Genomic DNA, 140,133 nt, shown 5'->3' on the forward strand with positions numbered 1-140,133 from the left:
GTGTGTTGCTTTTTTCTTTGCGCTGATAGCTTTGAAGATATGTTCTGATGGTGGTGAGAGTGGAGCACGACTGTCTCCGTGGCACGATCGGCTAGCGCGATCGTCTGTTAACCGAAAGGTTGGAGCTTCGAGCCCACCCGGTGGTGGTGCGGCGCTTTTTTTTCTTTAGGCTGATAGCTTTGAAGATATGCTCTGATGGTGGTGAGAGTGGAGCACGACTGTCTCCTTGGCGCAATTGGCTAGCGCGATCGGCTGTTAACTGAAAGGTTGGAGGTTCGAGCCCTCCGGGGAGTGGTGTGTTGCTTTTTTTTGGGCTGATAGCTTTAAAGATATGTTCTGATGGTGGTGAGAGTAGAGCAGGACTGTCTCCGGGGCGCAATTGGCTTGCGCGATCGGCTGTTAACCGAAAGATTGGAGGTTCGAGCCCACCCAGTGGTGGTGCGGCGCTTTTTTTTCTTTGGGCTGATAGCTTTGAAGATATGTTCTGATGATGGTGAAAGTGGAGCACGACTGTCTCCGTGGCGCATTTGGCTAACGTGATCGGCTGTTGACCGAAAGGTTGGAGGTTCGAGTGCACCCGGTGGTGGTGCGGCGCTTTTTTTTCTTTGGGCTGATAGCTTTGAAGATATGTACTGATGGTGGTGAGAGTGGAGCACGACTGTCTCCGTGGCACAATTGGCTAGCGCGATCGGCTGTTGACCGAAAGGTTGGTGGTTCGAGCCCTCCGGGGAGTGGTGTGTTGCTTTTTTTTCTTTGGGCTGATAGCTTTGAAGGTATGTTCTGATCGTGGTGAGAGTGGAGCATCACTATCTCTGTGGCGCGATTGGGTAGCGCGTTCGGTCGTTAACCGAACGGTTGGAGGTTCGAGCCCACACGGTGGTGGTGCGGCGCTTTTTTCCTATGGGCTGATAGCTTTGAAGATACGTTCTGATGGTGGTGAGAGTGGAGCAGGACTGTCTCCGGGGCGCAATTGGCTAACGTGATCGGCTGTTAACCGAAAGGTTGGAGTTTCGAGTCTCCCCCCCCCCCGAAGTGGTGCGTTGCTTTTTTCTTTGCGCTGATAGCTTTGAAGATATGTACTGATGGTGGTGAGAGTGGAGCACGACTGTCTCCGTGGCGCGATCGGCTAGCGCGATCGTCTGTTAACCGAAAGGTTGGAGGTTCGAGCCCTCCCGGGAGAGGTGTGTTGCTTTTTTTTCTTTGGGCTGATAGCTTTGAAGATATGTTCTGATGGTGGTGAGAGTGGAGCAGGACTGTCTCCGGGGCGCAATTGGCAAGCGCGATCGGCTGTTAACCGAAAGGTTGGAAGTTCGAGCCCACCCAGTGGTGGTGCGGCGCTTTTTTTATTTGGGCTGATAGCTTTGAAGATATGTTCTGATGGTGGTGAGTGTGGAGCACGACTGTCTCCGTGGCGCAATTGGCTAGCGTCATCGGCTGTTGACCGAAAGGTTGGAGGTTCGAGCGCACCCGGTGGTGGTGCGGCGCTTTTTTTTCTTTGGGCTGATAGCTTTGAAGATATGTTCTGATGGTGGTGAGGCTGGAGCAGGACTGTCTCCGTGGTGCAATTGGCTAGCGCGATCGGCTGTTGACCGAAAGGTTGGAGGTTCGAGCCCACCCGGTGGTGGTGCGACGCTTTTTTTCTTTGGGCTGATAGCTTTGAAGATATGTTCTGATGGTGGTGAGAGTGGAGCAGGACTATATCCGTGGCGCAATTGGGTTGCGCGTTCGGTCGTTAACCGAAAGGTTGGAGGTTCGAGCCCACCCGGTGGTGGTGCGGCGCTTTTTCTTCTATGGGCTGATAGCTTTGAAGATATGTTCTAATGGTAGTGAGAGTGGAGCAGGACTGTCTCCGTGGTGCAATTGGCTAGCGCGATCGGCTGTTAATCGAAAGGTTGGAGTTTCGAGCCTTCCCGGGAGTGGTGTGTTGCTTTTTTCTTTGCGCTGATAGCTTTGAAGTTATGTTCTGATGGTGATGAGAGGGAAGCAGGACTGTCCCCATGGCGCAATTGGCTAGCGCGATGGGCTCATAACCAAACGGTTGGAGTTTCGAGCCCACCCGGTGGTGGTGCGGCGCTTTTTTTTTCTTTGGGCTGATAGCTTTGAAGATATGTTCTGATGGTGGTGAGAGTGGAGCAAGACTGTCTCCGTGGCGCAATCGGCTAGCGCGTTCGGCTGTTAACCGAAAGGTTGGAGTTTCGAGCCCACCCGGTGGTGGTGCGGCGCTTTTTTTCTTTAGGCTGATAGCTCTGAAGAAATGTTCTGATGGTGGGGAGAGTGGAGCACGACTTTCTCCATGGCGCAATTGGCTAGCGCGATCGGCTGTTAACCGAAAGGTTGGAGGTTCGAGCCCTCCCGGTAGTGGCCTGTTGCTTTTTTTTTCTTTGCGCTGATAGCTTTGAAGCTATGTTCTGATGGTGGTGAGAGCGGAGCAGGACTGTCTCCATTGCGCAATGGCTCGCGCGATCGGCTGTTAACCGAAAGGTTGGCGTTTCGAGCCCTTCCGGGAGTGGTGTGTTGCTTTTTTCTTTGCGCTGATAGCTTTGAAGATATGCTCTGATGGTGGTGAGAGAGGAGCACGACTGTCTCCATGGCGCGATCGGCTAGCGCGATCGTCTGTTAACCGAAAGGTTGGAGGTTCGAGCCCACGCGGTGGTGGTGCGGGGCTTTTTTTTAGGCAGATAGCTTTGAAGATATGCTCTGATGGTGGTGAGAGTGGAGCACGACTGTCTCCGTGGCGCAAATGGCTAGCGCGATCGGCTGGTAACTGAAAGTTTGGAGGTTCGAGCCCTCCCGGGAGTGGTGTGTTGCTTTTTTTCTTTGGGCTGATAGCTTTGAAGATATGTTCTGATGGTGGTGAGAGTGGAGCAGGACTGTCTCCGGGGCGCAATTGGCTAGCGCGATCGGCTGTTAACCGAAAGGTTGGAGGTTCGAGCCCACCCGGTTGTGGTGCGGCGCTTTTTTTTCTTTGGGCTGATAGCTTTGAAGATATGTTCTGTTGGTGGCGAGAGTGGAGCAGGACTGTCTCCGTGGCGCAATTGGCTAGCACGATCGGCTGTTAACCGAAAGGTTGGAGTTTCGAGCCCTCCCGGTAGTGGTGTGTTGCTTTTTTCTTTGCGCTGATAGCTTTGAAGATATGTTCTGATGGTGGTGAGAGTGGAGCACGACTGTCTCCGTGGCCCCATAGGCTAGCGCGATCGGCTGTTAACCGAACGTTTGGAAATTCGATTTCTCCCGGGAGTGGTGTGTTGCTTTTTTCTTTGCGCTGATAGCTTTGAAGATATGTTCTGATGGTGGTGAGAGTGGAGCACAACTGTCTCCGAGGCGCGATCGGCTAGCGCGATCGTCTGTTAACCGAAAGGTTGGAGGTTCGAGCCCTCCCGGGAGAGGTGCGGCGCATTTTTCTCTTTGGGCTGATAGCTTTGAAGATATGTTCTGATGGTGGTGAGAGTGGAGCACGACTGTCTCCGTGGCGCAATTGGCTAGCGCGATCGGCTGTTGACCGAAAGGTTGGAGGTTCGAGCGCACCCGGTGGTGGTGCGGCGCTTTTTTTCTTTGGGCTGATAGCTTTGAAGATATGTTCTGATGGTGGTGAGAATGGAGCAGGACTGTCTTCGTGGCGCAATTGGCTAGCGCGATCGGCTGTTAACCGAAAGGTTGGAGGTTCGAGCCCTCCCGGGAGTGGTGTGTTGCTTTTTTCTTTGCGCTGATAGCTTTGAAGGTATGTTCTGTTGGTGGTGAGAGTGGAGCACCACTGTCTCCGTGGCGCAATTGGCTAGCGTGATCGGCTGTTAACCGAAAGGTTGGAGGTTCGAGCCCACCCGGTGGTGGTGCGACGCTTTTTTTCCTTGGGCTGATAGCTCTGAAGAAATGTTCTGACGGTGGGGAGAGTGCAGCACGACTGTCTCCGTGGCGCAATTGGCTAGCGCGATCGGCTGTTAACCGAAAGGTTGGAGGTTCGAGCCCTCCCGGGAGTGGTCTGTTCCTTTTTTTTCTTTGGGCTGATAGCTCTGAAGATATGTTCTGATGGTGGTGAGAGTGGAGCAGGACTGTCTCCATTGCGCAATTGGCTAGCACGATCGGCTGTTAACCGAAAGGTTGGAGTTTCGAGCCTTCCCGGAAGTGGTGTGTTGCTTTTTCTTTGCGCTGATAGCTTTGAAGATATGTTCTGATGGTGGTGAGAGTGGAGCACGACTATCTCCGTGGCGCGATTGGCTAGCGCGATCGTCTCTTAACGGAAAGGTTGGAGGTTCGTGCCCACCCGGTGGTGGTGTGTTGCTTTTTTTCTATGGCCTGATAGCTTTGAAGATATGTTCGAATGGTGGTGAGAGTGGAACAGGACTGTCTCCGTGGTGCGATCGGCTAGCGCGATCGTCTGTTAAACGAAAGGTTGGAGGTTCGAGCCCACCCGGTGGTCGTGGTGCGGCGCTCTTTTCTCTTTAGGCAGATAGCTTTGAAGATATGCTCTGATGATGGTGAGAGTGGAGCACGACTGTCTACGTGGCGCAATTGGCTAGCGCGATCGGCTGTTAACTGAAAGGTTGGAGGTTCGAGCCCTCCCGGTAGTGGTGTGTTGCTTTTTTTTCTTTGGGCTGATAGCTTTGAAGATATGTTCTGATGGTGGTGAGAGTGGAGCAGGACTGTCTCCGTGGCGCAATTGGCTAGCGCGATCGGCTGTTAACCGAAAGGTTGGAGGTTCGAGCCAACCTGGTTGTGGTGCGACGCTTTTTTTCTTTAGGCTGATAGCTCTGAAGAAATGTTCTGACGGTGGGGAGACCGGAGCACGACCTTCTCCGTCGTGCAATTGGCTAGCGCGATCGGCTGTTAACCGAAAAGTTGGAGGTTCGAGCCCTCCCGGGAGTGGTGTGTTGCTTTTTTTTCTTTGAGCTGATAGCTTTGAAGATATGTTCTGATTGTGGTGAGAGTGGAGCAGGACTGTCTCTGTGGCGCAATTGGGTAGCGCGTTCGGTCGTTAACCGAAAGTTTGGAGGTTGGAGCCCACCCGGTGGTGGTGAGGCGCTTTTTTCTATGGCCTGATGGCATTGAAGATATGTTCTAATGGTGGTGAGAGTGGAACAGGACTGTCTCCATGGCGCAATTGGCTAGCGTGATTGGCTGTTAACCGAAATGTTGGAGGTTCGAGCCCACCCGGTGGTGGTGCGACGCTTTTTTTCTTTGGGCTGATAGCTCTGAAGATATGCTCTGATGGTGGTGAGAGTGGAGCACGACTGTCTCCTTGGCGCAATTGGCTAGCGCGATCGGCTGTTAACTGAAAGGTTGGAGGTTCGAGCCCTCCGGGGAGTGGTGTGTTGCTTTTTTTTGGGCTGATAGCTTTAAAGATATGTTCTGATGGTGGTGAGAGTAGAGCAGGACTGTCTCCGGGGCGCAATTGGCTTGCGCGATCGGCTGTTAACCGAAAGATTGGAGGTTCGAGCCCACCCAGTGGTGGTGCGGCGCTTTTTTTTCTTTGGGCTGATAGCTTTGAAGATATGTTCTGATGATGGTGAAAGTGGAGCACGACTGTCTCCATGGCGCATTTGGCTAACGTGATCGGGTGTTGACCGAAAGGTTGGAGGTTCGAGTGCACCCGGTGGTGGTGCGGCGCTTTTTTTCTTTGGGCTGATAGCTTTGAAGATATGTTCTGATGGTGGTGAGAGTGCAGCAGGGCTGTCTCCGTGGCGCAATTGGCTAGCGCGATCGGCTGTTAACCGAAAGGTTGGAGGTTCGAGCCCTCCCGGGAGTGGTGTGTTGCTTTTTTCTTTGCGCTGATAGCTTTGAAGATATGTTCTGTTGATGGTGAGAGTGGAGCACGACTGTCTCCATGGCGCAATTGGCTAGGGCAATCGGCTGTTAACCGAAAGGTTGGAGGTTCGAGCCCTTTCGGGAGTGGTGTGTTGCTTTTTTTCTTTGGGCTGATAGCTTTGAAGATATGTTCTGATGGTGGTGAGAGTGGATCAGGACTGTCTCCGTGGCGCAATTGGGTAGCGCGTTCGGTCGTTACCCGAAAGGTTGGAGGTTCGAGCCCACCCGGTGGTGGTGTGGCGCATTTTTTCTATGGCCTGATAGCTTTGAAGATATGTTCTGATGGTGGTGAGAGTGGAGCAGCGCTGTCTCTGTGGCGCGATTGGGTAGCGCGTTCGGTCGTTAACCGAAAGGTTGGAGGTTCGAGCCCACACGGTGTTGGTGCGGCGCTTTTTTTCTGATGGGCTGATAGCATTTGAAGATATGCTCTGATGGTGGTGAGAGTGGAGCACGACTGTCTCCGTGGCGCAATTGGCTAGCGCGATCGGCTGTTAACCGAAAGGTTGGAGGTTCGAGCCCTCCCGGGAGTGGTATGTTGCTTTTTTCTTTGGGCTGATAGCTTTGAAGATATGTTCTGATGTTGGTAAGAGTGGAGCAAGACTGTCTCCGTGGCGCAATTGGCTAGCGCGATCGGCTGTTAATCGAAAGGTTGGAGTTTCGAGCCCACCCGGTGGTGGTGCGGCGCTTTTTTTTGGGGGCTGATAGCTTTGAAGATATGTTCTGATGGTGGTGAGAGTGGAGCAGGACTGTGTCCGTTGCGGAATTGGCTAACGTGATCGGCTGTTAATCGAAAGGTTGGAGTTTCGAGCCCCCCCCCCCCCCCGGGAGTGGTGTGTTGCTTTTTTCTTTGCGCTGATAGCTTTGAAGATATGTTCTGATGGTGGTGAGAGTGGAGCACGACTGTCTCCGTGGCGCGATCGGCTAGCGCGATCGTCTGTTAACCGAAAGGTTGGAGGTTCGAGCCCTCCCGGGAGAGGTGCGGCGCTTTTTTCTCTTTGGGCTGATAGCTTTGAAGATATGTTCTGATGGTGGTGAGAGTGGAGCACGACTGTCTCCGTGGCGCAATTGGCTAGCGCCATCAGCTGTTGACCGAAAGGTTGGAGGTTCGAGCGCACCCGGTGGTGGTGCGGCGCTTTTTTTCTTTGGGCTGATAGCTTTGAAGATATGTTCTGATGGTGGTGAGACTGGAGCAGGACTGTCTCCGTGGCGCAATTGGTTAGAGCGATCGGCTGTTAACCGAAAGGTTGGAGGTTCGAGCCCTCCCGGGAGTGGTGTGTTGCTTTTTCTTTGCGCTGATAGCTTTGAAGATATGTTCTGATGGTGGTGAGAGTGGAGCACGACTGTCTCCGTGGCGCGATTGGCTAGCGCGATCGTCTCTTAACCGAAAGGTTGGAGGTTCGTGCCCACCTGGTGGTGGTGTGTTGCTTTTTTTCAATGGCCTGATAGCTTTGAAGATATGTTCGAATGGTGGTGAGAGTGGAACAGGACTGTCTCCTTGGTGCGATCGGCTAGAGCGATCGTCTGTTAAACGAAAGGTTGGAGGTTCGAGCCCACCCGGTGGTCGTGGTGCGGCGCTCTTTTTTCTTTAGGCAGATAGCTTTGAAGATATGCTCTGATGATGGTGAGAGTGGAGCACTACTGTCTACGTGGCGCAATTGGCTAGCGCGATCGGCTGTTAACTGAAAGGTTGGAGGTTCGAGCCCTCCCGGTAGTGGTGTGGCTTTTTTTTCTTTGGGCTGATAGCTTTGAAGATATGTTCTGATGGTGGTGAGAGTGGAGCAGGACTGTCTCCGTGGCGCAATTGGCTAGCGTGATCGGCTGTTAACCGAAAGGTTGGAGGTTCGAGCCAACCTGGTTGTGGTGCGACGCTTTTTTTCTTTAGGCTGATAGCTCTGAAGAAATGTTCTGACGGTGGGGAGACCGGAGCACGACCTTCTCCGTCGTGCAATTGGCTAGCGCGATCGGCTGTTAACCGAAAGGTTGGAGGTTCGAGCCCTCCCGGGAGTGGTGTGTTGCTTTTTTTTCTTTGGGCTGATAGCTTTGAAGATATGTTCTGATTGTGGTGAGAGTGGAGCAGGACTGTCTCTGTGGCGCAATTGGGTAACGCGTTCGGTCGTTAACCGAAAGTTTCGAGGTTCGAGCCCACCCGGTGGTGGTGCGGCGCTTTTTTCTATGGCCTGATAGCATTGAAGATATGTTCTAATGGTGGTGAGAGTGGAACAGGACTGTCTCCATGGCGCAATTGGTTAGCGTGATCGGCTGTTAACCGAAAGGTTGGAGGTTCGAGCCCACCCGGTGGTGGTGCTTTTTTTCTTTGGGCTGATAGCTCTGAAGAAATGTTCTGACGGTGGGGAGAGTGGAGCACGACTGTCTCCGTGGCGCAATTGGCTAGCGCGATCGGCTGTTAACCGAAAGGTTGGAGGTTCGAGCCCTCCCGGGAGTGGTCTGTTCCTTTTTTTTCTTTGGGCTGATAGCTCTGAAGATATGTTCTGATGGTGGTGAGAGTGGAGCAGGACTGTCTCCATTGCGCAATTGGCTAGCACAATCGGCTGTTAACCGAAAGGTTGGAGTTTCGAGCCCTCCCGGGAGTGGTGTGTTGCTTTTTTTCTTTGCGCTGATAGCTTTGAAGATATGTTCTAATGGTGGTGAGAGTGGAGCACGACTGTCTCCGTGGCCCCATAGGCTAGCGCGATCGGCTGTTAACCGAACATTCGGAGTTTCGCTTTCTCCCGGGAGTGGTGTGTTGCTTTTTTCTTTGCGCTGATAGCTTTGAAAATATGTTCTGATGGTGGTGAGAGTGGAGCACGACTGTCTCCGTGGCGCGATCGGCTAGCGCTATCGTCTGTTAACCGAAAGGTTGTAGGTTCGAGCCCACCCGGTGGTGGTGCGGCGCTTTTTTTTGGGCTGATAGCTTTGAAGATATTTTCTGATGGTGATAAGAGTGGAGCACGACTGTCTCCGTGGCGCAATTGGCTAGCGCGATCGGCGGGTAATCGAAAGGTTGGAGTTTCGAGCCCTCCCGGGATTGATGTGTTGCTTTTTTCTTTGCATTGATAGCTTTGAAGATATGTTCTGATGGTGGTGAGAGTGGAGCACGACTGTCTCCGTGGCACGATCGGCTAGCGCGATCGTCTGTTAACCGAAAGGTTGGAGGTTCGAGCCCACCCGGTGGTGGTGTGGCGCTTTTTTTTCTTTAGGCTGATAGCTTTGAAGATATGCTCTGATGGTGGTGAGAGTGGAGCATGACTGTCTCCGTGGCGCAATTGGCTAGCGCGATCGGCTGTTAACTGAAAGGTTGGAGGTGCGAGCCCTCCAGGGAGTGGTGTGTTGCTTTTTTTGGGGCTAATAGCTTTGAAGATATGTTCTGATGGTGGTGAGAGTTGAGCAGGACTGTCTCCGGGGCGCAATTGGCTTGCGCGATCGGCTGTTAACCGAAAGGTTGGAGGTTCGAGCCCACCCAGTGGTGGTGCGGCACTTTTTTTTCTTTGGGCTGATAGCTTTGAAGATATGTTCTGATGGTGGTGAGAGTGGAGCACGACTGTCTCCGTGGCGCAATTGGCTAACGTGATCGGCTGTTGACCGAAAGGTTGGAGGTTCGAGCGCACCCGGTGGTGGTGCGGCGCTTTTTTTCTTTGGGCTGATAGCTTTGAAGATATGTTCTGATGGTGGTGAGAGTGCAGCAGGGCTGTCTCCGTGGCACAATTGGCTGGCGCGATCGGCTGTTAACCGAAAGGTTGGAGGTTCGAGCCCTCCCGGGAGTGGTGTGTTGCTTTTTTCTTTGCGCTGATAGCTTTGAAGATATGTTCTGTTGGTGGTGAGAGTGGAGCACGACTGTCTCCATGGCGCAATTGGCTAGGGCAATCGGCTGTTAAGCGAAAGTTTGGAGGTTCGAGCCCTCCCGGGAGTGGTGTGTTGCTTTTTTTTCTTTGGGCTGATAGCTTTGAAGTTATGTTCTGATGGTGGTGAGAGTGGATCAGGACTGTCTCCGTGGCGCAATTGGCTAGCGCGATCGGCTGTTAATCGAAAGGTTGGAGTTTCGAGCCCACCCGGTGGTGGTGCGGCGCTTTTTTTTCGGGGGCTGATAGCTTTGAAGATATGTTCTGATGGTGGTGTGAGTGGAGCAGGACTGTCTCCGTTGGGCAATTGGCTAGCGCGATCGGCTGTTAACCGAAAGGTTGGAGTTTCGAGCCCTCCCGGGAGTGGTGTGTTGCTTTTTTTCTTTGCGCTGATAGCTTTGAAGATATGTTCTGATGGTGGTGAGAGTGGAGCACGACTGTCTCCGTGGCGCTATCGGCTAGCGCGATCGTCTGTTAACCGAAAGGTTGAAGGTTCGAGCCCACCCGGTGGTGGTTCGGCGCTTTTTTTTTTTCTTTAGGGTGATAGCTTTGAAGATATGCTCTGATGGTGGTGAGAGTGGAGCACGACTGTCTCCGTGGCGCAATTGCCTAGCGCGATCGGCTGTTAACTGAAAGGTTGGAGGTTCGAGCCCTCCCGGGAGTGGTCTGTTGCTTTTTTTTCTTTGCGCTGATAGCTTTGAAGATATGTTCTGATGGTGGTGAGAGTGGAGCAGGACTGTCTCCGTTGCGCAATGGCTAGCGCGATCGGCTGTTAACCGAAAGGTTGGCGTTTCGAGCCCTCCCAGGAGTGGTGTGTTGCTTTTTTCTTTGCGCTGATAGCTTTGAAGATATGCTCTGATGGTGGTGAGAGAGGAGCACGACTGTCTCCATGGCGCGATCGGCTAGCGCGATCGTCTGTTAACCGAGAGGTTGGAGGTTCGAGCCCACCCGGTGGTGGTGCGGGGCTTTTTTTTCTTTAGGCAGATAGCTTTGAAGATATGCTCTGATGGTGGTGAGAGTGGAGCACGACTGTCTCCGTGGCGCAATTGGCTAGCGCGATCGGCTGGTAACTGAAAGGTTGGAGGATCGAGCCCTCCCGGGAGTGGTGTGTTGCTTTTCTTTCTTTGGGCCGATAGCTTTGAAGATATGTTCTGATTGTGGTGAGAGTGGAGCAGGACTGTCTCTGTGGCGCAATTGGGTAGCGCGTTCGGTCGTTAACCGAAAGTTTGGAGGTTGGAGCCCACCCGGTGGTGGTGAGGCGCTTTTTTCTATGGCCTGATGGCATTGAAGATATGTTCTAATGGTGGTGAGAGTGGAACAGGACTGTCTCCATGGCGCAATTGGCTAGCGTGATTGGCTGTTAACCGAAATGTTGGAGGTTCGAGCCCACCCGGTGGTGGTGCGACGCTTTTTTTCTTTGGGCTGATAGCTCTGAAGATATGCTCTGATGGTGGTGAGAGTGGAGCACGACTGTCTCCTTGGCGCAATTGGCTAGCGCGATCGGCTGTTAACTGAAAGGTTGGAGGTTCGAGCCCTCCGGGGAGTGGTGTGTTGCTTTTTTTTGGGCTGATAGCTTTAAAGATATGTTCTGATGGTGGTGAGAGTAGAGCAGGACTGTCTCCGGGGCGCAATTGGCTTGCGCGATCGGCTGTTAACCGAAAGATTGGAGGTTCGAGCCCACCCAGTGGTGGTGCGGCGCTTTTTTTTCTTTGGGCTGATAGCTTTGAAGATATGTTCTGATGATGGTGAAAGTGGAGCACGACTGTCTCCATGGCGCATTTGGCTAACGTGATCGGGTGTTGACCGAAAGGTTGGAGGTTCGAGTGCACCCGGTGGTGGTGCGGCGCTTTTTTTCTTTGGGCTGATAGCTTTGAAGATATGTTCTGATGGTGGTGAGAGTGCAGCAGGGCTGTCTCCGTGGCGCAATTGGCTAGCGCGATCGGCTGTTAACCGAAAGGTTGGAGGTTCGAGCCCTCCCGGGAGTGGTGTGTTGCTTTTTTCTTTGCGCTGATAGCTTTGAAGATATGTTCTGTTGATGGTGAGAGTGGAGCACGACTGTCTCCATGGCGCAATTGGCTAGGGCAATCGGCTGTTAACCGAAAGGTTGGAGGTTCGAGCCCTTTCGGGAGTGGTGTGTTGCTTTTTTTCTTTGGGCTGATAGCTTTGAAGATATGTTCTGATGGTGGTGAGAGTGGATCAGGACTGTCTCCGTGGCGCAATTGGGTAGCGCGTTCGGTCGTTACCCGAAAGGTTGGAGGTTCGAGCCCACCCGGTGGTGGTGTGGCGCATTTTTTCTATGGCCTGATAGCTTTGAAGATATGTTCTGATGGTGGTGAGAGTGGAGCAGCGCTGTCTCTGTGGCGCGATTGGGTAGCGCGTTCGGTCGTTAACCGAAAGGTTGGAGGTTCGAGCCCACACGGTGTTGGTGCGGCGCTTTTTTTCTGATGGGCTGATAGCATTTGAAGATATGCTCTGATGGTGGTGAGAGTGGAGCACGACTGTCTCCGTGGCGCAATTGGCTAGCGCGATCGGCTGTTAACCGAAAGGTTGGAGGTTCGAGCCCTCCCGGGAGTGGTATGTTGCTTTTTTCTTTGGGCTGATAGCTTTGAAGATATGTTCTGATGTTGGTAAGAGTGGAGCAAGACTGTCTCCGTGGCGCAATTGGCTAGCGCGATCGGCTGTTAATCGAAAGGTTGGAGTTTCGAGCCCACCCGGTGGTGGTGCGGCGCTTTTTTTTGGGGGCTGATAGCTTTGAAGATATGTTCTGATGGTGGTGAGAGTGGAGCAGGACTGTGTCCGTTGCGGAATTGGCTAACGTGATCGGCTGTTAATCGAAAGGTTGGAGTTTCGAGCCCCCCCCCCCCGGGAGTGGTGTGTTGCTTTTTTCTTTGCGCTGATAGCTTTGAAGATATGTTCTGATGGTGGTGAGAGTGGAGCACGACTGTCTCCGTGGCGCGATCGGCTAGCGCGATCGTCTGTTAACCGAAAGGTTGGAGGTTCGAGCCCTCCCGGGAGAGGTGCGGCGCTTTTTTCTCTTTGGGCTGATAGCTTTGAAGATATGTTCTGATGGTGGTGAGAGTGGAGCACGACTGTCTCCGTGGCGCAATTGGCTAGCGCCATCAGCTGTTGACCGAAAGGTTGGAGGTTCGAGCGCACCCGGTGGTGGTGCGGCGCTTTTTTTCTTTGGGCTGATAGCTTTGAAGATATGTTCTGATGGTGGTGAGACTGGAGCAGGACTGTCTCCGTGGCGCAATTGGTTAGAGCGATCGGCTGTTAACCGAAAGGTTGGAGGTTCGAGCCCTCCCGGGAGTGGTGTGTTGCTTTTTCTTTGCGCTGATAGCTTTGAAGATATGTTCTGATGGTGGTGAGAGTGGAGCACGACTGTCTCCGTGGCGCGATTGGCTAGCGCGATCGTCTCTTAACCGAAAGGTTGGAGGTTCGTGCCCACCTGGTGGTGGTGTGTTGCTTTTTTTCAATGGCCTGATAGCTTTGAAGATATGTTCGAATGGTGGTGAGAGTGGAACAGGACTGTCTCCTTGGTGCGATCGGCTAGAGCGATCGTCTGTTAAACGAAAGGTTGGAGGTTCGAGCCAACCTGGTTGTGGTGCGACGCTTTTTTTCTTTAGGCTGATAGCTCTGAAGAAATGTTCTGACGGTGGGGAGACCGGAGCACGACCTTCTCCGTCGTGCAATTGGCTAGCGCGATCGGCTGTTAACCGAAAGGTTGGAGGTTCGAGCCCTCCCGGGAGTGGTGTGTTGCTTTTTTTTCTTTGGGCTGATAGCTTTGAAGATATGTTCTGATTGTGGTGAGAGTGGAGCAGGACTGTCTCTGTGGCGCAATTGGGTAACGCGTTCGGTCGTTAACCGAAAGTTTCGAGGTTCGAGCCCACCCGGTGGTGGTGCGGCGCTTTTTTCTATGGCCTGATAGCATTGAAGATATGTTCTAATGGTGGTGAGAGTGGAACAGGACTGTCTCCATGGCGCAATTGGTTAGCGTGATCGGCTGTTAACCGAAAGGTTGGAGGTTCGAGCCCACCCGGTGGTGGTGCTTTTTTTCTTTGGGCTGATAGCTCTGAAGAAATGTTCTGACGGTGGGGAGAGTGGAGCACGACTGTCTCCGTGGCGCAATTGGCTAGCGCGATCGGCTGTTAACCGAAAGGTTGGAGGTTCGAGCCCTCCCGGGAGTGGTCTGTTCCTTTTTTTTCTTTGGGCTGATAGCTCTGAAGATATGTTCTGATGGTGGTGAGAGTGGAGCAGGACTGTCTCCATTGCGCAATTGGCTAGCACAATCGGCTGTTAACCGAAAGGTTGGAGTTTCGAGCCCTCCCGGGAGTGGTGTGTTGCTTTTTTTCTTTGCGCTGATAGCTTTGAAGATATGTTCTAATGGTGGTGAGAGTGGAGCACGACTGTCTCCGTGGCCCCATAGGCTAGCGCGATCGGCTGTTAACCGAACATTCGGAGTTTCGCTTTCTCCCGGGAGTGGTGTGTTGCTTTTTTCTTTGCGCTGATAGCTTTGAAAATATGTTCTGATGGTGGTGAGAGTGGAGCACGACTGTCTCCGTGGCGCGATCGGCTAGCGCTATCGTCTGTTAACCGAAAGGTTGTAGGTTCGAGCCCACCCGGTGGTGGTGCGGCGCTTTTTTTTTTGGGCTGATAGCTTTGAAGATATGTTCTGATGGTGATAAGAGTGGAGCACGACTGTCTCCGTGGCGCAATTGGCTAGCGCGATCGGCGGGTAATCGAAAGGTTGGAGTTTCGAGCCCTCCCGGGATTGATGTGTTGCTTTTTTCTTTGCATTGATAGCTTTGAAGATATGTTCTGATGGTGGTGAGAGTGGAGCACGACTGTCTCCGTGGCACGATCGGCTAGCGCGATCGTCTGTTAACCGAAAGGTTGGAGGTTCGAGCCCACCCGGTGGTGGTGTGGCGCTTTTTTTTCTTTAGGCTGATAGCTTTGAAGATATGCTCTGATGGTGGTGAGAGTGGAGCATGACTGTCTCCGTGGCGCAATTGGCTAGCGCGATCGGCTGTTAACTGAAAGGTTGGAGGTGCGAGCCCTCCAGGGAGTGGTGTGTTGCTTTTTTTGGGGCTAATAGCTTTGAAGATATGTTCTGATGGTGGTGAGAGTAGAGCAGGACTGTCTCCGGGGCGCAATTGGCTTGCGCGATCGGCTGTTAACCGAAAGGTTGGAGGTTCGAGCCCACCCAGTGGTGGTGCGGCACTTTTTTTTCTTTGGGCTGATAGCTTTGAAGATATGTTCTGATGGTGGTGAGAGTGGAGCACGACTGTCTCCGTGGCGCAATTGGCTAACGTGATCGGCTGTTGACCGAAAGGTTGGAGGTTCGAGCGCACCCGGTGGTGGTGCGGCGCTTTTTTTCTTTGGGCTGATAGCTTTGAAGATATGTTCTGATGGTGGTGAGAGTGCAGCAGGGCTGTCTCCGTGGCACAATTGGCTGGCGCGATCGGCTGTTAACCGAAAGGTTGGAGGTTCGAGCCCTCCCGGGAGTGGTGTGTTGCTTTTTTCTTTGCGCTGATAGCTTTGAAGATATGTTCTGTTGGTGGTGAGAGTGGAGCACGACTGTCTCCATGGCGCAATTGGCTAGGGCAATCGGCTGTTAAGCGAAAGTTTGGAGGTTCGAGCCCTCCCGGGAGTGGTGTGTTGCTTTTTTTTCTTTGGGCTGATAGCTTTGAAGTTATGTTCTGATGGTGGTGAGAGTGGATCAGGACTGTCTCCGTGGCGCAATTGGCTAGCGCGATCGGCTGTTAATCGAAAGGTTGGAGTTTCGAGCCCACCCGGTGGTGGTGCGGCGCTTTTTTTTCGGGGGCTGATAGCTTTGAAGATATGTTCTGATGGTGGTGTGAGTGGAGCAGGACTGTCTCCGTTGGGCAATTGGCTAGCGCGATCGGCTGTTAACCGAAAGGTTGGAGTTTCGAGCCCTCCCGGGAGTGGTGTGTTGCTTTTTTTCTTTGCGCTGATAGCTTTGAAGATATGTTCTGATGGTGGTGAGAGTGGAGCACGACTGTCTCCGTGGCGCTATCGGCTAGCGCGATCGTCTGTTAACCGAAAGGTTGAAGGTTCGAGCCCACCCGGTGGTGGTTCGGCGCTTTTTTTTTCTTTAGGGTGATAGCTTTGAAGATATGCTCTGATGGTGGTGAGAGTGGAGCACGACTGTCTCCGTGGCGCAATTGCCTAGCGCGATCGGCTGTTAACTGAAAGGTTGGAGGTTCGAGCCCTCCCGGGAGTGGTCTGTTGCTTTTTTTTCTTTGCGCTGATAGCTTTGAAGATATGTTCTGATGGTGGTGAGAGTGGAGCAGGACTGTCTCCGTTGCGCAATGGCTAGCGCGATCGGCTGTTAACCGAAAGGTTGGCGTTTCGAGCCCTCCCAGGAGTGGTGTGTTGCTTTTTTCTTTGCGCTGATAGCTTTGAAGATATGCTCTGATGGTGGTGAGAGAGGAGCACGACTGTCTCCATGGCGCGATCGGCTAGCGCGATCGTCTGTTAACCGAGAGGTTGGAGGTTCGAGCCCACCCGGTGGTGGTGCGGGGCTTTTTTTTCTTTAGGCAGATAGCTTTGAAGATATGCTCTGATGGTGGTGAGAGTGGAGCACGACTGTCTCCGTGGCGCAATTGGCTAGCGCGATCGGCTGGTAACTGAAAGGTTGGAGGATCGAGCCCTCCCGGGAGTGGTGTGTTGCTTTTCTTTCTTTGGGCCGATAGCTTTGAAGATATGTTCTGATGGTGGTGAGAGTGGAGCAGGACTGTGTCCGGGGCGCAATTGGCTAGCGCGTTCGGTCGTTAACCGAAAGTTTGGAGGTTCGAGCCCACCCGGTGGTGGTGCGGCGCTTTTTTCTATGGCCTGATAGCATTAAAGATATGTTCTAATGGTGGGGAGAGTGGAACAGGACTGTCTCCATGGCGCAATTGGCTAGCGCGATCGGCTGTTAACTGAAAAGTTGGAGGTGCGAGCCCTCCGGGGAGTGGTGTGTTGCTTTTTTTGGGGCTAATAGCTTTGAAGATATGTTCTGATGGTGGTGAGAATAGAGCAGGACTGTCTCCGGGGCGCAATTGGCTTGCGCGATCGGCTGTTAACCGAAAGGTTGGAGGTTCGAGCCCACCCAGTGGTGGTGCGGCGCTTTTTCTTCTTTGGGCTGATAGCTTTGAAGATATGTTCTGATGGTGGTGAGAGTGGAGCACGACTGTCTCCGTGGCGCAATTGGCTAACGTGATCGGCTGTTGACCGAAAGGTTGGAGGTTCGAGCGCACCCGGTGGTGGTGCGGCGCTTTTTTTCTTTGGGCTGATAGCTTTGAAGATATGTTCTGATGGTGGTGAGAGTGCAGCAGGGCTGTCTCCGTGGCACAATTGGCTGGCGCGATCGGCTGTTAACCGAAAGGTTGGAGGTTCGAGCCCTCCCGGGAGTGGTGTGTTGCTTTTTTCTTTGCGCTGATAGCTTTGAAGATATGTTCTGTTGGTGGTGAGAGTGGAGCACGACTGTCTCCATGGCACAATTGGCTAGGGCAATCGGCTGTTAAGCGAAAGTTTGGAGGTTCGAGCCCTCCCGGGAGTGGTGTGTTGCTTTTTTTTCTTTGGGCTGATAGCTTTGAAGATATGTTCTGATGGTGGTGAGAGTGGATCAGGACTGTCTCCGTGGCGCAATTGGCTAGCGCGATCGGCTGTTAATCGAAAGGTTGGAGTTTCGAGCCCACCCGGTGGTGGTGCGGCGCTTTTTTTTCGGGGGCTGATAGCTTTGAAGATATGTTCTGATGGTGGTGTGAGTGGAGCAGGACTGTCTCCGTTGGGCAATTGGCTAGCGCGATCGGCTGTTAACCGAAAGGTTGGAGTTTCGAGCCCTCCCGGGAGTGGTGTGTTGCTTTTTTTCTTTGCGCTGATAGCTTTGAAGATATGTTCTGATGGTGGTGAGAGTGGAGCAGGACTGTCTCTGTGGCGCAATTGGGTAGCGCGTTCGGTCGTTAACCGAAAGTTTGGAGGTTCGAGCCCACCCGGTGGTGGTGCGGCGCTTTTGTCTATGGCCTGATAGCATAAAAGATATGTTCTAATGGTGGTGAGAGTGGAACAGGGCTGTCTCCATGGCGCAATTGGCTAGCGCGATCGGCGGTTAATCGAAAGGTTGGAGTTTCGAGCCCTCCCGGGATTGGTGTGTTGCTTTTTTCTTTGCATTGATAGCTTTGAAGATATGTTCTGATGGTGGTGAGAGTGGAGCACGACTGTCTCCGTGGCACGATCGGCTAGCGCGATCGTCTGTTAACCGAAAGGTTGGAGGTTCGAGCCCACCTGGTGGTGGTGCGGCGCTTTTTTTTCTTTAGGCTGATAGCTTTGAAGATATGCTCTGATGGTGGTGAGAGTGGAGCATGACTGTCTCCGTGGCGCAATTGACTAGCGCGATCGGCTGTTAACTGAAAGGTTGGAGGTGCGAGCCCTCCGGGGAGTGGTGTGTTGCTTTTTTTGGGGCTAATAGCTTTGAAAATATGTTCTGATGGTGGTGAGAGTAGAGCAGGACTGTCTCCGGGGCGCAATTGGCTTGCGCGATCGGCTGTTAACCGAAAGGTTGGAGGTTCGAGCTCACCCAGTGGTGGTGCGGCGCTTTTTTTTCTTTGGGCTGATAGCTTTGAAGATATGTTCTGATGGTGGTGAGAGTGGAGCACGACTGTCTCCGTGGCGCAATTGGCTAGCGCCATCGGCTGTTGACCGAAAGGTTGGAGGTTCGAGCGCACCCGGTGGTAGTGCGGCGCTTTTTTTCTTTGGGCTGATAGCTTTGAAGATATGTTCTGATGGTGGTGAGACTGGAGCAGGACTGTCTCCGTGGCGCAATTGGTTAGCGCGATCGGCTGTTAACCGAAAGGTTGGAGGTTCGAGCCCTCCCGGGAGTGGTGTGTTGCTTTTTCTTTGCGCTGATAGCTTTGAAGATATGTTCTGATGGTGGTGAGAGTGGAGCACGACTGTCTCCGTGGCGCGATTGGCTAGCGCGATCGTCTCTTAACCGAAAGGTTGGAGGTTCGTGCCCACCCGGTGGTGGTGTGTTGCTTTTTTTCTATGGCCTGATAGCTTTGAAGATATGTTCGAATGGTGGTGAGAGTGGAACAGGACTGTCTCCGTGGTGCGATCGGCTAGCGCGATCGTCTGTTAAACGAAAGGTTGGAGGTTCAAGCCCACCCGGTGGTCGTGGTGCGGCGCTCTTTTTTCTTTAGGCAGATAGCTTTGAAGATATGCTCTGATGATGGTGAGAGTGGAGCACGACTGTCTACGTGGCGCAAATGGCTAGCGCGATCGGCTGTTAACTGAAAGGTTGGAGGTTCGAGCCCTCCCGGTAGTGGTGTGGCTTTTTTTTCTTTGGGCTGATAGCTTTGAAGATATGTTCTGATGGTGGTGAGAGTGGAGCAGGACTGTCTCCGTGGCGCAATTGGCTAGCGTGATCGGCTGTTAACCGAAAGGTTGGAGGTTCGAGCCAACCTGGTTGTGGTGCGGCGCTTTTTTCTATGGCCTGATAGCATTAAAGATATGTTCTAATGGTGGTGAGAGTGGAACAGGACTGTCTCCATGGCGCAATTGGTTAGCGTGATCGGTCGTTAACCGAAAGTTTCGAGGTTCGAGCCCACCCGGTGGTGGTGCGGCGCTTTTTTCTATGGCCTGATAGCATTAAAGATATGTTCTAATGGTGGTGAGAGTGGAACAGGACTGTCTCCATGGCGCAATTGGTTAGCGTAATCGGCTGTTAACCGAAAGGTTGGAGGTTCGAGCCCACCCGGTGGTGGTGCTTTTTTTCTTTGGGCTGATAGCTCTGAAGAAATGTTCTGACGGTGGGGAGAGTGGAGCACGACTGTCTCCGTGGCGCAATTGGCTAGCGCGATCGGCTGTTAACCGAAAGGTTGGAGGTTCGAGCCCTCCCGGGAGTGGTCTGTTCCTTTTTTTTCTTTGGGCTGATAGCTCTGAAGATATGTTCTGATGGTGGTGAGAGTGGAGCAGGACTGTCTCCATTGCGCAATTGGCTAGCACAATCGGCTTTTAACCGAAAGGTTGGAGTTTCGAGCCCTCCCGGGAGTGGTGTGTTGCTTTTTTTCATTGCGCTGTTAGCTTTGAAGATATGTTCTAATGGTGGTGAGAGTGGAGCACGACTGTCTCCGTGGCCCCATAGGCTAGCGCGATCGGCTGTTAACCGAACGTTCGGAGTTTCGATTTCTCCCGGGAGTGGTGTGTTGCTTTTTTTTGGGCTGATAGCTTTGAAGGGTATGTTCTGATGGTGGTGGGAGAGGAGCAGGACTGTCTCTGTGGCGCAATTGGGTAGCGCGTTCGGTCGTTAACCGAAAGTTTGGAGGTTCGAGCCCACCCGGTGGTGGTGCGGCGCTTTTTTCTATGGCCTGATAGCATTAAAGATATGTTCTAATGGTGGTGAGTGTGGAACAGGACTGTCTCCATGGCGCAATTGGCTAGCGCGATCGGCGGGTAATCGAAAGGTTGGAGTTTCGAGCCCTCCCGGGATTGGTGTGTTGCTTTTTTCTTTGCATTGATAGCTTTGAAGATATGTTCTGATGGTGGTGAGAGTGGAGCACGACTGTCTCCGTGGCACGATCGGCTAGCGCGATCGTCTGTTAACCGAAAGGTTGGAGGTTCGAGCCCACCCGGTGGTGGTGTGGCGCTTTTTTTTCTTTAGGCTGATAGCTTTGAAGATATGCTCTGATGGTGGTGAGAGTGGAGCATGACTGTCTCCGTGGCGCAATTGGCTAGCGCGATCGGCTGTTAACTGAAAGGTTGGAGGTGCGAGCCCTCCAGGGAGTGGTGTGTTGCTTTTTTTGGGGCTAATAGCTTTGAAGATATGTTCTGATGGTGGTGAGAGTAGAGCAGGACTGTCTTCGGGGCGCAATTGGCTTGCGCGATCGGCTGTTAACCGAAAGGTTGGAGGTTCGAGCCCACCCAGTGGTGGTGCGGCGCTTTTTTTTCTTTGGGCTGATAGCTTTGAAGATATGTTCTGATGGTGGTGAGAGTGGAGCACGACTGTCTCCGTGGCGCAATTGGCTAACGTGATCGGCTGTTGACCGAAAGGTTGGAGGTTCGAGCGCACCCGGTGGTGGTGCGGCGCTTTTTTTCTTTGGGCTGATAGCTTTGAAGATATGTTCTGATGGTGGTGAGAATGCAGCAGGGCTGTCTCCGTGGCACAATTGGCTGGCGCGATCGGCTGTTAACCGAAAGGTTGGAGGTTCGAGCCCTCCCGGGAGTGGTGTGTTGCTTTTTTCTTTGCGCTGATAGCTTTGAAGATATGTTCTGTTGGTGGTGAGAGTGGAGCACGACTGTCTCCATGGCGCAATTGGCTAGGGCAATCGGCTGTTAAGCGAAAGTTTGGAGGTTCGAGCCCTCCCGGGAGTGGTGTGTTGCTTTTTTTTCTTTGGGCTGATAGCTTTGAAGATATGTTCTGATGGTAGTGAGAGTGGATCAGGACTGTCTCCGTGGCGCAATTGGCTAGCGCGATCGGCTGTTAATCGAAAGGTTGGAGTTTCGAGCCCACCCGGTGGTGGTGCGGCGCTTTTTTTTCGGGGGCTGATAGCTTTGAAGATATGTTCTGATGGTGGTGTGAGTGGAGCAGGACTGTCTCCGTTGGGCAATTGGCTAGCGCGATCGGCTGTTAACCGAAAGGTTGGAGTTTCGAGCCCTCCCGGGAGTGGTGTGTTGCTTTTTTTCTTTGCGCTGATAGCTTTAAGATATGTTCTGATGGTGGTGAGAGTGAAGCACGACTGTCTCCGTGGCGCTATCGGCTAGCGCGATCGTCTGTTAACCGAAAGGTTGAAGGTTCGAGCCCACCCGGTGGTGGTTCGGCGCTTTTTTTTTCTTTAGGGTGATAGCTTTGAAGATATGCTCTGATGGTGGTGAGAGTGGAGCACGACTGTCTCCGTGGCGCAATTGCCTAGCGCGATCGGCTGTTAACTGAAAGGTTGGAGGTTCGAGCCCTCCCGGGAGTGGTCTGTTGCTTTTTTTTCTTTGCGCTGATAGCTTTGAAGATATGTTCTGATGGTGGTGAGAGTGGAGCAGGACTGTCTCCGTTGCGCAATGGCTAGCGCGATCGGCTGTTAACCGAAAGGTTGGCGTTTCGAGCCCTCCCAGGAGTGGTGTGTTGCTTTTTTCTTTGCGCTGATAGCTTTGAAGATATGCTCTGATGGTGGTGAGAGAGGAGCACGACTGTCTCCATGGCGCGATCGGCTAGCGCGATCGTCTGTTAACCGAGAGGTTGGAGGTTCGAGCCCACCCGGTGGTGGTGCGGGGCTTTTTTTTCTTTAGGCAGATAGCTTTGAAGATATGCTCTGATGGTGGTGAGAGTGGAGCACGACTGTCTCCGTGGCGCAATTGGCTAGCGCGATCGGCTGGTAACTGAAAGGTTGGAGGATCGAGCCCTCCCGGGAGTGGTGTGTTGCTTTTCTTTCTTTGGGCCGATAGCTTTGAAGATATGTTCTGATGGTGGTGAGAGTGGAGCAGGACTGTGTCCGGGGCGCAATTGGCTAGCGCGTTCGGTCGTTAACCGAAAGTTTGGAGGTTCGAGCCCACCCGGTGGTGGTGCGGCGCTTTTTTCTATGGCCTGATAGCATTAAAGATATGTTCTAATGGTGGTGAGAGTGGAACAGGACTGTCTCCATGGCGCAATTGGCTAGCGCGATCGGCGGGTAATCGAAAGGTTGGAGTTTCGAGCCCTCCCGGGATTGGTGTGTTGCTTTTTTCTTTGCATTGATAGCTTTGAAGATATGTTCTGATGGTGGTGAGAGTGGAGCACGACTGTCTCCGTGGCACGATCGGTTAGCGCGATCGTCTGTTAACCGAAAGGTTGGAGGTTCGAGCCCACCCGGTGGTGGTGCGGCGCTTTTTTTTCTTTAGGCTGATAGCTTTGAAGATATGCTCTGATGGTGGTGAGAGTGGAGCATGACTGTCTCCGTGGCGCAATTGGCTAGCGCGATCGGCTGTTAACTGAAAGGTTGGAGGTGCGAGCCCTCCGGGGAGTGGTGTGTTGCTTTTTTTTGGGGCTAATAGCTTTGAAGATATGTTCTGATGGTGGTGAGAGTAGAGCAGGACTGTCTCCGGGGCGCAATTGGCTTGCGCGATCGGCTGTTAACCGAAAGGTTGGAGGTTCGAGCCCACCCAGTGGTGGTGCGGCGCTTTTTTTTCTTTGGGCTGATAGCTTTGAAGATATGTTCTGATGGTGGTGAGAGTGGAGCACGACTGTCTCCGTGGCGCAATTGGCTAACGTGATCGGCTGTTGACCGAAAGGTTGGAGGTTCGAGCGCACCCGGTGGTGGTGCGGCGCTTTTTTTCTTTGGGCTGATAGCTTTGAAGATATGTTCTGATGGTGGTAAGAGTGCAGCAGGGCTGTCTCCGTGGCACAATTGGCTGGCGCGATCGGCTGTTAACCGAAAGGTTGGAGGTTCGAGCCCTCCCGGGAGTGGTGTGTTGCTTTTTTCTTTGCGCTGATAGCTTTGAAGATATGTTCTGTTGGTGGTGAGAGTGGAGCACGACTGTCTCCATGGCGCAATTGGCTAGGGCAATCGGCTGTTAAGCGAAAGTTTGGAGGTTCGAGCCCTCCCGGGAGTGGTGTGTTGCTTTTTTTTCTTTGGGCTGATAGCTTTTAAGATATGTTCTGATGGTGGTGAGAGTGGATCAGGACTGTCTCCATGGCGCAATTGGCTAGCGCGATCGGCTGTTAATCGAAAGGTTGGAGTTTCGAGCCCACCCGGTGGTGGTGCGGCGCTTTTTTTTCGGGGGCTGATAGCTTTGAAGATATGTTCTGATGGTGGTGTGAGTGGAGCAGGACTGTCTCCGTTGGGCAATTGGCTAGCGCGATCGGCTGTTAACCGAAAGGTTGGAGTTTCGAGCCCTCCCGGGAGTGGTGTGTTGCTTTTTTTCTTTGCGCTGATAGCTTTGAAGATATGTTCTGATGGTGGTGAGAGTGGAGCACGACTGTCTCCGTGGCGCTATCGGCTAGCGCGATCGTCTGTTAACCGAAAGGTTGAAGGTTCGAGCCCACCCGGTGGTGGTTCGGCGCTTTTTTTTTCTTTAGGGTGATAGCTTTGAAGATATGCTCTGATGGTGGTGAGAGTGGAGCACGACTGTCTCCGTGGCGCAATTGCCTAGCGCGATCGGCTGTTAACTGAAAGGTTGGAGGTTCGAGCCCTCACGGGAGTGGTCTGTTGCTTTTTTTTCTTTGCGCTGATAGCTTTGAAGATATGTTCTGATGGTGGTGAGAGTGGAGCAGGACTGTCTCCGTTGCGCAATGGCTAGCGCGATCGGCTGTTAACCGAAAGGTTGGCGTTTCGAGCCCTCCCAGGAGTGGTGTGTTGCTTTTTTCTTTGCGCTGATAGCTTTGAAGATATGCTCTGATGGTGGTGAGAGAGGAGCACGACTGTCTCCATGGCGCGATCGGCTAGCGCGATCGTCTGTTAACCGAGAGGTTGGAGGTTCGAGCCCACCCGGTGGTGGTGCGGGGCTTTTTTTTCTTTAGGCAGATAGCTTTGAAGATATGCTCTGATGGTGGTGAGAGTGGAGCACGACTGTCTCCGTGGCGCAATTGGCTAGCGCGATCGGCTGGTAACTGAAAGGTTGGAGGATCGAGCCCTCCCGGGAGTGGTGTGTTGCTTTTCTTTCTTTGGGCCGATAGCTTTGAAGATATGTTCTGATGGTGGTGAGAGTGGAGCAGGACTGTGTCCGGGGCGCAATTGGCTAGCGCGATCGTCTGTTAAACGAAAGGTTGGAGGTTCGAGCCCACCCGGTGGTCGTGGTGCGGCGCTCTTTTTTCTTTAGGCAGATAGCTTTGAAGATATGCTCTGATGATGGTGAGAGTGGAGCACGACTGTCTACGTGGCGCAATTGGCTAGCGCGATCGGCTGTTAACTGAAAGGTTGGAGGTTCGAGCCCTCCCGGTAGTGGTGTGGCTTTTTTTTCTTTGGGCTGATAGCTTTGAAGATATGTTCTGGTGGTGGTGAGAGTGGAGCAGGACTGTCTCCGTGGCGCAATTGGCTAGCGTGATCGGCTGTTAACCGAAATGTTGGAGGTTCGAGCCAACCTGGTTGTGGTGCGACGCTTTTTTTCTTTAGGCTGATAGCTCTGAAGAAATGTTCTGACGGTGGGGAGACCGGAGCACGACCTTCTCCGTCGTGCAATTGGCTAGCGCGATCGGCTGTTAACCGAAAGGTTGGAGGTTCGAGCCCTCCCGGGAGTGGTGTGTTGCTTTTTTTTCTTTGGGCTGATAGCTTTGAAGATATGTTCTGATTGTGGTGAGAGTGGAGCAGGACTGTCTCTGTGGCGCAATTGGGTAACGCGTTCGGTCGTTAACCGAAAGTTTCGAGGTACGAGCCCACCCGGTGGTGGTGCGGCGCTTTTTTCTATGGCCTGATAGCATTGAAGATATGTTCTAATGGTGGTGAGAGTGGAACAGGACTGTCTCCATCGCGCAATTGGTTAGCGTGATCGGCTGTTAACCGAAAGGTTGGAGGTTCGAGCCCACCCGGTGGTGGTGCTTTTTTTCTTTGGACTGATAGCTCTGAAGAAATGTTCTGACGGTGGGGAGAGTGGAGCACGACTGTCTCCGTGGCGCAATTGGCTAGCGCGATCGGCTGTTAACCGAAAGGTTGGAGGTTCGAGACCACCCGGTGGTGGTGCGGCGCTTTTTTTTCTTTAGGCTGATAGCTTTGAAGATATGCTCTGATGGTGGTGAGAGTGGAGCATGACTGTCTCCGTGGCGCAATTGACTAGCGCGATCGGCTGTTAACTGAAAGGTTGGAGGTGCGAGCCCTCCGGGGAGTTGTGTGTTGCTTTTTTTGGGGCTAATAGCTTTGAAGATATGTTCTGATGGTGGTGAGAGTAGAGCAGGACTGTCTCCGGGGCGCAATTGGCTTGCGCGATCGGCTGTTAACCGAAAGGTTGGAGGTTCGAGCCCACCCAGTGGTGGTGCGGCGCTTTTTTTTCTTTGGGCTGATGGCTTTGAAGATATGTTCTGATGGTGGTGAGAGTGGAGCACGACTGTCTCCGTGGCGCAATTGGCTAGCGTGATCGGCTGTTAACCGAAATGTTGGAGGTTCGAGCCAACCTGGTTGTGGTGCGACGCTTTTTTTCTTTAGGCTGATAGCTCTGAAGAAATGTTCTGACGGTGGGGAGACCGGAGCACGACCTTCTCCGTCGTGCAATTGGCTAGCGCGATCGGCTGTTAACCGAAAGGTTGGAGGTTCGAGCCCTCCCGGGAGTGGTGTGTTGCTTTTTTTTCTTTGGGCTGATAGCTTTGAAGATATGTTCTGATTGTGGTGAGAGTGGAGCAGGACTGTCTCTGTGGCGCAATTGGGTAACGCGTTCGGTCGTTAACCGAAAGTTTCGAGGTACGAGCCCACCCGGTGGTGGTGCGGCGCTTTTTTCTATGGCCTGATAGCATTGAAGATATGTTCTAATGGTGGTGAGAGTGGAACAGGACTGTCTCCATCGCGCAATTGGTTAGCGTGATCGGCTGTTAACCGAAAGGTTGGAGGTTCGAGCCCACCCGGTGGTGGTGCTTTTTTTCTTTGGGCTGATAGCTCTGAAGAAATGTTCTGACGGTGGGGAGAGTGGAGCACGACTGTCTCCGTGGCGCAATTGGCTAGCGCGATCGGCTGTTAACCGAAAGGTTGGAGGTTCGAGCCCTCCCGGGAGTGGTCTGTTCCTTTTTTTCTTTGGGCTGATAGCTCTGAAGATATGTTCTGATGGTGTTGAGAGTGGAGCAGGACTGTCTCCATTGCGCAATTGGCTAGCACAATCGGCTGTTAACCGAAAGGTTGGAGTTTCGAGCCCTCCCGGGAGTGGTGTGTTGCTTTTTTTCTTTGCGCTGATAGCTTTGAAGATATGTTCTAATGGTGGTGAGAGTGGAGCACGACTGTCTCCGTGGCCCCATAGGCTAGCGCGATCGGCTGTTAACCGAACGTTCGGAGTTTCGATTTCTCCCGGGAGTGGTGTGTTGCTTTTTTCTTTGCGCTGATAGCTTTGAAAATATGTTCTGATGGTGGTGAGAGTGGAGCACGACTGTCTCCGTGGCGCGATCGGCTAGCGCGATCGTCTGTTAACCGAAAGGTTGGAGGTTCGAGCCCACCCGGTGGTGGTGCGGTGCTTTTTTTTCTTTGGGCTGATAGCTTTGAAGATATGTTCTGATGGTGGTGAGAGTGGAGCACGACTGTCTCCGTGGCGCAAATGGCTAGCGCGATCGGCTGTTGACCGATAGGTTGGAGGTTCGAGCCCTCTCGGAAGTGGTGTGTTGCTTTTTTTTTGGGCTGATAGCTTTGAAGGGTATGTTCTGATGGTGGTGGGAGAGGAGCAGGACTGTCTCCGTGGCGCAATTGGCTAGCGCGATCGGCTGTTAACCGAAAGGTTGGAGGTTCGAGCCAACCTGGTTGTGGTGCGACGCTTTTTTTCTTTAGGCTGATAGCTCTGAAGAAATGTTCTGACGGTGGGGAGACCGGAGCACGACCTTCTCCGTCGTGCAATTGGCTAGCGCGATCGGCTGTTAACCGAAAGGTTGGAGGTTCGAGCCCTCCCGGGAGTGGTGTGTTGCTTTTTTTTCTTTGGGCTGATAGCTTTGAAGATATGTTCTGATTGTGGTGAGAGTGGAGCAGGACTGTCTCTGTGGCGCAATTGGGTAGCGCGTTCGGTCGTTAACCGAAAGTTTGGAGGTTCGAGCCCACCCGGTGGTGGTGCGGCGCTTTTTTCTATGGCCTGATAGCATAAAAGATATGTTCTAAATGTGGTGAGAGTGGAACAGGACTGTCTCCATGGTGCAATTGGCTAGCGCGATCGGCGGTTAATCGAAAGGTTGGAGTTTCGAGCCCTCCCGGGATTGGTGTGTTGCTTTTTTCTTTGCATTGATAGCTTTGAAAATATGTTCTGATGGTGGTGAGAGTGGAGCACGACTGTCTCCGTGGCACGATCGGCTAGCGCGATCGTCTGTTAACCGAAAGGTTGGAGGTTCGAGACCACCCGGTGGTGGTGCGGCGCTTTTTTTTCTTTAGGCTGATAGCTTTGAAGATATGCTCTGATGGTGGTGAGAGTGGAGCATGACTGTCTCCGTGGCGCAATTGACTAGCGCGATCGGCTGTTAACTGAAAGGTTGGAGGTGCGAGCCCTCCGGGGAGTTGTGTGTTGCTTTTTTTGGGGCTAATAGCTTTGAAGATATGTTCTGATGGTGGTGAGAGTAGAGCAGGACTGTCTCCGGGGCGCAATTGGCTTGCGCGATCGGCTGTTAACCGAAAGGTTGGAGGTTCGAGCCCACCCAGTGGTGGTGCGGCGCTTTTTTTTCTTTGGGCTGATGGCTCTGAAGATATGTTCTGATGGTGGTGAGAGTGGAGCACGACTGTCTCCGTGGCGCAATTGGCTAGCGTGATCGGCTGTTAACCGAAAGGTTGGAGGTTCGAGCCAACCTGGTTGTGGTGCGACGCTTTTTTTCTTTAGGCTGATAGCTCTGAAGAAATGTTCTGACGGTGGGGAGACCGGAGCACGACCTTCTCCGTCGTGCAATTGGCTAGCGCGATCGGCTGTTAACCGAAAGGTTGGAGGTTCGAGCCCTCCCGGGAGTGGTGTGTTGCTTTTTTTTCTTTGGGCTGATAGCTTTGAAGATATGTTCTGATTGTGGTGAGAGTGGAGCCGGACTGTCTCCGTGGCGCAATTGGCTAACGTGATCAGCTGTTGACCGAAAGGTTGGAGGTTCGAGCGCACCCGGTGGTGGTGCGGCGCTTTTTTTCTTTGGGCTGATAGCTTTGAAGATATGTTCTGATGGTGGTGAGAGTGCAGCAGGGCTGTCTCCGTGGCGCAATTGGCTGGCGCGATCGGCTGTTAACCGAAAGGTTGGAGGTTCGAGCCCTCCCGGGAGTGGTGTGTTGCTTTTTTCTTTGCGCTGAGAGCTTTGAAGATATGTTCTGTTGGTGGTGAGAGTGGAGCACGACTGTCTCCATGGCGCAATTGGCTAGGGCAATCGGCTGTTAAGCGAAAGTTTGGAGGTTCGAGCCCTCCCGGGAGTGGTGTGTTGCTTTTTTTTCTTTGGGCTGATAGCTTTGAAGATATGTTCTGATGGTGGTGAGAGTGGATCAGGACTGTCTCCGTTGGGCAGTTGGCTAGCGCGATCGGCTGTTAACCGAAAGGTTGGAGTTTCGAGCCCTCCCGGGAGTGGTGTGTTGCTTTTTTTCTTTGCGCTGATAGCTTTGAAGATATGTTCTGATGGTGGTGAGAGTGCAGCAGGGCTGTCTCCGTGGCGCAATTGGCTGGCGCGATCGGCTGTTAACCGAAAGGTTGGAGGTTCGAGCCCACCCGGTGGTGGTTCGGCGCTTTTTTTTTTCTTTAGGGTGATAGCTTTGAAGATATGCTCTGATGGTGGTGAGAGTGGAGCACGACTGTCTCCGTGGCGCAATTGGGTAGCGCGTTCGGTCGTTAACCGAAAGGTTGGCGGTTCGAGCCCACACGGTGGTGATGCGGCGCTTTTTTTCCTATGGGCTGATAGCTTTGAAGATATGCTGTGATGGTGGTGAGAGTGGAGCACGACTGTCTCCGTCGCGCAGTTGGCCAGCGCGATCGGCTGTTAACCGAAAGGTTGAAGGTTCGAGCCATCCCGGGAGTGGTATGTTGCTTTTTTCTTTGCGCTGATAGCTTTGAAGATATGTTCTGTTGGTGGTGAGAGTGGAGCACGACTGTCTCCGTGGCGCATTCTTTCGCCGGCACTCGCACGCGTTGGACGCAGGAATCATGGGCTCCCGCGGAGCGGCAAAGGCGGTCCTTGGTGACCGCGGAAACAGGATTACACACGAAAGTGACAAGGATTATGAGATCATCTTGCCGAATCTGCCAACAGGACGTATTGTTGTGAACACAGTGTTTTTGCACGGTGATATTCGAGTGAGGCCTTTCAAGGTCGAAGATTTCCGAGACGCTCTGGACAAGGAACGACTGCTTCCCGACGTAATTGCATTGGGCGCCTACCAGATCAACCATGTGTGGGCCGTCACCTTTAACAGCCAGGAGGCGACGAAGAGGTTGACTGAACTGAAAGAACTCCAGGTCAAGGGACGTCGCTGCCTCGTTATCGACCCTCAGGAGCTGAAGGTGAGGCTGCGGCTTCACTGGCTGTTACACGGCGTTTCGGACGAAGATGTCCGCACGGCGTTGGCAGCGTTCGGGAAAGTTACAGAAGTGACCTGGGAACGCTGGCGTGTGGAAGGAGTCAATGAGAAGAATTCGACGACCCGCACTGTTTTCATTAAGCTGAAAAGCGGTATGAAAGTCGAGGAACTGCCTCATCAGATACGAGTCACCGGTGAATTAGCCTTAGTGGTAGCCCCAGGTCGGCCTATGCAATGCCTGCGTTGCAGCGGAACAGGACATGTGCGTCGCGAGTGTAAGGTGCCTCGGTGCTCGCGCTGCCGGCGTTTCGGGCATGGGGACGCGGAATGCGTCCGTTCGTACGCCGCAGTGACCGCGTCAGCGGAGGCCGAAGATGCGTCAGAACACATTATGGACGTGACAGAAGCAGAGGACGCGGCTGAAGGTTGCGGAGATCGAGTCGCAGAAAATTTGAACTGCACATCTGCAACATCAGTAGACGAATCTACACCGGCACCTGTTGATACTCAACCAGGTTCTGCAGCTGTATCGACCGATACAGATGACAATGCGGTGACAGACGCAGGCTGTGAAGTAGACGGAGCGTCTGCCCATGCGTCGGAGCAAGGCCAAGTTGTCGATGGTGCCTCCTGTAGCGTTGGTTTCGACACGAAGATAGAAGGAAACACGTGCAACGCCAGCCGCGTCTCTTGGCCCAGTGGTGCCGTTTCAGCCATTAAAAGACCATTGGAAGACCCTGTGAAGATGGCAGACAAGAACAGTGCAAGTAGCGTGGAAGAACCACCGGCAAAAACGCCGACTGGCAGACGCACCAGCATGAGAGCAAGAGCTGGTGGCACCACGGACAAAAAAGCTGTAAACAATTCTCTTCTACTGTGCAGTGAAACCGGGCGGTCGGACGGTCCTGGAGGCGTCTAGGGTAGCGCTAGACGTGCAAGGTAAGCGCCATGCTCCGGGCCTAACTTTTCCCCATGGTTGTAATGGCGCCTCAAGTATCATTTAGCTTCGCCACGCTGAATGTTAGAGGCTTGGCTTCAAAGAAGAAGCAAAGCCAAGTCTACCGGTTGTTATTGGAAGAAAATCTGGATGTGCTTGCAGTGCAGGAGACGAAAGTTGAAGGCGAGGAGGAGACTGGGAGCATGGTGCTTAAGTTTACATCACGGTATTTTGCCACTGTGAGCCAGGCCATAGGCACATCAGGGGGATGTGTTCTTTTTGTTAGAAAACTGCCAAGATTAGTCATAGAAAATGTCTTTTCTTGCTCTTCAGGCCGAGTAGTATGGTGTGATATTGTTTATTGTGACACTGAATGGCGCATTATATGTGTTTATGCTCCAATTATTGGCCAGGAAAGATCGGGTTTTTTTTTTAATTTACGACAACATATGTGTACTGGTAGGAAACTCTTATTGGTGGGTGATTTCAACTGTGTCTTGAATGAAAGTGATAGATCAAGCAGGCGCAACGTTAAAGATAGAAGCAGTGATGTCCTGGCACAGGTGATTATTGAACACGAATTAGTAGATGTTGCGGAGTGTTTGCACAGCTCCCGAGATGTGAAGTATACCCACTTTCAAGGCACAAGTAATGCACGTTTGGATCGACTTTACCTTACTGCAGATGCGATAACCCAGTGTAGCAGTTATAATGTTGTCCCTGTTTCCTTTTCAGATCATTGTCTGGTAAAATGCAATATCGGGCCAAAAAAAGAAAGGAACGCCTTTTCTTGGGAACAGTGGAAAATGAACCCTAACCTCTTAAAGGACGAGTCGTTTAGCGCATCAGTTATTAAAGAAATAAGTAATATTAACAAAGAGTGAATGGACAAAATAGGAGGAGAATGGGAGCTATGCAAGCAGCGAATCAAAATAAAAGCAATAGAGAGATCTAGCGTTTTATCTTTTGAATCTAAGAAGAATGAGAAAGAGCTTAGACGAACACTTGAGAGACTAACAGCTCTTGAATGTGAAAAACTGGAGTATATGGTGATGATTTGCGGAGTATTAAACAGAGGATAGAGGTATATGAGGAGGAACGCTATCGCGGAGCGCTAGTGCGAGCCAGAGCAGCATCAATGACTGTGGATGATCGCCCGACGAAGCGAGCGCTTGGATTAGAGAAGAGTCATGCCAGACGAAATCACATAGATGCCATTGAAGTCAACGGTATCGAAGTTTCGGACAATGAGAGCATAGGACGAGCGTTTGGCAAACACTACGAAGGACTCTTCGCTGCCACGCCCATTGATTCGGAGGAATTTAAGCAAGAGTTCCTTAGCAGAATGCCGAAGTTGTCAGATAACACCAAATCAGCTTTAGAGCTATCTATAACGCCGACGGAAGTAGAAACGGCTATAGATAAAATGAATCCTGGTAAATCTCCAGGGCCGGACGGGCTTAGTGCTTCGTTTTATAAGGAGTTCAAAAATGAATTATCCCAAGTACTTGCAGATGTCTTCAATCAAGCTTATAAACTTAATGTCCTCCCTAGGTCCTTTAGTGAAGCACATACAGTTTTGATACCTAAGACAGAACACTCGGAGAAGTTAAAAGTAGTTTCTTCGTATAGACCGATATCACTAACTAATTGTGATTACAAAATTTTAATGAAAGTACTAGCACGGCGACTTCAAGGGGTAATCAAAGAATTAGTAGGGCCTCACCAAACATGTGGGATTATGGGGCGCTCCATTGTGACTAATATACACAAGATGCGCTGTGTGCTCGAGTGTAGCGATGCCAATCAAGTAGGGGTAGCCATTCTACAGATTGATCTCGAGAAAGCTTTTGATTGTGTTTCCCACAACCTTTTGCTTGCCATTCTTGACCATGTCAACGTTGGTTTTGTAATCAGAGATGGAGTATCTATGGCATACCGGAACTGCACAACCCGACTGGTAATCAATAAGACGCTAGGAGATACAATTAACATAAAGCGTTCTGTTCGTCAGGGCTGCCCGCTGAGCCCCCTACTTTTCAGTTTATATAAAGAATCGTTGTGCTTAGCAATAGCTCAAAACAGTTGCATTCGTGGCTATAGATTACAAGAATCCGAAGTTAAAATTTTGGCATATGCCGACGATGTGGCTGTTTGTTGCATCGATCAAGATAGTGTTACCACTACCATCAGTGTGGTTAAAAGGTTCGGCAAGGCAACTGGCAGTCTAGTAAACTGGGGAAAGTGTCTGGGTTTCTGGCATGGAGAGTGGTCATCAAAACCAGACTATTTTGCCAATGTTAAATTGGTGACCACACCTGTCAAGTACTTAGGGGTGCCACTGGAATTTTATAAAGATAATGAGAACTACTGGCAAGAACAAGCGAAAGAAATCCGGACGAAAGCTAATAGATGCAACGGTAATCATCTGTCAGTGTTTGCTAGGGCGACTGTCTGTAATCTTTTCTTTGCCTCAAAACTTTGGTATGTGATGCAAGTATTGCATTGTTCATGGGCAAACATACAGAAGTTCCATCGTATCTTCGCAGTTTTCGTGTGGGCTTCGAACTGGGAGAGATGCAGTCGAACTAATCTGTTTCGAAAAGTGAAACACGGAGGACTTGGTTTAACACATCTTTTCATACGCCAAGTCGTAAATAGGTTCTTTTTTTTTCGCTACACAAGGGACCCTTTCTTACGTACAGTGTGCCAAATGAGACTGACGCGGGCTTTACCTGGATATGTGGTTAGCACGCATGACATGACCGGTGCTGTGCGCGGGTATCTTAAAGAGGTTATTCTAAGTGTACGGTTTTTATCTGTTAGATTTTCCAATGAATATTTGTTTTCAGTGACTCGAAAGAAGTTGTACAAAGATGTATGCGGTGTTGTTTTACCTGAACCGCTGTACCGTGCCATGTACGCTGGAGGTGAAGGGAAAGATGTGCTTAAAAGAGTGAAGAGAATGCAAGTGGCTCCTGGCGCGAAGTCTTTCTTTTTCAAGCTGCACACAGGTACACTATCAGTCAGGACATTTCAAGCAGACCGTGGTTTTTACTTACCTTGGGGGACAAATTGCCTTATCTGTAAAAAACCGGAAAATATTGACCATGTTTTCTTACTTTGTTGGGAAGGAGTATATTTTTGGGATGTACTTCAAAGGACGTTACAGAAAGAATTACCTTTAAATTCATATGGTATAAGATTTCTGCCAATAGTGGACGAAGAGGGAATGCCTTTTGATATGATTATGCTATGTGGACTTCACTGTTTATGGCGGGCCCGTATGGCGGGTTTCTATCGCGATCAGGATGCACGGCCTGCACGAATGTATTTCCGTGAATGTATGGCCAAGTATGTTGAACTGCAGAAAACTCAGGAGATTTTACCTGAGTGGTTGTCGAGGGTGGAGCCCTTGGCAGCACTTAGAGAATTTTAAGTTTCTGCCGGACTGTTACTGCTTGTTTTTGTTCTGCTTGTGGTTTGATGTATGCGCCTGTAAACAGGCAATAAAGCAAAAAAAATGTCTCCGTGGCGCGATTGGCTAGCGCGATCGGCTGTTAACCGAAAGGTTGGAGGTTCGAGCCCTCCCGGGAGTGGTGTGTTGCTTTTTTTTTTTTGGGCTGATAGCTTTAAAGATATGTTCTGATGGTGGTGAGAGTGGAGCAAGACTGTCTCCGTGGCGCAATTGGCTAGCGCGATCGGCTGTTAATCGAAAGGTTGGAGTTTCGAGCCCACCCGGTGGTGGTGCGGCGCTTTTTTTTTTGGGGGGGGGGGGGGGCTGATAGCTTTGAAGATATGTTCTGATGGTGGTGAAAGTGGAGCAGGACTGTCTCCGTGGCGCAATTGGCTAGCGCGATCGGCTGTTGACCGAAAGGTTGGAGTTTCGATGCCACCCGGTGGTGGTGCGGCGCTTTTTTTCCTTTGGGCTAATAGGTTTGAAGATATGTTCTGATGGTGAAGAGAGTATTGCAGGACTGTCTCCGTGACACATTTGGCTAGCGCGGTCGGCTGTTAACCAAAAGGTTGGAGTTTCGAGCCCACCCGGTGCTGGTGCGGCGCTTTTTTTTTGGGGCTGATAGCTTTGAAGATATGTATTGATGGTGGTGAGAGTGGAGCAGGACTGTCTCCGTGGCGCAATCGGCTAGCGCGATCGGCTGTTAACTGAAAGGTTGGAGTTTCGAGCCCACCCAGTGGTGGTGCGGCGCTTTTTTTCCTTTGGGCTAATAGCTTTGAAGATATGTTCTGATGGTGGTGAGAGTGGAACAGGACTGTCTCTGTGGCGCAATTGGCTAGTGCGTTCGGCCGTTAACCGAAAGGTTGGAGGTTCGAGCCCACGCGGTGGTGGTGCGGCGCCTTTTTCTTCTATGGGCTGATAGCTTTGAAGATATGTTCTGATGGTGGTGACAGTGGAGCAGGACTGTCTCCGTGGCGCAATTGACTAGCGTGATCGGCTGTTAACCGAAAGGTTGGAGGTTCGAGCCCACCCGGTGGTGGTGCGAGGCTTTTTTTCTTTGGGCTGATAGCTCTGAAGAAATGTTCTGACGGTGGGGAGAGTGCAGCACGACTGTCTCTGTGGTGCAATTGGATAGCGCGATCGGCTGTTAATCGAAAGGTTGGAGTTCCGAACCCACCCGGTAGTGGTGCGGCGCTTTTTTTTCTTTAAGCTGATAGCTTTGAAGATATGTTCTGATGGTGGTGAGAGTAGAGCAGGACTGTCTCCGTGGCGCAAATGGCTAGCGCGATCGGCTGTTGACCGAAAGGTTGGAGGTTCGAGCGCACCCAGGAGTGGTGTGTTGCTTTTTTCTTTGCGCTGATAGCTTTGAAGCTATGTTCTAATGGTGGCGAGAGTGAAGCACGACTGTCTCCGTGGCGTGATTGGCTAGCGCGATCGTCTGTTAACCGAAAGTTTGGAGGTTCGAGCCCACCCGGTGATGGTGCGGCGCTTTTTTTCTATGGCCTGACAGCTTTGAAGATATGTTCTAATGGTGGTGAGAGTGGAACAGGACTGTCTCCGTGGCGCAATTGGCTAGCGCGATCGGCTGTTAATCGAAAGGTTGGAGTTTCGAGCCCACCCGGTGGTGGTGCGGCGCTTTTTTTCTTTGGGCTGATAGCTTTGAAGATATGTTCTGATGGTGGTGAAAGTGGAACAGGACTGTCTCCGTGGCGCAATTGGCTAGCGCGTTCAGCCGTTAACCGGAAGGTTGGAGGTTCGAGCCCACGCGGTGTTGGTGCGGCGCCTTTTTTTCTATGGGCTGATAGCTTTGAAGATATGTTCTGATGGTGGTGAGAGTGGAACAGGACTGTCTCCGTGGCGCAATTAGCTAGCGCCATCGGCTGTTAATCGAAAGGTTGGAGTGTCGAGCCCACCCGGTGGTGGTGCGGGGCTTTTTTTTGTTTGGGCTGATAGCTTTGAAGATATGTTCTGATGGTGGTGACAGTGGAGCAGGACTGTCTCCGTGGAACGATTGGATAGCGCGATCGTCTGTTATCCGAAATGTTGGAGGTTCGAACCCACCCGGTAGTGGTGCAGCGCTTCTTTTTCTTCAAGCTGATAGCTTTGAAGATATGTTCTGATGGTGGTGAGAAGGAGCACGACTGTCGCCGTGGCGCAATTGGCTAGCGCGATCGGCTGTTAACTGAAAGGTTGGAGTTTCGAGCCCTCCCGGGTGTGGTGTGTTGCTTTTAGATGCGGAAGCATCTTATACTCGCGCCTTGTAGTGCGCCGTCAGCGCCGTCCGCACCGCTTCTCGAACATTCGACAGCTGACGCGCGCGCATGCGCCGTCGCCCACTCTTCCACCATCTGTGCATCCCTTCCTCCTCTACACACCGCGCGCGCTTCACTCCTCCACCATCTGTGCACCCTTCCTCCTCTACGCACCGCGTTCGACATCTACAATTCTCCTGATTCTCCAGTGGACGCGCATGTGGCGTCGCGCTTCGAGAACATTCAACAGCTGACAGTGCATGCGCCGTCGTGCTGTATATATACTCAAGGTCGGCGCTCGCTCGCTCAGTTGCCGCTCGGCGGTTGGTTTGTACGGCGCGTCGACGTCCAAGGTCGCGGTGAAATGAATTCCAACGAATCCACAAACACAATGATCGACGTCCCTTCGACCAGCGCCGCCCTTTCGCATACGTGTGTACGTGTTCACTCATTTAACACCCCCTCCTACAACCACGTTAACCAATTTAGCCATCGACCCAAGTAAGTCGCAATTTAACACCCCATTTCACAACCACGTTAACCAATTTAGCCATCGACCCAAGTAAGTCGCACTTTAACACCCCGTTAACCAATTATATGCTCCGCATCCTCCTCAGTGTTCCCCCGAGGGAAGCTGCGGGCAATTTTTTTTCTTTGCGCTGATAGCTTTGGAGAAATGTTCTAACGGTGGTGAGATTGAAGCACGACTGTCTCCGTGGTGCAATTGGCTAGCACGTTCGGCTTTTAACCAAAAAAGTGGAGGTTTGAGCCCTCCCGGGAGTGGTGTGTTGCTTTTTTCTTTGCGCTGATAGCTTTGAAGATATGTTTTGATGGTGGTGAGAGTGGAGCACGACTGTCTCCATGGCGCAATCGGCTAGCGTGATCGGCTGTTAACCGAAAGGTTGGAGGTTCGAGCCCACAAGGGGGTGGTGCGGCGCTTTTTTTCTTTAGGCTGGTAGCTTAGAAGATATGTTCTGATGGTGATGAGAGTGGAGCAGGACTGTCTCCGTGGCGCAATTGGCTAGCGCGATCGGCTGTTAACCAAAAGGTTGGAGTTTCGAGTCTCCCGGGAGTGGTCTGTGGCTTTTTTTTGCGCTGATAGCTTTGAAGATATGTTGTGGTGGTGCTGAGAGTGGAGCAGGACTGTCTCCGGGGCGCAATTGGCTAGCGCGATCGGCTGTTAACCGAAAGGTTGGAGGTTCGAGTCCACCCGGTGGTGGTGCGGCGCTTTTTTTTCTTTGGGCTGATAGCTTTGAAGATATGTTTTGATGGTGGTGAGAGTGGAGCAGGACTGTCTCCGTGGCGCAATTGGCTGGCACGATCGGCTGTTAACCGAAAGGTTGGAGTTTCGAGCCCTCCCGGTGGTTGTTTGTTGCTTTTTTCTTTGCGCTGATAGCTTTGAAGATATGTTCTTATGGTGGTGAGAATGGAGCACGACTGTCTCCGTGGCGCTTGGCTAGCGCGATCGGCTGTTACCCGAAAGGTTGGAGGTTCAAGCCCACTCGGTGGTGGTGCGGCGCTTTTTTTTGGGGGGCTGATAGCTTTGAAGATATGTTCTTATGGTGGTGAGAGTGGAGCAGGACTGTCTCCGTTGCGGAATTGTCTAACGTGATCGGCCTTTATCCGAAAGGTTGGAGTTTCGAGCCCCCCTCCGGGAGTGGTGTGTTGCTTTTTTCTTTGCGCTGATAGCTTTGAAGATATGTTCTGATGGTGTTGCGAGTGGAGCACGACTGTGTCCGTGGCGCGATCGGCTAGCGCGATCGTCTGTTAACCGAAAGGTTGGAGGTTCGAGCCCCCCTCCGGGAGTGGTGTGTTGCTTTTTTCTTTGCGCTGATAGCTTTGAAGATATGTTCTGATGGTGTTGCGAGTGGAGCACGACTGTGTCCGTGGCGCGATCGGCTAGCGCGATCGTCTGTTAACCGAAAGGTTGGAGGTTCGAGCCCTCCCGGGAGAGGTGTGTTGCTTTTTTTTCTTTGAGCTGATAGCTTTGAAGATATATTCTGATGGTGGTGAGAGTGGAGCAGGACTGTCTTCGTGGCGCAATTCGCTAGCGCGATCGGCTGTTGACCGAAAGGTTGGAGGTTCGAGCGCACCCGGTGGTGGTGCGGCACTTTTTTTTCTTTGGGCTGATAGCTTTGAAGATATGTTCTTATGGTGGTGAGAGTGGAGCAGGACTGTCTCCGTTGCGCAATTGGCTAGCGCGATCGGCTGTTAACCGAACGGTTGGAGGTTCGAGCCCTCCCGGGAGTGGTTTGTTGCTTTTTTCTTTGCGCTGATAGCTTTGAAGGTATGTTCTGTTGGTGGTGAGAGTGGAGCACCACTGTCTCCGTGGCGCAATTGGCTAGCGCGATCGGCTGTTAACCGAAAGGTTGGAGGTTCGAGCCCTCCCGGGAGTGGTGTGTTACTATTTTTCTTTGGGCTGATAGCTTTGAAGATATATTCTGATGGTGGTGAGAGTGGAGCAGGACTGTATCCGTGGCGCAATTGGGTTGCGCGTTCGGTCGTTAACCGAAATCTAGCCCACCCGGTGGTGGTGCGGCGCTTTTTCTTCTATGGGCTGATAGCTTTGAAGATATGTTCTAATGGAGGTGAGAGTGGAGCAGGACTGTCTCCGTGGTGCAATTGGGTAGCGCGATCGGCTGTTAATCGAAAGGTTGGAGTTTCGCGCCTTCCCGGGAGTGGGGTGTTGCTTTTTTCTTTGCGCTGATAGCTTTGAAGATATGTTCTGATGGTGATCAGAGGGAAGCAGGACTGTCCCCATGGCGCAATTGGCTAGCGCGATGGGCTCATAACCAAACGGTTGGAGTTTCGAGCCCACCCGGTGGTGGTGCTGCGCTTTTTTTTCTTTGGGCTGATAGCTTTGAAGATATGTTCTGATGGTGGTGAGAGTGGAGCAGGACTGTCTCCGTGGCGCAATCGGCTAGCGCGTTCGGCTGTTAACCGAAAGGTTGAAGTTTCCAGCCCACCCGGTGGTGGTGCGGCGCTTTTTTTCCTTTGGGCTAATAACTTTGAAGATATGTTCTGATGGTGATGAGAGTATTGCAGGACTGTCTCCGTGGCACATTTGGCTAGCGCGGTCGGCTGTTAACCGATAGGTTGGAGGTTCGAGCCCTCCCGGGAGTGGTGTGTTGCTTTTTTTCTTTGGGCTGATAGCTTTGAAGATATGTTCTGATGGTGGTGAGATTGGAGCAGGACTGTCTCCGTGGCGCAATTGGCTATCGCGTTCGGCCGTTAACAGAAAGGTTGGAGGTTCGAGCCCACGCGGTGGTGGTGCGGCGCCATTTTTTCTATGGGCTGATAGCATTGAAGATATGTTCTGATGGTGGTGAGAGTGGAACAGGACTGTCTGCGTGGCGCAATTAGCTAGCGCCATCGGCTGTTAATCTAAAGGTTGGAGTTTCGAGCCCTCCCGGTGGTGGTGCGGCGCTTTTTTTTGTTTGGGCTGATAGCTTTGAAGATATGTTCTGATGGTGGTGACAGTGGAGCAGGACTGTCTCCGTGGCGCGATTGGCTAGCGCGATCGTCTGTTAACTGAAAGGTTGGAGGTTCGAACCCACCCGGCCGTGGTGCGGCGCTTTTTTTTCTTTAAGCTGATAGCTTTGAAGATATGTTCTTATGGTGGGGAGAGTGGAGCACGACTGTCTCCGTGGCGCAATTGGCTAGCGCGATCGGCTGTTGACCGAAAGGTTGGAGGTTCGAGCGCACCCGGTGGTGGTGCGGCGCTTTTTTTTCTTTGGGCTTACAGCTTTGAAGATATGTTCTGATGGTGGTGAGAGTGGAGCAGGACTGTCTCCGTTGCGGAATTGTCTAACGTGATCGGCCTTTAACCGAAAGGTTGGAGTTTCGAGCCCCCCTCCGGGAGTGGTGTGTTGCTTTTTTCTTTGCGCTGATAGCTTTGAAGATATGTTCTGATGGTGTTGCGAGTGGAGCACGACTGTGTCCGTGGCGCGATCGGCTAGCGCGATCGTCTGTTAACCGAAAGGTTGGAGGTTCGAGCCCTCCCGGGAGAGGTGTGTTGCTTTTTTTTCTTTGAGCTGATAGCTTTGAAGATATATTCTGATGGTGGTGAGAGTGGAGCAGGACTGTCTTCGTGGCGCAATTCGCTAGCGCGATCGGCTGTTGACCGAAAGGTTGGAGGTTCGAGCGCACCCGGTGGTGGTGCGGCACTTTTTTTTCTTTGGGCTGATAGCTTTGAAGATATGTTCTTATGGTGGTGAGAGTGGAGCAGGACTGTCTCCGTTGCGCAATTGGCTAGCGCGATCGGCTGTTAACCGAACGGTTGGAGGTTCGAGCCCTCCCGGGAGTGGTTTGTTGCTTTTTTCTTTGCGCTGATAGCTTTGAAGGTATGTTCTGTTGGTGGTGAGAGTGGAGCACCACTGTCTCCGTGGCGCAATTGGCTAGCGCGATCGGCTGTTAACCGAAAGGTTGGAGGTTCGAGCCCTCCCGGGAGTGGTGTGTTACTATTTTTCTTTGGGCTGATAGCTTTGAAGATATATTCTGATGGTGGTGAGAGTGGAGCAGGACTGTATCCGTGGCGCAATTGGGTTGCGCGTTCGGTCGTTAACCGAAATCTAGCCCACCCGGTGGTGGTGCGGCGCTTTTTCTTCTATGGGCTGATAGCTTTGAAGATATGTTCTAATGGAGGTGAGAGTGGAGCAGGACTGTCTCCGTGGTGCAATTGGGTAGCGCGATCGGCTGTTAATCGAAAGGTTGGAGTTTCGCGCCTTCCCGGGAGTGGGGTGTTGCTTTTTTCTTTGCGCTGATAGCTTTGAAGATATGTTCTGATGGTGATCAGAGGGAAGCAGGACTGTCCCCATGGCGCAATTGGCTAGCGCGATGGGCTCATAACCAAACGGTTGGAGTTTCGAGCCCACCCGGTGGTGGTGCTGCGCTTTTTTTTTCTTTGGGCTGATAGCTTTGAAGATATGTTCTGATGGTGGTGAGAGTGGAGCAGGACTGTCTCCGTGGCGCAATCGGCTAGCGCGTTCGGCTGTTAACCGAAAGGTTGAAGTTTCCAGCCCACCCGGTGGTGGTGCGGCGCTTTTTTTCCTTTGGGCTAATAGCTTTGAAGATATGTTCTGATGGTGATGAGAGTATTGCAGGACTGTCTCCGTGGCACATTTGGCTAGCGCGGTCGGCTGTTAACCGATAGGTTGGAGGTTCGAGCCCTCCCGGGAGTGGTGTGTTGCTTTTTTTCTTTGGGCTGATAGCTTTGAAGATATGTTCTGATGGTGGTGAGATTGGAGCAGGACTGTCTCCGTGGCGCAATTGGCTATCGCGTTCGGCCGTTAACAGAAAGGTTGGAGGTTCGAGCCCACGCGGTGGTGGTGCGGCGCCATTTTTTCTATGGGCTGATAGCATTGAAGATATGTTCTGATGGTGGTGAGAGTGGAACAGGACTGTCTGCGTGGCGCAATTAGCTAGCGCCATCGGCTGTTAATCGAAAGGTTGGAGTTTCGAGCCCTCCCGGTGGTGGTGCGGCGCTTTTTTTTGTTTGGGCTGATAGCTTTGAAGATATGTTCTGATGGTGGTGACAGTGGAGCAGGACTGTCTCCGTGGCGCGATTGGCTAGCGCGATCGTCTGTTAACTGAAAGGTTGGAGGTTCGAACCCACCCGGCCGTGGTGCGGCGCTTTTTTTTCTTTAAGCTGATAGCTTTGAAGATATGTTCTTATGGTGGGGAGAGTGGAGCACGACTGTCTCCGTGGCGCAATTGGCTAGCGCGATCGGCTGTTGACCGAAAGGTTGGAGGTTCGAGCGCACCCGGTGGTGGTTCGGCGCTTTTTTTTCTTTGGGCTTACAGCTTTGAAGATATGTTCTGATGGTGGTGAGAGTGGAGCAGGACTGTCTCCGTGGCGAAATTGGCAAGCGCGATCGGCTGTTAACCGAAAGGTTGGAGGTTCGAACCCTCCCGGGAGTGGTATGTTGCTTTTTTCTTTGCGCTGATAGCTTTGAAGATATGTTCTGTTGGTGGTGAGAGTGGAGCACGACTGTCTCCGTGGCGAAATTGGCTAGCTCGATCGGCTGTTAACCGAAAGGTTGGAGGTTCGAGCCCTCCCGGGAGTGGAGTGTTGCTTTTTTTGGGGGGCTTATAGCTTTGAAGATATGTTCTGATGGTGGTGAGAGTGGAGCAGGACTGTCTCCGTGTCGCGATTGGGTAGCGCGTTCGGTCGTTAACCGAAAGGTTGGAGGTTCGAGCCCACCCGGTGGTGGTGCGGCGCTTGTTTTTCTATGGGCTGATAGCTTTGAAGATATGTTCTGATGGTGGTGAGAGTGGAGCAGGACTGTCTCCATGGCGCAATTGGCTAGCACGTCCGGCTGTTAACCGAAAGGTTGGAGTTTCGAGCCCTCCCGGGAGTGGTGTGTTGCTTTTTTCTTTGCGCTGATAGCTTTGAAGCTATGTTCTGATGGTGGTGAGAGTGAAGCGCGACTGTCTCCGTGGCGCGATCGGCTGGCGCGATCGTCTGTTAACCGAAAGGTTGGAGGTTCGAGCCCACCCAGTGATGGTGCGGCGCTTTTTTCTATGGCCTGATAGCTTTGAAGATATGTTCTGATGGTGGTGAGAGTGGAGCAGGACTGTCTCCGTGGCGCAATTGGCTAGCGCGATCGGCTGTTGACCGAAAGGTTGGAGGTTCGAGCGCACCCGGTGGTGGTGCGGCGCTTTTTTTTCTTTGGGCTGATAGCTTTGAAGATATGTTCTTATGGTGGTGAGAGTGGAGCAGGACTGTCTCCGTTGCGCAATTGGCTAGCGCGATCGGCTGTTAACCGAAAAGTTGGAGGTTCGAGCCCTCCCGGGAGTGGTGTGTTGCTTTTTTCTTTGCGCTGATAGCTTTGAAGGTATGTTCTGTTGGTGGTGAGAGTGGAGCACCACTGTCTCCGTGGCGCAATTGGCTAGCGTGATCGGCTTATAACCGAAAGGTTGGAGGTTCGAGCCCACCCGGTGGTGGTGCGACGCTTTTTTTCTTTGGGCTGATAGCTCTGAAGAAATGTTCTGACGGCGGGGAGAGTGGAGCACGACTGTCTTTGTGGCGCAATTGGCTAGCGCGATCGGCTGTTAACCGAAAGGTTGGAGGTTCGAGCCCTCCCGGGAGTGGTGTGTTGCTTTTTTTCTTTGGGCTGATAGCTTTGAAGATATATTCTGATGGTGGTGAGAGTGGAGCAGGACTGTATCCGTGGCGCAATTGGGTTGCGCGTTCGGTCGCTAACCGAAAGGTTGGAGGTTCGAGCCCACCCGGTGGTGGTGCGGCGCTTTTTCTTCTATGGGCTGATAGCTTTGAAGATATGTTCTAATGGTGGTGAGAGTGGAGCAGGACTGTCTCCGTGGTGCAATTGGCTAGCGCGATCGGCTGTTAATCGAAAGGTTGGAGTTTCGAGCCTTCCCGGGAGTGGTGTGTTGCTTTTTTCTTTGCGCTGATAGCTTTGAAGATATGTTCTGATGGTGATGATAGGGAAGCAGGACTGTCCCCATGGCGCAATGGGCTAGCGCGACGGGCTCATAACCAAACGGTTGGAGTTTCGAGCCCACCCGGTGGTGGTGCGGCGCTTTTTTTTTCTTTGGGCTGATAGCTTTGAAGATATGTTCTGATGGTAGTGAGAGTGGAGCAGGAATATCTCCGTGGCGCAATCGGCTAGCGCGTTCGGCTGGTAACCGAAAGGTTGGAGTTTCGAGCCCACCCGGTGGTGGTGCGGCGCTTTTTTTCTTTGGGCTGATAGCTTTGAAGATATGTTCTGATGGTGGTGAAAGTGGAACAGGACTGTCTCCGTGGCGCAATTGGCTAGCGCGTTCAGCCGTTAACCGGAAGGTTGGAGGTTCGAGCCCACGCGGTGTTGGTGCGGCGCCTTTTTTTCTATGGGCTGATAGCTTTGAAGATATGTTCTGATGGTGGTGAGAGTGGAACAGGACTGTCTCCGTGGCGCAATTAGCTAGCGCCATCGGCTGTTAATCGAAAGGTTGGAGTGTCGAGCCCACCCGGTGGTGGTGCGGGGCTTTTTTTTGTTTGGGCTGATAGCTTTGAAGATATGTTCTGATGGTGGTGACAGTGGAGCAGGACTGTCTCCGTGGAACGATTGGATAGTGCGATCGTCTGTTATCCGAAATGTTGGAGGTTCGAACCCACCCGGTAGTGGTGCAGCGCTTCTTTTTCTTCAAGCTGATAGCTTTGAAGATATGTTCTGATGGTGGTGAGAAGGAGCACGACTGTCGCCGTGGCGCAATTGGCTAGCGCGATCGGCTGTTAACTGAAAGGTTGGAGTTTCGAGCCCTCCCGGGTGTGGTGTGTTGCTTTTAGATGCGGAAGCATCTTATACTCGCGCCTTGTAGTGCGCCGTCAGCGCCGTCCGCACCGCTTCTCGAACATTCGACAGCTGACGCGCGCGCATGCGCCGTCGCCCACTCTTCCACCATCTGTGCATCCCTTCCTCCTCTACACACCGCGCGCGCTTCACTCCTCCACCATCTGTGCACCCTTCCTCCTCTACGCACCGCGTTCGACATCTACAATTCTCCTGATTCTCCAGTGGACGCGCATGTGGCGTCGCGCTTCGAGAACATTCAACAGCTGACAGTGCATGCGCCGTCGTGCTGTATATATACTCAAGGTCGGCGCTCGCTCGCTCAGTTGCCGCTCGGCGGTTGGTTTGTACGGCGCGTCGACGTCCAAGGTCGCGGTGAAATGAATTCCAACGAATCCACAAACACAATGATCGACGTCCCTTCGACCAGCGCCGCCCTTTCGCATACGTGTGTACGTGTTCACTCATTTAACACCCCCTCCTACAACCACGTTAACCAATTTAGCCATCGACCCAAGTAAGTCGCAATTTAACACCCCATTTCACAACCACGTTAACCAATTTAGCCATCGACCCAAGTAAGTCGCACTTTAACACCCCGTTAACCAATTATATGCTCCGCATCCTCCTCAGTGTTCCCCCGAGGGAAGCTGCGGGCAATTTTTTTTCTTTGCGCTGATAGCTTTGGAGAAATGTTCTAACGGTGGTGAGATTGAAGCACGACTGTCTCCGTGGTGCAATTGGCTAGCACGTTCGGCTTTTAACCAAAAAAGTGGAGGTTTGAGCCCTCCCGGGAGTGGTGTGTTGCTTTTTTCTTTGCGCTGATAGCTTTGAAGATATGTTTTGATGGTGGTGAGAGTGGAGCACGACTGTCTCCATGGCGCAATCGGCTAGCGTGATCGGCTGTTAACCGAAAGGTTGGAGGTTCGAGCCCACAAGGGGGTGGTGCGGCGCTTTTTTTCTTTAGGCTGGTAGCTTAGAAGATATGTTCTGATGGTGATGAGAGTGGAGCAGGACTGTCTCCGTGGCGCAATTGGCTAGCGCGATCGGCTGTTAACCAAAAGGTTGGAGTTTCGAGTCTCCCGGGAGTGGTCTGTGGCTTTTTTTTGCGCTGATAGCTTTGAAGATATGTTGTGGTGGTGCTGAGAGTGGAGCAGGACTGTCTCCGGGGCGCAATTGGCTAGCGCGATCGGCTGTTAACCGAAAGGTTGGAGGTTCGAGTCCACCCGGTGGTGGTGCGGCGCTTTTTTTTCTTTGGGCTGATAGCTTTGAAGATATGTTTTGATGGTGGTGAGAGTGGAGCAGGACTGTCTCCGTGGCGCAATTGGCTGGCACGATCGGCTGTTAACCGAAAGGTTGGAGTTTCGAGCCCTCCCGGTGGTTGTTTGTTGCTTTTTTCTTTGCGCTGATAGCTTTGAAGATATGTTCTTATGGTGGTGAGAATGGAGCACGACTGTCTCCGTGGCGCTTGGCTAGCGCGATCGGCTGTTACCCGAAAGGTTGGAGGTTCAAGCCCACTCGGTGGTGGTGCGGCGCTTTTTTTTGGGGGGCTGATAGCTTTGAAGATATGTTCTTATGGTGGTGAGAGTGGAGCAGGACTGTCTCCGTTGCGGAATTGTCTAACGTGATCGGCCTTTATCCGAAAGGTTGGAGTTTCGAGCCCCCCTCCGGGAGTGGTGTGTTGCTTTTTTCTTTGCGCTGATAGCTTTGAAGATATGTTCTGATGGTGTTGCGAGTGGAGCACGACTGTGTCCGTGGCGCGATCGGCTAGCGCGATCGTCTGTTAACCGAAAGGTTGGAGGTTCGAGCCCCCCTCCGGGAGTGGTGTGTTGCTTTTTTCTTTGCGCTGATAGCTTTGAAGATATGTTCTGATGGTGTTGCGAGTGGAGCACGACTGTGTCCGTGGCGCGATCGGCTAGCGCGATCGTCTGTTAACCGAAAGGTTGGAGGTTCGAGCCCTCCCGGGAGAGGTGTGTTGCTTTTTTTTCTTTGAGCTGATAGCTTTGAAGATATGTTCTGTTGGTGGTGAGAGTGGAGCACCACTGTCTCCGTGGCGCAATTGGCTAGCGTGATCGGCTTATAACCGAAAGGTTGGAGGTTCGAGCCCACCCGGTGGTGGTGCGACGCTTTTTTTCTTTGGGCTGATAGCTCTGAAGAAATGTTCTGACGGCGGGGAGAGTGGAGCACGACTGTCTTTGTGGCGCAATTGGCTAGCGCGATCGGCTGTTAACCGAACGGTTGGAGGTTCGAGCCCTCCCGGGAGTGGTTTGTTGCTTTTTTCTTTGCGCTGATAGCTTTGAAGGTATGTTCTGTTGGTGGTGAGAGTGGAGCACCACTGTCTCCGTGGCGCAATTGGCTAGCGCGATCGGCTGTTAACCGAAAGGTTGGAGGTTCGAGCCCTCCCGGGAGTGGTGTGTTACTATTTTTCTTTGGGCTGATAGCTTTGAAGATATATTCTGATGGTGGTGAGAGTGGAGCAGGACTGTATCCGTGGCGCAATTGGGTTGCGCGTTCGGTCGTTAACCGAAATCTAGCCCACCCGGTGGTGGTGCGGCGCTTTTTCTTCTATGGGCTGATAGCTTTGAAGATATGTTCTAATGGAGGTGAGAGTGGAGCAGGACTGTCTCCGTGGTGCAATTGGGTAGCGCGATCGGCTGTTAATCGAAAGGTTGGAGTTTCGCGCCTTCCCGGGAGTGGGGTGTTGCTTTTTTCTTTGCGCTGATAGCTTTGAAGATATGTTCTGATGGTGATCAGAGGGAAGCAGGACTGTCCCCATGGCGCAATTGGCTAGCGCGATGGGCTCATAACCAAACGGTTGGAGTTTCGAGCCCACCCGGTGGTGGTGCTGCGCTTTTTTTTTCTTTGGGCTGATAGCTTTGAAGATATGTTCTGATGGTGGTGAGAGTGGAGCAGGACTGTCTCCGTGGCGCAATCGGCTAGCGCGTTCGGCTGTTAACCGAAAGGTTGAAGTTTCCAGCCCACCCGGTGGTGGTGCGGCGCTTTTTTTCCTTTGGGCTAATAGCTTTGAAGATATGTTCTGATGGTGATGAGAGTATTGCAGGACTGTCTCCGTGGCACATTTGGCTAGCGCGGTCGGCTGTTAACCGATAGGTTGGAGGTTCGAGCCCTCCCGGGAGTGGTGTGTTGCTTTTTTTCTTTGGGCTGATAGCTTTGAAGATATGTTCTGATGGTGGTGAGATTGGAGCAGGACTGTCTCCGTGGCGCAATTGGCTATCGCGTTCGGCCGTTAACAGAAAGGTTGGAGGTTCGAGCCCACGCGGTGGTGGTGCGGCGCCATTTTTTCTATGGGCTGATAGCATTGAAGATATGTTCTGATGGTGGTGAGAGTGGAACAGGACTGTCTGCGTGGCGCAATTAGCTAGCGCCATCGGCTGTTAATCGAAAGGTTGGAGTTTCGAGCCCTCCCGGTGGTGGTGCGGCGCTTTTTTTTGTTTGGGCTGATAGCTTTGAAGATATGTTCTGATGGTGGTGACAGTGGAGCAGGACTGTCTCCGTGGCGCGATTGGCTAGCGCGATCGTCTGTTAACTGAAAGGTTGGAGGTTCGAACCCACCCGGCCGTGGTGCGGCGCTTTTTTTTCTTTAAGCTGATAGCTTTGAAGATATGTTCTTATGGTGGGGAGAGTGGAGCACGACTGTCTCCGTGGCGCAATTGGCTAGCGCGATCGGCTGTTGACCGAAAGGTTGGAGGTTCGAGCGCACCCGGTGGTGGTGCGGCGCTTTTTTTTCTTTGGGCTTACAGCTTTGAAGATATGTTCTGATGGTGGTGAGAGTGGAGCAGGACTGTCTCCGTTGCGGAATTGTCTAACGTGATCGGCCTTTAACCGAAAGGTTGGAGTTTCGAGCCCCCCTCCGGGAGTGGTGCGGCGCTTTTTCTTCTATGGGCTGATAGCTTTGAAGATATGTTCTAATGGAGGTGAGAGTGGAGCAGGACTGTCTCCGTGGTGCAATTGGGTAGCGCGATCGGCTGTTAATCGAAAGGTTGGAGTTTCGCGCCTTCCCGGGAGTGGGGTGTTGCTTTTTTCTTTGCGCTGATAGCTTTGAAGATATGTTCTGATGGTGATCAGAGGGAAGCAGGACTGTCCCCATGGCGCAATTGGCTAGCGCGATGGGCTCATAACCAAACGGTTGGAGTTTCGAGCCCACCCGGTGGTGGTGCTGCGCTTTTTTTTTCTTTGGGCTGATAGCTTTGAAGATATGTTCTGATGGTGGTGAGAGTGGAGCAGGACTGTCTCCGTGGCGCAATCGGCTAGCGCGTTCGGCTGTTAACCGAAAGGTTGAAGTTTCCAGCCCACCCGGTGGTGGTGCGGCGCTTTTTTTCCTTTGGGCTAATAGCTTTGAAGATATGTTCTGATGGTGATGAGAGTATTGCAGGACTGTCTCCGTGGCACATTTGGCTAGCGCGGTCGGCTGTTAACCGATAGGTTGGAGGTTCGAGCCCTCCCGGGAGTGGTGTGTTGCTTTTTTTCTTTGGGCTGATAGCTTTGAAGATATGTTCTGATGGTGGTGAGATTGGAGCAGGACTGTCTCCGTGGCGCAATTGGCTATCGCGTTCGGCCGTTAACAGAAAGGTTGGAGGTTCGAGCCCACGCGGTGGTGGTGCGGCGCCATTTTTTCTATGGGCTGATAGCATTGAAGATATGTTCTGATGGTGGTGAGAGTGGAACAGGACTGTCTGCGTGGCGCAATTAGCTAGCGCCATCGGCTGTTAATCGAAAGGTTGGAGTTTCGAGCCCTCCCGGTGGTGGTGCGGCGCTTTTTTTTGTTTGGGCTGATAGCTTTGAAGATATGTTCTGATGGTGGTGACAGTGGAGCAGGACTGTCTCCGTGGCGCGATTGGCTAGCGCGATCGTCTGTTAACTGAAAGGTTGGAGGTTCGAACCCACCCGGCCGTGGTGCGGCGCTTTTTTTTCTTTAAGCTGATAGCTTTGAAGATATGTTCTTATGGTGGGGAGAGTGGAGCACGACTGTCTCCGTGGCGCAATTGGCTAGCGCGATCGGCTGTTGACCGAAAGGTTGGAGGTTCGAGCGCACCCGGTGGTGGTGCGGCGCTTTTTTTTCTTTGGGCTTACAGCTTTGAAGATATGTTCTGATGGTGGTGAGAGTGGAGCAGGACTGTCTCCGTTGCGGAATTGTCTAACGTGATCGGCCTTTAACCGAAAGGTTGGAGTTTCGAGCCCCCCTCCGGGAGTGGTGTGTTGCTTTTTTCTTTGCGCTGATAGCTTTGAAGATATGTTCTGATGGTGTTGCGAGTGGAGCACGACTGTGTCCGTGGCGCGATCGGCTAGCGCGATCGTCTGTTAACCGAAAGGTTGGAGGTTCGAGCCCTCCCGGGAGAGGTGTGTTGCTTTTTTTTCTTTGAGCTGATAGCTTTGAAGATATATTCTGATGGTGGTGAGAGTGGAGCAGGACTGTCTCCGTGTCGCGATTGGGTAGCGCGTTCGGTCGTTAACCGAAAGGTTGGAGGTTCGAGCCCACCCGGTGGTGGTGCGGCGCTTGTTTTTCTATGGGCTGATAGCTTTGAAGATATGTTCTGATGGTGGTGAGAGTGGAGCAGGACTGTCTCCATGGCGCAATTGGCTAGCACGTCCGGCTGTTAACCGAAAGGTTGGAGTTTCGAGCCCTCCCGGGAGTGGTGTGTTGCTTTTTTCTTTGCGCTGATAGCTTTGAAGCTATGTTCTGATGGTGGTGAGAGTGAAGCGCGACTGTCTCCGTGGCGCGATCGGCTGGCGCGATCGTCTGTTAACCGAAAGGTTGGAGGTTCGAGCCCACCCAGTGATGGTGCGGCGCTTTTTTCTATGGCCTGATAGCTTTGAAGATATGTTCTGATGGTGGTGAGAGTGGAGCAGGACTGTCTCCGTGGCGCAATTGGCTAGCGCGATCGGCTGTTGACCGAAAGGTTGGAGGTTCGAGCGCACCCGGTGGTGGTGCGGCGCTTTTTTTTCTTTGGGCTGATAGCTTTGAAGATATGTTCTTATGGTGGTGAGAGTGGAGCAGGACTGTCTCCGTTGCGCAATTGGCTAGCGCGATCGGCTGTTAACCGAAAAGTTGGAGGTTCGAGCCCTCCTGGGAGTGGTGTGTTGCTTTTTTCTTTGCGCTGATAGCTTTGAAGGTATGTTCTGTTGGTGGTGAGAGTGGAGCACCACTGTCTCCGTGGCGCAATTGGCTAGCGTGATCGGCTTATAACCGAAAGGTTGGAGGTTCGAGCCCACCCGGTGGTGGTGCGACGCTTTTTTTCTTTGGGCTGATAGCTCTGAAGAAATGTTCTGACGGCGGGGAGAGTGGAGCACGACTGTCTTTGTGGCGCAATTGGCTAGCGCGATCGGCTGTTAACCGAAAGGTTGGAGGTTCGAGCCCTCCCGGGAGTGGTGTGTTGCTTTTTTTCTTTGGGCTGATAGCTTTGAAGATATATTCTGATGGTGGTGAGAGTGGAGCAGGACTGTATCCGTGGCGCAATTGGGTTGCGCGTTCGGTCGCTAACCGAAAGGTTGGAGGTTCGAGCCCACCCGGTGGTGGTGCGGCGCTTTTTCTTCTATGGGCTGATAGCTTTGAAGATATGTTCTAATGGTGGTGAGAGTGGAGCAGGACTGTCTCCGTGGTGCAATTGGCTAGCGCGATCGGCTGTTAATCGAAAGGTTGGAGTTTCGAGCCTTCCCGGGAGTGGTGTGTTGCTTTTTTCTTTGCGCTGATAGCTTTGAAGATATGTTCTGATGGTGATGATAGGGAAGCAGGACTGTCCCCATGGCGCAATGGGCTAGCGCGACGGGCTCATAACCAAACGGTTGGAGTTTCGAGCCCACCCGGTGGTGGTGCGGCGCTTTTTTTTTCTTTGGGCTGATAGCTTTGAAGATATGTTCTGATGGTAGTGAGAGTGGAGCAGGAATATCTCCGTGGCGCAATCGGCTAGCGCGTTCGGCTGGTAACCGAAAGGTTGGAGTTTCGAGCCCACCCGGTGGTGGTGCGGCGCTTTTTTTCCTTTGGGCTAATAGCTTTAAAGATATGTTCTGATGGTGATGAGAGTATTGCAGGACTGTCTCCGTGGCGCATTTGGCTAGCGCGGTCGGCTGTTAACCGATAGGTTGGAGGTTCGAGCCCTCCCGGGAGTGGTGTGTTGCTTTTTTTCTTTGGGCTGATAGCTTTGAAGATATGTTCTGATGGTGGTGAGAGTGGAGCAGGACTGTCTCCATGGCGCAATTGGCTAGCGCGATGGGCTCATAACCAAAAGGTTGGAGTTTCGAGCCCACCCGGTGCTGGTGCGGCGCTTTTTTTCTTGGGCTGGTAGCTTTGAAGATATGTATTGATGGTGGTGAGAGTGGAGCAGGACTGTCTCCGTTGCGCAATTGGCTAGCGCGATCGGCTGTTAACTGAAAGGTTGGAGTTTCGAGCCCACCCGGTGGTGGTGCGGCGCTTTTTTTCCTTTGGTCTAATAGCTTTGAAGATATGTTCTGATGGTGGTGAGAGTATGGCAGGACTGTCTCCGTGGCACAATTGGCTTGCACGGTTGGCTGTTAACCGAAAGGTTGGAGGTTCGAGCCCTCTTGGGAGTGGTGTGTTGCTTTTTTTTCTTTGGGCTGAAAGCTTAGAAGATATGTTCTTATGGTGGTGAGAGTGGAACAGGACTGTCTCCGTGGCGCAATTGGCTAGCGCGTTTGGCCGTTAACAGAAAGGTTGGAGGTTCGAGCCCACGCGGTTGTGGTGCGGCGCCTTTTTTTCTATGCGCTGATAGCTTTGAAGATATGTTCTGATGGTGGTGAGAGTGAAACAGGACTGTCTCCGTGGCGCAATTAGCTAGCGCCAGCGGCTGTTAATCGAAAGGTTGGAGTTTCGAGCCCTCCCGGTGGTGGTGCGGCGCTTTTTTTTGTTTGGGCTGATAGCTTTGAAGATATGTTGTGATGGTGGTGACAGTGGAGCACGACTGTCTCCATGGCGCAATCGGCTAGCGTGATCGGCTGTTAACCGAAAGGTTGGAGGTTCGAGCCCACAAGGTGGTGGTGCGGCGCTTCTTTTCTTTAGGCTGGTAGCTTTGAAGATATGTTCTGATGGTGATGAGAGTGGAGCAGGACTGTCTCCGTGGCGCAATTGGCTAGCGCGATCGGCTGTTAACCAAAAGGTTGGAGTTTCGACCCTTCCCGGGAGTGGTGTGTGGCTTTTTTCTTTCCGCTGATAGCTTCGAAGATATGTTGTGGTGGTGCTGAGAGTGGAGCAGGACTGTCTCCGGGGCGCAATTGGCTAGCGCGATCGGCTGTTAACCGAAAGGTTGGAGGTTCGAGCCCACCCGGTGGTGGTGCGGCGCTTTTTTTCTATGGCCTGATAACTTTGAAGATATGTTCTTATGGTGGTGAGAGTGGAGCAGGACTGTCTCCGTGGTGCAATTGGCTAGCGCGATCGGCTGTTAATCGAAAGGTTGGAGTTTCGAGCCTTCCCGGGAGTGGTGTGTTGCTTTTTTCTTTGCTCTGATAGCTTTGAAGATATGTTCTGATAGTGATGAGAGGGAAGCAGGACCTTCCCCATGGCGCAATTGGCTAGCGCGATGGGCTCATAACCAAACGGTTGGAGTTTCGAGCCCACCCGGTGGTGGCGCGGCGCTTTTTTTTTCTTTGGGCTGATAGCTTTGAAGATATGTTCTGATGGTGGTGAAAGTAGAGCAGGACTGTCTCCGTGGCGCAATCGGCTAGCGCGATCGGCTGTTAACCGAAAGGTTGGAGGTTCGAGCCCTCCCAGGAGTGGTGTGTTGCTTTTTTTCTTTGGGCTGATAGCTTTGAAGATATGTTCTGATGGTGGTGAGAGTGGAACAGGACTGTCTCCGTGGCGCAATTGGCTAGCGCGTTCAGCCGTTAACCGGAAGGTTGGAGGTTCGAGCCCACGCGGTGGTGGTGCGGCGCCTTTTTTTCTATGGGCTGATAGCTTTGGAGATATGTTCTGATGGTGGTGAGAGTGGAACAGGACGGTCTCCGTGGCGCAATTAGCTAGCGCCATCGGCTGCTAATCGAAAGGTTGGAGTGTCGAGCCCACCCGGTGGTGGTGCGGGGCTTTTTTTGTTTGGGCTGATAGCTTTGAAGATATGTTCTGATGGTGGTGACAGTGGAGGAGGACTGTCTCCGTGGCACGATTGGCTAGCGCGATCGTCTGTTATCCGAAATGTTGGAGGTTCGAACCCACCCGGTAGTGGTGCAGCGCTTTTTTTTCTTTAAGCTGATAGCTTTGAAGATATGTTCTGATGGTGGAGAGAAGGAGCACGACTGTCGCCGTGGCGCAATTGGCTAGCGCGATCGGCTGTTAACTGAAAGGTAGGAGTTTCGAGCCCTCCCGGGTGTGGTGTGTTGCTTATTTCTTTGCGCTGATAGCTTTGGAGAAATGTTCTAACGGTGGTGAGATTGAAGCACGACTGTCTCCGTGGTGCAATTGGCTAGCACGTTCGGTTTTTAACCAAAAAAGTGGAGGTTTGAGCCCTCCTGGGAGTGGTGTGTTGCTTTTTTCTTTGCGCTGATAGCTTTGAAGATATGTTCTGATGGTGGTGAGAGTGGAGCCCGACTGTCTCCATGGCGCAATCGGCTAGCGTGATCGGCTGTTAACCGAAAGGTCGGAGGTTCGAGCCCACAAGGTGGTGGTGCGGCGCTTTTTTTTTCTTTGGGCTGATAGCTTTGAAGATATGTTCTGATGGTGGTGAGAGTGGAGCAGGACTGTCTCCGTGGCGCAATTGGCTGGCACGATCGGCTGTTGACCGAAAGGTTGGAGGTTCGAGCGCACCCGGTGGTGGTGCGGCGCTTTTTTTTCTTTGGGCTGATAGCTTTGAAGATATGTTCTTATGGTGGTGAGAGTGGAGCAGGACTGTCTCCGTTGCGCAATTGGCTAGCGCGATCGGCTGTTAACTGAAAGGTTGGAGGTTCGAGCCCTCCCGGGAGTGGTGTGTTGCTTTTTTTCTTTGGGCTGATAGCTTTGAAGATATATTCTGATGGTGGTGAGAGTGGAGCAGGACTGTATCCGTGGCGCAATTGGGTTGCGCGTTCGGTCGCTAACCGAAAGGTTGGAGGTTCGAGCCCACCCGGTGGTGGTGCGGCGCTTTTTCTTCTATGGGCTGATAGCTTTGAAGATATGTTCTAATGGTGGTGAGAGTGGAGCAGGACTGTCTCCGTGGTGCAATTGGCTAGCGCGATCGGCTGTTAATCGAAAGGTTGGAGTTTTGAGCCTTCCCGGGAGTGGTGTGTTGCTTTTTTCTTTGCGCTGATAGCTTTGAAGATATGTTCTGATGGTGATGATAGGGAAGCAGGACTGTCCCCATGGCGCAATGGGCTAGCGCGACGGGCTCATAACCAAACGGTTGGAGTTTCGAGCCCACCCGGTGGTGGTGCGGCGCTTTTTTTTTCTTTGGGCTGATAGCTTTGAAGATATGTTCTGATGGTAGTGAGAGTGGAGCAGGAATATCTCCGTGGCGCAATCGGCTAGCGCGTTCGGCTGGTAACCGAAAGGTTGGAGTTTCGAGCCCACCCGGTGGTGGTGCGGCGCTTTTTTTCCTTTGGGCTAATAGCTTTAAAGATATGTTCTGATGGTGATGAGAGTATTGCAGGACTGTCTCCGTGGCGCATTTGGCTAGCGCGGTCGGCTGTTAACCGATAGGTTGGAGGTTCGAGCCCTCCCGGGAGTGGTGTGTTGCTTTTTTTCTTTGGGCTGATAGCTTTGAAGATATGTTCTGATGGTGGTGAGAGTGGAGCAGGACTGTCTCCATGGCGCAATTGGCTAGCGCGATGGGCTCATAACCAAAAGGTTGGAGTTTCGAGCCCACCCGGTGCTGGTGCGGCGCTTTTTTTCTTGGGCTGGTAGCTTTGAAGATATGTATTGATGGTGGTGAGAGTGGAGCAGGACTGTCTCCGTTGCGCAATTGGCTAGCGCGATCGGCTGTTAACTGAAAGGTTGGAGTTTCGAGCCCACCCGGTGGTGGTGCGGCGCTTTTTTTCCTTTGGTCTAATAGCTTTGAAGATATGTTCTGATGGTGGTGAGAGTATGGCAGGACTGTCTCCGTGGCACAATTGGCTTGCACGGTTGGCTGTTAACCGAAAGGTTGGAGGTTCGAGCCCTCTTGGGAGTGGTGTGTTGCTTTTTTTTCTTTGGGCTGAAAGCTTAGAAGATATGTTCTTATGGTGGTGAGAGTGGAACAGGACTGTCTCCGTGGCGCAATTGGCTAGCGCGTTTGGCCGTTAACAGAAAGGTTGGAGGTTCGAGCCCACGCGGTTGTGGTGCGGCGCCTTTTTTTCTATGCGCTGATAGCTTTGAAGATATGTTCTGATGGTGGTGAGAGTGAAACAGGACTGTCTCCGTGGCGCAATTAGCTAGCGCCAGCGGCTGTTAATCGAAAGGTTGGAGTTTCGAGCCCTCCCGGTGGTGGTGCGGCGCTTTTTTTTGTTTGGGCTGATAGCTTTGAAGATATGTTGTGATGGTGGTGACAGTGGAGCACGACTGTCTCCATGGCGCAATCGGCTAGCGTGATCGGCTGTTAACCGAAAGGTTGGAGGTTCGAGCCCACAAGGTGGTGGTGCGGCGCTTCTTTTCTTTAGGCTGGTAGCTTTGAAGATATGTTCTGATGGTGATGAGAGTGGAGCAGGACTGTCTCCGTGGCGCAATTGGCTAGCGCGATTGGCTGTTAACCAAAAGGTTGGAGTTTCGACCCTTCCCGGGAGTGGTGTGTGGCTTTTTTCTTTCCGCTGATAGCTTCGAAGATATGTTGTGGTGGTGCTGAGAGTGGAGCAGGACTGTCTCCGGGGCGCAATTGGCTAGCGCGATCGGCTGTTAACCGAAAGGTTGGAGGTTCGAGCCCACCCGGTGGTGGTGCGGCGCTTTTTTTCTATGGCCTGATAACTTTGAAGATATGTTCTTATGGTGGTGAGAGTGGAGCAGGACTGTCTCCGTGGTGCAATTGGCTAGCGCGATCGGCTGTTAATCGAAAGGTTGGAGTTTCGAGCCTTCCCGGGAGTGGTGTGTTGCTTTTTTCTTTGCTCTGATAGCTTTGAAGATATGTTCTGATAGTGATGAGAGGGAAGCAGGACCTTCCCCATGGCGCAATTGGCTAGCGCGATGGGCTCATAACCAAACGGTTGGAGTTTCGAGCCCACCCGGTGGTGGCGCGGCGCTTTTTTTTTCTTTGGGCTGATAGCTTTGAAGATATGTTCTGATGGTGGTGAAAGTAGAGCAGGACTGTCTCCGTGGCGCAATCGGCTAGCGCGATCGGCTGTTAACCGAAAGGTTGGAGGTTCGAGCCCTCCCAGGAGTGGTGTGTTGCTTTTTTTCTTTGGGCTGATAGCTTTGAAGATATGTTCTGATGGTGGTGAGAGTGGAACAGGACTGTCTCCGTGGCGCAATTGGCTAGCGCGTTCAGCCGTTAACCGGAAGGTTGGAGGTTCGAGCCCACGCGGTGGTGGTGCGGCGCCTTTTTTTCTATGGGCTGATAGCTTTGGAGATATGTTCTAATGGTGGTGAGAGTGGAACAGGACGGTCTCCGTGGCGCAATTAGCTAGCGCCATCGGCTGCTAATCGAAAGGTTGGAGTGTCGAGCCCACCCGGTGGTGGTGCGGGGCTTTTTTTGTTTGGGCTGATAGCTTTGAAGATATGTTCTGATGGTGGTGACAGTGGAGGAGGACTGTCTCCGTGGCACGATTGGCTAGCGCGATCGTCTGTTATCCGAAATGTTGGAGGTTCGAACCCACCCGGTAGTGGTGCAGCGCTTTTTTTTTCTTTAAGCTGATAGCTTTGAAGATATGTTCTGATGGTGGAGAGAAGGAGCACGACTGTCGCCGTGGCGCAATTGGCTAGCGCGATCGGCTGTTAACTGAAAGGTAGGAGTTTCGAGCCCTCCCGGGTGTGGTGTGTTGCTTATTTCTTTGCGCTGATAGCTTTGGAGAAATGTTCTAACGGTGGTGAGATTGAAGCACGACTGTCTCCGTGGTGCAATTGGCTAGCACGTTCGGTTTTTAACCAAAAAAGTGGAGGTTTGAGCCCTCCTGGGAGTGGTGTGTTGCTTTTTTCTTTGCGCTGATAGCTTTGAAGATATGTTCTGATGGTGGTGAGAGTGGAGCCCGACTGTCTCCATGGCGCAATCGGCTAGCGTGATCGGCTGTTAACCGAAAGGTCGGAGGTTCGAGCCCACAAGGTGGTGGTGCGGCGCTTTTTTTTTCTTTGGGCTGATAGCTTTGAAGATATGTTCTGATGGTGGTGAGAGTGGAGCAGGACTGTCTCCGTGGCGCAATTGGCTGGCACGATCGGCTGTTGACCGAAAGGTTGGAGGTTCGAGCGCACCCGGTGGTGGTGCGGCGCTTTTTTTTCTTTGGGCTGATAGCTTTGAAGATATGTTCTTATGGTGGTGAGAGTGGAGCAGGACTGTCTCCGTTGCGCAATTGGCTAGCGCGATCGGCTGTTAACTGAAAGGTTGGAGGTTCGAGCCCTCCCGGGAGTGGTGTGTTGCTTTTTTCTTTGCGCTGATAGCTTTGAAGATATATTCTGATGGTGGTGAGAGTGGAGCAGGACTGTATCCGTGGCGCAATTGGGTTGCGCGTTCAGTCGTTAACCGAAAGGTTGGAGGTTCGAGCCCACCCGGTGGTGGTGCGGCGCTTTTTCTTCTATGGGCTGATAGCTTTGAAGATATGTTCTAATGGTGGTGAGAGTGGAGCAGGACTGTCTCCGTGGTGCAATTGGCTAGCGCGATCGGCTGTTAATCGAAAGGTTGGAGTTTCGAGCTTTCCAGGGAGTGGTGTGTTGCTTTTTTCTTTGCGCTGATAGCTTTGAAGATATGTATTGATGGTGGTGAGAGTGGAGCAGGACTGTCTCCGTGGCGCAATCGGCTAGCGCGATCGGCTGTTAACTGAAAGGTTGGAGTTTCGAGCCCACCCGGTGGTGGTGCGGCGCTTTTTTTCCTTTGGGCTAATAGCTTTGAAGATATGTTCTGATGGTGGTGAGAGTATGGCAGGTCTGTCTCCGTGGCACAATTGGCTTGCACGGTCGGCTGTTAACCGAAAGTTTGGAGGTTCGAGCCCTCTTGGGAGTGGTGTGTTGCTATTTTTCTTTGGGCTGAATGCTTTGAAGATATGTTCTGATGGTGGTGAGAGTGGAACAGGACGGTCTGCGTGGCGCAATTGGCTACTGCGTTCGGCCGTTAACAGAAAGGTTGGAGGTTCGAGCCCACGCGGTGGTGGTGCGGCGCCTTTTTTTCTATGCGCTGATAGCTTTGAAGATATGTTCTGATGGTGGTGAGAGTGGAACAGGACTGTCCCCGTGGCGCAATTAGCTAGCGCCATCGGCTGTTAATCGAAATGTTGGAGTTTCGAGCCCTCCCGGTGGTGGTGCGGCGCTTTTTTTTCTAAGGGCTGATAGCTTTGACGATATGTTCTGATGGTGGTGAGAGTGGAGCAGGACTGTCTCCATGGCGCAATTGGCTAGCACGTCCGGCTGTTAACCGAAAGGTTGGAGTTTCGAGCCCTCCCGGGAGTGGTGTGCTGCTTTTTTCTTTGCGCTGATAGCTTTGAAGCTATGTTCTGATGGTGGTGAGAGTGAAGCACGACTGTCTCTGTGGCGCGATTGGCTAGCGCTATCGTCTGTTAACCGAAAGGTTGGAGGTTCGAGTCCACCCAGTGATGGTGCGGCGCTTTTTTTCTATGGCCTGATAGCTTTAAAGATATGTTCTGATGGTGGTGAGAGTGGAACAGGACTGTCTCCGTGGCGCAATTGGCTAGCGCGTTCGGCTGTTAACCGGAAGGTTGGAGGTTCGAGCGCACCCGGTGGTGGTGCGGCGCTTTTTTTTTCTTTGGGCTGATAGCTTTGAAGATATGTTCTTATGGTGGTGAGAGTGGAGCAGGACTGTCTCCGTTGCGCAATTGGCTAGCGCGATCGGCTGTTAACTGAAAGGTTGGAGGTTCGAGCCCTCCCGGGAGTAATGTGTTGCTTTTTTCTTTGCGGTGATAGCTTTGAAGGTATCTTCTGTTGGTGGTGGGAGTGGAGCACCACTGTCTCCGTGGCGCAATTGGCTAGCGTGATCGGCTGTTAACCGAAAGGTTGGAGGTTCGAGCCCACCCGGTGGTGGTGCGACGCTTTTTTTCTTTGGGCTGATAGCTCTGAAGAAATGTTCTGACGTTGGGGACAGTGAAGCACGACTGTCTCCGTGGCGCAATTGGCTAGCGCGATCAGCTGTTAACCGAAAGGTTGGAGGTTCGAGCCCTCCCGGGAGTGGTGTGTTGCTTTTTTTCTTTGGGCTGATAGCCTTGAAGATATATTCTGATGGTGGTGAGAGTGGAGCAGGACTGTATCCGTGGCGCAATTGGGTTGCGCGTTCGGTCGTTAACCGAAAGGTTGGAGGTTCGAGCCCACCCGGTGGTGGTGCGGCGCTTTTTCTTCTAAGGGCTGATAGCTTTGAAGATATGTTCTAATGGTGGTGAGAGTGGAGCAGGACTGTCTCCGTGGTGCAATTGGCTAGCGCGATCGGCTGTTAATCGAAAGGTTGGAGTTTCGAGCCTTCCCGGGAGTGGTGTGTTGCTTTTTTCTTTGCGCTGATAGCTTTGAAGATATGTTCTGATGGTGATGAGAGGGAAGCAGGACTGTCCCCATGGCGCAATGGGCTAGCGCGACGGGCTCATAACCAAACGGTTGGAGCTTCGAGCCCACCCGGTGGTGGTGCGGCGCTTTTTTTTTCTTTGGGCTGATAGCTTTGAAGATATGTTCTGATGGTGGTGAGAGTGGAGCGGGACTGTCTCCGTGGCGCAATCGGCTAGCGCGTTCGGCTGGTAACCGAAAGGTTGGAGTTTCGAGCCCACCCGGTAGTGGTGCGGCGCTTTTTTTCCTTTGGGCTAATAGCTTTGAAGATATGTTCTGATGGTGATGAGAATATTGCAGGACTGTCTCCGTGGCACATTTGGCTAGCGCGATCGGCTGTTAATCGAAATGTTGGAGTTTCCAGCCCTCCCGGGAGTGGTGTGTTGCTTTTTTCTTTGCGCTGATAGCTTTGAAGATATGTTCTGATGGTGATGAGAGTGGAGCAGGACTGTCTCCATGGCGCAATTGGCTAGCGCGATGAGCTAATAACCAAAAGGTTGGAGTTTCGAGCCCACCCGGTGGTGGTGCGTCGCTTTTTTTGTTTTGGGCTGATAGCTTTGAAGATATGTTCTGATGGTGGTGAGAGTGGAGCAGGACTGTCTCCGTGGCGCAATCGGCTAGCGCGATCGGCTGTTAACTGAAAGGTTGGAGTTTCGAGCCCACCCGGTGGTGGTGCGGCGCTTTTTTTCCTTTGGGCTAATAGCTTTGAAGATATGTTCTGATGGTGGTGAGAGTATGGCAGGACTGTCTCCGTGGCACAATTGGCTTGCACGGTCGGCTGTTAACCGAAAGGTTTGAGGTTCGAGCCCTCTTGGGAGTGGTGTGTTGCTTTTTTTCTTTGGGCTGAAAGCTTTGAGGATATGTTCTGATGGTGGTGAGAGTGGAGCACGACTGTCTCCGTGGCGCAATTGGCTAGCGCGATCGGCTATTAACCGAAAGGTTGGAGGTTCGAGCCCTCCCGGGAGTGGAGTGTTGCTTTTTCTTCTTTGGGCTGATAGCTTTGAAGATATCTTCTGATGGTGGTGAGAGTGGAGCAGGACTGTCTCCGTGTCGCGATTAGGTAGCGCGTTCGGTCGTTAACCGAAAGGTTGGAGGTTCGAACCCACCCGGTGGTGGTGCGGCGCTTGTTTTTCTATGGGCTGATAGCTTTGAAGATATGTTCTGATGGTGGTGAGAGTGGAGCAGGAATGTCTCCATGGCGCAATTGGCTAGCACGTCCGGCTGTTAACCGAAAGGTTGGAGTTTCGAGCCCTCCCGGGAGTGGTGTGCTGCTTTTTTCTTTGCGCTGATATCTTGGAAGCTATGTTCTGATGGTGGTGAGAGTGAAGCACGACTGTCTCCGTGGCGCGATTGGCTAGCGCGATCGTCTGTTAACCGAAAGGTTGGAAGTTCGAGCCCACCCAGTGATGGTGCGGCGCTTTTTTTCTATGGCTTGATAGCTTCAAAGATATGTTCTGATGGTGGTGAGAGTGGAACAGGACTGTCTCCGTGGCGCAATTGGCTAGCGCGTTCGGCCGTTAACCGGAAGGTTGGAGGTTCGAGCCCACGCGGTGGTAGTGCGGCGCCTTTTTTTCTATGGGCTGATAGCTTTGAAGATATGTTCTGATGGTGGTGAGAGTGGAACAGGACTGTCTCCGTGGCGCAATCGGCTAGCGCGATCGGCTGTTAACTGAAAGGTTGGAGTTTCGAGCCCTCCCGGGTGTGGTGTGTTGCTTTTTTCTTGGCGCTGATAGCTTTGGAGAATAGTTCTAACCGTGGTGAGATTGAAGCGCGACTGTCTCCGTGGTGCAATTGGCTAGCACGTTCAACTTTTAACCAAAAAAGTGGAGATTTGAGCCCTCCCGGGAGTGGTGTGTTGCTTTTTTCTTTGCGCTGATAGCTTTGAAGATATGTTCTGATGGTGGTGAGAGTGGAGCACGACTGTCTCCATGGCGCAATCGGCTAGCGTGATCGGCTGTTAACCGAAAGTTTGGAGGTTCGAGCCCACAAGGTGGTGTTGCGGCGCTTTTTTTCTTTAGGCTGGTAGCTTTGAAGATATGTTCTGATGGTGATGAGAGTGGAGCAGGACTGTCTCCGTGGCGCAATTGGCTAGCGCGATCGGCTGTTAACCAAAAGGTAGGAGTTTCGACCCTTCCTGGGAGTGGTGTGTGGCTTTTTTCTTTGCGCTGATAGCTTTGAAGATATGTTGTGGTGGTGCTGAGAGTGGAGCAGGACTGTCTCCGGGGCGCAATTGGCTAGCGCGATCGGCTGTTAACCGAAAGGTTGGAGGTTCGAGCCCACCCGGTGGTGCTGCGGCGCTTTTTTTTCTTTGGGCTGATAGCTTTGAAGATATGTTCTGATGGTGGTGAGAGTGGAGCAGGACTGTCTCCGTGGCGCAATTGGCTGGCACGATCGGCTGTTAACCGAAAGGTTGGAGTTTCGAGATCTCCCGGTGGTTGTGTGTTGCTTTTTTCTTTGCGCTGATAGCTTTGAAGATATGTTCTGATGGTGGTGAGAATGGAGCACGACTGTCTCCGTGGCGCTTGGCTAGCGCGATCGGCTGTTACCCGAAAAGTTGGAGGTTCAAGCCCACTCGGTGGTGGTGCGGCGCTTTTTTTCCTTTGGGCGGATAGCTCTGAAGAAATGTTCTGACGGTGTGAGAGTGGAGCACGACTGTCTCCGTGGCGCAATTGGCTAGCGCGATCGGCTGTTAACCGAAAGGTCTGAGGTTCGAGCCCTCCCGGAAGTGGTGTGTTGCTTTTTTTCTTTCGGCTGATAGCTTTGAAGATATGTTCTGATGGTGGTGAGAGTGAAGCAAGGCTGTCTCCGTGGCACAATTGGCAAGCGCGTTCGGCCGTTAACCGAACGGTTGGAGGTTCGAGCCCACGCGGTGGTGATGCGGCGCTTTTTTTCTATGGGATGATAGCTTTGAAGATATGTTCTGGTGGTGGTGAGAGTGGAGGAGGACTGTCTCCATGGCGCAATTGGCTAGCGCGATCGGCTGTTAACTGAAAGGTTGGAGTTTCGAGCCCACCCCGTGGTGGTGCAGCGCTTTTTTTTTCTTTGGGCTGATAGCTTTGAAGATATGTTCTGATGGTGGTGAGAATGGAGCAGTACTGTCTCCGTGGCGAAATTGGCTAGCGCGATCGGCTGTTAATCGAAAGGTTGGAGTTTCCAGCCCTCCCGAGAGTGGTGTGTTGCTTTTTTCTTTGCGCTGATAGCTTTGAAGATATGTTCTGATGGTGATGAGAGTGGAGCAGGACTGTCTCCATGGCGCAATTGGCTAGCGCGATGAGCTAATATTTATTTATTTATTTATTTATTTTGTTACCCTCAATCGCCGAAGCTTTACAGAGGGGAGTGGGTTACAACATGAAAATATACGTGCTATTTTATACATAAACAAAACTTAAAAAAAAAAAAAAAAAAAAAAAAAAACCTCTACTCAATGAGGCGCAACAAAAGTGAGACGTAATCACAATGAGCAAATAGTGAACGTAGTAAAATTATACAGTAAAATTATACAGTACTAGCAAAAAAGTGTAAAAGTAAGGGAAATGACACGCACACACAAAAAATCAAGAATCCACTGGAAAACGCTGGCATCTTGACACGTGGAGACAGAACTTCGTAAGGAGGGGAATAGATCGGATGACTAAGGAGAGCTATCGAAAAATAGGTGAGCTGATAAAGAATGACGAAAGAGGGAGTGATCAGAGATGGAAACGATGTCACCTGGTAGCCGATTCCAATCGTTTGATGTGACCGGTATGAAGGAGCAAGAAAATGTGTTTGTGTAGCAGAAAGTACCTTTAACCTTGTGTTCATGGTCGATCCGAGAGGAGTGATATGTGGGAGGCGTAATGAGCTCATTACGCAGTGATGGATGATGGTAGGTCTTATGGAAAAGGCAAAGGCGGAAGTACTTGCGACGCAGTGATAGAGGTGGCAGTGACAAGTGGTGCTTCATTGCTGTTACGCTTGATGTACGGTGATAATCCGATAGAATAAAACGTGCAGCGTTATTTTGAATTAGCTCAAGGTGCCTAATCAAGTTTTCGTGGTGAGGGTTCCAGATTGCAGCAGCGTACTCCAATTTCGAGCGCACGAGGGTTTTATAAAGAAGCATCTTCAAGGAAAGTGGGGCGTTGCTGAAATTTCGACGTATGTATCCCAATGTACGGTTAGCATTGTTCGTGATGACGTTAATGTGGGCATTCCATGTTAGATTGAAAGAAATGGTGACGCCTAAGTACCGGTATGACGACACTTGGTCAAGATAAACATCACCCAGTTTGTATGTTGAGGAGTTATTAGGCTGGCGGGAGACTGTCATTAGCTTGCATTTTTTGGGATTTAATTTCATAAGCCATTTATCGCACCAATTCCTAATGTTATTTAAGTCTGTCTGCAAGATGTTCCTATCATCATCGGTACGTATTTCCCTGTAAAGCACACAGTCGTCGGCATATAAATGAACGGATGAAGAAACGCAGTCAGGGAGATCATTAATATATATTAAAAACAGCAGAGGTCCCAGAACTGAGCCTTGCGGTACACCCGATGTTACACTTATTTCCGGCGAGTCATGACCGTTAACAGTGACGTACTGAAGACGGTTTGTTAGAAAGTAGTTGAGCCATGCCAGTACATTCGAGTCAAGGTTGAGAGAGGAGAGCTTATGCATTAGTAAAGCGTGATTGACTTTTTCAAATGCTTTTGCAAAATCCAGGAAAATGCAGTCAATTAAAGATTGTTTATCAAGAATGGTATGCAGGTGATGAGTGAAGAGAAGCAACTGGGTTTCACAGGAAAACGTACGCCTAAAACCGTGTTGGGCCGATGTAAAAAATGAATTCGATTCTAAAAGTTTCGCAATATGTGAATGCAGTACATGTTCCATTAGTTTACACGGAATGCTTGTTAGTGAAATGGGCCGATAGTTAAGAGCGGAGTGTTTATCACCAGACTTGTGTATCGGCACAACCTTACCGACCTTCCAGTCCAGCGGCAAAGTTGCTTGGTCAAGTGACTGCTGGAAAATCTTACACAAGAAGAGAGACGAATATGCGCTTGTTTGTTTGAGAAATTTTGAGTTGATACCGTCAGTCCCACATGATGAGGATGTTTTTAAGGTGTCAATTAACTTCAAAATTCCTGCAGAATCAAAAATGATAGGAAACATTGAGCGGTAGTCACGGCACACAACTGCGTCAACAGGTGCAGCAATATTTCCCGAGAAATTGGCTGAAAAAATATTGTTAAATAACGCGGCACATTCAGATGGTGGTAGCGGCTCACCAGAGTCATCGTTAATTGATAAATCCGCATTTTGGCTAGAATTGATAACGTTCCAAAATTGCCGGGGGTTCCTTGATAACAATTCAGGCAACGTATGCGTTTGGAAACGATTCTTAGCAGCACGCACAGCTTCCACGTATTCTGCCTCAGCATTTTGATACGCTACCCAGCAGTCACTAGTATTTTGCAACTTGGCTGTGCGGAAATAGCGCTTTTTTCTATTAGACAAACGTTTTAGATGCGTGTTATACCATGGTCTTTTTGTGTTGTTCCGTATGCGTCGAAGGGGAATGTGCGCATTGGTGACATTAGTAACTAAGTTTTTGAAAAGGTCCCAGTTCTCTTGTACACTTCTCTCTTCAAAATTGCAACAAAATGTGTCTAAGTACGCGCACATATCTTGGTTAATGGCGTCAAAATCTGCATTGCGGTAGTCCCGGATGTACTTGTCTTTTTCAGTTCCACGTGAAAAAGACATAGTGATGTCGAAATGTAACACCAAATGGTCGCTCAGACCAGGAAGATAGATAATTGGGGATATGAAGTCTGGATGAGTTGACAAAACTAGGTCTAATGTATTAGACGATTCATTAGTTACCCTTGTTGGTTTCGTTACAACCTGGGTAAAGTTGAAACAATTACAAAAATCTAGGAACTGTTGGGATTGTGTTGAAAAGGGGTCGAGTAGAGGAACACCAGCGTGCCAGGTAATGTTAGGAAAATTCATGTCACCAAAAAGAAAAATTGGTGACGAAGGATACCGAGTGACGACATAGCTGAGAACGTCATGCAATTGATCGACGAATGACGATGTATAGTTTGGGGGACGATAGCATACGCCTAATATAATCTTTGTGTGCTTACTTGAAATACCAACCCAGACTGTTTCCAGAGAGGACACAACTTCTACTTGAAAAGAGGAAATTGTTTGCGATACGGCTATCAATACACCACCACCCTGTCTATCTTCTCTATCGCACCGATACACATCATATGTGACGTCAGTCTGGAAAATTTCTGTATTTTCCACCGTTGAGTTGAGCCATGTCTCGGTTAATATTACTAATTTTGCCTCCATTGAGGAAATAATAGAATTAAGCTGAATCCTGTGTTTCATAATGCTCCTTATGTTGGAAAAAAGAACAGGGACATTGAAAAGAGCAGTCACGTCATCATTCCTACCTCCGGCTAATTGTTACTTGTGAGGACGACTGAAGTGAGTAGAATTCGCAATCATTTTGCGGTTACGAGTACTAAAGGCGGGTCCATTGCGACTACCCGAAGGCTTATCTTGGGTGACACTGTCGTTTGGAACGGGAGTTGTAATCTTACTAGTTGCCTTCTTTAGTATACTATCAGTAGCACGGTCATAAATGTAGCAAGTGTTACCTACATACAACTTGTCATGGCGAACTGAGAAAGCTGGTGACTGTGGCAATGAGTTTGCAAACTCAAATAGTTTTTTCCGTGCAACTCGTGTGGCTATTGAAAAGTCTTCTGTGACGGAAACATTAATACCTTTAAACGTTGCTCGCTTAAAAAGAACTTGTTGCCGAAGCTTAAAACGACTAAACTTGACAATGACAGGTCTACACCTGTTTTCTTGGTAGCTGCCACCTAACCTATGCGCACGCTCAATTACATCATCAGTTATGTTCGGGTCGACATGTTGCATCAGAAGGCTTACAATTTTTTCCTCAGTTTGTATCCACGATTCCTTAGCGTCCGGGATACCATGAAAGATTAGGTTATCACGACGCGCCCTGTCTTCAATGACGTCAAGGCGTGAACTCATGACAGTGCTTGTTTGTTCGAAGGTTTTCACGGCCTCTTCTGCTAGAATGAGCCGCTCTTTTACGTCATCAATTTTGTCACATTGGGCCTCGATTTTCAATATCCGCGTATTCATTGCGACAAACCCTTCTTCGAAAGACTTCTGCGCCGTCGCGACATTAGCCGAGATATCCACTTGGCCCTGGGCTAGCCTACCCGTCTCAGCCTTTAGTTCTTTTAACATCGTTAGCACTTCTTTTTGCCATTCATCGGGACCGGGGTTGCTTTCAATATCTCCGCAACACAACAGCTTAGAAAGTACATGAACATATTCATCATATGCGGTACACAGTGCGTGGGGGCACGGGAAAAGCAAAGTACATCTGTTGCTAGTGCGCTTAGCAAACAGGGAACATTTGTTACTAACCTGCACGAAGTAAAAAAGTCGCACGAAGCGGAATTGAGCCATGGTGTCGCAGGTGACTTTCCCGTGCCCACTGAAGCGATGCGAAGCACCGAGCCTGGTTATAGCTTGCGCTGAAACTGGTTGCTTTGTCGATGCGGCTGTCCGGGTCAAGTGGAGTGATGCGTCTTGCGGATAATCGTTGAAAGTCATCAGATGGTATGGCGTTTCACCGCTGTCGCTGTGCACCGGCTGATTTGACTGTTGATCCGTAGGCATCAGATAGACGGTGCGTGACACGTGACAGCTCGGATAAGTGGCGAAACGGACCAGAGCCTGCACGAAGTAAAAAAGTCGCACGAAGCGGAATTGAGCCATGGTGTCGCAGGTGACTTTCCCGTGCCCACTGAAGCGATGCGAAGCACCGAGCCTGGTTATAGCTTGCGCTGAAACTGGTTGCTTTGTCGATGCGGCTGTTAACCAAAAGGTTGGAGTTTCGAGCCCACCCGGTGGTGGTGCGGCGCTTTTTTTGTTTTGGGCTGATAGCTTTGAAGATATGTTCTGATGGTGGTGAGAGTGGAGCAGGACTGTCTCCGTGGCGAAATCGGCTAGCGCGATCGGCTTTTAACCGAAAGGTTGGAGTTTCGAGCCCACTCGGTGGTGGTTCGGCGCTTTTTTTACTTTGGGCTGATAGCTTTGAAGACATGTTCTGATGGTGGTGAGAGTATAGCAGGACTGTCTCCGTGGCACAATTGGCTAGCACGGTCGGCTGTTAACCGAAAGGTTGGAGGTTCGAGCCCTCCCGGGAGTGATGTGTTGCTTTTTTTCCTTTGGGCTGATAGCTTTGAAGATATGTTCTGATGGTGGTGAGAGTGGAGCACGACTGTCTCCGTGGCGCAATTGGCTAGCGCGATTGGCTGTTAACTGAAAGGTTGGAGGTTCGAGCCCTCCCTGGAGAGGTGTGTTGCTTTTTTTTCTTTGGGCTGATAGCTTTGAAGATATGTTCTGATGGTGGTGAGAGTGGAGAAACTGTCTCCGGGGCGCAATTGGCTAGCGCGATCGGCTGTTAACCGAAAGGTTGGAGGTTCGAGCCCACCCGGAGGTGGTGTGTTGCTTTTTTCTTTGCGCTGATAGCTTTGGAGAAATGTTCTAAAGGTGGTGAGATTGAACCACGACTGTCTCCGTGGTGCAATTGGCTAGCACGTTCGGCTTTTAACCAAAAACGTGGAGGTTCGGGCCCTCCCGGAAGTGGTGTGTTGCTTTTTTCTTTGCGCTGATAGCTTTGAAGATATGTTCTGAAGGTTGTGAGAGTGGAGCACGAATGTCTCCATGGCGCAATCGGCTAGCTGATTGGCTATGAAACAGGAAAAGGAAGAGAAAAGCGCTGTCCCGTTACTGCCTCTCGTAATGAGGGCACCTCCACAGGAAAGCGCAGGGAAGGGGGAATGGGAATGAAAGAGTCAGAAGAGAAGAGGTGAGTATAGAGTGGTGAAATGCATTCGATCACTGGCCCCGCGCACGCGCGCAAGAAACAACGCAGACACCAACCGAGTGAAAGACCGCCGAGAAGCCGGAGACGATGAATGCGCCAAAGTAGTGAAAAAAAAAAGTCACTCACACGCACACACACACCACCGAACAGGCAGGGAGAAGTTTTGGGCGCTCCGCAATCACGAGGGAAGGGGAGAGAGTGTCTACTCCGACGGGAGTGGCTTCGTAGGAGAGAAGAAGGCCGTCAGGCAGGTGGGAGTGACTACGTAAACAGTCACGTGGGACTCCGAGGGGGCGTGGCGCGCGGCACAGAAAACAACAACACGTGGGATTGTAACGGGCCTCTTTAGAGGCGCGTGAAAAGGTTCGCGTCGCCAAAGAAATCCAGGAGCGCATAGAACGCCCGGCGAAGTGTTGCCACGTTCGCCGAGGGGAACAGCAAGTGTTGTGCACTCACGTGTGGCAGGCCGAGTTTCCCGTAGTTGTCCCAGAGCCGGCGACGAATGTCTGCGTATCCTGGGCACTGGCACAAAATGTGTTCAACGGTTTCCTCTGCCGGACACTGCACACACGAAGGGCTCCCACTGCCACGCCGTTTAGAGAGCAGTTGCGCTGTTCGGCCGCATCCAGCACGAAGGCGCAGCAGGAAAGCACGAGCACGCCGACCGATTCCCGTTGACGGCAGGCGGGGCACAGGCTTGCCGGCTGCTGTGCGGGGGTCTGGGTGTAGAGCTCGGACGTGGCGTGCGATTATGAGTCGCGCCACATCGTAGTCCCGAACGAAGTTCGTTGTGGGAGTGGAGGGGTCGTGGGCGTCCCTTGCGAGCTCGTCGGCTGCCTCGTTGCCGCGCACTCCGACGTGTGAGGGCACCCACTGAAACGACACATCGCACCCACTGCGCACGATCACGGTGAACTTGCGCGTGAGGCGCTGTGCGATCGAAGAGCCGGTTTCGCCCCTCGCAAGGGTGAGGAGGGCCGCCCGAGAATCGCAGAAGATGACGGCCGAAGACGGGAGGAACTCGACCAGCTGATCGGCCGCAAGGTTCAGAGCCGCGAGCTCAGCGGTCGTCGAAGTCGCCGGGAGTGGAAGACGACACTTCCTCTCGTCTCGTAGCACCGGAATGACGCTGGCAGCAGCAGCGGATCCGTCCCCCTTCACCGAGCCGTCGGTGTAGAGATGAAGGTGGCCGGAGTAGCGCTGTTCGATCAGTGCGCAGGTCTCCTGTAGAAGGGCAGCCCGTGGTGTGTGCCCCTTGCTGCGTACACCCGGAACCCTGATCGAAATGGGCAGCCGGGAGTCCCAGTGAGGAGGGATAGGCAGGAGACCTGCGAAAGGGGTTCCCGAGATGAGGCTGGCGTACTCCAGTGCGCTGCGGCCCATACCAGTGTCGGGCAGCGATAGCAGACGATGTACGAGTGCCTTTCCCCCTCGCGTCATGTGCAAGCGCTCGACGTGACACAGAGCACAAGCCTTGGCTCTTAGCGAGAGGGGAAACTGATTCGTTTCTGCATAGGTCACTCCCACTGGAGACGCCCGAGGCATTCCAAAGAGGCGGCGGATGACGCCGCGATGTGCCCTCTCGAGAGTTTCCCACTGTGGCTGTCGCAGGGTGATGCAGGAGAATGCGTAGAGGGCCCTGGCTCCGGCGACGGCGTTGTACATCCTCAGGGCAATGTCTGGTGAACAGCCTTTGCCCCTCGCGAGGAGAGAGGATGCCGCTCCTGCGACTCTGCGACAGCTTGTCCGGTGGCTGGCAACGGCTGGATTCCAGCTCAAGCGGTGATCGATCGTGATGCCGAGGTATTGGACCGATCGTCGCCACGGCAGAACACGTCCCCGGAACTTGAGGCGGCCGACCTCGTATCGTCCCTTGATGGTTGGGTGAACGAGAAGCGCTTCCGTCTTGGCCGTGGAGAGCTGAAGCCCAATGCTCGTGATGTAATCGTCCACGGCCTCGAGAGAGCGGTTGAGGCTCTGTCGCACCTGCAGCCCGCGCAGAGTGGGTCCACTCGCAAAGAGGGCGATGTCGTCCGCATAGATGGCAATGCGCACCTCGTACTCCAAGTCTCGTGGGATGTAGTCGACGATGCGCGCGAGGGCGAGGTTGAACAGCATGGGGCCCAAGATGCTGCCCTGCGGCACACCGGCAGTGGACGGGCGAGGCGCGCTGAGGTCGCCACCAACGCGGACACGGAACGTTCTGCCCCCCAGGAACTCCTCGACGTACCCGAGAAGCCTGCCACACACACCCATAGCACGAAGAGCGTCCAAAACGGCCGCATGAGGCAGGCGATCGAAGGCACTCTTTATGTCGAGGAGAACCAAATATCCGGCTTCACCGCGGAGCTTTGCATTCTCCAGCGTGGTGACAACGTCGGAGATGCAATCCGCAGTTGACCGGTGACAGCGGAAGCCGCTCTGGACGTCTGCCAGGAAGTTGAGGGCCGCAGCAATCCACTCGAGTCGCTTGAGGGCCATGGCTTCCATCACTTTCCCGGCAGCTGACGTAAGCGAAACCGGCCTGTATGAGGTCGGTTCCGACGCGGGCTTGCCCCTCTTGCGCACCGGAACGACGATCGCCTCCTTCCACGTCGCCGGAAACGCACCCGAGCGCCAGACGCTGTTGTATCCCTCGAGCAGGCCAGGAAGTTGGCCTTCGTCGAGGTTTCGCAGCATCTGGTACGTAATGCCGTCGCTGCCAGGCGCAGAACGGTTCCTCCGCGTGGAAAGGACGTGGCGCAGCTCTCCGATGGTGAAATCCTGCGTGCAGAGGGCCTCTATATGTCGCACAATCTCTGCCGTGGGGAAAAACCGCTCGGGAGCGAACAGTTCCGGCCGGTGATGCGGCAGAGGCTGGACCAGCTTTCGGCGTAGCGATGGTGGGCGTGGCGCCTGCACACCGCGTCAATGCGGTTATAGATTGTCCAGTCCTCCGCCCTCTCAGAGCGCTCAGCCCGGCGCTGAGCCCGACGACGAGCAGCCCGTAAGTTGAGCTGCTTGATGTCCGGCACCGGCGTGTTGGCGGGAACACGGCACTTCACCGTAGCCTCGCGCGCGCACTCGGCTATGTGCGTAAACACGTCACCCGCGACTGGCACTGAAGCACACAGTTCGCGAAAGCGTGTGAAGTTCACCACCGAGTAGGCGCGCGTCTGATCAGGCCGGGCGCAGAGGGGCTCGAGGCAGATGGGGTAGTGATCCGACCCCTCCGTGTCAGGGCTTCGGGACCACCGGTAGCGGCAGTCTTCCGTCACGAAGGAGAGGTCGATCGCACTGGGAGCCGAGCCGCGCCTCAGGAAGGTGTTCCTGCCATCGTTGAGGAGATGGAGACCGGCGGCGAGGGACGCATCCAACACCTTGCGGCCCGGGTTGTTCACTCCCGCACTTCCCCACGCCGTGTGGTGAGAGTTGAAGTCACCGCACACAACTGCCGAAGCACCGAGACGGTCCACCAGTCGCACGATAAACTGGGGGTCCCAGAGTCGAGGGTAGCGCACATAAACACTCGCTATTGCCGTGTCTACAGCACCAACGCGCACTCGCACCGCAACGCACTCGACGCCGGGACACAGAATATCGGCGATGTCAACCGCCGACTGGGGAAGTCGCGCACGCACATAAATGGACGCGCGAGAGCATCCCGGCCGATGCAACAGTTGCGTGCAGTGGGGGCTGACACAGTCGGCACGTTCACACTCGGTCGCACTGTGATAGGCCACATGTCCGGGGATATTGAGCTCCCCAGCACGAACGTGCGTTTCCTGAAGAGCCAGGACATCAAGTTCGCGCTGGGGAAGTGAGCGCACAAGCTCACGGTGACGGCGGCGGAGAGAACGGATGTTCCACTGGAGTATCCGCGGCCGTGGCTTCCTTGACGCACTATCCATGGTGGGCTAAGTCTTGATGGGCACTCAGAGCGGCGAGACAGAAGTCGCGCGTCGTCGTGCTGCACACCGTGGTTTCGAGGAGTGCGCGAAGAGCCGCGGCCAGTGCCGTCATGACCGTATCCCTTGCGTCTTTTTTTGGGGGGGGGGAGGGGGGGAACATGTGGGCTGTGTGGCGGCTGGAGCCGGTGCTGCGGTGGCGTTGCCCTTCAGGGCATCGCGGAAAGAGCAGCCAGAGCGAGTGGAAGCTGTTGCCGTCCCTGAGGTCTCCCGTTGAGTTGCAGCTTTGGCTTGTTGGATGGCCTCGCGGCGCGTAAGTTTGCCGCCTGAGGAGGCGAGTAGAAAGGCGGCCTTTCGCTGCAGCTGCCATGACTCGCACCGGGGTTCGTTCGCGGGGTGGCAGCCCTTGCAGTTTATGCAGCGGGGCTTTTCTGACGCGCAGGGACCCTCGGCATGGTTCCTGGCGCATCGGAGGCAGCGCCTGTCGCGCGAGCACGTGGCAGTGGCGTGTCCAAACACACCGCAACGCGCACACTGCAGTGGACGCGGAAGGCGCGCCCGCACCGGCCTCCGTTGTTTGAAGAGCGAGAGCTCCGCTGGCACCACAGTTCCCTCAAACGTAATGACCAGCGTGGCGCCGCGCCGCGCATACGAAAGGGTCTTTACCGCAGTGGTAATGTTCGCGGCAATGATATCCAGGGGAATGTTTTCATCAACCCCGAACACCTCCCCCACACATGAGTTGAGGTCGAGCACCTTTGCCTTTACTCTGACGTCAACGATGGTGGTGATCTCGATGAGAGCACTGACATCAGAGTTGGGGGCGGTGTCGACAGCGACGAGGTTGCGGCGATGGTTAACCCGCACGCGTTGTGTGGCTGGGAACCCGGCGAGATAAGCAGCGATGGCGTCCCTCGAGGCAGCCAAAAAGTGCGACTTGCGGCCGAGCGGTCTAAAAATGATAGTCCGGCCGTTGGGGTCAGCTGTGCGCGCCGGTGGTGTCTGCCGAAGAGGGGCGTTGACCTCCGCGACCGCCTGAGAGGAGACCGGGCGTGGTGCCCTTTCCTGCTTTCTCTTTGGTTTTCCCTTCTTTCCCCTTGGCTTTGGCAGGGAGGGTTGGAGAGTCGCGCAGGGTGTTTCGTTGCCCGGCGCCTCGATGGTGGGGTGAGGAGGAAGGCCTGTAGAGCCCGCCTGTGGGGAGGAGGAGACTCCAGCTGTTTGCACAGACGCCGCTCCCCCACTCCCCTCCGAGCGAGAGAGGGAAGGGGGCCTCCTTGCCCAGCTTGTTGCTCCTCCGCTACGTCACCCGGGGCGGCAGACAGGAGGACAGCAGGGAAACTGGTTCCGCTGAGAGAGGGGGCTTGCTCGTGGGCAAGGGAAACACTCGGAGCGGCCGGGGCGCGGCTTGCCTCTGTCGTTTGACTGCTGGCTGCCTGGCTTTCCCCCCTGACGTCATCCTGCTGGGCTGGGAGTAGCGCAGTGGGGGTTTCCTTGTTCTCCCGAGAGGCTGAGTCAGCAGAGGGCTGCGGAGGTTTCCGTCCCCGCCTGAGTGATGCGAAGAACTCCCAGTCTATTTCGATGTCCTGGGTGACGTCACCCTCAATGTCTGCGTTTGGTAAGGAGAGGGCGTCTGGTGGGGAAGCAACAAGGCGGTGATTCCGCGGTATTGAGGCCGCACGCTTACGGCGAGCTCCTGTCGCTGCCAGCTGTTTCGGCTTAGGCGACCCAGTTTCCTCTGTCTCGCTCTCTGTTCCTGTGGTGGGGGAGGAGGGTGGGGTTTCGTGCTCCCACGAAGACGAAGACGAGGGAGAGGAGGTGGAGGACGAGGTGGTGCTGCCTTCCTCGCTATCATGGACGTCCTGCTGGGGAGACGACAACATGGCGGCTTTGGAGCACGTGGTCGTGAGGACTACCGGCTTGAGGGCGCTGGGTGTTGGTGCACTCTTCGCAGTACGGCCGGAAGACACTGGGGCGGCTCGGCTGAGGGGCCGTGAAGTGGGAGTAGGGATCCCAGTCTTGCCAGTGGTGTGGGAGCCCTTGGCTGCCTGTAGTTTCCGAGCCCTGGTGAGAGCCGGGCTGGGGCCAGTCTGTCGGGGGGGTTTCTTTACTCCCGCTTCTTTGGATGAGGTGCCATGCATGTTGTAGATGGCCGATCTCGATCACGAGATCGTGGAGAAAAGAAGGAAAAAAAAGGAAATGACAAAATAAAAAGGGGGACTACATTTCCCTTTATTCTTGAAGCCCTGAAAAGGGCTGCACACTAGGTGCTAGTCAAGAGCGCCAGAAATATAAATGAATTGGCGCACTGGTGTGCGCAAAGCTACAGATTAAAAAACTGTGGAAGCGAAAAAAACGCGACCTTCCTGCGTGGTGTCTCGCTGCTTTTTTTTCAATCCCGATCAATCGGCTAGCTTGATCGGCTGTTAACCGAAAGGTTAGGGGTTCGAGCCCACAAGGTGGTGGTGCGGCGCTTTTTTTCTTTAGGCTGGTAGCTTTGAAGATATGTTCTGATGGTGATGAGAGTGGAGCAGGACTGTCTCCGTGGCGCAATTGGCTAGCGCGATCGGCTGTTAACCAAAAGGTTGGAGTTTCGACCCCTACCGGGAGTGGTGTGTGACTTTTTTCTTTGCGCTGATAGCTTTGAAGATATGTTGTGGTGGTGCTGAGAGTGGAGCAGGACTGTCTCCGTGGCGCAATTGGCAAGCGCGTTCGGCCGTTAACCGAAAGGTTGGAGGTTCGAGCCCACGCGGTGGTGATGCGGCGCTTTTTTTCTATGGGATGATAGCTTTGAAGATATGTTCTGGTGGTGGTGAGAGTGGAGGAGGACTGTCTCCATGGCGCAATTGGCTAGCGCGATCGGCTGTTAACTGAAAGGTTGGAGTTTCGAGCCCACCCCGTGGTGGTGCGGCGCTTTTTTTTTCTTTGGGCTGATAGCTTTGAAGATATGTTCTGATGGTGGTGAGAATGGAGCAGGACTGTCTCCGTGGCGCAATTGGCTAGCGCGATCGGCTGTTAATTGAAAGGTTGGAGTTTCCAGCCCTCCCGGGAGTGGTGTGTTGCTTTTTTCTTTGCGCTGATAGCTTTGAAGATATGTTCTGATGGTGATGAGAGTGGAGCAGGACTGTCTCCATAGCGCAATTGGCTAGCGCGATGGGCTAATAACCAAAAGGTTGGAGTTTCGAGCCCACCCGGTGGTGGTGCGGCGCTTTTTTTGTTTTGGGCTGATAGCTTTGAAGACATGTTCTGATGGTGGTGAGAATGGAGCAGGACTGTCTCCGTGGCGCAATTGGCTAGCGCGATCGGCTGTTAATTGAAAGGTTGGAGTTTCCAGCCCTCCCGGGAGTGGTGTGTTGCTTTTTTCTTTGCGCTGATAGCTTTGAAGTTATGTTCTGATGGTGATGAGAGTGGAGCAGGACTGTCTCCGTGGCACAATTGGCTAGCGCGGTCGGCTGTTAACCGAAAGGTTGGAGGTTCGAGCCCTCCCGGGAGTGATGTGTTGCTTTTTTTCTTTGGGCTTATAGCTTTGAAGATATGTTCTGATGGTAGTGAGAGTGGAGCACGACTGTCTCCGTGGCGCAATTGGCTAGCGCGATCGACTGTTAACTGAAAGATTGGAGGTTCGAGCCCTCCCTGGAGTGGTGTGTTGCTTTTTTTTCTTTGGGCTGATAGCTTTGAAGATATGTTCTGATGGTGGTGAGAGTGGAGCAGAACTGTCTCCGGGGCGCAATTGGCTAGCGCGATCGGCTGTTAACCGAAAGGTTGGAGGTTCGAGCCCACCCGGAGGTGGTGCGGCGCTTTTTTTTCTTTGGGCTGATAGCTTTGAAGATATTGCCACCTCTTTCTAGTAGTGGGTCGTATGCCAAGGTGAAGGCACACACCACAGAGAAGAAAGAAGTGCACGTGGGCCCTCGCTCTGGCAAACAAGCCCAACCGACGCGCTTGGTTAGAGCCCTGTTGCTCAGACGTCAGTAAATCTTGTCGACATTCCCTGGAGTGACGTGACAACTGGTGGAGGTGCTGGGTAGGCCCCTCACGGATGTTGCAGACCCCTCCTGGAAGCGGCACCACAAGCCCAGTTCGAGTCAACACTCCCGTTCATCGGACAAGCCGCAGGATCAGGGGATTGCCTCCCGAAGCTGACCCTATAGTTCACACCAGTATGATGAGCACGTCCGTTCAAACCACTCTAACAGGTACGGAAAACCCCCCGGTGACTCGGTACACCCTCGAAAGTCTGCAGGTTCCGACACCGTTTCATGGCACCGAGCTCGAAGACGTCGAGGACTGGTTGGTCGACTTCGAGCGCGTGGCTGGTTTGAACGACTGGAACGACGCGGCCAAACTACGACGTGTGTACTTCTATTTAGAGGATGGAGCACGTACGTGGTACATGAATCACGAGGAACAGATGACATCGTGGCCCGAATTCCGCCGCCGGCTCTTGGATACTTACAGAAGTGCTGATCGCCACGAACGAGCGGAACGAGCGATCCAGGCCCGCATCCAGATGCCCAATGAAACTGTCATGACCTATGTGGAAGATATGACGCGCCTGTTCCGACGAGCCGATCAGAGTATGACAGAAGAAAAGAAGGTGCGTCACCTGATGCGGGGAGTTAAAGAGCAGCTTTTCGCTGGTCTTGTACGGAGCCCTCCGAACACGGTCGCTGAGTTTTTGTCTGAAGCTGTCACGATGGAAAAGATGCTTCAGCATCGATCCACCCTGTATGAGCGGCAAGTGAACACGTCCACTGCTCAAGTTCTAACGAATATTGGGAGCAACACCGAGTGTCTGCGCGACCTTATCCGCTCCATAGTACGCGAGGAGCTGCAAAAGGCTGCCACACCACCACTACCTACGATGAGTTCCATTGCAAGCATCGTCAAGGACGAGCTGCATCACGCCCTTCGTGACCCTGTGAGTCTGAATAACGCCACACCCGCCCCGGCTGACTACCACCGTCCGACCTATGCAGAAGCCTTGAAACGCCCAGCTTCCTCTTCCCCGCTGTTTGTTCAGGCACCTCCTACGGTTTCACTTCAGTCGGCGCAGCCTCTACGGTACTACGAGAACACACGCACACCGCCACCCCTCGTTTACGCCAGCCCTGTGCATCTTGCGGAACAACCAGCACACTACCCTGACGACAGACGTGCTTCGCCTCGGAAATCTGATGTTTGGCGCACTCCTGATCGCCGACCTTTGTGCTTCCACTGCGGTGAAGCGGACCATTTGTACCGCCAGTGTCCATACCGGCGCCTCGGGCTGCGCGGATTTTCAGTATATTCAGCGCCTCCTCGGTATGGCCAGCGACCCCGGGACATTGAGGACTACCTGGCTCAACAGCGCATGCCGCCGCCTTCTGGACGGCAGTCGCGCTCACCGTCGCCAAGGCGCTTTTCATCTTCGCCACAGCGCCATGCTGGCGCACGGTTCTCCAGTCCCCGCCGGGAAAACTAACGCAAGCGACCCTTGGAGGCGAGGTCGCTGGCAGTCGACGTGCTGAAGACCTCCGACCGACGCTAACAGTAAAGGGTGTAGATTCGACTGAGCGATATGTGCGGCTTTCTCTGGATATACCGGTGCTGATAGATGGCTATGCAGTAGGTGCTTCAGTTGATACCGGGGCTGACTATTCGATACTAAGCGGGAAAATGACCAGACAACTAAAGAAGGTAATCACGCCTTGGCATGGCTCCGTGATTCGAACGGCTGGTGGCCACACCGTTTCTCCGCTTGGAACCTGCACGAGTAGAGTTCGGGTCTGCGGTTATACTTTTGTAGGAAGTTTCCTTGTGCTCCGTGAATGTTCACGCGACGTTATTCTTGGTGTTGACTTCCTGCACGAATATGGAGCTGTCATTGATCTTCAAGAGAATCGCATCACCTTCTCAGCCGACCGAGCAATCGACAAGCAGGGCGACCAACAACGTACCGACGTTCTTCGTGTTTCAGCTGAAAGTATAACGCTTCCTCCAAGAGCCAGTGTTATTGTCGACGTCACATGCTGTGAATTGCGAAATGGTGAAGCGATTGCAGAAAGTAATTTTGAACACCTGCTGACTCAAGGTGTTTGTGTGGCTAGGAGTATCATACAGCTACGTGATGGCCGATCTCAACTGCTCGTTACAAATTTCAGCAACGAACACCGACACCTTTTCCGTGGCACTTCGTTAGCGTTTGCAGATGAATTAGGAACCATTCCCATCTGCTTCTCGTCGGAAGCAGTGGAGGCCGCCGATACGTCTCTAAACAATATCGATATTAATTCTAACCTCACACCAGAAAACCAGACAGCACTGCGGAAACTCTTGCTTGAATTCAAGTCATGCTTCGCTGCTTCCTCTAAGGTGCGCCAGACTTCGATCACTAGGCACAGAATCATCACTTACGACGACGCCCGCCCAGTACACCAACAGCCTTACCGTGTGTCAGCGAAGGAACGAGAAGCCATTCATACGCAAGTTCGAGAAATGCTTGACGACGGCATCATCGAGCCTTCCAACAGTGCGTGGTCCTCTCCGGTCGTCCTAGTCAAGAAGAAAGACGGAACGCTACGTTTTTGCGTCGATTACCGGAAGCTGAACAGCGTGACTAAAAAGGACGTGTACCCGCTGCCACGCATCGACGACTCGTTAGACAGATACGCCACGCCCACAATTTTTCCTCTTTGGATTTAAAAAGCGGGTACTGGCAGATTGAGGTTGACGAGCGAGACCGCGAGAAAACGGCATTTGTGACCCCTGATGGCCTGTATGAATTTCGAGTCCTTCCTTTTGGTTTGTGCTCAGCGCCCGCAACCTTCCAGCGAATGATGGACACTGTGCTTACTGGTCTGAAGTGGCAAACTTGTCTCGTATACCTTGATGATGATGTCGTTTTTTCTGAAACCTTCCAGAAACACCTTCACCGCCTCAGGAGTGTGCTACAGGCTATTCAATCAGCAGATCTTACACTCAAACCGCAGAAGTGTCACTTTGGTTATGAAGAGCTCAAATTCCTTGGCCATGTAGTCAATGCGAATGGAGTACGACCCGACCCCGACAAACTTGCCGCTGTAGCCGCGTTTCCGCATCCTACAGACAAAAAGACTGTTCGGCGCTTTCTGGGTTTGTGCGCCTACTATCGACAATTTATTAGAGGGTTTTCGAAGATAGCGGAACCCTTGACTCGCATTACACGTGACGACACACCGTTTGTATGGGCTACCGAACAACAGGCTGCTTTTGCCAAGCTACGACAGCGGATGTAATCAGCCCCTGTTCTTGCGCATTTTGACGAAGATGCTGACACAGAGGTGCACACTGACGCCAGTAACATCGGCCTCAGCGCAGTGCTCGTCCAGCATCAACACGGCAAAGAAAGAGTCATAGCCTATGCCAGCCGCTCACTGTACCGTACCGAGGTGAATTACACGACCACAGAGAAAGAGTGTCTCGCAGTAGTGTGGGCGATCACCAAGTTTCGCCCGTACCTCTATGGTCGTCCATTTAAAGTGGTGACGGACCACCATGCCCTCTGCTGGTTGGTAAACATTCGTGATCCCTCTGGTCGACTGGCCCGATGGAGCTTGCGTCTACAGGAATTTGATGTTACCATCGTATATAAGTCTGGACGGAAGCATGAAGACGCTGATACGCTGTCACGTGCACCCATACCTTTAGTCAATCAAGAAGAAGAGGAAGATGACAGTTTCCTGGGCGCCCTTAGCTCATCTGACTTGAGCAGACGCCAGCGAGAGGATGAAGAGATTCGACCGCTCATCGACTATCTGGAGGGTCATAGCGCCGTTATACCTCGCCATCTATCTCGCGTCGTGACATCTTTCTGCCTCCGAGATAATGTCCTGTACAAAAAAAAAACGCCCGTCCTACGAGCCGCGCTTACCTCCTCGTCGTTCCGAAGGACATGCGGGATGAAGTCCTCTCTGCGTGTCATGACGAGCCCACATCTGGTCATCTAGGTTACTCGCCAACGCTCGCCAGAGTAAGTGAGGCGTACTACTGGCCCGGACTTTCTGCAAGCGTGAAGCAGTACGTTAAAAGCTGTCGCGAATGCCAGCGTCGAAAGTCGCCACCAAGCAAGCCGGCTGGATTACTTTTGCCAATTGATCCACCCCACAAGCCATTTGACCAAGTTGGCATGGACATTCTCGGCCCATTTCCTTTATCGTCTGACGGCAACAAATGGGTCATTGTTGCAACTGACTATTTGACCCGCTATGCTGAGACACAGGCGATACCACGAGCCACGGCTTCTGAGGTAGCACAGTTCTTCATGTGCCACATTGTTCTGCGCCACGGTGCTCCATCTACAGTGATAACCGACAGAGGAACAGCGTTCACTGCACAACTTATTGATGAAGTTTTTCGACTAAGTAACACTAGGCATCGAACGACGACTGCTTACCATCCGCAGAGCAATGGCTTAACCGAGCGACTAAATAAGACAGTCACAGACATGATCTCCATGTACATCGACGTCCAACACAAAACATGGGATCGCATTTTGCCTTATGTGACGTTCGCTTATAACACCGCCGTTCAAGAAACAACCCGATTTATACCGTTTCGCCTTCTCTACGGCCGCGAAGTTCAGACGATGCTGGATGCGATGCTTCCTTGTGAAGGCACCGATCAATTAACAACTGACGCAGAAGAATTTGCAGAGCGTGCCGAGGAAACTCGCCAGCTCGCCCGGCTACACATTGGTCAGCAGCAACAGGTTGATGCACGACGTTACAATATGCGTCACAATGACGTATCTTACAGACCGGGAGACCAAGTTTGGATTTGGACCCCTGTTCGACGCCGTGGCCTCTCCGAAAAGTTGCTCAGCAGATACTTCGGTCCGTATAAAGTATTACGCCGCGTGAGCGACGTAAACTACGAAGTGGTTCCGGACGCTACGTCGTCACGATGGGTACAACGAAAACAACCGACCTCTGACATAGTTCACGTGGTGCGCATGAAGCCCTATTTTGCGCGTTCCTAAAAGACCACTTTTCCTGTGTTTTTTTTGTTTGTGCTCCGACAATTCCCTCATCATTGGTGAATTTATCGCGTCTAATATTTCATTATTAGTGCCCTTTTTCATTGTTTAAACTACTTTGTTTTGGTTTTTTTTTCAATAACTTTGCAGCACCGGGACGATGCTCTTTTTTTGTTGTTGAGGGGGAATATTACCACCTCTTTTTAGTAGTGGGTCGTATGCCAAGGTGAAGGCACACACCACAGAGAAGAAAGAAGTGCACGTGGGCCCTCGCTCTGGCAAACAAGCCCAACCGACGCCCTTGGTTAGAGCCCTGTTGCTCAGACGTGAGTAAATTTTGTCGACACCCCCTGGAGTGACGTGACAATATGTTCTGATGGTGGTGAGAGTGGAGCAGGACTGTCTCCGTGGCGCAATTAGCTAGCGCCATCGGCTGTTGATCGAAAGGTTGGAGTGTCGAGCCCACCCGGTGGTGGTGCGGTGCTTTTTTTTGTTTGGGCTTATAGCTTTGAAGATATGTTCTGATGGTGGTGACAGTGGAGCAGTACTGTCTCCGTGGCACGATTGGCTAGCGCGATCGTCTGTTAACCGAAAGGTTGGAGGTTCGAACCCACCCGGTAGTGGTGCAGCGCTTTTTTTCCTTTAAGCTGATAGCTTTGAAGATATGTTCTGATGGTGGTGAGAAGGAGCACGACTGTCGCCGTGGCGCAATTGGCTAGCGCGATCGGCTGTTAACTGAAAGGTTGGAGTTTCGAGCCCTCCCGGGTGTGGTGTGTTGCTTTTTTCTTTGCGCTGATAGCTATGGAGAAATGTTCTAACGGTGGTGAGATTGAACCACGACTGTTTCCATGGTGCAATTGGCTAGCACGTTCGGCTTTTAACCAAAATCGTGGAGGTTTGAGCCCTCCCGGGAGTGGTGTGTTGCTTTTTTCTTTGCGCTGATAGCTTTGAAGATAGGTTCTCAAGGTGGTGAGAGTGGAGCACGACTGTCTCCATGGCGCAATCGGCTAGCTTGATCGGCTGTTAACCGAAAGGTTGGAGGTTCGAGCCCACAAGGTGGTGGTGCGGCGCTTTTTTTCTAAATTTAGGCTGGTAGCTTTGAAGATATGTTCTGATGGTGATGAGAGTGGAGCAGGACTGTCTCCGTGGCGCAATTGGCTAGCGCGATCGGCTGTTAACCAAAAGGTTGGAGTTTCGACCCCTCCCGGGAGTGGTGTGTGACTTTTTTCTTTGCGCTGATAGCTTTGAAGATATGTTGTGGTGGTGCTGAGAGTGGAGCAGGACTGTCTCCGGGGCGCAATTGGCTAGCGCGATCGGCTGTTACCCGAAAGGTTGGAGGTTCGAGCCCACCCGGTGGTGGTGCGGCGCTTTTTTTTCTTTAGGCTGATAGCTTTGAAGATATGTTCTGATGGTGGTGAGAGTGAAGCAGGGCTGTCTCCGTGGCGCAATTGGCAAGCGCGTTCGGCCGTTAACCGAAAGGTTGGAGGTTCGAGCCCACGCGGTGGTGATGCGGCGCTTTTTTTCTATGGGATGATAGCTTTGAAGATATGTTCTGGTGGTGGTGAGAGTGGAGGAGGACTGTCTCCGTGGCGCAACTGACTAGCGCGATCGGCTGTTAACCGAAAGGTTGGAGTTTCGAGCCCACCCCGTGGTGGTGCGGCGCTTTTTTTTCTTTGGGCTGATAGCTTTGAAGATATGTTCTGATGGTGGTGAGAATGGAGCAGGACTGTCTCCGTGGCGCAATTGGCTAGCGCGATCGGCTGTTAATCGAAAGGTTGGAGTTTCCAGCCCTCCCGGGAGTGGTGTGTTGCTTTTTTCTTTGGGCTGATAGCTTTGAAGATATGTTCTGATGGTGATGAGAGTGGAGCAGGACTGTCTCCATGGCGCAATTGGCTATCGCGATGGGCTAATAACCAAAAGGTTGGAGTTTCGAGCCCACCCGGTGGTGGAGCGGCGCTTTTTTCTTTTGGGCTGATAGCTTTGAAGATATGTTCTGATGGTGGTGAGAGTGGAGCAGGACTGTCTCCGTGGCAAAATCGGCTAGCGCGATCGGCTGTTAACCGAAAGGTTGGAGTTTCGAGCCCACTCGGTGGTGGTTCGGCGCTTTTTTTACTTTGGGCTGATAGCTTTGAAGATATGTTCTGATGGTGGTGAGAGTATAGCAGGACTGTCTCCGTGGCACAGTTGGCTAGCGCGGTCGGCTGTTAACCGAAATGTTGGAGGTTCGAGCCCTCCCGGGAGTGATGTGTCGCTTTTTTTTCTTTGGGCTGATAGCTTTGAAGATATGTTCTGATGGTGGTGAGAGTGGAGCACGACTGTCTCCGTGGCGCAATTGGCTAGCGCGATCGGCTGTTAACTGAAAGGTTGGAGGTTCGAGCCCTCCCGGGAGTGGTGTGTTGCTTTTTTTTCTTTGGGCTGATAGCTTTGAAGATATGTTCTGATGGTGGTGAGATTGGGGCAGGCCTGTCTCCGTGGTGCAATGGGCTAGCGCGATCGGCTGTTAATCGAAAGGTTGGAGTTTCGAGCCTTCCCGGGAGTGGTGTGTTGCTTTTTTCTTTGCGCTGATAGCTTTGAAGATATGTTCTGATGGTGGTGAGAGTGGAGCACGACTGTCTCCGTGGCGCAATTGGCTAGCGCTGTCGGCTGTTAACCGAAATGTTGGAGGTTCGAGCCCCCCCGGGAGTGATGTGTCGCTTTTTTTTCTTTGGGCTGATAGCTTTGAAGAAATGTTCTGACGGTGGGGAGAGTGAAGCACGACTGTCTCCGTGGCGCAATTGGCTAGCGCGATCAGCTGTTAACCGAAAGGTTGGAGGTTCGAGCCCACCCGGTAGTGGTGCGGCGCTTTTTTTCCTTTGGGCTAATGGCTTTGAAGATATTTTCTGATGGTGATGAGAATATTGCAGGACTGTCTCCGTGGCACATTTGGCTAGCGCGATCGGCTGTTAATCGAAAGATGGGAGTTTCCAGCCCTCCCGGGAGTGGTGTGTTGCTTTTTTCTTTGCGCTGATAGCTTTGAAGATATGTTCTGATGGTGATGAGAGTGGAGCAGGACTGTCTCCATGGCGCAATTGGCTAGCGCGATGAGCTAATAACCAAAAGGTTTGAGGTTCGAGCGCACCCGGTGGTGGTGCGGCGCTTTTTTTTTCTTTGGGCTTACAGCTTTGAAGATATGTTCTGATGGTGGTGAGAGTGCAGCAGGACTGTCTCCGTGGCGAAATTGGCTAGCGCGATCGGCTGTTAACCGAAAGGTTGGAGGTTCGAACCCTCCCGGGAGTGGTATGTTGCTTTTTTCTTTGCGCTGATAGCTTTGAAGATATGTTCTGTTGGTGGTGAGAGTGGAGCACGACTGTCTCCGTGGCGCAATTGGCTAGCGCGATCGGCTGTTAACCGAAAGGTTGGAGGTTCGAGCCCTCCCGGGAGTGGAGTGTTGCTTTTTCTTCTTTGGGCTGATAGCTTTGAAGATATCTTCTGATGGTGGTGAGAGTGGAGCAGGACTGTCTCCGTGTCGCGATTAGGTAGCGCGTTCGGTCGTTAACCGAAAGGTTGGAGGTTCGAACCCACCCGGTGGTGGTGCGGCGCTTGTTTTTCTATGGGCTGATAGCTTTGAAGATATGTTCTGATGGTGGTGAGAGTGGAGCAGGAATGTCTCCATGGCGCAATTGGCTAGCACGTCCGGCTGTTAACCGAAAGGTTGGAGTTTCGAGCCCTCCCGGGAGTGGTGTGCTGCTTTTTTCTTTGCGCTGATAGCTTTGAAGCTATGTTCTGATGGTGGTGAGAGTGAAGCACGACTGTCTCCGTGGCGCGATTGGCTAGCGCGATCGTCTGTTAACCGAAAGGTTGGAAGTTCGAGCCCACCCAGTGATGGTGCGGCGCTTTTTTTCTATGGCCTGATAGCTTCAAAGATATGTTCTGATGGTGGTGAGAGTGGAACAGGACTGTCTCCGTGGCGCAAATGGCTAGCGCGTTCGGCCGTTAACCGGAAGGTTGGAGGTTCGAGCCCACGCGGTGGTAGTGCGGCGCCTTTTTTTCTATGGGCTGATAGCTTTGAAGATATGTTCTGATGGTGGTGAGAGTGGAACAGGACTGTCTCCGTGGCGCAATCGGCTAGCGCGATCGGCTGTTAACTGAAAGGTTAGAGTTTCGAGCCCTCCCGGGTGTGGTGTGTTGCTTTTTTCTTGGCGCTGATAGCTTTGGAGAATAGTTCTAACCGTGGTGAGATTGAAGCAGGACTGTCTCCGTGGTGCAATTGGCTAGCACGTTCAACTTTTAACCAAAAAAGTGGAGATTTGAGCCCTCCCGGGAGTGGTGTGTTGCTTTTTTCTTTGCGCTGATAGCTTTGAAGATATGTTCTGATGGTGGTGAGAGTGGAGCACGACTGTCTCCATGGCGCAATCGGCTAGCGTGATCGGCTGTTAACCGAAAGGTTGGAGGTTCGAGCCCACAAGGTGGTGGTGCGGCGCTTTTTTTCTTTAGGCTGGTAGCTTTGAAGATATGTTCTGATGGTGATGAGAGTGGAGCAGGACTGTCTCCGTGGCGCAATTGGCTAGCGCGATCGGCTGTTAACCAAAAGGTAGGAGTTTCGACCCTTCCTGGGAGTGGTGTGTGGCTTTTTTCTTTGCGCTGATAGCTTTGAAGATATGTTGTGGTGGTGCTGAGAGTGGAGCAGGACTGTCTCCGGGGCGCAATTGGCTAGCGCGATCGGCTGTTAACCGAAAGGTTGGAGGTTCGAGCCCACCCGGTGGTGCTGCGGCGCTTTTTTTTCTTTGGGCTGATAGCTTTGAAGATATGTTCTGATGGTGGTGAGAGTGGAGCAGGACTGTCTCCGTGGCGCAATTGGCTGGCACGAACGGCTGTTAACGGAAAGGTTGGAGTTTCGAGATCTCCCGGTGGTTGTGTGTTGCTTTTTTCTTTGCGCTGATAGCTTTGAAGATATGTTCTGATGGTGGTGAGAATGGAGCACGACTGTCTCCGTGGCGCTTGGCTAGCGCGATCGGCTGTTACCCGAAAAGTTGGAGGTTCAAGCCCACTCGGTGGTGGTGCGGCGCTTTTTTTCCTTTGGGCGGATAGCTCTGAAGAAATGTTCTGACGGTGTGAGGTGGAGCACGACTGTCTCCGTGGCGCAATTGGCTAGCGCGATCGGCTGTTAACCGAAAGGTCTGAGGTTCGAGCCCTCCCGGGAGTGGTGTGTTGCTTTTTTTCTTTCGGCTGATAGCTTTGAAGATATGTTCTGATGGTGGTGAGAGTGAAGCAAGGCTGTCTCCGTGGCGCAATTGGCAAGCGCGTTCGGCCGTTAACCGAACGGTTGGAGGTTCGAGCCCACGCGGTGGTGATGCGGCGCTTTTTTTTTCTTTGGGCTTATAGCTTTGAAGATATGTTCTGATGGTGGTGAGAATGGAGCAGGACTGTCTCCGTGGCGAAATTGGCTAGCGCGATCGGCTGTTAATCGAAAGGTTGGAGTTTCCAGCCCTCCCGAGAGTGGTGTGTTGCTTTTTTCTTTGCGCTGATAGCTTTGAAGATATGTTCTGATGGTGATGAGAGTGGAGGAGGACTGTCTCCATGGCGCAATTGGCTAGCGCGATGAGCTAATAACCAAAAGGTTGGAGTTTCGAGCCCACCCGGTGGTGGTGCGGCGCTTTTTTTGTTTTGGGCTGATAGCTTTGAAGATATGTTCTGATGGTGGTGAGAGTGGAGCAGGACTGTCTCCGTGGCGAAATCGGCTAGCGCGATCGGCTTTTAACCGAAAGGTTGGAGTTTCGAGCCCACTCGGTGGTGGTTCGGCGCTTTTTTTACTTTGGGCTGATAGCTTTGAAGACATGTTCTGATGGTGGTGAGAGAATAGCAGGACTGTCTCCGTGGCACAATTGGCTAGCACGGTCGGCTGTTAACCGAAAGGTTGGAGGTTCGAGCCCTCCCGGGAGTGATGTGTTGCTTTTTTTCCTTTGGGCTGATAGCTTTGAAGATATGTTCTGATGGTGGTGAGAGTGGAGCACGACTGTCTCCGTGGCGCAATTGGCTAGCGCGATCGGCTGTTAACTGAAAGGTTGGAGGTTCGAGCCCTCCCTGGAGAGGTGTGTTGCTTTTTTTTCTTTGGGCTGATAGCTTTGAAGATATGTTCTGATGGTGGTGAGAGTGGAGCAGAACTGTCTCCGGGGCGCAATTGGCTAGCGCGATCGGCTGTTAACCGAAAGGTTGGAGGTTCGAGCCCACCCGGAGGTGGTGTGTTGCTTTTTTCTTTGCGCTGATAGCTTTGGAGAAATGTTCTAAAGGTGGTGAGATTGAACCACGACTGTCTCCGTGGTGCAATTGGCTAGCACGTTCGGCTTTCAACCAAAAACGTGGAGGTTCGGGCCCTCCCGGAAGTGGTGTGTTGCTTTTTTCTTTGCGCTGATAGCTTTGAAGATATGTTCTGATGGTTGTGAGAGTGGAGCACGAATGTCTCCATGGCGCAATCGGCTAGCTTGATCGGCTGTTAACCGAAAGGTTAGGGGTTCGAGCCCACAAGGTGGTGGTGCAGCGCTTTTTTTCTTTAGGCTGGTAGCTTTGAAGGTATGTTCTGATGGTGATGAGAGTGGAGCAGGACTGTCTCCGTGGCGCAATTGGCTAGCGCGATCGGCTGTTAACCAAAAGGTTGGAGTTTCGACCCCTACCGGGAGTGGTGTGTGACTTTTTTCTTTGCGCTGATAGCTTTGAAGATATGTTGTGGTGGTGCTGAGAGTGGAGCAGGACTGTCTCCGTGGCGCAATTGGCAAGCGCGTTCGGCCGTTAACCGAAAGGTTGGAGGTTCGAGCCCACGCGGTGGTGATGCGGCGCTTTTTTTCTATGGGATGATAGTTTTGAAGATATGTTCTGGTGGTGGTGAGAGTGGAGGAGGACTGTCTCCATGGCGCAATTGGCTAGCGCGATCGGCTGTTAACTGAAAGGTTGGAGTTTCGAGCCCACCCCGTGGTGGTGCGGCGCTTTTTTTTCTTTGCGCTGATAGCTTTGAAGATATGTTCTGATGGTGGTGAGAATGGAGCAGGACTGTCTCCGTGGCGCAATTGGCTAGCGCGATCGGCTGTTAATTGAAAGGTTGGAGTTTCCAGCCCTCCCGGGAGTGGTGTGTTGCTTTTTTCTTTGCGCTGATAGCTTTGAAGATATGTTCTGATGGTGATGAGAGTGGAGCAGGACTGTCTCCGTGGCACAATTGGCTAGCGCGGTCGGCTGTTAACCGAAAGGTTGGAGGTTCGAGCCCTCCCGGGAGTGATGTGTTGCTTTTTTTCTTTGGGCTTATAGCTTTGAAGATATGTTCTGATGGTGGTGAGAGTGGAGCACGACTGTCTCCGTGGCGCAATTGGCTAGCGCGATCGGCTGTTAACTGAAAGGTTGGAGGTTCGAGCCCTCCCTGGAGTGGTGTGTTGCTTTTTTTTCTTTGGGCTGATAGCTTTGAAGATATGTTCTGATGGTGGTGAGAGTGGAGCAGAACTGTCTCCGGGGCGAAATTGGCTAGCGCGATCGGCTGTTAACCGAAAGGTTGGAGGTTCGAGCCCACCCGGAGGTGGTGCGGCGCTTTTTTTTCTTTGGGCTGATAGCTTTGAAGATATTGCCACCTCTTTCTAGTAGTGGGTCGTATGCCAAGGTGAAGGCACACACCACAGAGAAGAAAGAAGTGCACGTGGGCCCTCGCTCTGGCAAACAAGCCCAACCGACGCGCTTGGTTAGAGCCCTGTTGCTCAGACGTCAGTAAATCTTGTCGACACCCCCTGGAGTGACGTGACAACTGGTGGAGGTGCTGGGTAGGCCCCTCACGGATGTTGCAGACCCCTCCTGGAAGCGGCACCACAAGCCCAGTTCGAGTCAACACTCCCGTTCATCGGACAAGCCGCAGGATCAGGGGATTGCCTCCCGAAGCTGACCCTATAGTTCACACCAGTATGATGAGCACGTCCGTTCAAACCACTCTAACAGGTACGGAAAACCCCCCGGTGACTCGGTACACCCTCGAAAGTCCGCAGGTTCCGACACCGTTTCATGGCACCGAGCTCGAAGACGTCGAGGACTGGTTGGTCGACTTCGAGCGCGTGGCTGCTTTGAACGACTGGAACGACGCGGCCAAACTACGACGTGTGTACTTCTATTTAGAGGATGGAGCACGTACGTGGTACATGAATCACGAGGAACAGATGACATCGTGGCCCGAATTCCGCCGCCGGCACTTGGATACTTACAGAAGTGCTGATCGCCACGAACGAGCGGAACGAGCGATCCAGGCCCGCATCCAGATGCCCAATGAAACTGTCATGACCTATGTGGAAGATATGACGCGCCTGTTCCGACGAGCCGATCAGAGTATGACAGAAGAAAAGAAGGTGCGTCACCTGATGCGGGGAGTTAAAGAGCAGCTTTTCGCTGGTCTTGTACGGAGCCCTCCGAACACGGTCGCTGAGTTTTTGTCTGAAGCTGTCACGATGGAAAAGATGCTTCAGCATCGATCCACTCTGTATGAGCGGCAAGTGAACACGTCCACTGCTCAAGTTCTAACGAATATTGGGAGCAACACCGAGTGTCTGCGCGACCTTATCCGCTCCATAGTACGCGAGGAGCTGCAAAAGGCTGCCACACCACCACTACCTACGGTGAGTTCCATTGCAAGCATCGTCAAGGACGAGCTGCATCACGCCCTTCGTGACCCTGTGAGTCTGAATAACGCCACACCCGCCCCGGCTGACTACCACCGTCCGACCTATGCAGAAGCCTTGAAACGCCCAGCTTCCTCTTCCCCGCTGTTTGTTCAGGCACCTCCTACGGTTTCACTTCAGTCGGCGCAGCCTCTACGGTACTACGAGAACACACGCACACCGCCACCCCTCGTTTACGACAGCCCTGTGCATCTTGCGGAACAACCAGCACACTACCCTGACGACAGACGTGCTTCGCCTCGGAAATCTGATGTTTGGCGCACTCCTGATCGCCGACCTTTGTGCTTCCACTGCGGTGAAGCGGAGCATTTGTACCGCCAGTGTCCATACCGGCGCCTCGGGCTGCGCGGATTTTCAGTATATTCAGCGCCTCCTCGGTATGGCCAGCGACCCCGGGACATTGAGGACTACCTGGCTCAACAGCGCATGCCGCCGCCTTCTGGACGGCAGTCGCGCTCACCGTCGCCAAGGCGCTTTTCATCTTCGCCACAGCGCCATGCTGGCGCACGGTTCTCCAGTCCCCGCCGGGAAAACTAACGCAAGCGACCCTTGGAGGCGAGGTCGCTGGCAGTCGACGTGCTGAAGACCTCCGACCGACGCTAACAGTAAAGGGTGTAGATTCGACTGAGCGATATGTGCGGCTTTCTCTGGATATACCGGTGCTGATAGATGGCTATGCAGTAGGTGCTTCAGTTGATACCGGGGCTGACTATTCGATACTAAGCGGGAAAATGACCAGACAACTAAAGAAGGTAATCACGCCTTGGCATGGCTCCGTGATTCGAACGGCTGGTGGCCACACCGTTTCTCCGCTTGGAACCTGCACGAGTAGAGTTCGGGTCTGCGGTTATACTTTTGTAGGAAGTTTCCTTGTGCTCCGTGAATGTTCACGCGACGTTATTCTTGGTGTTGACTTCCTGCACGAATATGGAGCTGTCATTGATCTTCAAGAGAATCGCATCACCTTCTCAGCCGACCGAGCAATCGACAAGCAGGGCGACCAACAACGTACCGACGTTCTTCGTGTTTCAGCTGAAAGTATAACGCTTCCTCCAAGAGCCAGTGTTATTGTCGACGTCACATGCTGTGAATTGCGAAATGGTGAAGCGATTGCAGAAAGTAATTTTGAACACCTGCTGACTCAAGGTGTTTGTGTGGCTAGGAGTATTATACAGCTACGTGATGGCCGATCTCAACTGCTCGTTACAAATTTCAGCAACGAACACCGACACCTTTTCCGTGGCACTTCGTTAGCGTTTGCAGATGAATTAGGAACCATTCCCATCTGGTTCTCGTCGGAAGCAGTGGAGGCCGCCGATACGTCTCTAAACAATATCGATATTAATTCTAACCTCACACCAGAAAACCAGACAGCACTGCGGAAACTCTTGCTTGAATTCAAGTCATGCTTCGCTGCTTCCTCTAAGGTGCGCCAGACTTCGATCACTAGGCACAGAATCATCACTTACGACGACGCCCGCCCAGTACACCAACAGCCTTACCGTGTGTCAGCGAAGGAACGAGAAGCCATTCGTACGCAAGTTCGAGAAATGCTTGACGACGGCATCATCGAGCCTTCCAACAGTGCGTGGTCCTCTCCGGTCGTCCTAGTCAAGAAGAAAGACGGAACGCTACGTTTTTGCGTCGATTACCGGAAGCTGAACAGCGTGACTAAAAAGGACGTGTACCCGCTGCCACGCATCGACGACTCGTTAGACAGATACGCCACGCCCACTATTTTTCCTCTTTGGATTTAAAAAGCGGGTACTGGCATATTGAGGTGGACGAGCGAGACCTCGAGAAAACGGCATTTGTGACCCCTGATGGCCTGTATGAATTTCGAGTCCTTCCTTTTGGTTTGTGCTCAGCGCCCGCAACCTTCCAGCGAATGATGGACACTGTGCTTACTGGTCTGAAGTGGCAAACTTGTCTCGTATACCTTGATGATGTTGTCGTTTTTTCTGAAACCTTCCAGAAACACCTTCACCGCCTCAGGAGTGTGCTACAGGCTATTCAATCAGCAGATCTTACACTCAAACCGCAGAAGTGTCACTTTGGTTATGAAGAGCTCAAATTCCTTGGCCATGTAGTCAATGCGAATGGAGTACGACCCGACCCCGACAAACTTGCCGCTGTAGCCGCGTTTCCGCATCCTACAGACAAAAAGACTGTTCGGCGCTTTCTGGGTTTGTGCGCCTACTATCGACAATTTATTAGAGGGTTTTCGAAGATAGCGGAACCCTTGACTCGCCTTACACGTGACGACACACCGTTTGTATGGGCTACCGAACAACAGGCTGCTTTTGCCGAGCTACGACAGCGGATGTAATCAGCCCCTGTTCTTGCGCATTTTGACGAAGATGCTGACACAGAGGTGCACACTGACGCCAGTAACATCGGCCTCAGCGCAGTGCTCGTCCAGTTTCAACACGGCAAAGAAAGAGTCATAGCCTATGCCAGCCGCTCACTGTACCGTACCGAGGTGAATTACACGACCACAGAGAAAGAGTGTCTCGCAGTAGTGTGGGCGATTACCAAGTTTCGCCCGTACCTCTATGGTCGTCAATTTAAAGTGGTGACGGACCACCATGCCCTCTGCTGGTTGGTAAACATTCGTGATCCCTCTGGTCGACTGGCCCGATGGAGCTTGCGTCTACAGGAATTTGATGTTACCATCGTATATAAGTCTGGACGGAAGCATGAAGACGCTGATACGCTGTCACGTGCACCCATACCTTTAGTCAATCAAGAAGAAGAGGACGATGACAGTTTCCTGGGCGCCCTTAGCTCATCTGACTTGAGCAGACGCCAGCGAGAGGATGACGAGATTCGACCGCTCATCGACTATCTGGAGGGTCATAGCGCCGTTATACCTCGCCATCTATCTCGCGTCGTGACATCTTTCTGCCTCCGAGATAATGTCCTGTACAAAAAAAAAACGCCCGTCCTACGAGCCGCGCTTACCTCCTCGTCGTTCCGAAGGACATGCGGGATGAAGTCCTCTCTGCGTGTCATGACGAGCCCACATCTGGTCAGCTAGGTTACTCGCCAACGCTCGCCAGAGTAAGTGAGGCGTACTACTGGCCCGGACTTTCTGCAAGCGTGAAGCAGTACGTTAAAAGCTGTCGCGAATGCCAGCGTCGAAAGTCGCCACCAAGCAAGCCGGCTGGATTACTTTTGCCAATTGATCCACCCCACAAGCCATTTGACCAAGTTGGCATGGACATTCTCGGCCCATTTCCTTTATGGTCTGACGGCAACAAATGGGTCATTGTTGCAACTGACTATTTGACCCGCTATGCTGAGACACAGGCGATACCACGAGCCACGGCTTCTGAGGTAGCACAGTTCTTCATGTGCCACATTGTTCTGCGCCACGGTGCTCCATCTACAGTGATAACCGACAGAGGAACAGCGTTCACTGCACAACTTATTGATGAAGTTTTTCGACTAAGTAACACTAGGCATCGAACGACGACTGCTTACCATCCGCAGAGCAATGGCTTAACCGAGCGACTAAATAAGACAGTCACAAACATGATCTCCATGTACATCGACGTCCAACACAAAACATGGGATCGCATTTTGCCTTATGTGACGTTCGCTTATAACACCGCCGTTCAAGAAACAACCCGATTTATACCGTTTCGCCTTCTCTACGACCGCGAAGTTCAGACGATGCTGGATGCGATGCTTCCTTGTGAAGGCACCGATCAATTAACAACTGACGCAGAAGAATTTGCAGAGCGTGCCGAGGAAACTCGCCAGCTCGCCCGGCTACACATTGGTCAGCAGCAACAGGTTGATGCACGACGTTACAATATGCGTCACAATGACGTATCTTACAGACCGGGAGACCAAGTTTGGATTTGGACCCCTGTTCGACGCCGTGGCCTCTCCGAAAAGTTGCTCAGCAGATACTTCGGTCCGTATAAAGTATTACGCCGCGTGAGCGACGTAAACTACGAAGCGGTTCCGGACGCTACGTCGTCACGATGGGTACAACGAAAACAACCGACCTCTGACATAGTTCACGTGGTGCGCATGAAGCCCTATTTTGCGCGTTCCTTAAAGACCACTTTTCCTGTGTTTTTTTTATTTGTGCTCCGACAATTCCCTCATCATTGGTGAACTTATCGCGTCTAACATTTCATTATTAGTGCCCTTTTTCATTGTTTAAACTACTTTGTTTTGGTTTTTTTTTCAATAACTTTGCAGCACCGGGACGATGCTCTTTTTTGTTGTTGAGGGGGAATATTACCACCTCTTTCTAGTAGTGGGTCGTATGCCAAGGTGAAGGCACACACCACAGAGAAGAAAGAAGTGCACGTGGGCCCTCGCTCTGGCAAACAAGCCCAACCGACGCGCTTGGTTAGAGCCCTGTTGCTCAGACGTCAGTAAATCTTGTCGACACCCCCTGGAGTGACGTGACAATATGTTCTGATGGTGGTGAGAGTGGAGCAGGACTGTCTCCGTGGCGCAATTAGCTAGCGCCATCGGCTGTTAATCGAAAGGTTGGAGTGTCGAGCCCACCCGGTGGTGGTGCGGTGCTTTTTTTTTGTTTGGGCTTATAGCTTTGAAGATATGTTCTGATGGTGGTGACAGTGGAGCAGTACTGTCTCCGTGGCACGATTGGCTAGCGCGATCGTCTGTTAACCGAAAGGTTGGAGGTTCGAACCCACCCGGTAGTGGTGCAGCGCTTTTTTTTCTGTAAGCTGATAGCTTTGAAGATATGTTCTGATGGTGGTGAGAAGGAGCACGACTGTCGCCGTGGCGCAATTGGCTAGCGCGATCGGCTGTTAACTGAAAGGTTGGAGTTTCGAGCCCTCCCGGGTGTGGTGTGTTGCTTTTTTCTTTGCGCTGATAGCTATGGAGAAATGCTCTAACGGTGGTGAGATTGAACCACGACTGTCTCCATGGTGCAATTGGCTAGCACGTTCGGCTTTTAACCAAAAACGTGGAGGTTTGAGCCCTCCCGGGAGTGGTGTGTTGCTTTTTTCTTTGCGCTGATAGCTTTGATGATAGGTTCTGAAGGTGGTGAGAGTGGAGCACGACTGTCTCCATGGCGCAATCGGCTAGCTTGATCGGCTGTTAACCGAAAGGTTGGAGGTTCGAGCCCACAAGGTGGTGGTGCGGCGCTTTTTTTCTTTAGGCTGGTAGCTTTGAAGATATGTTCTGATGGTGATGAGAGTGGAGCAGGACTGTCTCCGTGGCGCAATTGGCTAGCGCGATCGGCTGTTAACCAAAAGGTTGGAGTTTCGACCCCTCCCGGGAGTGGTGTGTGACTTTTTTCTTTGCGCTGATAGCTTTGAAGATATGTTGTGGTGGTGCTGAGAGTGGAGCAGGACTGTCTCCGGGGCGCAATTGGCTAGCGCGATCGGCTGTTAACCGAAAGGTTGGAGGTTCGAGCCCACCCGGTGGTGGTGCGGCGCTTTTTTTTCTTTAGGCTGATAGCTTTGAAGATATGTTCTGATGGTGGTGAGAGTGAAGCAGGACTGTCTCCGTGGCGCAATTGGCAAGCGCGTTCGGCCGTTAACCGAAAGGTTGGAGGTTCGAGCCCACGCGGTGGTGATGCGGCGCTTTTTATCTATGGGATGATAGCTTTGAAGATATGTTCTGGTGGTGGTGAGAGTGGAGGAGGACTGTCTCCGTGGCGCAACTGACTAGCGCGATCGGCTGTTAACCGAAATGTTGGAGATTCGAGCCCACCCCGTGGTGGTGCGGCGCTTTTTTTTCTTTGGGCTGATAGCTTTGAAGATATGTTCTGATGGTGGTGAGAATGGAGCAGGACTGTCTCCGTGGCGCAATTGGCTAGCGCGATCGGCTGTTAATCGAAAGGTTGGAGTTTCCAGCCCTCCCGGGAGTGGTGTGTTGCTTTTTTCTTTGCGCTGATAGCTTTGAAGATATGTTCTGATGGTGATGAGAGTGGAGCAGGACTGTCTCCATGGCGCAATTGGCTATCGCGATGGGCTAATAACCAAAAGGTTGGAGTTTCGAGCCCACCCGGTGGTGGAGCGGCGCTTTTTTCTTTTGGGCTGATAGCTTTGAAGATATGTTCTGATGGTGGTGAGAGTGGAGCAGGACTGTCTCCGTGGCAAAATCGGCTAGCGCGATCGGCTGTTAACCGAAAGTTTGGAGTTTCGAGCTCACTCGGTGGTGGTTCGGCGCTTTTTTTACTTTGGGCTGATAGCTTTGAAGATATGTTCTGATGGTGGTGAGAGTATAGCAGGACTGTCTCCGTGGCACAGTTGGCTAGCGCGGTCGGCTGTTAACCGAAATGTTGGAGGTTCGAGCCCTCCCAGGAGTGATGTGTCGCTTTTTTTTCTTTGGGCTGATAGCTTTGAAGATATGTTTTGATGGTGGTGAGAGTGGAGCACGACTGTCTCCGTGGCGCAATTGGCTAGCGCGATCGGCTGTTAACTGAAAGGTTGGAGGTTCGAGCCCTCCCTGGAGTGGTGTGTTGCTTTTTTTTCTTTGGGCTGATAGCTTTGAAGATATGTTCTGATGGTGGTGAGATTGGGGCAGGACTGTCTCCGTGGTGCAATTGGCTAGCGCGATCGGCTGTTAATCGAAAGGTTGGAGTTTCGAGCCTTCCCGGGAGTGGTGTGTTGCTTTTTTCTTTGCGCTGATAGCTTTGAAGATATGTTCTGATGGTGGTGAGAGTGGAACAGGACTGTCTCCGAGGCGCAATTAACTAGCGCCATCGGCTGTTAATAGAAAGGTTGGAGTGTCGAGCCCACCCGGTGGTGGTGCGGTGCTTTTTTTTGTTTGGGCTTATAGCTTTGAAGATATGTTCTGATGGTGATGACAGTGGAGCAAGACTGTCTCCGTGGCGCGATTGGCTAGCGCGATCATCTGTTAACCGAAAGGTTGGAGGTTGGAACCCACCCGGTAGTGGTGCGGCACTTTTTTTTTCTTTAGGCTGATAGTTTTGAAGATATGCTCTGATGGTGTTGAGAAGGAGCACGACTGTCTCCGTGGTTCATTTGGCTAGCGCGATCGGCTGGTAACTGAAAGGTTGGAGTTTCGAGCCCTCCCGGGTGTGGTGTGTTGCTTTTTTCTTTGCGCTGATAGCTTTGGAGAAATGTTCTAACGGTGGTGAGATTCAAGCACGACTGTCTCCGTGGTGCAATTGGCTAGCACGTTCGGCTTTTAACCAAAACATTGGAGGTTTGAGCCCTCCCGGCAGTGGTGTGATGCTTTTTTCTTTGCGCTGATAGCTTTGAAGATATGTTCTGATGGTGGTGAGAGTGGAGCACGACTGTCTCAATGGCGCAATCGGCTAACGTGATCGGCTGTTAACCGAAAGTTTGGAGGTTGGAGCCCACAGGGTGGTGGTGCGGCGCTTTTTTTAGGCTGGTAGCTTTGAAGATATGTTCTGATGGCGATGAGAGTGGAGCAGGACTGTCTCCGTGGCGCAATTGGCTAGCGCGATCGGCTGTTAACCAAAAGGTTGGAGTTTCGACCCCTCCCGGGAGTGGTGTGTGGCTTTTGTCTTTGCGCTGATAGCTTTGAAGATATGTTGTGGTGGTGCTGAGAGTGGAGCAAGACTGTCTCCGGGGAGCAATTGGCTAGCGCGATTGGCTGTTAACCGAAAGCTTGGAGGTTCGAGCCCACCCGGTGGTGGTGCGGCGCTTTTTTTCTTTGGGCTGATAGCTTTGAACATATGTTCTGATGGTGGTGAGAGGGGAGCAGGACTGTCTCCGTGGCGCAAATGGCTAGCACGATCAGCTGTTAACCGAAAGGTTGGAGTTTCGAGCCCTCCCGGGAGTTGTGTGTTGCTTTTTTATCTTTGGGCTGATAGCTTTGAAGGTATGTTCTGAAGGTGGTGAGAGTGAAGCAGGGCTGTCTCCGTGGCGCAATTGGCAAGCGCGTTCGGCCGTTAACCGAAAGGTTGGAGGTTCGAGCCCACGCGGTGGTGTTGCGGCGCTTTTTTTCTATGGGTTGATAGCTTTGAAGATATGTTCTGGTGGTGGTGAGAGTGGAGGAGGACTGTCTCCGTGGCGCAATTGGCTAGCGCGATCGGCTGTTAACCAAAAGGTTGGAGTTTCGAGCCCACCCCGTGGTGGTGCGGCGCTTTTTTTTCTTTGGGCTGATAGCTTTGAAGATATGTTCTGATGGTGGTGAGAGTGGAGCAGGATTGTCTCCGTGGCGCAATTGGCTTGCTCGATCGGCTGTTAATCGAAAGGTTGGAGTTTCGAGCCCTCCCGGGAGTGGTGTGTTGCTTTTTTCTTTGCGCTGATAGCTCTGAAGATATGTTCTGATGGTGATGAGAGTGGAGCAGGACTGTCTCCATGGCGCAATTGGCTAGCGCGGTCGGCTGTTAACTGAAAGGTTGGAGTTTCGAGCCCACTCGGTGGTGGTTCGGCGCTTTTTTTACTTTGGGCTGACAGCTTTGAAGATATGTTCTGATGGTGGTGAGAGTATAGCAGGACTGTCTCCCTGGCACAATTGGCTAGCGCGGTTGGCTGTTAACCGAAAGGTTGGAGGTTCAAGCCCTCCCGGGAGTGATGTGTTGCTTTTTTTCTTTGGGCTGATAGCTTTGAAGATACGTTCTGATGGTGTTGAGAGTGGAACAGGACTGTCTGCGTGGCGCAATTGGCTAGCGCGTTCGGCCGTTAACTGAAAGGTTGGAGGTTCGAGCCCACCCGGTGGTGGTGCGGCGCTTTTTTTCCTTTAGGCTGATAGCTTTGAAGATCTGTTCTGATGGTGGTGAGAGTGGAGCACGACTGTCTCCATGGCGCGATCGGCTGTTAACTGAAGGTTGGAGGTTCGAGCCCTCCCGGGCGTGGTGTGTTGCTTTTTTTCTTTGGGCTGATAGCTTTGAAGATATGTTCTGATGGTGGTGAGAGCGGAGCAGGACTGTCTCCGGGGCGCAATTGGCTAGCGCGATCGACTGTTAACCGAAAGGTTGGAGGTTCGAGCCCACCCAGTGGTGGTGCGGCGCTTTTTTTTCTTTGGGCTGATAGCTTTGAAGATATGTTCTGATGGTGGTGAGAGTGGAGCAGGACTGTCTCCGTGGCGCAATTGGCTAGCACGATCGGCTGTTAACCGAAAGGTTGGAGTTTCGAGCCCTCCCGGGATGGGTGCGTTGCTTTTTCTTTGCGCTGATAGCTTTGAAGATATGTTCTCAAGGTTGTGAGAGTGGAGCACGACTGTCTCCGTGGCGCGATTGGTTAGCGCGATCGTCTGTTAACCGAAAGTTTGGAGGTTCGAGCCCACCCGGTGGTGGTGCGGCGCTTTCTTTCTATGGCCTGATAACTTTGAAGATATGTTCTAATGGTGGTGAGAGTGGAACAGGACTGTCTCCGTGGCGCAATTGGCTAGCGCGATCGGCTGTTAATCGAAAGGTTGGAGTTTCGATCCCACCCCGTGGTGGTGCGGCGCTTTTTTTGGGGCTGATAGCTTTGAAGATATGTTTTGATGGTGGTGAGAGTGGAGCAAGACTGTCTCCGTGGCGCAATCGACTAGCGCGATCGTCTGTTAACCGAAAGGTTGCAGGTTCAAGCCCACCCGGTGGTGGTGAGGCGCTTTTTTTGGCTGATAGCTTTGAAGATATGCTCTGATGGTGGTGAGAGTAGAGCACGACTGTCTCCGTGGCGCAATCGACTAGTGCGATCGGCTGTTAACTGAAAGGTTGGAGGTTCGAGCCCTACCGGGAGTGGTGTGTTGCTTTTTTTTCTTTGGGCTGATAGCTTTGAAGATACGTTCTGATGGTGGTTAGAGTGGAGCAGGACTGTCTCCGGGGCGCAATTGGCTAGTGCGATCGGCTGTTAACCGAAAGGTTGGAGGTTCGAGCCCACCCGGTGGTGGTGCGGCACTTTTTTTTCTTTGGGCTGATAGGAATGCGGCGATGGCGTAGTGGTTAGAGCATCCGCCTCGCATGCAAGAGGTCCGTGGTTCAAATCCCGGTACCGCGCAGTTCCCAACCGGATTAAAAAAAAAAAAAAATCCGCGTGTTGATGGAACTGCATTAAGAGGCCTGGGGTGCGGCCTCACCGGCAAACACCGCCGAGAACGCACTCCCTCACCAGAGAAGGATTGGCCACCCTGGTGCAGTATCTGGCCACTACCTCCCACATAATTACGTCAAATAACTCACGGCCCTCAGTCCCCAGCAGCTGCGAAGCAACTGACCACGGCGGCGGTCAGATCTGCAACGCAGCAGAGGGTGCTAAGAATCTCTGGATCCGGACAGGCCGCCATTGGAACCTGAACTTGGCAACGTTTAACGCTAGAACCTTATCTAGTGAGGGAAGTCTAGCTGTACTATTTGAGGAGCTAGAGGGTGTTAAATGGGATATAATAGGGCTCAGTGAGGTTAGGAGGACAGATGAAGCCTATACGGTGCTACAGAATGGGCACGTCCTTTGCTACAGGGGCTTGGCAGACAGAAGAGAACTGGGAGTGGGGTTCCTCATTCACAGAAACATAGCTGGCAACATAGAGGAATACTATAGCATTAATGAAAGGGTGGTAGGTATCGTAATTAAACTGAATAAAAGATACAAGATGAAGGTAGTACAGGCTTACGCGCCTACATCCAGCCATGATGACGCTTCAGTTGAAAGCTTCTATGAAGACGTGGAATCGGCAATGAGTAAGGTAAAAACACAGTATACTATAGTGATGGGCGACTTTAATGCAAAGGTAGGGAAGAAGCAGGCTGGAGACCAGGCAGTAGGAGATTATGGCATCGGTACTAGAAACGCCAGAGGAGAGCTACTAGTAGAATTCGCAGAACGCAATAATTTACGGATTTTGAATACCTTCTACCGAAAACGAAAAAACCGCAAGTGGACATGGAGGAGCCCTAATGGCGAAAATAAGAACGAAATAGACTTTATAATGAGTGCACACCCTGGAATCGTGCAGGATGTGGAAGTGATTGGCAAGGTACGATGCAGTGACCATAGAATGGTACGGTCTCGAATTCGCCTAGACTTGAAGAAGGAACGACAGAACTTGATACGCAAGAAGCCAATCAATCAGCTAGCACTGAAAGGGAAAGTACAGGAATTCAGAGTGTCACTGCAGAACAGGTACTCGGCTCTCAGGGAGGAAACCAACCTTAGCGTAGATACAATGAATGATAATCTGACGAGTATCATTATGGAGTGTGCAGTGGAAGTTGGAGGCAGGGTAGTTAGACAGGACACTGGCAAGCTTTCACAGGAAACGAAGAACCTAATTAAGAAGCGTCAAATTATGAAAGTGTCAAGTACAACAGACAAAATAGAACTGGCAGAGCTTTCGAAGTTGATTAATAGACGTAAAGTATGCGATGTAAGAAGGTATAACATGGAGAGAATTGAACACGCTCTGAAAAACGGAGGAAGTGTCAAAGCATTGAAGAGGAAACTTGGGATAGGCAAAAGTCGGATGTATGCACTAAGGGACAAAGAAGGCAAAATAACTACCAATATGGATAGGATAGTTAAGATAGCGGAGGAGTTTTACAGGGATCTGTACAGTAGCCGAGACAACCACGACCTTAATACTATAAGAACTAGCAGTAACCCAGATTACACCCCACCAGTAATGATAGAAGAAGTCAGAAAAGCTTTGGAGAGCATGCAAAGGGGCAAAGCTGCTGGTGAGGATCAGGTAACATCAGATCTGCTGAAAGATGGAGGACAGATTGTGTTAGAAAAACTAGCCACCCTGTTTACGAGGTGTCTCCTGGCGGGAAGAGTACCAGAGTCTTGGAAGAACGCTAACATCATCTTAATACATAAGAAAGGAGATGACAAGGACTTGAAGAATTACAGGCCGATCAGCTTGCTCTCTGTAGTATACAAGCTATTTACAAAGGTAATTGCTAACAGAGTAAAGAAAACATTAGAATTCAATCAACCAAAGGAACAAGCAGGATTTCGAACAGGCTACTCAACAATTGACCACATTCATACTATCAATCAGGTAATAGAGAAATGCTCAGAGTATAACCAACCACTATACATAGCCTTCATAGATTACGAGAAGGCGTTTGATTCAGTAGAAATATCAGCCGTCATGCAAACACTGCGGAATCAGAGCGTAGATGAAGTATATATAAACATTCTGGAAGAAATCTACAGGGGATCAACTGCTACCATAGTGCTTCATAGAGAAAGCAACAGAATACCAATCAAGAAGGGTGTAAGGCAGGGGGACACAATTTCCCCAATGCTGTTTACCGCGTGCTTACAGGAGGTTTTCAGAAGCCTAGAATGGGAACAGTTAGGGATAAGAGTCAATGGAGAATACCTTAGTAACCTGCGCTTCGCCGATGACATTGCATTGCTGAGTAACTCGGGGGACGAATTGCAACTCATGATTACGGAGTTAGACAAGGAGAGCAGAAAAGTGGGTCTTAAAATTAATCTGCAGAAAACGAAAGTAATGTACAACAACCTCGGCAAAGAGCAGCGCTTCGAGATAGGTAATAGTGCACTTGAAGTTGTAAAAGACTATGTCTACTTAGGGCAGGTAATAACCGCAGAGCCGAACCACGAGATTGAAGTAACTAGAAGAATAAGAATGGGGTGGAGCACATTCGGCAAGCACTCTCAAATTATGACAGGTAGATTGCCACTATCCCTCAAGAGGAAGGTATATAACAGCTGTATCTTGCCGGTACTTAGCTACGGAGCAGAAACCTGGAGACTTACAAAGAGGGTTCAGATTAAATTGAGGACGACGCAGCGAGCAATGGAAAGAAAAATCGTAGGTGTAACCTTAAGAGACAAGAAGAGAGCAGAGTGGATTAGGGAACAAACGGGGGTTAAGGATATCATAGCTGAAATCAAGAAGAAGAAATGGACATGGGCAGGGCATGTCGCGCGTAGACAGGATAATCGCTGGTCATTAAGGGTAACTGACTGGATTCCCAGAGAAGGGAAGCGGGTTAGGGGGAGACAGAAGGTTAGGTGGACAGATGAGATTAAGAAGTTTGCGGGTATAAATTGGAAGCAGCAAGCACAGGACCGAGTTAACTGGCGGAACATGGGAGAGGCCTTTGTCCTGCAGTGGACGTAGTCAGGCTGATGATGATGATGATGATGATGATGATGATAGCTTTGAAGATATGTTCAGATGGTGGTGAGAGTGAAGCACGACTGCCACCGTGGCCCAATTGGCTAGCGCGATCGGCTGTTAACCGAAAGGTTGGAGGTTCAAGCCCACTCGGTGGTGGTGCGGCGCTTTTTTTCCTTTGGGCGGATAGCTCTGAAGAAATGTTCTGATGGTGTGAGAGTGGAGCACGGCTGTCTCTGTGGCGCAATTGGCTAGCGCGATCGGCTGTTAACCGAAAGTTTGGAGGTTCAAGCCCACTCAGTGGTGGTGCGGCGCTTTTTTTTCTTTGGGCGGATAGCTCTGAAAAAATGTTCTGACGGTGTGAGAGTGGAGCCCGACTGTCTCCGTAGCGCAATTGGCTAGCGCGATCGGCTGTTAACCGAAAGGTTGGAGGTTCGAGCCCTCCCGGGAGTGGTGTGTTGCTTTTTTCTTTGCGCTGATAGCTTTGAAGATACGTTCTGATGGTGGTGAGAGTGGAACAGGACTGTCTCCGAGGCGCAATTAACTAGCGCCATCGGCTGTTAATAGAAAGGTTGGAGTGTCGAGCCCACCCGGTGGTGGTGCGGTGCTTTTTTTTGTTTGGGCTCATAGCTTTGAAGATATGTCCTGATGGTGATGACAGTGGAGCAGGACTGTCTCCGTGGCGCGATTGGCTAGCGCGATCGTCTGTTAACCGAAAGGTTGGAGGTTGGAACCCACCCGGTAGTGGTGCGGCGCTTTTTTTTCTTTAAGCTGATAGTTTTGAAGATATGTTCTGATGGTGTTGAGAAGGAGCACGACTGTCTCCGTGGCGCATTTGGCTAGCGCGATCGGCTGGTAACTGGAAGGTTGGAGTTTCGAGCCCTCCCGGGTGTGGTGTGTTGCTTTTTTCTTTCCGCTGATAGCTTTGGAGAAATGTTCTAACGGTGGTGAGATTGAAGCACGACTGTCTCTGTGGTGCAATTGGCTAGCACGTTCGGCTTTTAACCAAAACAGTGGAGGTTTTAGCCCTCCCGGCAGTGGTGTGATGCTTTTTTCTTTGCGCTGATAGCTTTGAAGATATGTTCTGATGGTGGTGAGAGTGGAGCACGACTGTCTCAATGGCGCAATCGGCTAACGTGATCGGCTGTTAACCGAAAGTTTGGAGGTTGGAGCCCACAGGGTGGTGGTGCGGCGCTTTTTTTTTAGGCTGGTAGCTTTGAATATATGTTCTGATGGCGATGAGAGTGGAGCAGGACTGTCTCCGTGGCGCAATTGGCTAGCGCGATCGGCTGTTAACCAAAAGGTTGGAGTTTCGACCCCTCCCGGGAGTGGTGTGTGGCTTTTTTCTTTGCGCTGATAGCTTTGAAGATATGTTGTGGTGGTGCTGAGAGTGGAGCAAGACTGTCTCCGGGGCGCAATTGGCAAGCGCGATTGGCTGTTAACCGAAAGCTTGGAGGTTCGAGCCCACCCGGTGGTGGTGCGGCGCTTTTTTTCTTTGGGCTGATAGCTTTGAACATATGTTCTGATGGTGGTGAGAGTGGAGCAGGACTGTCTCCGTGGCGCAAATGGCTAGCACGATCAGCTGTTAACCGAAAGGTTGGAGTTTCGAGCCCTCCCGGTGGTGGTGTGTTGCTTTTTTCTTTGCGCTGATAGCTTTGAAGATATGTTCTGATGGTGGTGAGAATGGAGCACGACTGTCTCCGAGGCGCAATTGGCTAGCTCGATCGGCTGTTACCCGAAAGGTTGGAGGTTCAAGCCCACTCGGTGGTGGTGCGTCGCTTTTTTTCCTTTGGGCGGATAGCTCTGAAGAAATGTTCTGACGGTGTGAGAGTGGAGCACGACGGTCTCCGTGGCGCAATTGGCTAGCGCGATCGGCTGTTAACCGAAAGGTCTGAGGTTCGAGCCCTCCCGGGAGTCGTGTGTTGCTTTTTTATCTTTGGGCTGATAGCTTTGAAGGTATGTTCTGATGGTGGTGAGAGTGAAGCAGGGCTGTCTCCGTGGCGCAATTGGCAAGCGCGTTCGGCCGTTAACCGAAAGGTTGGAGGTTCGAGCCCACGCGGTGGTGTTGCGGCGCTTTTTTTCTATGGGATGATAGCTTTGAAGATATGTTCTGGTGGTGGTGAGAGTGGAGGAGGACTGTCTCCGTGGCCCAATTGGCTAGCGCGATCGGCTGTTAACCAAAAGGTTGGAGTTTCGAGCCCACCTCGTGGTGGTGCGGCGCTTTTTTTTCTTTGGGCTGATAGCTTTGAAGATATGTTCTGATGGTGGTGAGAGTATAGCAGGACTGTCTCCCTGGCACAATTGGCTAGCGCGGTCGGCTGTTAACCGAAAGGTTGGAGGTTCAAGCCCTCCCGGGAGTGATGTGTTGCTTTTTTTTCTTTGGGCTGATAGCTTTGAAGATACGTTCTGATGGTGTTGAGAGTGGAACAGGACTCTGCGTGGCGCAATTGGCTAGCGCGTTCGGCCGTTAACCGAAAGGTCGGAGGTTCGAGCCCACCTGGTGGTGGTGCGGCGCTTTTTTTCCTTTAGGCTGATAGCTTTGAAGATATGTTCTGATGGTGGTGAGAGTGGAGCACGACTGTCTCCATGGCGCGATCGGCTGTTAACTGAAGGTTGGAGGTTCGAGCCCTCCCGGGAGTGGTGTGTTGCTTTTTTTCTTTGGGCTGATAGCTTTGAAGATATGTTCTGATGGTGGTGAGAGCGGAGCAGGACTGTCTCCGGGGCGCAATTGGCTAGCGCGATCGGCTGTTAACCGAAAGGTTGGAGGTTCGAGCCCACCCAGCGGTGGTGCGGCGCTTTTTTTTCTTTGGGCTGATAGCTTTGAAGATATGTTCTGATGGTGGTGAGAGTGGAGCAGGACTGTCTCCGTGGCGCAATTGGCTAGCACGATCGGCTGTTAACCGAAAGGTTGGAGTTTCGAGCCCTCCCGGGATGGGTGCGTTGCTTTTTCTTTGCGCTGATAGCTTTGAAGATATGTTCTGAAGGTGGTGAGAGTGGAGCACGACTGTCTCCGTGGCGCGATTGGTTAGCGCGATCGTCTGTTAACCGAAAGTTTGGTGGTTCGAGCCCACCCGGTGGTGGTGCGGCGCTTTCTTTCTATGGCCTTATAACTTTGAAGATATTTATTTATTTTTATTTATTTATTTATTTATTTATTGCATACTGCCAGCCACCTCTTGGTGGCCAAGGCAGGAGTGATACAAACTTTCATACTTGCAGTCACTTATAACACTATTCTTCACGGCGCAGAAATAAAATCACCACATAAGAGGTTTGCGTGGAACATGAATACTCGGGTTACAGGAGCAACACAAGAGCGGTATCAAAAATACAATCCAAATTTTGTTCCTAACACAAAGTGAAAAAACATCATAAAAAGAATTGAAATCTGCACATACGACCAGACAGCTTTTACTACAGACAGGCAGTGGCAGCTGATAAGAATGCGTCGGGCGCTGCGATGCTGGTGACGTCATGAGGTAGTTCATTCCAGTCGGAAATTGTTCGTGGAAAGAAGGAATATCGCCGAGAATTTGTTTTTGTAAGTGGCACCACTATGGTGTTATCATGCTTGTTCCGAGTTTTCCGCGATGTATTGTACTGCATGTAAGTGTTAAAAGCGAGTCCTGAGTGTCCGTTGACTATGTTATAAAGGAATTTTAAGCGATGTAGCTTTCTACGCGACTCCAATGTGGGAAGGGCGGATCTATTACGGAGTTCAGTGACTGAACAGTGTCTACTATACGCGTGGTAAATAAACCGAAGGGATTTATTTTGGACTCGTTCTAGTAAGTATATTTCAGTTTGTGTGTGTGGATCCCATACAACGTCAGCATATTCCAACAATGGGCGTACCAATGTAGTGTAAGCAACTAGTTTTGTTTTGCTGGTGCAGTGCCTCATGCGATGCTTTAAGAACCACAATCGCCGCAGTGCTGCTGATGTTATACCTTCAATATGAGTTTTCCAGCTCAAATTAGAAGTGATTGTCAGACCAAGGTATTTGTACTGGTTAACGGTTGTTATAGCAGTGTTGTTTAACATGTAAGTGAATTCCGAGGGATTTTTTTTACGTGTTATGGTCATCTTGACGCACTTTGCTATGTTGAGGCTCATTTTCCAGGAGTTACACCATGCTGTAACAACCGATAAGTATTCATTTAGGGTGGCGTGATCTGTTCTTGATTGAATGGGCAGGTACGCAACGCAGTCGTCCGCGAAAAAACGACACTGCACAGTACATTCGGATGACATGTCATTTAGATAAACTAAAAATAAAAGTGGTCCTAGGACAGAGCCTTGTGGTACCCCAGAATGCACGGGAGCGGAAGAAGAATTTTTATCTGCTATCCGAACGTATTGGTGTCGGTGGGATAGATAACAATCAAGCCATCGAAGAATTTTTTCGTTGGTTAGGATTCGGCGAATTTTAAACTGCAAATGGGAATGGGAAACTCGGTCGAAAGCTTTTTCAAAGTCTTAAAAAATCGCATCTATTTGTCCGCCTTTGTCAAGTGTTTTTAGAAAGTCATCAGTAGTGTGAATTAACTGTGTGGTGGTTGAAAAGCCTTGCCGGAAACCGTGTTGATTTGGGAAAAAAAAATGGTTACTCTCCAGAAATGAACTTAAGTGTTTGAAAAGGAAGTGTTCCATAACCTTGCCGGCTGTACATAACAATGAAATAGGGCGGTAGTTTTTCACGTCATATTTATCACCTGATTTATGAATGGGTACCAATTTACCCTTCTTCCAATCTACTGGAACTTCGCCTTGTAACAGGCTTTCCCTAAATATTAAGCCTAAGTATTTGGAACACCACTCGGCGTACCGATAAAGAAAAGCATTAGGTATTTCATCTGGCCCAGCTGATTTTTTTGTGTCTAGGTGAAGTAGAGCTGACAAGATGCCTTCATCTGTTATTATCAAGTCTGGCAGTTCGAGATTGTTTGCGTGGAAATCAGGAGGGGTGTCACCCGTTCGCAAAAAAACAGAAGAGAAGTAGTCGTTAAATGCTGTTGCTATGCAGCTGGCATCAGTCACGTCCGCGTCCTTGAATTTAATTTTTGTCACTTTCACTTTTTTGTCGGAGAGGTGCATCCAAAATTTTCTTGGATTGGTTGTGAGAAAGTTGTGCATTTTTACGTTGAAGAAATGAAATTTGGAGCTTCTAATCTTGTTGCGCAGTTCGGCGCGGAGGCTCGTCAGAGCAGCACTACGTGGTTGTGTTTTTGAGCATGACAGGCGTTTTATCTTGCGTTTTAGATGGAGTATGTCGCGCGTAATCCAAGGACTACGGCCATGTATTTTTTTCACTTTCTCCGGAACGAACGAACTTATACATTTGTGAACGGTTGTCTTAAAGTGCGACCATAGCTGGTTAACGTCACAGCGATTATGAAAATGTTTGTTAGTAATTTTGTTGTACTCCTCCTCTAGGAGGTCCAAAATGCTTTCGTCCGAGGCAGTATTAAAATCGAGGAATCTAGATACTTGGGTGACCGAGAGAGTACACAACATGTTGGTTTTAAATAATACTAGTTCGTGGTCCGATATGCCTGGTACAACTTCAATTGTGTTGTTAAACTTGCAAATAGACTCGGAAACAAAAATAAGGTCCAGAATCGATTTTGTGCCTGCAGTGACACGCGTAGGAGTCTTTACAAGTTGCGTCATGCTACAGGAAAACGCTATATCAAGTAGCAATTCGGAGTGCTGGCAGGGTGTTGTAACGCAAAAGTTATCCCAGTTTATTTTTGGCAGATTTAAATCACCTCCTACAAGAATGTGGGTATAACGTTTGCTTTGTTCGAGCAAAAAATCTTGCAAAGCTTCGAGAACCGCTATATCGGAATTGGGCGGCCTGTAGACAGCGCCAATGAGCATGCTCAAATTTTTATGCCGAAGAACTATCCAAGTCATTTCGACGCACGTCCCGTGCGACAAAACCTTAAAATCCATGCCCTTTTTCAGTACTATCGCTACTCCGCCCCCCTTTGAACCTCGGTCGTGACGAACGATTTCATGAGAGCTAGGAATTACTGCCGAGTCGGGAATGTCATTTTGAAGCCATGTTTCAGTAAGGATTGTGACGTCGGGATCATAAGCAATGAGGACGCTTTCTAGATCGACCGATTTGTTGACGACACTTCGAGCGTTTATGTTTATTACAGAAAATGTTGACGGGACCGCGTGAGAAAGTGGAGCCGGTAGCGCTCGTTGAGGCTCCAGATTGCTGCTGTGTCACTGCACAACTACCGGAACCCTTGAGTTCAGTGAGTCATCCCACCGATAAAGCTTACCGTTGACTTTGATCTTGTCAAAGATCAAAGCAACTTTTGCTCCACTACTCTGTTCTTCTCGTGCGCTCGCCCAAAGCTTTTTTCGTATTTGTTGCACTCGAGGCGAAAAATCCTCCGAAATGCTGTACCCTGTGCCTTTTAGATTACCGCAGTTCTTTAGAATCCTAGTTTTGTCTCTTCCGTCAACTAGCTTAAGAATGACTGGCCGGCACTTGTTTGCCACTGGCTTGCCAATCCTATGAATGCGCTCGATGGCGACATTTGGCACCTGAATTATGTCTTCCAAGATGCCCTTTGCCACTTGTTCACCAAGAGGCTGATCAGCATCATTCTTTTCTGTCACGCCAAAAATAAGCAAGTTATTTCGTCGACTGCGGTTTTCAAGGTCGTCAATTTTTTTTTGTCAGCCCGTCTACTTGTTTTTGTAGGTCAGCTACCTTGGTTGTGTTAGAAGCGACAGTTCGAGAAAGGTCATCCAGTTTTTTTTCGATACTGGTCAGCCTATCAACCGTTTTACTTAATTGTTGGTTGACCGCGCTCGAACTGTCTTTCAGCTCGCGAATATCATTGATAATAGTTTTCAGCATTGCTTCTGTTGTGGGGCCCGGATTAGGCTCAACATCACCACACGACGACAATAGGTCAACCAGGCATTCACAAACGGCACAGTACGCAAGAAGCAATGACCGTGGGCACGGCAGAAGCACAAGGCAAACATTGTCGTCTCGATAACATGAAAGATTGCGATCGTCTCTCACCTGTACGAAAAACAGGAGCGGATTTCTGAGCAACATATTCGCAGAGCTTCCGCCGTGCCCACTGGTGAAGATGGCCCGGTCCAAGCGATTTATACTCTCTTCCATCGCTGACGTAATCGACGTCGTGCTGAGCTGCGCAGCTGGTTGGGGTGGCCAAGAGCGCATGCCCAGGAGTTCGTCGCTGAAGCAGCATTTTGAAGAATCCATGTTCCAGCTGCCACGGTGCCAATCCTCGCTGATGTCCGGGAGAGCGCTGCACTCCGCCTGCCCGTGACCGGTGGATGAAGCGAAGACCACGGCCTGTACGAAAAACAGGAGCGGATTTCTGAGCAACATATTCGCAGAGCTTCCGCCGTGCCCACTGGTGAAGATGGCCCGGTCCAAGCGATTTATACTCTCTTCCATCGCTGACGTAATCGACGTCGTGCTGAGCTGCGCAGCTGGTTGGGGTGGCCAAGAGCGCATGCCCAGGAGTTCGTCGCTGAAGCAGCATTTTGAAGAATCCATGTTCCAGCTGCCACGGTGCCAATCCTCGCTGATGTCCGGGAGAGCGCTGCACTCCGCCTGCCCGTGACCGGTGGATGAAGCGAAGACCACGGCCTGTACGAAAAACAGGAGCGGATTTCTGCGCAACATATTCGCAGAGCTTCCGCCGTGCCCACTGGTGAAGATGGCCCGGTCCAAGCGATTTATACTCTCTTCCATCGCTGACGTAATCGACGTCGTGCTGAGCTGCGCAGCTGGTTGGGGTGGCCAAGAGCGCATTCCCAGGAGTTCGTCGCTGAAGCAGCATTTTGAAGAATCCATGTTCCAGCTGCCACGGTGCCAATCCTCGCTGATGTCCGGGAGAGCGCTGCACTCCGCCTGCCCGTGACCGGTGGATGAAGCGAAGACCACGGCCTGTACGAAAAACAGGAGCGGATTTCTGAGCAACATATTCGCAGAGCTTCCGCCGTGCCCACTGGTGAAGATGGCCCGGTCCAAGCGATTTATACTCTCTTCCATCGCTGACGTAATCGACGTCGTGCTGAGCTGCGCAGCTGGTTGGGGTGGCCAAGAGCGCATGCCCAGGAGTTCGTCGCTGAAGCAGCATTTTGAAGAATCCATGTTCCAGCTGCCACGGTGCCAATCCTCGCTGATGTCCGGGAGAGCGCTGCACTCCGCCTGCCCGTGACCGGTGGATGATGCGAAGACCACGGCCTGTACGAAAAACAGGAGCGGATTTCTGAGCAACATATTCGCAGAGCTTCCGCCGTGCCCACTCTATATGTTCTAATGGTGGTGAGAGTGGAACAGGACTGTCTCCGTGGCGCAATTGGCTAGCGCGATCGGCTGTTAATCGAAAGGTTGGAGTTTCGATCCCACCCGGTGGTGGTGAGGCGCTTTTTTTTGGCTGATAGATTTGAAGATATGCTCTGATGGTGGTGAGAGTGGAGCACGACTGTCTCCGTGGCGCAATCGACTAGTGCGATCGGCTGTTAACTGAAAGGTTGGAGGTTCGAGCCCTCCCGGGGGTGGTGTGTTGCTTTTTTTTCTTTGGGCTGATAGCTTTGAAGATACGTTCTGATGGTGGTGAGAGTGGAGCAGGACTGTCTCCGGGGCGCAATTGGCTAGTGCGATCGGCTGTTAACCGAAAGGTTGGAGGTTCGAGCCCACCCGGTGGTGGTGCGGCACTTTTTTTTCTTTGGGCTGATAGCTTTGAAGATACGTTCAGATGGTGGTGAGAGTGAAGCACGACTGCCACCGTGGCCCAATTGGCTAGCGCGATCGGCTGTTAACCGAAAGGTTGGAGGTTCCAGCCCACTCGGTGGTGGTGCAGCGCTTTTTTTCCTTTGGGCGGATAGCTCTGAAGAAATGTTCTGATGGTGTGAGAGTGGAGCACGGCTGTCTCAATGGCACAATTGGCTAGCGCGATCGGCTGTTAACCGAAAGTTTGGAGGTTCAAGCCCACTCGGTGGTGGTGCGGCGCTTTTTTTCCTTTGGGCGGATAGCTCTGAAAAAATGTTCTGACGGTGTGAGAGTGGAGCCCGACTGTCTCCGTAGCGCAATTGGCTAGCGCGATCGGCTGTTAACCGAAAGGTTGGAGGTTCGAGCCCTCCCGGGAGTGGTGTGTTGCTTTTTTTCTTTGGGCTGATAGCTTTGAAGATATGTTCTGATGGTGGTGAAAGTGAAGCACGACTGTCTCCGTGGCGCGATCGGCTAGCGCGATCGTCTGTTAACCCAAAGGTTGGAGGTTCGAGCCCACCCGGTGGTGGTGCGGCGCTTTTTTTTTGGCTGATAGCTTTGAAGATATGCTCTGATGGTTGTGAGAGTGAAGCACGACTGTCTCCGTGGCGCAATTGACTAGCGCGATCAGCTGTTAACTGAAAGGTTGGAGGTTCGAGCCCTCCCGCGAGTAGTGTGTTGCTTTTTTTTCTTTGGGCTGATAGCTTTGAAGATACGTTCTGATGGTGGTGAGAGTGGAGCCCGACTGTCTCCGTAGCGCAATTGGCTAGCGCGATAGGCTGTTAACCGAAAGGTTGGAGGTTCGAGCCCTCCCGGGAGTGGTGTGTTGCTTTTTTTTCTTTGGGCTGAGAGCTTTGAAGATATGTTCTGATGGTGGTGAAAGTGAAGCACGACTGTCTTCGTGGCGCGATCGGCTAGCGCGATCGTATGTTAACCGAAAGGTTGGAGGTTCGAGCCCACCCGGTGGTGGTGCGGCGCTTTTTTTGGCTGATAGCTTTGAAGATATGCTCTGATGGTGGTGAGAGTGGAGCACGACTGTCTCCGTGGCGCAATTGACTAGCGCGATCGGCTGTTAACTGAAAGGTTGGAGGTTCGAGCCCTCCCGCGAGTGGTGTGTTGCTTTTTTTTCTTTGGGCTGATAGCTTTGAAGATACGTTCTGATGGTGGTGAGAGTGAAGAACGACTGTCACCGTGGCCCAATTGGCTAGCGCGATCGGCTGTTAACCGAAAGGTTGGAGGTTCAAGCCCACTCGGTGGTGGTGCGGCGCGTTTTTTCCTTTGGGTGGATAGCTCTGAAGAAATGTTCTGATGGTGTGAGAGTGGAGCACGGCTGTCTCTGTGGCGTAATTGGCTAGCGCGATCGGCTGTTAACCGAAAGTTTGGAGGTTCAAGCCCACTCGGTGGTGGTGCGGCGCTTTTTTTCCTTTGGGCGGATAGCTCTGAAAAAATGTTCTGACGGTGTGAGAGTGGAGCCCGACTGTCTCCGTAGCGCAATTGGCTAGCGCGATCGGCTGTTAACCGAAAGGTTGGAGGTTCGAGCCCTCCCGGGAGTGGTGTGTTGCTTTTTTTTCTTTGGGCTGAGAGCTTTGAAGATATGTTCTGATGGTGGTGAAAGTGAAGCACGACTGTCTCCGTGGCGCGATCGGCTAGCGCGATCGTCTGTTAACCGAAAGGTTGGAGGTTCGAGCCCACCCGGTGGTGGTGCGTGCCTTTTTTTGCTGATAGCTTTGAAGATATGCTCTGATGGTGGTGAAAGTGGAGCACGACTGTCTCCGTGGCGCAATTGACTAGCGCGATCGGCTGTTAACTGAAAGGTTGGAGGTTCGAGCCCTCCCGCGAGTGGTGTGTTGCTTTTTTTTCTTTGGGCTGATAGCTTTGAAGATACGTTCTGATGGTGATGACAGTGGAGCAGGACTGTCTCCGTGGCGCGATTGGCTAGCGCTATCGTCTGTTAACCGAAAGGTTGGAGGTTCGAACCCACCCGGTAGTGGTGCGGCGCTTTTTTTTCTTTAAGCTGATAGCTTTGAAGATATGTTCTGATGGTGGTGAGAAGGAGCACGACTGTCTCCGTGGCGCATTTGGCTAGCGCGATCGGCTGGTAACTGAAAGGTTGGAGTTTCGAGCCCTCCCGGGTGTGGTGTGTTGCTTTTTTCTTTGCGCTGATAGCTTTGAAGAAATGTTCTAACGGTGGTGAGATTGAAGCACGACTGTCTCCGTGGTGCAATTGGCTAGCACGTTCGGCTTTTAACCAAAACATTGGAGGTTTGAGCCCTCCCGGCAGTGGTGTGATGCTTTTTTTTTACGCTGATAGCTTTGAAGATATGTTCTGATGGTGGTGAGAGTGGAGCACGACTGTCTCCATGGCGCAATCGGCTAACGTGATCGGCTGTTAACCGAAAGTTTGGAGGTTCGAGCCCACAGGGTGGTGGTGTGGCGCTTTTTTTCTTTAGGCTGGTAGCTTTGAAGATATGTTCTGATGGCGATGAGAGTGGAGCAGGACTGTCTCCGTGGCGCAATTGGCTAGCGCGATCGGCTGTTAACCAAAAGGTTGGAGTTTCGACCCCTCCCGGGAGTGGTGTGTGGCTTTTTTCTTTGCGCTGATAGCTTTGAAGATATGTTGTGGTGGTGCTGAGAGTGGAGCAGGACTGTCTCCGGGGCGCAATTGGCTAGCGCGATTTGCTGTGAACCGAAAGCTTGGAGGTTCGAGCCCACCCGGTGGTGGTGCGGCGCTTTTTTTTTCTTTGGGCTGATAGCTTTGAAGATATGTTCTGATGGTGGTCAGAGTGGAGCAGGACTGTCTCCGTGGCGCAAATGGCTAGCACGATCAGCTGTTAACCGAAAGGTTGGAGTTTCGAGCCCTCCCGGTGGTGGTGTGTTGCTTTTTTCTTTGCGCTGATAGCTTTGAAGATATGTTCTGATGGTGGTGAGAGTGGAGGAGGACTGTCTCCGTGGCGCAAATTGCTAGCGCGATCAGCTGTTAACCAAAAGGTTGGAGTTTTGAGCCCACCTCGTGGTGGTGCGGCGCCCTTTTTTCTTTGGGCTGATAGCTTTGAAGATATGGTCTGATGGTGGTGATAGTGGAGCAGGATTGTCTCCGTGGCGCAATCGGCTTGCGCGATCGGCTGTTAATCGAAAGGTTGGAGTTTCGAGCCCTCCCGGGAGTGGTGTGTTGCTTTTTTCTTTGCGCTGATAGCTTTGAAGATATGTTCTGATGGTGGTGAGAGTATAGCAGGACTGTCTCCGTGGCACAATTGGCTAGCGCGGTCGGCTGTTAACCGAAAGGTTGGAGGTTCGAGCCCTCCCGGGAGTGATGTGTTTCTTTTTTTCTTTGGGCTGATAGCTTTGAAGATACGTTCTGATGGTGTTGAGAGTGCAACAGGACTGTCTGCGTGGCGCAATTGGCTAGCGCGTTCAGCCGTTAACCGAAAGGTTGGAGGTTCGAGCCCACCTGGTGGTGGTGCGGCGCTTTTTTTCTTTTAGGCTGATAGCTTTGAAGTTATGTTCTGATGGTGGTGAGAGTGGAGCACGACTGTCTCCATGGCGCGATCGGCTGTTAACTGAAGGTTGGAGGTTAGAGCCCCCCCGGGAGTTGTGTGTTGCTTTTTTTCTTTGGGCTGATAGCTTTGAAGATATGTTCTGATGGTGGTGAGAGTGGAGCAGGACTGTCTCCGGGGCGCAATTGGCTAGCGCGATCGGCTGTTAACCGAAAGGTTGGAGGTTCGAGCCCACCCGGAGGTGGTGCGGCGCTTTTTTTTCTTTGGGCTGATAGCTTTGAAGATATGTTCTGATGGTGGTGAGAAGGAGCACGACTGTCTCCGTGGCGCATTTGGCTAGCGCGATCGGCTGGTAACTGAAAGGTTGGAGTTTCGAGCCCTCCCCGGTGTGGTGTGTTGCTTTTTTCTTTGCGCTGATAGCTTTGAAGAAATGTTCTAACGGTGGTGAGATTGAAGCACGACTGTCTCCGTGGTGCAATTGGCTAGCACGTTCGGCTTTTAACCAAAACATTGGAGGTTTGAGCCCTCCCGGCAGTGGTGTGATGCTTTTTTCTTTACGCTGATAGCTTTGAAGATATGTTCTGATGGTGGTGAGAGTGGAGCACGACTGTCTCCATGGCGCAATCGGCTAACGTGATCGGCTGTTAACCGAAAGTTTGGAGGTTCGAGCCCACAGGGTGGTGGTGCGGCGCTTTTTTTCTTTAGGCTGGTAGCTTTGAAGAAATGTTCTGATGGCGATGAGAGTGGAGCAGGACTGTCTCCGTGGCGCAATTGGCTAGCGCGATCGGCTGTTAACCAAAAGGTTGGAGTTTCGACCCCTCCCGGGAGTGGTGTGTGGCTTTTTTCTTTGCGCTGATAGCTTTGAAGATATGTTGTGGTGGTGCTGAGAGTGGAGCAGGACTGTCTCCGGGGCGCAATTTGCTAGCGCGATTGGCTGTGAACCGAAAGCTTGGAGGTTCGAGCCCACCCGGTGGTGGTGCGGCGCTTTTTTTTTCTTTGGGCTGATAGCTTTGAAGATATGTTCTGATGGTGGTCAGAGTGGAGCAGGACTGTCTCCGTGGCGCAAATGGCTAGCACGATCAGCTGTTAACCGAAAGGTTGGAGTTTCGAGCCCTCCCGGTGGTGGTGTGTTGCTTTTTTCTTTGCGCTGATAGCTTTGAAGATATGTTCTGATGGTGGTGAGAATGGAGCACGACTGTCTCCGAGGCGCAATTGGCTAGCTCGATCGGCTGTTACCCGAAAGGTTGGAGGTTCAAGCCCACTCGGTGGTGGTGCATCGTTTTTTTTTCTTTGGGCGGATAGCTCTGAAGAAATGTTCTGACGGTGTGAGAGTGGAGCACGACTGTCTCCGTGGCGCAATTGGCTAGCGCGATCGGCTGTTAACCGAAAGGTCTGAGGTTCGAGCACTCCCGGGAGTTGTGTGTTGCTTTTTTATCTTTGGGCTGATAGCTTTGAAGATATGTTCTGATGGTGGTGAGAGTGAAGCAGGACTGTCTCCGTGGCACAATTGGCTAGCGCGGTCGGCTGTTAACCGAAAGGTTGGAGGTTCAAGCCCTCCCGGGAGTGATGTGTTGCTTTTTTTCTTTGGGCTGATAGCTTTGAAGATACGTTCTGATAGTGTTGAGAGTGGAACAGGACTGTCTGCGTGGCGCAATTGGCTAGCGCGTTCGGCCGTTAACCGAAAGGTCGGAGGTTCGAGCCCACCTGGTGGTGGTGCGGCGCTTTTTTTCCTTTAGGCTGATAGCTTTGAAGATATGTTCTGATGGTGGTGAGAGTGGAGCACGACTGTCTCCATGGCGCGATCGGCTGTTAACTGAAGGTTGGAGGTTCGAGCCCTCCCGGGAGTGGTGTGTTGCTTTTTTTCTTTGGGCTGATAGCTTTGAAGATATGTTCTGATGGTGGTGAGAGTGGAGCAGGACTGTCTCCGGGGCGCAATTGGCTAGCGCGATCGGCTGTTAACCGAAAGGTTGGAGGTTCGAGCCCACCCAGCGGTGGTGCGGCGCTTTTTTTTCTTTGGGCTGATAGCTTTGAAGATATGTTCTGATGGTGGTGAGAGTGGAGCAGGACTGTCTCCGTGGCGCAATTGGCTAGCACGATCGGCTGTTAACCGAAAGGTTGGAGTTTCGAGCCCTCCCGGGATGGGTGCGTTACTTTTTCTTTGCGCTGATAGCTTTGAAGATATGTTCTGAAGGTGGTGAGAGTGGAGCACGACTGTCTCCGTGGCGCGATTGGTTAGCGCGATCGTCTGTTAACCGAAAGTTTGGAGGTTCGAGCCCACCCGGTGGTGGTGCGGCGCTTTCTTTCTATGGCCTGATAACTTTGAAGATATGTTCTAATGGTGGTGAGAGTGGAACAGGACTGTCTCCGTGGCGCAATTGGCTAGCGCGATCGGCTGTTAATCGAAAGGTTGGAGTTTCGATCCCACCCCGTAGGGGTGCGGCGCTTTTTTGGGGCTGATAGCTTTGAAGATATGTTTTGATGGTGGTGAGAGTGGAGCACGACTGTCTCCGTGGCGCAATCGACTAGCGCGATCGTCTGTTAACAGAAAGGTTGCAGGTTCAAGCCCACCCGGTGGTGGTGAGGCGCTTTTTTTTGGCAGATAGCTTTGAAGATATGCTCTGATGGTGGTGAGAGTGGAGCACGACTGTCTCCGTGGCGCAATCGACTAGTGCGATCGGCTGTTAACTGAAAGGTTGGAGGTTCGAGCCCTCCCGGGAGTGGTGTGTTGCTTTTTTTTCTTTGGGCTGAGAGCTTTGAAGATATGTTCTGGTGGTGGTGAAAGTGAAGCACGACTGTCTTCGTGGCGCGATCGGCTAGCGCGATCGTCTGTTAACCGAAAGGTTGGAGGTTCGAGCCCACCCGGTGGTGGTGCGGCGCTTTTTTTTGGCTGATAGCTTTGAAGATATGCTCTGATGGTGGTGAGAGTGGAGCACGACTGTCTCCGTGGCGCAATTGACTAGCGCGATCGGCTGTTAACTGAAAGGTTGGAGGTTCGAGCCCTCCCGCGAGTGGTGTGTTGCTTTTTTTTCTTTGGGCTGATAGCTTTGAAGATACGTTCTGATGGTGATGACAGTGGAGCAGGACTGTCTCCGGGGCGCAATTGGCTAGCGCGATTTGCTGTGAACCGAAAGCTTGGAGGTTCGAGCCCACCCGGTGGTGGTGCGGCGCTTTTTTTTTCTTTGGGCTGATAGCTTTGAAGATATGTTCTGATGGTGGTCAGAGTGGAGCAGGACTGTCTCCGTGGCGCAAATGGCTAGCACGATCAGCTGTTAACCGAAAGGTTGGAGTTTCGAGCCCTCCCGGTGGTGGTGTGTTGCTTTTTTCTTTGCGCTGATAGCTTTGAAGATATGTTCTGATGGTGGTGAGAGTGGAGGAGGACTGTCTCCGTGGCGCAAATTGCTAGCGCGATCAGCTGTTAACCAAAAGGTTGGAGTTTTGAGCCCACCTCGTGGTGGTGCGGCGCTCTTTTTTCTTTGGGCTGATAGCTTTGAAGATATGGTCTGATGGTGGTGATAGTGGAGCAGGATTGTCTCCGTGGCGCAATCGGCTTGCGCGATCGGCTGTTAATCGAAAGGTTGGAGTTTCGAGCCCTCCCGGGAGTGGTGTGTTGCTTTTTTCTTTGCGCTGATAGCTTTGAAGATATGTTCTGATGGTGGTGAGAGTATAGCAGGACTGTCTCCGTGGCACAATTGGCTAGCGCGGTCGGCTGTTAACCGAAAGGTTGGAGGTTCGAGCCCTCCCGGGAGTGATGTGTTTCTTTTTTTCTTTGGGCTGATAGCTTTGAAGATACGTTCTGATGGTGTTGAGAGTGCAACAGGACTGTCTGCGTGGCGCAATTGGCTAGCGCGTTCAGCCGTTAACCGAAAGGTTGGAGGTTCGAGCCCACCTGGTGGTGGTGCGGCGCTTTTTTTCTTTTAGGCTGATAGCTTTGAAGTTATGTTCTGATGGTGGTGAGAGTGGAGCACGACTGTCTCCATGGCGCGATCGGCTGTTAACTGAAGGTTGGAGGTTAGAGCCCCCCCGGGAGTTGTGTGTTGCTTTTTTTCTTTGGGCTGATAGCTTTGAAGATATGTTCTGATGGTGGTGAGAGTGGAGCAGGACTGTCTCCGGGGCGCAATTGGCTAGCGCGATCGGCTGTTAACCGAAAGGTTGGAGGTTCGAGCCCACCCGGAGGTGGTGCGGCGCTTTTTTTTCTTTGGGCTGATAGCTTTGAAGATATGTTCTGATGGTGGTGAGAAGGAGCACGACTGTCTCCGTGGCGCATTTGGCTAGCGCGATCGGCTGGTAACTGAAAGGTTGGAGTTTCGAGCCCTCCCGGGTGTGGTGTGTTGCTTTTTTCTTTGCGCTGATAGCTTTGAAGAAATGTTCTAACGGTGGTGAGATTGAAGCACGACTGTCTCCGTGGTGCAATTGGCTAGCACGTTCGGCTTTTAACCAAAACATTGGAGGTTTGAGCCCTCCCGGCAGTGGTGTGATGCTTTTTTCTTTACGCTGATAGCTTTGAAGATATGTTCTGATGGTGGTGAGAGTGGAGCACGACTGTCTCCATGGCGCAATCGGCTAACGTGATCGGCTGTTAACCGAAAGTTTGGAGGTTCGAGCCCACAGGGTGGTGGTGCGGCGCTTTTTTTCTTTAGGCTGGTAGCTTTGAAGAAATGTTCTGATGGCGATGAGAGTGGAGCAGGACTGTCTCCGTGGCGCAATTGGCTAGCGCGATCGGCTGTTAACCAAAAGGTTGGAGTTTCGACCCCTCCCGGGAGTGGTGTGTGGCTTTTTTCTTTGCGCTGATAGCTTTGAAGATATGTTGTGGTGGTGCTGAGAGTGGAGCAGGACTGTCTCCGGGGCGCAATTTGCTAGCGCGATTGGCTGTGAACCGAAAGCTTGGAGGTTCGAGCCCACCCGGTGGTGGTGCGGCGCTTTTTTTTTCTTTGGGCTGATAGCTTTGAAGATATGTTCTGATGGTGGTCAGAGTGGAGCAGGACTGTCTCCGTGGCGCAAATGGCTAGCACGATCAGCTGTTAACCGAAAGGTTGGAGTTTCGAGCCCTCCCGGTGGTGGTGTGTTGCTTTTTTCTTTGCGCTGATAGCTTTGAAGATATGTTCTGATGGTGGTGAGAATGGAGCACGACTGTCTCCGAGGCGCAATTGGCTAGCTCGATCGGCTGTTACCCGAAAGGTTGGAGGTTCAAGCCCACTCGGTGGTGGTGCATCGTTTTTTTTTCTTTGGGCGGATAGCTCTGAAGAAATGTTCTGACGGTGTGAGAGTGGAGCACGACTGTCTCCGTGGCGCAATTGGCTAGCGCGATCGGCTGTTAACCGAAAGGTCTGAGGTTCGAGCACTCCCGGGAGTTGTGTGTTGCTTTTTTATCTTTGGGCTGATAGCTTTGAAGATATGTTCTGATGGTGGTGAGAGTGAAGCAGGACTGTCTCCGTGGCACAATTGGCTAGCGCGGTCGGCTGTTAACCGAAAGGTTGGAGGTTCAAGCCCTCCCGGGAGTGATGGGTTGCTTTTTTTCTTTGGGCTGATAGCTTTGAAGATACGTTCTGATAGTGTTGAGAGTGGAACAGGACTGTCTGCGTGGCGCAATTGGCTAGCGCGTTCGGCCGTTAACCGAAAGGTCGGAGGTTCGAGCCCACCTGGTGGTGGTGCGGCGCTTTTTTTCCTTTAGGCTGATAGCTTTGAAGATATGTTCTGATGGTGGTGAGAGTGGAGCACGACTGTCTCCATGGCGCGATCGGCTGTTAACTGAAGGTTGGAGGTTCGAGCCCTCCCGGGAGTGGTGTGTTGCTTTTTTTCTTTGGGTTGATAGCTTTGAAGATATGTTCTGATGGTGGTGAGAGTGGAGCAGGACTGTCTCCGGGGCGCAATTGGCTAGCGCGATCGGCTGTTAACCGAAAGGTTGGAGGTTCGAGCCCACCCAGCGGTGGTGCGGCGCTTTTTTTTCTTTGGGCTGATAGCTTTGAAGATATGTTCTGATGGTGGTGAGAGTGGAGCAGGACTGTCTCCGTGGCGCAATTGGCTAGCACGATCGGCTGTTAACCGAAAGGTTGGAGTTTCGAGCCCTCCCGGGATGGGTGCGTTACTTTTTCTTTGCGCTGATAGCTTTGAAGATATGTTCTGAAGGTGGTGAGAGTGGAGCACGACTGTCTCCGTGGCGCGATTGGTTAGCGCGATCGTCTGTTAACCGAAAGTTTGGAGGTTCGAGCCCACCCGGTGGTGGTGCGGCGCTTTCTTTCTATGGCCTGATAACTTTGAAGATATGTTCTAATGGTGGTGAGAGTGGAACAGGACTGTCTCCGTGGCGCAATTGGCTAGCGCGATCGGCTGTTAATCGAAAGGTTGGAGTTTCGATCCCACCCCGTAGGGGTGCGGCGCTTTTTTGGGGCTGATAGCTTTGAAGATATGTTTTGATGGTGGTGAGAGTGGAGCACGACTGTCTCCGTGGCGCAATCGACTAGCGCGATCGTCTGTTAACAGAAAGGTTGCAGGTTCAAGCCCACCCGGTGGTGGTGAGGCGCTTTTTTTTGGCAGATAGCTTTGAAGATATGCTCTGATGGTGGTGAGAGTGGAGCACGACTGTCTCCGTGGCGCAATCGACTAGTGCGATCGGCTGTTAACTGAAAGGTTGGAGGTTCGAGCCCTCCCGGGAGTGGTGTGTTGCTTTTTTTTCTTTGGGCTGATAGCTTTGAAGATACGTTCTGATGGTGGTGAGAGTGGAGCAGAACTGTCTCCGGGGCGCAATTGGCTAGTGCGATCGGCTGTTAACCGAAAGGTTGGAGGTTCGAGCCCACCCGGTGGTGGTGCGGCACTTTTTTTTCTTTGGGCTGATAGCTTTGAAGATATGTTCAGATGGTGGTGAGAGTGAAGCACGACTGCCACCGTGGCCCAATTGGCTAGCGCGATCGGCTGTTAACCGAAAGGTTGGAGGTTCAAGCCCACTCGGTGGTGGTGCGGCGCTTTTTTTCCTTTGGGCGGATAGCTCTGAAGAAATGTTCTGATGGTGTGAGAGTGGAGCACGGCTGTCTCTGTGGCACAATTGGCTAGCGCGATCGGCTGTTAACCGAAAGTTTGGAGGTTCAAGCCCACTCGGTGGTGGTGCGGCGCTTTTTTTCCTTTGGGCGGATAGCTCTGAAAAAATGTTCTGACGGTGTGAGAGTGGAGCCCGACTGTCTCCGTAGCGCAATTGGCTAGCGCGATCGGCTGTTAACCGAAAGGTTGGAGGTTCGAGCCCTCCCGGGAGTGGTGTGTTGCTTTTTTTCTTTGGGCTGATAGCTTTGAAGATACGTTCTGATGGTGGTGAGAGTGGAGCCCGACTGTCTCCGTAGCGCAATTGGCTAGCGCGATCGGCTGTTAACCGAAAGGTTGGAGGTTCGAGCCCTCCCGGGAGTGGTGTGTTGCTTTTTTTTCTTTGGGCTGAGAGCTTTGAAGATATGTTCTGATGGTGGTGAAAGTGAAGCACGACTGTCTTCGTGGCGCGATCGGCTAGCGCGATCGTCTGTTAACCGAAAGGTTGGAGGTTCGAGCCCACCCGGTGGTGGTGCGGCGCTTTTTTTTGGCTGATAGCTTTGAAGATATGCTCTGATGGTGGTGAGAGTGGAGCACGACTGTCTCCGTGGCGCAATTGACTAGCGCGATCGGCTGTTAACTGAAAGGTTGGAGGTTCGAGCCCTCCCGCGAGTGGTGTGTTGCTTTTTTTTCTTTGGGCTGATAGCTTTGAAGATACGTTCTGATGGTGATGACAGTGGAGCAGGACTGTCTCCATGGCGCGATTGGCTAGCGCTATCGTCTGTTAACCGAAAGGTTGGAGGTTCGAACCCACCCGGTAGTGGTGCGGCGCTTTTTTTTCTTTAAGCTGATAGCTTTGAAGATATGTTCTGATGGTGGTGAGAAGGAGCACGACTGTCTCCGTGGTGCATTTGGCTAGCGCGATCGGCTGGTAACGTAAAGATTGGAGTTTCGAGCCCTCCCGGGTGTGGTGTGTTGCTTTTTTCTTTGCGCTGATAGCTTTGAAGAAATGTTCTAACGGTGGTGAGATTGAAGCACGACTGTCTCCGTTGTGCAATTGGCTAGCACGTTCGGCTTTTAACCAAAACATTGGAGGTTTGAGCCCTCCCGGCAGTGGTGTGTTGCTTTTTTCTTTACGCTGATAGCTTTGAAGATATGTTCTGATGGTGGTGAAAGTGAAGCACGACTGTCTCCGTGGCGCGATCGGCTAGCGCGATCGGCTGTTAACCGAAAGGTTGGAGGTTCAAGCCCACTCGGTGGTGGTGCGGCGCTTTTTTCCTTTGGGCGGATAGCTCTGAAAAAATGTTCTGACGGTGTGAGCGTGTAGCCCGACTGTCTCCGTGGCGCAATTGGCTAGCGTGTTCGGCCGTTAACCGAAAGGTTGGAGGTTCGAGCCCACCCGGTGGTGGTCCGGCGCTTTTTTCTATGGGCTGATAGCTTTGAAGATATGTTCTGATGGTGGTGAGAGTAGAACAGGACCGTCTCCGTGGCGCAATTAGCTAGCGCGATCGGCTGTTAATCGAAAGGTTGGAGTTACGAACCTACCCGGTTGTGGTGCGGCGCTTTTTTTCTTTAAGCTGATAGCTTTGAAGATATGTTCTGATGGTGGTGAGAGTGGAGCAGGACTCTCTCCGTGGTGCAATTGGCTAGCGCGATCGGCTGTTAATCGAAAGGTTGGAGTTTCGAGCCTTCCCGGGAGTGGTGTGTTGCTTTTTTCTTTGCGCTGATAGCTTTCGAGAAATGTTCTAACGGTAGTGAGATTGGAGCACGACTGTCTTCGTGGTGCAATTGACTAGCACGTTCGGCTGTTAACCAAAAAATTGGAGTTTCGAGCCCTCCCGGGAGTGGTGCGTTGCTTTTTCTTTGCGCTGATAGCTTTGAAGATATGTTCTGATGGTGGTGAGAAGGAGCACGACTGTCTCCGTGGCGCATTTGGCTAGCGCGATCGGCTGGTAACTGAAAGGTTGGAGTTTCGAGCCCTCCCGGGTGTGGTGTGTTGCTTTTTTCTTTGCGCTGATAGCTTTGAAGAAATGTTCTAACGGTGGTGAGATTGAAGCACGACTGTCTCCGTGGTGCAATTGGCTAGCACGTTCGGCTTTTAACCAAAACATTGGAGGTTTGAGCCCTCCCGGCAGTGGTGTGATGCTTTTTTCTTTACGCTGATAGCTTTGAAGATATGTTCTGATGGTGGTGAGAGTGGAGCACGACTGTCTCCATGGCGCAATCGGCTAACGTGATCGGCTGTTAACCGAAAGTTTGGAGGTTCGAGCCCACAGGGTGGTGGTGCGGCGCTTTTTTTCTTTAGGCTGGTAGCTTTGAAGAAATGTTCTGATGGCGATGAGAGTGGAGCAGGACTGTCTCCGTGGCGCAATTGGCTAGCGCGATCGGCTGTTAACCAAAAGGTTGGAGTTTCGACCCCTCCCGGGAGTGGTGTGTGGCTTTTTTCTTTGCGCTGATAGCTTTGAAGATATGTTGTGGTGGTGCTGAGAGTGGAGCAGGACTGTCTCCGGGGCGCAATTTGCTAGCGCGATTGGCTGTGAACCGAAAGCTTGGAGGTTCGAGCCCACCCGGTGGTGGTGCGGCGCTTTTTTTTTCTTTGGGCTGATAGCTTTGAAGATATGTTCTGATGGTGGTCAGAGTGGAGCAGGACTGTCTCCGTGGCGCAAATGGCTAGCACGATCAGCTGTTAACCGAAAGGTTGGAGTTTCGAGCCCTCCCGGTGGTGGTGTGTTGCTTTTTTCTTTGCGCTGATAGCTTTGAAGATATGTTCTGATGGTGGTGAGAATGGAGCACGACTGTCTCCGAGGCGCAATTGGCTAGCTCGATCGGCTGTTACCCGAAAGGTTGGAGGTTCAAGCCCACTCGGTGGTGGTGCATCGTTTTTTTTTCTTTGGGCGGATAGCTCTGAAGAAATGTTCTGACGGTGTGAGAGTGGAGCACGACTGTCTCCGTGGCGCAATTGGCTAGCGCGATCGGCTGTTAACCGAAAGGTCTGAGGTTCGAGCACTCCCGGGAGTTGTGTGTTGCTTTTTTATCTTTGGGCTGATAGCTTTGAAGATATGTTCTGATGGTGGTGAGAGTGAAGCAGGACTGTCTCCGTGGCACAATTGGCTAGCGCGGTCGGCTGTTAACCGAAAGGTTGGAGGTTCAAGCCCTCCCGGGAGTGATGTGTTGCTTTTTTTCTTTGGGCTGATAGCTTTGAAGATACGTTCTGATAGTGTTGAGAGTGGAACAGGACTGTCTGCGTGGCGCAATTGGCTAGCGCGTTCGGCCGTTAACCGAAAGGTCGGAGGTTCGAGCCCACCTGGTGGTGGTGCGGCGCTTTTTTTCCTTTAGGCTGATAGCTTTGAAGATATGTTCTGATGGTGGTGAGAGTGGAGCACGACTGTCTCCATGGCGCGATCGGCTGTTAACTGAAGGTTGGAGGTTCGAGCCCTCCCGGGAGTGGTGTGTTGCTTTTTTTCTTTGGGCTGATAGCTTTGAAGATATGTTCTGATGGTGGTGAGAGTGGAGCAGGACTGTCTCCGGGGCGCAATTGGCTAGCGCGATCGGCTGTTAACCGAAAGGTTGGAGGTTCGAGCCCACCCAGCGGTGGTGCGGCGCTTTTTTTTCTTTGGGCTGATAGCTTTGAAGATATGTTCTGATGGTGGTGAGAGTGGAGCAGGACTGTCTCCGTGGCGCAATTGGCTAGCACGATCGGCTGTTAACCGAAAGGTTGGAGTTTCGAGCCCTCCCGGGATGGGTGCGTTACTTTTTCTTTGCGCTGATAGCTTTGAAGATATGTTCTGAAGGTGGTGAGAGTGGAGCACGACTGTCTCCGTGGCGCGATTGGTTAGCGCGATCGTCTGTTAACCGAAAGTTTGGAGGTTCGAGCCCACCCGGTGGTGGTGCGGCGCTTTCTTTCTATGGCCTGATAACTTTGAAGATATGTTCTAATGGTGGTGAGAGTGGAACAGGACTGTCTCCGTGGCGCAATTGGCTAGCGCGATCGGCTGTTAATCGAAAGGTTGGAGTTTCGATCCCACCCCGTAGGGGTGCGGCGCTTTTTTGGGGCTGATAGCTTTGAAGATATGTTTTGATGGTGGTGAGAGTGGAGCACGACTGTCTCCGTGGCGCAATCGACTAGCGCGATCGTCTGTTAACAGAAAGGTTGCAGGTTCAAGCCCACCCGGTGGTGGTGAGGCGCTTTTTTTTGGCAGATAGCTTTGAAGATATGCTCTGATGGTGGTGAGAGTGGAGCACGACTGTCTCCGTGGCGCAATCGACTAGTGCGATCGGCTGTTAACTGAAAGGTTGGAGGTTCGAGCCCTCCCGGGAGTGGTGTGTTGCTTTTTTTTCTTTGGGCTGATAGCTTTGAAGATACGTTCTGATGGTGGTGAGAGTGGAGCAGAACTGTCTCCGGGGCGCAATTGGCTAGTGCGATCGGCTGTTAACCGAAAGGTTGGAGGTTCGAGCCCACCCGGTGGTGGTGCGGCACTTTTTTTTCTTTGGGCTGATAGCTTTGAAGATATGTTCAGATGGTGGTGAGAGTGAAGCACGACTGCCACCGTGGCCCAATTGGCTAGCGCGATCGGCTGTTAACCGAAAGGTTGGAGGTTCAAGCCCACTCGGTGGTGGTGCGGCGCTTTTTTTCCTTTGGGCGGATAGCTCTGAAGAAATGTTCTGATGGTGTGAGAGTGGAGCACGGCTGTCTCTGTGGCACAATTGGCTAGCGCGATCGGCTGTTAACCGAAAGTTTGGAGGTTCAAGCCCACTCGGTGGTGGTGCGGCGCTTTTTTTCCTTTGGGCGGATAGCTCTGAAAAAATGTTCTGACGGTGTGAGAGTGGAGCCCGACTGTCTCCGTAGCGCAATTGGCTAGCGCGATCGGCTGTTAACCGAAAGGTTGGAGGTTCGAGCCCTCCCGGGAGTGGTGTGTTGCTTTTTTTCTTTGGGCTGATAGCTTTGAAGATACGTTCTGATGGTGGTGAGAGTGGAGCCCGACTGTCTCCGTAGCGCAATTGGCTAGCACGATCGGCTGTTAACCGAAAGGTTGGAGTTTCGAGCCCTCCCGGGATGGGTGCGTTACTTTTTCTTTGCGCTGATAGCTTTGAAGATATGTTCTGAAGGTGGTGAGAGTGGAGCACGACTGTCTCCGTGGCGCGATTGGTTAGCGCGATCGTCTGTTAACCGAAAGTTTGGAGGTTCGAGCCCACCCGGTGGTGGTGCGGCGCTTTCTTTCTATGGCCTGATAACTTTGAAGATATGTTCTAATGGTGGTGAGAGTGGAACAGGACTGTCTCCGTGGCGCAATTGGCTAGCGCGATCGGCTGTTAATCGAAAGGTTGGAGTTTCGATCCCACCCCGTAGGGGTGCGGCGCTTTTTTGGGGCTGATAGCTTTGAAGATATGTTTTGATGGTGGTGAGAGTGGAGCACGACTGTCTCCGTGGCGCAATCGACTAGCGCGATCGTCTGTTAACAGAAAGGTTGCAGGTTCAAGCCCACCCGGTGGTGGTGAGGCGCTTTTTTTTGGCAGATAGCTTTGAAGATATGCTCTGATGGTGGTGAGAGTGGAGCACGACTGTCTCCGTGGCGCAATCGACTAGTGCGATCGGCTGTTAACTGAAAGGTTGGAGGTTCGAGCCCTCCCGGGAGTGGTGTGTTGCTTTTTTTTCTTTGGGCTGATAGCTTTGAAGATACGTTCTGATGGTGGTGAGAGTGGAGCAGAACTGTCTCCGGGGCGCAATTGGCTAGTGCGATCGGCTGTTAACCGAAAGGTTGGAGGTTCGAGCCCACCCGGTGGTGGTGCGGCACTTTTTTTTCTTTGGGCTGATAGCTTTGAAGATATGTTCAGATGGTGGTGAGAGTGAAGCACGACTGCCACCGTGGCCCAATTGGCTAGCGCGATCGGCTGTTAACCGAAAGGTTGGAGGTTCAAGCCCACTCGGTGGTGGTGCGGCGCTTTTTTTCCTTTGGGCGGATAGCTCTGAAGAAATGTTCTGATGGTGTGAGAGTGGAGCACGGCTGTCTCTGTGGCACAATTGGCTAGCGCGATCGGCTGTTAACCGAAAGTTTGGAGGTTCAAGCCCACTCGGTGGTGGTGCGGCGCTTTTTTTCCTTTGGGCGGATAGCTCTGAAAAAATGTTCTGACGGTGTGAGAGTGGAGCCCGACTGTCTCCGTAGCGCAATTGGCTAGCGCGATCGGCTGTTAACCGAAAGGTTGGAGGTTCGAGCCCTCCCGGGAGTGGTGTGTTGCTTTTTTTCTTTGGGCTGATAGCTTTGAAGATACGTTCTGATGGTGGTGAGAGTGGAGCCCGACTGTCTCCGTAGCGCAATTGGCTAGCGCGATCGGCTGTTAACCGAAAGGTTGGAGGTTCGAGCCCTCCCGGGAGTGGTGTGTTGCTTTTTTTTCTTTGGGCTGAGAGCTTTGAAGATATGTTCTGGTGGTGGTGAAAGTGAAGCACGACTGTCTTCGTGGCGCGATCGGCTAGCGCGATCGTCTGTTAACCGAAAGGTTGGAGGTTCGAGCCCACCCGGTGGTGGTGCGGCGCTTTTTTTTGGCTGATAGCTTTGAAGATATGCTCTGATGGTGGTGAGAGTGGAGCACGACTGTCTCCGTGGCGCAATCGACTAGTGCGATCGGCTGTTAACTGAAAGGTTGGAGGTTCGAGCCCTCCCGGGAGTGGTGTGTTGCTTTTTTTTCTTTGGGCTGATAGCTTTGAAGATACGTTCTGATGGTGGTGAGAGTGGAGCAGAACTGTCTCCGGGGCGCAATTGGCTAGTGCGATCGGCTGTTAACCGAAAGGTTGGAGGTTCGAGCCCACCCGGTGGTGGTGCGGCACTTTTTTTTCTTTGGGCTGATAGCTTTGAAGATATGTTCAGATGGTGGTGAGAGTGAAGCACGACTGCCACCGTGGCCCAATTGGCTAGCGCGATCGGCTGTTAACCGAAAGGTTGGAGGTTCAAGCCCACTCGGTGGTGGTGCGGCGCTTTTTTTCCTTTGGGCGGATAGCTCTGAAGAAATGTTCTGATGGTGTGAGAGTGGAGCACGGCTGTCTCTGTGGCACAATTGGCTAGCGCGATCGGCTGTTAACCGAAAGTTTGGAGGTTCAAGCCCACTCGGTGGTGGTGCGGCGCTTTTTTTCCTTTGGGCGGATAGCTCTGAAAAAATGTTCTGACGGTGTGAGAGTGGAGCCCGACTGTCTCCGTAGCGCAATTGGCTAGCGCGATCGGCTGTTAACCGAAAGGTTGGAGGTTCGAGCCCTCCCGGGAGTGGTGTGTTGCTTTTTTTCTTTGGGCTGATAGCTTTGAAGATACGTTCTGATGGTGGTGAGAGTGGAGCCCGACTGTCTCCGTAGCGCAATTGGCTAGCGCGATCGGCTGTTAACCGAAAGGTTGGAGGTTCGAGCCCTCCCGGGAGTGGTGTGTTGCTTTTTTTTCTTTGGGCTGAGAGCTTTGAAGATATGTTCTGATGGTGGTGAAAGTGAAGCACGACTGTCTTCGTGGCGCGATCGGCTAGCGCGATCGTCTGTTAACCGAAAGGTTGGAGGTTCGAGCCCACCCGGTGGTGGTGCGGCGCTTTTTTTTGGCTGATAGCTTTGAAGATATGCTCTGATGGTGGTGAGAGTGGAGCACGACTGTCTCCGTGGCGCAATTGACTAGCGCGATCGGCTGTTAACTGAAAGGTTGGAGGTTCGAGCCCTCCCGCGAGTGGTGTGTTGCTTTTTTTTCTTTGGGCTGATAGCTTTGAAGATACGTTCTGATGGTGATGACAGTGGAGCAGGACTGTCTCCATGGCGCGATTGGCTAGCGCTATCGTCTGTTAACCGAAAGGTTGGAGGTTCGAACCCACCCGGTAGTGGTGCGGCGCTTTTTTTTCTTTAAGCTGATAGCTTTGAAGATATGTTCTGATGGTGGTGAGAAGGAGCACGACTGTCTCCGTGGTGCATTTGGCTAGCGCGATCGGCTGGTAACGTAAAGATTGGAGTTTCGAGCCCTCCCGGGTGTGGTGTGTTGCTTTTTTCTTTGCGCTGATAGCTTTGAAGAAATGTTCTAACGGTGGTGAGATTGAAGCACGACTGTCTCCGTTGTGCAATTGGCTAGCACGTTCGGCTTTTAACCAAAACATTGGAAGTTTGAGCCCTCCCGGCAGTGGTGTGATGCTTTTTTCTTTACGCTGATAGCTTTGAAGATATGTTCTGATGGTGGTGAAAGTGAAGCACGACTGTCTCCGTGGCGCGATCGGCTAGCGCGATCGGCTGTTAACCGAAAGGTTGGAGGTTCAAGCCCACTCGGTGGTGGTGCGGCGCTTTTTTCCTTTGGGCGGATAGCTCTGAAAAAATGTTCTGACGGTGTGAGCGTGTAGCCCGACTGTCTCCGTGGCGCAATTGGCTAGCGTGTTCGGCCGTTAACCGAAAGGTTGGAGGTTCGAGCCCACCCGGTGGTGGTCCGGCGCTTTTTTCTATGGGCTGATAGCTTTGAAGATATGTTCTGATGGTGGTGAGAGTAGAACAGGACCGTCTCCGTGGCGCAATTAGCTAGCGCGATCGGCTGTTAATCGAAAGGTTGGAGTTACGAACCTACCCGGTTGTGGTGCGGCGCTTTTTTTCTTTAAGCTGATAGCTTTGAAGATATGTTCTGATGGTGGTGAGAGTGGAGCAGGACTCTCTCCGTGGTGCAATTGGCTAGCGCGATCGGCTGTTAATCGAAAGGTTGGAGTTTCGAGCCTTCCCGGGAGTGGTGTGTTGCTTTTTTCTTTGCGCTGATAGCTTTCGAGAAATGTTCTAACGGTAGTGAGATTGGAGCACGACTGTCTTCGTGGTGCAATTGACTAGCACGTTCGGCTGTTAACCAAAAAATTGGAGTTTCGAGCCCTCCCGGGAGTGGTGCGTTGCTTTTTCTTTGCGCTGATAGCTTTGAAGATATGTTCTGATGGTGGTGAGAAGGAGCACGACTGTCTCCGTGGCGCATTTGGCTAGCGCGATCGGCTGGTAACTGAAAGGTTGGAGTTTCGAGCCCTCCCGGGTGTGGTGTGTTGCTTTTTTCTTTGCGCTGATAGCTTTGAAGAAATGTTCTAACGGTGGTGAGATTGAAGCACGACTGTCTCCGTGGTGCAATTGGCTAGCACGTTCGGCTTTTAACCAAAACATTGGAGGTTTGAGCCCTCCCGGCAGTGGTGTGATGCTTTTTTCTTTACGCTGATAGCTTTGAAGATATGTTCTGATGGTGGTGAGAGTGGAGCACGACTGTCTCCATGGCGCAATCGGCTAACGTGATCGGCTGTTAACCGAAAGTTTGGAGGTTCGAGCCCACAGGGTGGTGGTGCGGCGCTTTTTTTCTTTAGGCTGGTAGCTTTGAAGAAATGTTCTGATGGCGATGAGAGTGGAGCAGGACTGTCTCCGTGGCGCAATTGGCTAGCGCGATCGGCTGTTAACCAAAAGGTTGGAGTTTCGACCCCTCCCGGGAGTGGTGTGTGGCTTTTTTCTTTGCGCTGATAGCTTTGAAGATATGTTGTGGTGGTGCTGAGAGTGGAGCAGGACTGTCTCCGGGGCGCAATTTGCTAGCGCGATTGGCTGTGAACCGAAAGCTTGGAGGTTCGAGCCCACCCGGTGGTGGTGCGGCGCTTTTTTTTTCTTTGGGCTGATAGCTTTGAAGATATGTTCTGATGGTGGTCAGAGTGGAGCAGGACTGTCTCCGTGGCGCAAATGGCTAGCACGATCAGCTGTTAACCGAAAGGTTGGAGTTTCGAGCCCTCCCGGTGGTGGTGTGTTGCTTTTTTCTTTGCGCTGATAGCTTTGAAGATATGTTCTGATGGTGGTGAGAATGGAGCACGACTGTCTCCGAGGCGCAATTGGCTAGCTCGATCGGCTGTTACCCGAAAGGTTGGAGGTTCAAGCCCACTCGGTGGTGGTGCATCGTTTTTTTTTCTTTGGGCGGATAGCTCTGAAGAAATGTTCTGACGGTGTGAGAGTGGAGCACGACTGTCTCCGCGGCGCAATTGGCTAGCGCGATCGGCTGTTAACCGAAAGGTCTGAGGTTCGAGCCCTCCCGGGAGTGGTGTGTTGCTTTTTTTTCTTTGGGCTGATAGCTTTGAAGATACGTTCTGATGGTGGTGAGAGTGGAGCACAACTGTCTCCGGGGCGCAATTGGCTAGTGCGATCGGCTGTTAACCGAAAGGTTGGAGGTTCGAGCCCACCCGGTGGTGGTGCGGCACTTTTTTTTCTTTGGGCTGATAGCTTTGAAGATATGTTCAGATGGTGGTGAGAGTGAAGCACGACTGCCACCGTGGCCCAATTGGCTAGCGCGATCGGCTGTTAACCGAAAGGTTGGAGGTTCAAGCCCACTCGGTGGTGGTGCGGCGCTTTTTTTCCTTTGGGCGGATAGCTCTGAAGAAATGTTCTGATGGTGTGAGAGTGGAGCACGGCTGTCTCTGTGGCACAATTGGCTAGCGCGATCGGCTGTTAACCGAAAGTTTGGAGGTTCAAGCCCACTCGGTGGTGGTGCGGCGCTTTTTTTCCTTTGGGCGGATAGCTCTGAAAAAATGTTCTGACGGTGTGAGAGTGGAGCCCGACTGTCTCCGTAGCGCAATTGGCTAGCGCGATCGGCTGTTAACCGAAAGGTTGGAGGTTCGAGCCCTCCCGGGAGTGGTGTGTTGCTTTTTTTCTTTGGGCTGATAGCTTTGAAGATACGTTCTGATGGTGGTGAGAGTGGAGCCCGACTGTCTCCGTAGCGCAATTGGCTAGCGCGATCGGCTGTTAACCGAAAGGTTGGAGGTTCGAGCCCTCCCGGGAGTGGTGTGTTGCTTTTTTTTCTTTGGGCTGAGAGCTTTGAAGATATGTTCTGATGGTGGTGAAAGTGAAGCACGACTGTCTTCGTGGCGCGATCGGCTAGCGCGATCGTCTGTTAACCGAAAGGTTGGAGGTTCGAGCCCACCCGGTGGTGGTGCGGCGCTTTTTTTTGGCTGATAGCTTTGAAGATATGCTCTGATGGTGGTGAGAGTGGAGCACGACTGTCTCCGTGGCGCAATTGACTAGCGCGATCGGCTGTTAACTGAAAGGTTGGAGGTTCGAGCCCTCCCGCGAGTGGTGTGTTGCTTTTTTTTCTTTGGGCTGATAGCTTTGAAGATACGTTCTGATGGTGATGACAGTGGAGCAGGACTGTCTCCATGGCGCGATTGGCTAGCGCTATCGTCTGTTAACCGAAAGGTTGGAGGTTCGAACCCACCCGGTAGTGGTGCGGCGCTTTTTTTTCTTTAAGCTGATAGCTTTGAAGATATGTTCTGATGGTGGTGAGAAGGAGCACGACTGTCTCCGTGGTGCATTTGGCTAGCGCGATCGGCTGGTAACGTAAAGATTGGAGTTTCGAGCCCTCCCGGGTGTGGTGTGTTGCTTTTTTCTTTGCGCTGATAGCTTTGAAGAAATGTTCTAACGGTGGTGAGATTGAAGCACGACTGTCTCCGTTGTGCAATTGGCTAGCACGTTCGGCTTTTAACCAAAACATTGGAAGTTTGAGCCCTCCCGGCAGTGGTGTGATGCTTTTTTCTTTACGCTGATAGCTTTGAAGATATGTTCTGATGGTGGTGAAAGTGAAGCACGACTGTCTCCGTGGCGCGATCGGCTAGCGCGATCGGCTGTTAACCGAAAGGTTGGAGGTTCAAGCCCACTCGGTGGTGGTGCGGCGCTTTTTTCCTTTGGGCGGATAGCTCTGAAAAAATGTTCTGACGGTGTGAGCGTGTAGCCCGACTGTCTCCGTGGCGCAATTGGCTAGCGTGTTCGGCCGTTAACCGAAAGGTTGGAGGTTCGAGCCCACCCGGTGGTGGTCCGGCGCTTTTTTCTATGGGCTGATAGCTTTGAAGATATGTTCTGATGGTGGTGAGAGTAGAACAGGACCGTCTCCGTGGCGCAATTAGCTAGCGCGATCGGCTGTTAATCGAAAGGTTGGAGTTACGAACCTACCCGGTTGTGGTGCGGCGCTTTTTTTCTTTAAGCTGATAGCTTTGAAGATATGTTCTGATGGTGGTGAGAGTGGAGCAGGACTCTCTCCGTGGTGCAATTGGCTAGCGCGATCGGCTGTTAATCGAAAGGTTGGAGTTTCGAGCCTTCCCGGGAGTGGTGTGTTGCTTTTTTCTTTGCGCTGATAGCTTTCGAGAAATGTTCTAACGGTAGTGAGATTGGAGCACGACTGTCTTCGTGGTGCAATTGACTAGCACGTTCGGCTGTTAACCAAAAAATTGGAGTTTCGAGCCCTCCCGGGAGTGGTGCGTTGCTTTTTCTTTGCGCTGATAGCTTTGAAGATATGTTCTGATGGTGGTGAGAAGGAGCACGACTGTCTCCGTGGCGCATTTGGCTAGCGCGATCGGCTGGTAACTGAAAGGTTGGAGTTTCGAGCCCTCCCGGGTGTGGTGTGTTGCTTTTTTCTTTGCGCTGATAGCTTTGAAGAAATGTTCTAACGGTGGTGAGATTGAAGCACGACTGTCTCCGTGGTGCAATTGGCTAGCACGTTCGGCTTTTAACCAAAACATTGGAGGTTTGAGCCCTCCCGGCAGTGGTGTGATGCTTTTTTCTTTACGCTGATAGCTTTGAAGATATGTTCTGATGGTGGTGAGAGTGGAGCACGACTGTCTCCATGGCGCAATCGGCTAACGTGATCGGCTGTTAACCGAAAGTTTGGAGGTTCGAGCCCACAGGGTGGTGGTGCGGCGCTTTTTTTCTTTAGGCTGGTAGCTTTGAAGAAATGTTCTGATGGCGATGAGAGTGGAGCAGGACTGTCTCCGTGGCGCAATTGGCTAGCGCGATCGGCTGTTAACCAAAAGGTTGGAGTTTCGACCCCTCCCGGGAGTGGTGTGTGGCTTTTTTCTTTGCGCTGATAGCTTTGAAGATATGTTGTGGTGGTGCTGAGAGTGGAGCAGGACTGTCTCCGGGGCGCAATTTGCTAGCGCGATTGGCTGTGAACCGAAAGCTTGGAGGTTCGAGCCCACCCGGTGGTGGTGCGGCGCTTTTTTTTTCTTTGGGCTGATAGCTTTGAAGATATGTTCTGATGGTGGTCAGAGTGGAGCAGGACTGTCTCCGTGGCGCAAATGGCTAGCACGATCAGCTGTTAACCGAAAGGTTGGAGTTTCGAGCCCTCCCGGTGGTGGTGTGTTGCTTTTTTCTTTGCGCTGATAGCTTTGAAGATATGTTCTGATGGTGGTGAGAATGGAGCACGACTGTCTCCGAGGCGCAATTGGCTAGCTCGATCGGCTGTTACCCGAAAGGTTGGAGGTTCAAGCCCACTCGGTGGTGGTGCATCGTTTTTTTTTCTTTGGGCGGATAGCTCTGAAGAAATGTTCTGACGGTGTGAGAGTGGAGCACGACTGTCTCCGCGGCGCAATTGGCTAGCGCGATCGGCTGTTAACCGAAAGGTCTGAGGTTCGAGCACTCCCGGGAGTTGTGTGTTGCTTTTTTATCTTTGGGCTGATAGCTTTGAAGATATGTTCTGATGGTGGTGAGAGTGAAGCAGGACTGTCTCCGTGGCACAATTGGCTAGCGCGGTCGGCTGTTAACCGAAAGGTTGGAGGTTCAAGCCCTCCCGGGAGTGATGTGTTGCTTTTTTTCTTTGGGCTGATAGCTTTGAAGATACGTTCTGATAGTGTTGAGAGTGGAACAGGACTGTCTGCGTGGCGCAATTGGCTAGCGCGTTCGGCCGTTAACCGAAAGGTCGGAGGTTCGAGCCCACCTGGTGGTGGTGCGGCGCTTTTTTTCCTTTAGGCTGATAGCTTTGAAGATATGTTCTGATGGTGGTGAGAGTGGAGCACGACTGTCTCCATGGCGCGATCGGCTGTTAACTGAAGGTTGGAGGTTCGAGCCCTCCCGGGAGTGGTGTGTTGCTTTTTTTCTTTGGGCTGATAGCTTTGAAGATATGTTCTGATGGTGGTGAGAGTGGAGCAGGACTGTCTCCGGGGCGCAATTGGCTAGCGCGATCGGCTGTTAACCGAAAGGTTGGAGGTTCGAGCCCACCCAGCGGTGGTGCGGCGCTTTTTTTTCTTTGGGCTGATAGCTTTGAAGATATGTTCTGATGGTGGTGAGAGTGGAGCAGGACTGTCTCCGTGGCGCAATTGGCTAGCACGATCGGCTGTTAACCGAAAGGTTGGAGTTTCGAGCCCTCCCGGGATGGGTGCGTTACTTTTTCTTTGCGCTGATAGCTTTGAAGATATGTTCTGAAGGTGGTGAGAGTGGAGCACGACTGTCTCCGTGGCGCGATTGGTTAGCGCGATCGTCTGTTAACCGAAAGTTTGGAGGTTCGAGCCCACCCGGTGGTGGTGCGGCGCTTTCTTTCTATGGCCTGATAACTTTGAAGATATGTTCTAATGGTGGTGAGAGTGGAACAGGACTGTCTCCGTGGCGCAATTGGCTAGCGCGATCGGCTGTTAATCGAAAGGTTGGAGTTTCGATCCCACCCCGTAGGGGTGCGGCGCTTTTTTGGGGCTGATAGCTTTGAAGATATGTTTTGATGGTGGTGAGAGTGGAGCACGACTGTCTCCGTGGCGCAATCGACTAGCGCGATCGTCTGTTAACAGAAAGGTTGCAGGTTCAAGCCCACCCGGTGGTGGTGAGGCGCTTTTTTTTGGCAGATAGCTTTGAAGATATGCTCTGATGGTGGTGAGAGTGGAGCACGACTGTCTCCGTGGCGCAATCGACTAGTGCGATCGGCTGTTAACTGAAAGGTTGGAGGTTCGAGCCCTCCCGGGAGTGGTGTGTTGCTTTTTTTTCTTTGGGCTGATAGCTTTGAAGATACGTTCTGATGGTGGTGAGAGTGGAGCAGAACTGTCTCCGGGGCGCAATTGGCTAGTGCGATCGGCTGTTAACCGAAAGGTTGGAGGTTCGAGCCCACCCGGTGGTGGTGCGGCACTTTTTTTTCTTTGGGCTGATAGCTTTGAAGATATGTTCAGATGGTGGTGAGAGTGAAGCACGACTGCCACCGTGGCCCAATTGGCTAGCGCGATCGGCTGTTAACCGAAAGGTTGGAGGTTCAAGCCCACTCGGTGGTGGTGCGGCGCTTTTTTTCCTTTGGGCGGATAGCTCTGAAGAAATGTTCTGATGGTGTGAGAGTGGAGCACGGCTGTCTCTGTGGCACAATTGGCTAGCGCGATCGGCTGTTAACCGAAAGTTTGGAGGTTCAAGCCCACTCGGTGGTGGTGCGGCGCTTTTTTTCCTTTGGGCGGATAGCTCTGAAAAAATGTTCTGACGGTGTGAGAGTGGAGCCCGACTGTCTCCGTAGCGCAATTGGCTAGCGCGATCGGCTGTTAACCGAAAGGTTGGAGGTTCGAGCCCTCCCGGGAGTGGTGTGTTGCTTTTTTTCTTTGGGCTGATAGCTTTGAAGATACGTTCTGATGGTGGTGAGAGTGGAGCCCGACTGTCTCCGTAGCGCAATTGGCTAGCGCGATCGGCTGTTAACCGAAAGGTTGGAGGTTCGAGCCCTCCCGGGAGTGGTGTGTTGCTTTTTTTTCTTTGGGCTGAGAGCTTTGAAGATATGTTCTGGTGGTGGTGAAAGTGAAGCACGACTGTCTTCGTGGCGCGATCGGCTAGCGCGATCGTCTGTTAACCGAAAGGTTGGAGGTTCGAGCCCACCCGGTGGTGGTGCGGCGCTTTTTTTTGGCTGATAGCTTTGAAGATATGCTCTGATGGTGGTGAGAGTGGAGCACGACTGTCTCCGTGGCGCAATTGACTAGCGCGATCGGCTGTTAACTGAAAGGTTGGAGGTTCGAGCCCTCCCGCGAGTGGTGTGTTGCTTTTTTTTCTTTGGGCTGATAGCTTTGAAGATACGTTCTGATGGTGATGACAGTGGAGCAGGACTGTCTCCGGGGCGCAATTGGCTAGCGCGATTTGCTGTGAACCGAAAGCTTGGAGGTTCGAGCCCACCCGGTGGTGGTGCGGCGCTTTTTTTTTCTTTGGGCTGATAGCTTTGAAGATATGTTCTGATGGTGGTCAGAGTGGAGCAGGACTGTCTCCGTGGCGCAAATGGCTAGCACGATCAGCTGTTAACCGAAAGGTTGGAGTTTCGAGCCCTCCCGGTGGTGGTGTGTTGCTTTTTTCTTTGCGCTGATAGCTTTGAAGATATGTTCTGATGGTGGTGAGAGTGGAGGAGGACTGTCTCCGTGGCGCAAATTGCTAGCGCGATCAGCTGTTAACCAAAAGGTTGGAGTTTTGAGCCCACCTCGTGGTGGTGCGGCGCTCTTTTTTCTTTGGGCTGATAGCTTTGAAGATATGGTCTGATGGTGGTGATAGTGGAGCAGGATTGTCTCCGTGGCGCAATCGGCTTGCGCGATCGGCTGTTAATCGAAAGGTTGGAGTTTCGAGCCCTCCCGGGAGTGGTGTGTTGCTTTTTTCTTTGCGCTGATAGCTTTGAAGATATGTTCTGATGGTGGTGAGAGTATAGCAGGACTGTCTCCGTGGCACAATTGGCTAGCGCGGTCGGCTGTTAACCGAAAGGTTGGAGGTTCGAGCCCTCCCGGGAGTGATGTGTTTCTTTTTTTCTTTGGGCTGATAGCTTTGAAGATACGTTCTGATGGTGTTGAGAGTGCAACAGGACTGTCTGCGTGGCGCAATTGGCTAGCGCGTTCAGCCGTTAACCGAAAGGTTGGAGGTTCGAGCCCACCTGGTGGTGGTGCGGCGCTTTTTTTCTTTTAGGCTGATAGCTTTGAAGTTATGTTCTGATGGTGGTGAGAGTGGAGCACGACTGTCTCCATGGCGCGATCGGCTGTTAACTGAAGGTTGGAGGTTAGAGCCCCCCCCGGGAGTTGTGTGTTGCTTTTTTTCTTTGGGCTGATAGCTTTGAAGATATGTTCTGATGGTGGTGAGAGTGGAGCAGGACTGTCTCCGGGGCGCAATTGGCTAGCGCGATCGGCTGTTAACCGAAAGGTTGGAGGTTCGAGCCCACCCGGAGGTGGTGCGGCGCTTTTTTTTCTTTGGGCTGATAGCTTTGAAGATATGTTCTGATGGTGGTGAGAAGGAGCACGACTGTCTCCGTGGCGCATTTGGCTAGCGCGATCGGCTGGTAACTGAAAGGTTGGAGTTTCGAGCCCTCCCGGGTGTGGTGTGTTGCTTTTTTCTTTGCGCTG

At 52.1% G+C, this 140,133-nt stretch overlaps 1 non-coding gene across 1 annotated transcript; it reads left to right on the forward strand.

Annotated features, from left to right (window-relative positions):
- Positions 1-18,443: 18,443 nt before the first annotated feature.
- On the forward strand, positions 18,444-18,520 carry TRNAN-GUU (transfer RNA asparagine (anticodon GUU)). The gene has a single exon. It is a non-coding gene; the product is annotated as a tRNA-Asn (tRNA).
- Positions 18,521-140,133: the final 121,613 nt, after the last annotated feature.

This window comes from Rhipicephalus microplus, unplaced genomic scaffold (genome assembly GCF_043290135.1).
Source record: "Rhipicephalus microplus isolate Deutch F79 unplaced genomic scaffold, USDA_Rmic scaffold_38, whole genome shotgun sequence".
NCBI classification, from domain to species: Eukaryota; Metazoa; Arthropoda; class Arachnida; order Ixodida; family Ixodidae; genus Rhipicephalus; species Rhipicephalus microplus.